Source organism: Centrocercus urophasianus, unplaced genomic scaffold (genome assembly GCF_019232065.1).
Source record: "Centrocercus urophasianus isolate 14NV4802_14NV808 unplaced genomic scaffold, USGS_Curo_1.0 seq_16, whole genome shotgun sequence".
NCBI lineage: Eukaryota > Metazoa > Chordata > Aves > Galliformes > Phasianidae > Centrocercus > Centrocercus urophasianus.
In genome coordinates this window covers 8,092,337-8,236,515 of record NW_024884711.1, presented here as the reverse complement: position 1 = coordinate 8,236,515, position 144,179 = coordinate 8,092,337, and the positions used below count along the sequence as shown (strand labels likewise).

The 144,179-nt window shown below is 42.5% G+C and overlaps 2 protein-coding genes across 5 annotated transcripts; both read right to left on the bottom strand.

The window, feature by feature from the left end:
- Positions 1–27,198: 27,198 nt before the first annotated feature.
- On the bottom strand, positions 27,199–50,282 carry TCAIM (T cell activation inhibitor, mitochondrial). 4 transcript variants are annotated; one of them, XM_042817450.1, is made up of 11 exons: positions 50,238–50,282; positions 48,421–48,492; positions 41,865–42,000; positions 41,173–41,326; positions 40,161–40,407; positions 38,875–38,997; positions 36,798–36,895; positions 34,326–34,417; positions 32,363–32,595; positions 31,695–31,826; positions 27,199–28,481 (listed from the first exon to the last, which is right to left on the bottom strand). In XM_042817450.1, the coding sequence occupies exons 2-11, from the start codon at positions 48,447–48,449 to the stop codon at positions 28,256–28,258; spliced, it is 1,470 nt and encodes a 489-aa protein (XP_042673384.1). In that variant the 5' UTR covers positions 48,450–48,492; positions 50,238–50,282; the 3' UTR covers positions 27,199–28,255. The 4 variants fall into 4 exon arrangements, with proteins under 4 accessions (XP_042673384.1, XP_042673383.1, XP_042673385.1 ...); XM_042817449.1 differs by lacking the exon at positions 50,238–50,282 and adding an exon at positions 49,790–50,006; XM_042817451.1 differs by lacking the exon at positions 50,238–50,282 and adding an exon at positions 49,839–50,006.
- A 3,992-nt stretch (positions 50,283–54,274) lies between these two features.
- TOPAZ1 (testis and ovary specific TOPAZ 1) lies at positions 54,275–95,652 on the bottom strand. The gene is made up of 21 exons (XM_042817478.1): positions 94,551–95,652; positions 90,897–93,354; positions 88,039–88,106; positions 86,202–86,332; positions 84,997–85,058; positions 82,569–82,681; positions 79,948–80,033; positions 79,280–79,417; positions 74,738–74,801; positions 73,493–73,644; positions 73,126–73,218; positions 72,722–72,837; positions 71,201–71,267; positions 69,819–69,993; positions 68,152–68,252; positions 64,536–64,701; positions 63,515–63,679; positions 58,320–58,523; positions 57,591–57,774; positions 56,305–56,500; positions 54,275–54,325 (listed from the first exon to the last, which is right to left on the bottom strand). The coding sequence occupies exons 1-21, from the start codon at positions 95,650–95,652 to the stop codon at positions 54,275–54,277; spliced, it is 5,892 nt and encodes a 1,963-aa protein (XP_042673412.1).
- Positions 95,653–144,179: the final 48,527 nt, after the last annotated feature.

The following is a 144,179-nucleotide window of genomic DNA, read 5'->3' as shown; positions in this document are numbered from 1 at the left end:
TTCTGCATACCCCCCTTGGTTGGAACCCTCATCTTCTGTGTTCGGAAGTACATGAACCCAGCAGAAGCTCCCAGATGCACATCTCCAAGCACAGTGACACTGTCACTCCTCTGGGTCTGTATTCCCTGACTGTCATCCTCAGGTTGTAGCTAAGTCCTCCATCTTGCTAAGTCCAAGTGCCTCTGTCCCTTCTCCTTCTACTGCCCTGGAGGGAACGCAGCATTCTGAGGTTTCTGCTGATTATGAGGAGATTTCTTTTTCCCTTACGAATATCCCAGAAAAAAGCTGACAGGATGCGCCAGCCCTATGCTTAGTTCTGCACCAGCAGCTGCCGGAGCACTCAGAGCAGCACTGAGCACCGTTCTGCTCGGTGCAGTGACTGGGTGCTGCTTAATCCATTACATCCAGCCGTCAGTCCCTCAGCTCTCCGCAGGCAGGGCGGGGCCCCAACGTACCTCACTCATTTTCTAAGCCAACAGCACGCGGGCGAGTAGCAGCACGAGGGAGATGGATGAGGTGTGAGATCACGGGTTCCTCGCAGACAGCAGGATGAGAACTTGTTTGGGTGATTTTTCCCTGGGAAGCTCGTGCTGCACATGTATACTTTTTGTTTCCAAAAACAAAAGAACAATGGCTATCCTGGTTAGCAGCCATTGTTCCTCTGTGCCAAATAAATGAAATCTCACTGCTTCCGTGGGTGGCTGAGGCATTTCTCCGCATTCTGTGCCTTCTCCTTTGTGTTGCTCTGTGGAGTTTTCTTGCATTTATTCCCATCTCTCTCAAATTGTTCACACCCATTTATCTCGTCTTTCCTTTGTCCCCATCTCACACACCACTGCTGCTCTCAATTTGAGATGGTGTAGCACATTCACAAAGCGAGCCCATCACTTCCACTGCAGCTGTGCCACGACCACATCACATCTGCGTTAAAATATTAAAGTGTTCCAACCACGTGAAGATCTGGGCCCAAGCAGATGTCCAGAGACACCCACCTCACCTTGGAATAGCTCTGAAGGTTTGAGCCAATTGCCACCTAAGTGGAACATCTCTACTTGGCAACATCTGATCAACTCCCCAGCCACTGCAGCTGAATTCTGCACTGAAAATACATTATTTTTTCTCCTTTTATTGCAGAGGGAAGTAGGATGCTGGGGTGGAGGGCTGCACCTGAACGGCTCCCCAGCATGTGCTGCAGGGGTTGGGTTGTACTTTCCACCTCCTGTACTTGGAAACTTTGTTTGCTTGAAGGAAAGCACCTGCTTTCTGCCAGCAGCTTGATGGGACGAACAGAGAGGTGTTCTGCCAACAGCAGTACAGCTGGAAAAGTCCAGGGTCTGGAGGTTAAAAGCTTTGTTAAGTAGAACCAGGTACAGTGACTGTGAGTTTGGGGTTATTTTACTGTAGTTTTAGAGGCAAACATTCACACAAGGAGTTCTCGCCTGCGCCACCTGCGTGCAGTGGCCCAGCAGTCAGACAGCTCTCCTCTGTGTTGAGCACAACAGCCGTGTGCGAGCTCAAAGCTCGGTGTGGTTGAGAGCTGATGAGGCTGAGGGGCTGGTGTGCATCCCTTAGCATGCACACTTAATGGTGAACGAATGGCAGTGAGCTCCTCTTGGCAATGTGGCCGCTCTGCTTATAAGGACCTGGAGAACATCTCTCCAGATGTCACCATGATAAAAGCTTCAGCAAGACTTTGATGCTGCCTTCATCTTGGGGGATTTCTCGTTTGTCAAATAGTCCCAAATAAATGGAAGAGGAAGGTTTTGCTGTCGTTCCTTAACTCGCTGTTAGTGACTTATTCATTACACTCCGAGGAATATCCATCTTTTCTTTTTGGCTTTCATCATGACTGCACTCCACAAGCAACTGTGCCACATTAGTCCAGCCACTTTAGCACTGATTTGTGCTTTTCCCCCCCTTTCTTCGTTTTTCCTCGCAAGAACACAACTGCTAAATTTGCCTCAGATTCCACATTTGCCATGCCTGCTCTTGCACACTGACTCTGGCTCAGCCATATATCTGTCACTGGATCCATTAGTAAGTACAGTAGTTGACTTCAGCTTTCTGTCTGCGTTGCTGAGTTTCCTGCATGCTATGCTGGGTCTCAAGGAGGGCTGGGGAGCAAAGCAGTGCTGAGTGTTGTCCCTACGGTGTAAATCAGGGGAGCTGGCTCAAGAAACACATTAATTTAAGCCCCCTCTTCTGCCATTCCATCTCCCCTCCAGAGGGGTCACCGTGAGTTTAAAGATGTGCTCATGGGGATCTGGTGGGATCCAGAAGGGAACAGAGATGGCCTCCCCCTGTACACCTGTGCAAGTTGAACCTCTAGATCCTGTTGGTGAGTATGTATCTTTGCATGAGAACATTTCTTTTTCTGTGCTTTCTGATTAATTCCTTCTTCCGTACAGAAATTCTGGCTGAAAATCAGGTATTTTTATTCACTAATTGGGATTTGCCTCACAAGGACTTTTAGCACTTTTTTCTCCCAATAACTCTACCTCAGAAACAATTTTCTCTTCCAGACCTTCTGACTCTCTGCATTCCCCATCTGCCCCATCAGATCTCTTGTTGGACCAAGTACCTGCATTGTCTGCAGTCGCTAATGCTGATGGCACAACAATTGTTGTCCTCCAGGATGGTCTGGGGGACAGAAAATGACGATGTCTGCTCTTTTCACTTAATCAGTTAATGGCTTCCAAAGGGAATGCTTGCCTGAGGAAAGCTCTGAATCCAGGTCTGGAAGTGACTGGGTGTTGGACTTTGTAAAACACATGTGAAAATTGATGCTGGAGTGGCATGGAAAAGGCACTCCAACTCACCATCAGAGAGATATCCCACCAAATCCCTTTAGGAAAGCTTAGCAGAGGATACATGTCTTGTGAACATGCTCTGCGGGTCAAGAAATACTTGTTTGTTTGCAGCTGGAAGTAGACAGTAGGTGCTGGCTCTACAGGCTAATAGGATCTTAAAATCATGGAATCATAGAATATCTCAAGTTGGAAGGCGCCTCTAGTGATTGTTGAGTCCAACTCCTGTCATCCTGCCCCTGCAGCCAACCCAACCATAGCCCATGAGGCGGCCCTGCCCGTGCTCCCCTCCACATCCACAGATCCATTTCCTCACGTTCAGCAGTGTGAGGCAGCACATAGGGCTGCTGCAGGGAGAGGACCTGTCAGCTGCTAATGCTTCCACGCAGCTGTGTAAACGCGGGGAGCAGGCAGCTGTTCCCCAAGCCGGCTGCTGGCACTGCGGCTCCTCGGTAGCAGCCCCCAGCAAGGGAGGTACATGTCCCCTGATGCAGGCCGGCTGCAGCCTGCTGCTACCCATCTCCTACCTGTTCCCTGGGCTCCACTGCTCCTGTGGGGACACAGGTGCTGCTCCAGGAGCATCAGCCAGCCACAACCTGCAGAAAGAGGCACGCAGCCTCGGTTGACTGTGCTATGTGTGGTCAGTGTGGAACTGACATTGCAGAGGTGTGAACTGAGAGACAAATGCAGAGGTGCCATTGCAGCGCCCTTAGCTGGAAACTAAGCGCTGTGGTAGTCTGTATGTTGCATGTGCTCTCGCCTGGCAGTGTTGACTTCAATGTATGCAACCTCTACGCGTGAGGATTTAGCTGGTGCTCCAGGTCTCAAACGGGAACTGCCCTCTCTGTGCACCACTGCCTTCTGCTACAGATGCTCATTGCTGAAATAAAAGCAGCCCTCGTGGTCCCTGCTGTGCAGACCGTTCCCTTCCTCAGCCCTTCAGAGCTGCCAGCCCTGGATGCTGCCATGAACGGAGAAAGAAAAACAAGGAAGGAGGGAGCAAGACTCAGGAAGCCGAATCAAATGCGGCCGCAGCATCTCAGGAAGCTCTCCCAAGATGGTGGGGTGCAGGGCAGGTGAAGAAGATCAGAAGCGTAGGAAATCAGGGAAACAGATGTGGCCATGCCAGGCTTATGGGAGGGAGCTGCTGAGATGTGGGGCGGCATTCCCATGCGTTCCCATCTGGCGGCGAAGGAAATTATGTAAAGTGGAGGAGCGAGGGGCCCCCTTTCTTTTTTTTTTCTTCCAATTCTTTTCTCCCCTCACTTCCCATGATGCAATTAAACATCCATTGCTGACATCATCATGTATGCACGCTGAATGCTGCCATTGTGTCTGGGCTGCAGTGCTGTACTATATATAGATTAGTTGCCAATCTCTGCTGTGTATCAGGGGGAAGACACCCAAGGCACCGAGCAGCGGCTGCTCTGTAGGACTCCTGGCTTTTGTCCTGTGGCCTCAACATGCGATGGACCGCACAGCGCAACTAGAAATAATAAGTGACTTGGAGGCCGTGCCAGGAAGCTTCTGAAGGACTGCTTTGCAGTGGCTACTCTGAGGTGGCAGGAAAATAGTCTTATGGGTGCACGGAGAAGAAAGATGATCTGAGCTGCACGTGTTGCTGCCTTACTTTAAGTAAGAATCAATAGTTGATCATTAGTCCCACCACGCTGGGCATCTGGGTTGGGGAAGTTCGGTCTTGTGCCCTCCAAATGGCAGGACTTCATTTTGCTGCGAGGCACTCCAGCAGGTCCCTTCTCCTCCCAGCCCTTTGGCAGGAGGTGACAGGAGGTGACCGAGCCAATCTGGCAGCTCAGTGCTTTGGAAAGGGTCTCACTGAGCTCCTTCCCTCAGCTACTGCTTTTGCTGCCCGTGGCCAGACACTGCCAGAAGCTGACAGCAGGGCTGGGGCAGAGCAGGCGGGGGTGCTAGAGGTGAGCAGCCTCTCCCTGTGCAGCATCCAGCTGCTAGACTGACCCAGAATGGACAAAGGAAGGTGTAAAATGACCCTGAAAAGAAAGCTTTGATGTCAGTTGAGTTTTTTTTCTTCTTTTTCTTCTTTCTTGTCGGCTTCACTCCAGGCCAAATTCCAGCTAAACTGTGGCCACTAGCAGCTTTCTCGATCCTTTCATAAAGCCCATACCAAGGCGATGAGACCAAGAGTTGCCTCAGCCCTAGGCACTCACCTTGCTGCCCTCACACTGCCCTGGGGCCAGTCATGGCTTTGGTGTCCTGAGAGGCATTCAGCTCCTCACTCGGCAAATGGCATGTTTTGCTACTCTGGCTCTTGCTATGTGTTTAGGAATAAGTCAGCTAAAAAATGTTAGTTCCTAGTAGTTTCTGAAAGAGCAGCTGATGCATTGGTAGTTGGCAGAGAAAGTCTACAAGGGCTGTTCTGCAAATCTGTGATGGAGGTCCTAACTGTCCCATTTCTCCAGCCTGTCCAGGTCCTTCAGAAGAGCAGCTTATGATATCTCCCTCCATGGAAATTATCTCCTCCTGGTTACGATACTGTCTGTGAACTTGCTGAAGATGTGTTATCTACTGTTGTGCAGGTTGTTGGTGACGGCAGTATAAATTAGTTCTGGCCCCACTGCTCCTAAGTGGCTGCTGATGGGCTCTGACAGCTTCCTCTGGAGCCCAAACATCCAGCTGCTTCCTGACTCTCCTTGCAGTCCCTCAGTGCAGCCCATACCGCCTTGGTGTGGCTACAAGAAGCTATGGGAGACAGAGACTATGGTGAAAGCCTTGCTGAAGCTGAAGAGAGCTATATCCACTACCTCCTCTCCCCTGCAGATGGGTCACTTGCTCCACTATAAGAGCGGAAGGCTGGTCCTGCACATCTTGTGCTTGGAGAACACATGCTGGCTGTTCCTGTTTTCCATGACATGAAAACAGAGTCCCTCAGGACTTGCTTCATAATTTTCCCAGGCACTGGAAATGGGGCTGACCGGCTGCTCCTTTCTCAGATTCTCCTTTCTGCCTTTTTTCTTTCTCCAGTCATCCGGGTCTTCTTCCAGTTGCCATGACCTTCTGGAGAGGACAGAGTGGCCTTGCAGCAACGTTGGCCAACTTCCCAAGATGGAAAGAGATGAATGCCCTCCACCAACTGAAGTATGAGTTGCATTTTCCATCACGGCCAGGTGTGCTTGGTGCATGTCCAAGCAATGTGTTGAACCAATGTCATGTCTTACATCTCACCAACCAAATCTGACCAGGCCATGCACAGGCTGATGCTAATGGTAAATCTCAAGTGAGGCATCAGCTGGCGGCTCAAACACAAACCTGGTTAAAGCTGGTGGGTGTACAAAGCAGCCTTGTGAAATAAAAGGAGCATGGAGAGTCCCTGTGCAGTGTGTTAGCCGCTCATGTCATCACAGCTAGAGGATGGCAACACAGGACAGTGACAGCAACTGCAAATAAAATTACAGAACTTTGCATGAAACTCTCTAGTTCCAATCCACCATGTCACTGTCAGTTTTTTTCTAACAAATTCTTCAGAACATCACCAATGATTTACAGATGTTCCTCAAGAGGAAGAAAAAGACATGCTATCCTACATCATTGCCACTGTTAGTAGCTTGATGTGATTCTGTTCCTAGTTGTTAGTGCTTTCAATTGCATGTACAGCTTGGTCAGAGGCAAATCTGGCCATGGGATCCCGGTTTAGCTTAAGTCTTTTGGACTTGGCCACCTTTACTGCTCAAAGAAAGGCAACATCAGAACAAATAACGAGCACCATGGTATTTCTGGAGGTATGAAGGAGTGCGTCATATTTCCTGGATGCAAGCAGCATTTCTGCATGGTCATAGCAATACTAGAATTAAACTTCTTTCAATCACTGTCTTTTTATGTGCCACATAAGTGAAATTCAGTATTTTTAAATTCATTTTTTATCTTGTCTCAACATTGCTTGGCACATCATCCTGAAAGATGCCACCTAATGGGAAGTTACGTTTTGTTTTTAAGTTGGAAATGTTTAATCTGGAACGTTAAGCACCTCCCAAAGATACTTTAAATATTGGTCAAGCCTTGACTGGGTGGTATGGCTGTCAAAACAACACTGAGCTCTCCCAGAAAACCATGCAGTCAGGAAAATGAAGACTCCCAAGTCCAGTAGTGGCAGCTGAAAGTTTCTGCCACCCTAACTGGTCCCATCAAGAGCGCTCCACATGGCCATGCAGCCTTCTCTGCTTTATGGGTCTCTGATGAAAGCACATTGTATAACACCACTGGCTTTCAGGTACAGGAGCACAGCCAGCCCATGAGGCTGAGTGCACATCTCATCCACCTTGAGGCCAAAATAGCCTGACCTTTCGATGATCTTCGGAAGATGATGAATAATGTATTGCATCTCCCAGAAGGCTGGTTGCTGCCCATACAGCAACTGACAGTTTTCCTGACATCAGCCAAGCATGTCCGCTCATATCTCATGGAAAAAGGTTCTGAGATTACTGAGGGGACACAGACGGGCCTGCTGGGCCTGTCATCCCTGCCCTCCTTGCTGCCTGGGCTGCTACCAAAGGGCCCAGAATAGAGTCTTCCTGCCACAAGCCAGATTCTTTGGTGCAGAAGCACCAAAGTGACTTCTAATCCAAGAGGGAATTTTCAAAAAGATTTGACGCTTAGAAGTTTACACCTGTTCATGGGACGGGTAAAGCTCCTAAGCCTTGCTTTGCTGCTTGTGAAAGTGCTTTGCCATGCTGATTAGGCACGGATGTGTTTGCAGGGCAAGAAGGATGCTCTTGGAGTTTCACCCACTTCCCTGGGCTGGACAGCTTCTTGTAGCACAACTGAGCTGTCTGCCTCAAAGCATGCTAGGGATGTTGTGGCTGCAACTGGAGCTGCATGAGGACATACAGTGCTGCAGCCCCAGCAGGCAGCTAACTGTTCACCTCTTGGATGAAAAAATGCATTCAGACCTAACAAATGCTTTAGCTGAAAGGCACTTCTCTTCGGATTTTATCTTCTGATTTGACTCTCTGAACTGAGCATTGCTCCAAGGACTTCTCCATGCCTTTGAAAGATAACATCCGTCTTGCTGGGACTTGCTGGGCAGTGTGGGAATGAAAGGCCACCTGGCTCACCAGGATTCCTCCTGCCGCCAGCCCTTGGATCACAAGGTGGGAACAGCGGTATCTGGGTCTACACGACTCTGCAGAGCAGTGAAATCTGTCCCCCAGAGCCAAGTGGGTGTGAGGAAGCCAGGACATCAGGGTCTCATCTCTGAGCTGGTGGGCAGGAGGATGGCTCCAGCAACAAAGCTTTGAGTGCGCCAAGTATGGATGGCAGAAGGCTGCTGAACGCACTGGAGTGAAGCACTCTCTCGGGGGAGGGGTGAGGTGGACACGAAGCTGTTCACAGTTGCTCTGCAGCCAGCGTCTTCCATCACAAGGAAAGATGACAAATTGTTCGTTCAATTATTTAAGGTATTGCTGACTGGCTATGAATTATTAAAGTGTTTATTACTTACCCTTTGGATGGCAACTCAGCCTAGAAAATCAGAAGTCTTTCGAGAAACCTGAGGGCAGCTGTGACTTGCTGGGCATCCTTGGGACTGGGAAGACCAGAGGTGGCCAGCACAGCAGTGTTGGTGTTAAAGAAGGCACAGCCATCCCTGCAGTCTTTTGCAGCCTGCATTGCTGTAGCCAGCTTTGCCACTGTTGCTCAGTTGCACAACCTCCTGCTACTCCTCCTGATCCTGTTTCTGTTTTGTATTTGTATGATGGCAGCACTAGGAGTCAAGAGCTCGTTGTGGTGCCATGTACCGCAAAGATGAATCTTGTCTTGTCTAATAATTTGATCCCTGTTACTGTGATTTTCTCATTAAGTTATCTTTAGTTAGGAGAGGATGGAGCTAAAATGACCACATGTCAATTCCCATTCACAAATACTCCTGTTTGTCTCATGTTTCTGCTCTGTTGAGGATGTTTGCAGTTTTTTGCACTGGCCCTTTTCCTTCCTTTCCAGGTTCCCCGATGTTTTGGGTTTTTGCTTTCTTTTTCAATTTCCCCATTCCTTGAAACTGTAATCATGAGCTGTGCCAGCCATTAGAACTTCTGTTCAGTGCACACTTATCCTTTGTGGCTTCCACTCAGGAGATGGAGATTACATGATCAAAGAGTGCTCCTTATCTTCTGATGTTATTTTGAGAAAGACAAAGCAAGGAGATAAACACAGCCCATTTTGACTTGCAGCTCTGCTTAACAATACCCTCCGGTCACTGTCGAGACAGTAAGAACTGGGCATGCGGTTAAAATATAACTCCTCAGAATGGAAATTCTGCCATAAGTTCTGGCTAAATAATGTAGCTCTTAAATAATGAGAATAGGTTCACAATCCCCCTTCTGAATGAGCAATGTGAGTTTGATTTGCAAGCATACACGATTGCCCCCAGCATCCACGATAGAGTCGGTGAGGGCTGGAAATCTCTGGAAGTGTTTGTGACTCCAGTCAGCTTAACATGTTTGTCCTTGAAACGCGCTGTTTCTTGTTTAGTATCCTGTGTTCATTTTTCCTCCCTTGCAAACATCTCAGTCATTCCGCCCAGGAACTGATTAAACCACCCAACAAACACAGTACAGATGTCAGAGTGAAAAATTCACAAGCTATTCATAACAAGCCATCTGCTGAAGACAATTTGCCTGAACTATTTGGTGAAATTTTACAAAGTAATGAAAATGCTCAGAGATATTTGGGAAGATATTAATTACAAAAAAAAAACCCCAAATAATCCCTTCCCCTCTCCCACCCCCTTCCCCCCCCCAAAAAAAAAAAAAAAAAAACCAAAAAAAAACCCAACCCAATAAAAAAAAACAAAAACAAAACACCACCACCACCAAAAAAACAACAATAGAAGACCTATTTGCATGTTTTGGACATGACTGAAATCTTCATCGCCTACTGCAGGATTTTGGATCGTTGGCCTGCCTCACTGCCTCCTGGCTGCTCCGTTTTAAAGCAGATAGACGTATTTCAGGTTGATGATTTCCTTAGGAGAATGAGCAGACTGGGGGTGGCCCATGCTCTGATTAAAAGTCCTGGTTTTCAGAGCTCTGTGCTGAGCCCCACAGGTGGGCTTTCCCATCTGCCTCAGATCCAGGTACACATTTTTCCATTCTCTGCATCTCTTCTTTCAGCTCAGTTTACATACCAGTGCTTTGACAAACACCTGAAACAGCTGAAATATTTTTCGTGTGTGAAGCACAGATTGTGGCCAAGGGGAGATGCACTTGCTGGTAGATCAGAGCTCTTACCTTAAAAGCACAAGCAATTTCCTGAAGAAGGCTTAAAGAGAAATATGGCAAGGAAAAAAAATGGTAGAGAGATTAGTGTCTTTGGGGGACAAAATTTCTCAGCATATTGCTTAAACTTTCCTCCCCAGCACGTGGGTTGAGTAGAGATTGATCCCACAGCATATGAAAGCCCATACAGCCCACATTCCATCAATACTCACATGTTCAGGAACGATTCATCTGACTGAGCACAGGCTGTGCACACACAGAAGGGTGTCAGTGGAGATCTAGGTCCATCCATCTCCAGTGGTCATAAATGTAACACAGGAACACTGCTGCAAAGACATTGCTGCGGGCTATGGAAACACTACTGCTGTGCACGTGTGGGATGGGGCTTCCTCTGAAGGGAGACCATGTGGCACAAGAAGAAAGGCTGCTCCAACATGGAGAGCCCACATGGTGAGGTGGTCATTGGGGTTTTATTCTGGGGTTAATGGCCTTGGGGTCAAACAGAGAGGTAGGTAGGTACCTCATGAATTCTTCAGTAGATGTTAAATCTGAAACCGGTATTTACAGAATAATTTCCGTGTCCCCTTTCCCTTTCTGTCAGTGTGTATGTCCTACATAATCCTGAATTCCTGTTTATACTGCTAGTAGGCATCTACTAAACAGATAAAACACTACTTAGTAGGCATCACCAATAATTCATGAAGAAAATCCATTTGACACTTGCAGTAAGAGCTTCCCATGTTTAGGTGAATTCTGATATTGATGTCTCAGTTACGTGATTTCAATTAGAGCCAAATGAGCACACTGTCCAGCTGCCCTTGACGCTATCACGTTTGCTAGCAGTTGCCCGTCGCTTCTCGGCCAGCTCACAAGGTAGGCACGGAGGGTTGGCGTGGCTCCGTGCAGAAGTTGCCTCCGTCCAGGCATCCCCACGGCAGTCCCAGGAGCCGCTTCCTGGGTTTTCCTCCGCCTCGGCAGCCGCTCTGGAGGGGTTTGGTAGGACAAGAGTGGCACCCAGCGGTGGGTTGCTCCGTCACATCCATCTTGCTCGTCTCCGGGCGGTGATGAGGAACAGCAGCCACCAAAGGGCTGGCCTTGTCCCCTGGGGTCACATAGCAAGGGTAGGGGCAGGTGGGGGGACTGGGAGCCGGAGGGGAGGTGTGGGCTTGCTGCTGCCATGCCAGGAGAAAGGGAGCCGTGCACTCCAGGGCCTTTCTTTCACTGGAAAGCAGCATTTGTTCAGAAGGAGCCCTCATGAAATGGAGACGTTGGGTTGCAAGAGCCAGATGGAAGCTGTGCCAACAAGAGTCGTGGAAAAGAATAGCATTGCAAAGAAGATCTGTCAGATGATCCCAATTCCTGGTCCTCACCAGGAGCTTTAAATCCTGTCAGAGCGCCTGGGTCAAGACTGTTGCATTTAAAGATGGGTTTTTGGCCAAAGACATGTAACTCTTTGTCTTAGGGTAACAAAGACCACAGTAATCATGCCTAACATGTAATGGTCTGCTTGTCTGTGTGAACTGGTGATATCCACTGGGTGAGCCTTGCAGCTGTGGAAGCACAGGAGAGAACAAATCGAAGAGCAGGAGCCAGCCTGCCATTACTCCCATGTAACAGCCATAGGGTGAGAGGGAATGGCCTCAAGTTTTGCCAGGAAGGATCCAGGTTGGATATGAGGAAGAATTTCTTCTGAGAAAGAGCAGTGACGCAGTGGCACAGGCTGCCCAGGGAGGTGGTGCAGTCACGGTCCCTGGAGGTGCTCAAGAAACGTGTGGATGTGGCACTGAGGGACGAGGTCTATGAGCAGTCACAGGCATGGGCTGATGGTTGGACTAGGTGATCTTAGTGGATTTCCCAATATTAATGATTCTGTGATTCTATTATCTGCTTTCTCTGCTGGCTCCAATCCAGAAGACAGCTCCAACAGGATGCCAAGCCCCACTGCTCTTACTCCTGCTGAATTGTAATAAAGAGCTGGTGCTCAGATGGCTAAATTTCAACAGAATTATAGATTGGTGGAAAAAATATTTTAGGAAAAACCGTATTTAGTATTGTTTTTAATTTTTTTTAGCATAATTACAGACTGGCAGACAATCAACTTCTTGTGGCTTAAAACAATCCTCCTAAATGAATAAAGTACGGGGTCTGATAGAACTCGGCTTTAAAACTAGAGAGCAGAGGAAAGGAAAAAGAAGATGGAATACAGTCAGTCCTCATCTCAGCTCTCACAGCCATCTGAGAATTCATGGCTAGGTTTCTACAAAAGAACAACGCCTGGTGGGATAAGAACTAAAATTAGAGGAAGAAAAAAAGATACAAAGTGACCCATGAAATCTAGCACAGAATCAAGGAGGGCCACCAGAGGAAATGAAGTTAAAGATATGTTTGGAGGGAGTTTGTTTTCTCAAAGCCTTCCATTTCACTGCAGCTGGTTTAAAGCGAGGGATGTATTTCAGTAGGACCAGTTGCGGAGGGGCCTCCTCTGCTCTGAGCTGAGCAATCCAAGGGACCTCAGCTTCTCCTCGTATGTCTTACCTTCCAGATCCCTCTCCACCTTTGTAGCCCTCCTTCGGACACCCTCTAATGGTTTTATGTCTTTATCGTATTGCGGTGCTCAAATTTGCACACAGTGCTCAAGGTGAGGCTGCACAGCGCAGAGTGCAGTCTGCAACGTAAAGACAGCAAATCAGAGAAGAACACAACATTTTCTTTTTCAGGAAAAAATTCAGTTTATGGTGTTTCAGCTCATTTATTGTCCTGGAGGAAGACTTTGCAGGACACAGGTGATCCTTGAGGCTTTTAACCTTAAATTACCCCTGAAGATACAGCTGTTTGGTGGGTCAGGATGCTCAGACTGACAGATGGTCCTGTGACAACCAGTCCCATTGATGCTGGATGGAGTGGTGCAGCCTGCTGCACCCTGCATTTCATCCAGAGAGACCTAGACAGGCTTGAGCAGTAGGCCTAGGTGAACATCATGAGGTTCAACAAAGCCAAGTGCAAAGTCTTGCACCTGTGTAATGGCAACCTGCACTATCAGTACACGCTGGGGGATGTGAGGATAGAAAACACCCTGATGGAAAGGACCTGGGGATACTGGTGGATGAGGAGCTGGACATCAGCCAGCAGTGTGCTCTCACAGCCCAGAAAGCCAACTGTATCTTAGGCTACATCAAAAGAATTGTGGGCAGCAGGCTGAGGGAGGTGATCCTGCCCCTCTGCTCTATGCTGGCGAGACCTCACCTGCAGTGCTACATCCAGATGTGGAGTCCTCAGTACGAGACAATCATGGACATGTTGGGTCACATCCAGAGGAGGGCCGTGAAAATGATCCCAGGAATAGAACACCTCTCCTACGGGGACAGTCTGAGAGAGCTGGGGCTGTTCAGCCTGGAGAAGTGAAGGATCTGAGGGGCACCTGAGAACTGCCTTTCAGTATCTAAATAGGGACTGTAAGAAAGGAGACAGACTCTTCAGCAGGTTTTGTTGTGACAGGGCAAAAGGAAATAGTTTCAAACTAAAAGAGAGGAGGTTTAGATTGGTTATAAGGAAGAAGTTTGTCACAATAAAGGCGGTGTGGCACTGGCACAGGTTGCTCGGAGAGGTGGTGGGTGCCCCATTCCTGGATGTACTCAAGGTCAGGCTGGACAGTGCTCTGAGCACCTGATGGAGCTGTAGGTGTCCCTGTTCACTGCAGGAGAATTAGACTAGATGGCCTTTAAGCTCTTTTCCAACTCAAACAGTTATATGACTACAATTTCCCTGCTGACAGCATGAACATTTGCTTGCTGGTCTGCAGCCCCAGGATCCAGCCCTTCTCAGGGGTACAGTGGGGGCCCAAAGCAGAAGAGGTTACTGAGACCATTAAACTAGCACAATTCAATGACAGCTTAAATCATAGCTAAATTATGGGGAATTTTCTGCATAACAAGGATCTTTATACTTGAAATATGAATACTAATTGTGTCTGAAAATAGCAGCATGAACGGGGAGAAGTAAATTACACAAACACCAAGCTGAATAAGGGCTGCACCGGGGTCGTTTCAAGTTTGTTAGCTCTGTACAAAACTGTACTTACATCAAATAGAGCAGAAACATTTCTCCAGCGAAGGGCACAATCCTGCCGGTGCCATCCAAGGACCCAAGAGCCCTCGCTGTGATGCAGGTTCCTGGGTGCTGAGCTGCCGCAGTGCCTCCAGAGCACGACTTCTGACTGCATGTCATGGCTGAGGACACTTTATTGCTTTCTGTCAACACCCTAACACCGGGCTAGGAAATAATATGTGCTTCCAGTGATGCGATCCCTCAGATGACATTTTAAATCAAGCTCCTGTCCGCAGGGAGTCGTGAAAGATCCCATGACACCATTTTTATTTCCAGAAGAATAAAGGCATTCATGTCCGCAACATTGGCGAGATTCAATGCGTTATCCCAATAGGGCATCCTCACATACACACTTGAATTAAGCTGCAGTCTGGAATAGCAGTCAGGGGTAGGAAGCTGGCTGTACAGGGCCAGGAACTCATAAACTGATGTTACTTCTTTGCTAAAACTCTCTGTGTTTTATTATTTTGAAGGAGGGTAATGGGCAGTTTTTGAACAGCTTCCAAACTACAGTTTCATTTTTCCTCAGACTCCAGAGTCATTTTTGTTTGGAAACTGGTTATATTTACAGTTTCAAACCCAGCTTTGTTCAGAGGCGTGAAAAGAAAATCAAATGCAAGATCCGACCCCTATTTTCAACAAATTTTGGCAAATTATTAAGAGTAAATTGCAGTTTAGAGCTTTTAAATGTAGTTTTAGTTCTAAAAGGAGAAAGATGACAGCAAGACAACTTAAAGATATAACAATTCTAATTCTAGTGGAGACAGCTGATTTTGCTTAATCCTTTTCTCTCAAGGGAGAGACAACAGCCCTGAAAAGGCCCACATCTCCCAGTGGTAGAGTTCTTCACGTCCATTACTGGTTACCATCTTCCCAGCAGCCATGAAGCTTGGAAAACATTACCCCATTTTACAGATGTGGAATGGTGGCCCAGGATTTGGCTTCCCTGAGGACGGTAAGCAGTCCCACGGCTGAGTCACTGCTAAACCTCAGGGGAGTCACTGCCATGGCCCGCTCACCAGCACATGCCCTCCGCAAGGCTGAAGCTCACACCTGCCCCTCAGGGAAGACTTGCACTCATCCTCAGGGAAAGACTGTTTTGTGCCGTGCCAGAAGCACCTGAAAGCTTATTTGGCCTGTCTGATTTCATTCTCCAAGTGGCAGAAAACAAAAATAAGGAGGAGAAAATCATTGAGAAAGGTAGAAAGCAAAGTTGTTGAAGGACGTAGATATGTATACTAGCCAAGTATATGGCATACTTAAAGAACATAGGAAGGACTTCAAAAGCCCAATCTCAATCTTACTGCTGTAATTGTAAGCATCACTTGTAAACGTATGGCTGGGTGAGTAAATCACTTTGTGGAACATTTAGTTCTTTGATTTGTTTATACTTTTGAAAGCTATTTCAGCCTCAATGGGTCTAACAACTCAAGCAGATGGGGAAATGCAAAGCACATTATTATATCTTTTCTCCTTCCAGGATTTGCATCAGTTTGACTGAATTTTTTTTCAGGTCAATTGACATAGCTGTTAGTTTGGAGCTGCGTGTGTGCATCCCCACATTCTAAGTAGCCAAAGTGATGATCTACACACCATTATTACTCTGCAAACCTACATTTAGGAATGACTTCGAGTTTTTTCATCTTGTTTTTTACCATCTCATCAATTCCTCTTGCTGTTGGCCACAATTCGGGAAAAATATCTTCAGATGAACTGCACATAACATGACCTGCACCATTCCCTGCATGGAAGAGGGTTTCTCTGCCTTCTCTCTGCCTCTCCTGTTCTGGGTTCTCAGTACAACATTTCTCCTTGCTCCTGGAGGCCAAATCATTGGGGTACAGGGAGAGCTCTGATCTTATGCAAGCTCTTCTTCCCCCTCCCAAGCAGTGCTACTGGAGAGAAGCACAAGTTTAGCATCTCCCACCTGGCACAGCGGAGAATTGCTTACTTTGAATCAGAGAATCATTAAGATTGGAAAAGCCCTCTCAGATCACCGAGTCCAAATGCTAACCCACCCCCACCATGCCCACTGACCACGTCCCTCAGTGCCACATCCACACGGTTCTTCAACACCTCCAGGGATGGTGACTGCACCACCTCCCCAGGCAGCCTGTGCCACTGCATCACTGCTCTTTCAAAGAAGAAATTGTTCCATCCTGGACCTGAAACATCTGGAGCAACCTTCTCAGTTCTTCCCAAAAGCTGAATCCCTTCTTCCCAGGCCCATGATGGCCCCTGAGGCACAGAAACCCAACCCTGGGGCATCCATCCCACAGAAACCGTACCTTGCCGGAGACTAGCACAGGAGATCAACTCGTTGCAGCTGTCAGAACTAACTGGGAAGCAGCTACCAGCCCCCACGCCAGCCCTGCATCTCAGGTGTCCTCAGGAAGGAGAGAATTAGCCAGGACTTTAATGCTGGATTAGGCTGCTCCAAGTCTTCCCCTTCTCTCCTACTCCCATCTCAGACCAGGAAAGCAGGCGGGTGGCCTCCGGTGTGGGTTACAGCCCTGGGCTGCCCCTCAGATGGCCATGTCCTCTCCTTGACCCACAGCCCCTGCTCTGAGCCGTAGGAGGTGGCCAGGAGAGGGGACAGAGCTGCAGCTCAGCCCACTCTATCCTCTGCCCTGCAAAGTTGAGGCAAGGCATTTTGGGAAGGGTCCTCATTGTTCCATGTGCTGTGCAAACATCAGCTAGTCCCAGGAGTCCATTTCATTCAAAACCCATCCATCAAACAGTGGGGAGAGCCCCTGTGACCAGGAAAACTACCCTCACCTGCAATTTTTTCATAGAATCATAGAAACATAGAATAGCCTGGATTGAAAAGGACCACAATGATCATCTAGTTTCAACCCCCCTGCTATGTGCAGGGTCACCAGCCACCAGATCAGACTATTCAGAGATACATCTAGCCTGGCCTTGAATGCCTCCAAGGATGGGGCATCCACAACCTCCTTGGGCAACCTGTTCCACTTTTTAGATACTTCCCTTCTCTACAAAAGTCTTGGGGATGTTCAGCTGAGCTGCAGGGATTCCAGTTGCCACAAATGGTCCATCAGCCCTGGAGGACCAAGCAACACAGTGTTGCAGCCTTGCTCTCACACTGCAAAGGAACACAAGCCATTCACCCTGTGGTTGCAGTAGCAACCATTAAGGTAACCACTAAGAAGCTGAAGTTAGCATGACTTGTTGAACAATGTTTTGTAGGCTTGCTGTCTGGATTTAGAGGGCCTGGCAGGCTGCCCTCTAACAGCAGTCATGTGGAAAACTGCGCAGAAGATCAGGCCGTTGTGATAACGTAATTTTTCTGAGAAGCCTGTGAATGAGCTCCTATGGATTCAAGACAAGAATCCTGTATTCATGTATTACAGCAACAAGAACTGGAGAAGATCTCATATATGATTTTCCCCTGGCACTAAGAGCTTTGCCAAAAGCACTGTGTGCCAAAAGATGGGAGGGAGTAGAAGAAGATCACTTTGCATTTACCCCACTTCTCATCTTTCCTTAAACATCTGTTACTCATTTTTGCTGGAAAGAGGTTTGGGATGGGGAGGTAGATCACATATGGCCCATGGTCATCACTCTCACTTTCTGCTATACATTTCTCATTTTTTACACCATTTCATTTCCCGAGAGCACTCAGATGAGATGTTTTTCTCCAGATAAATCATCAGCATTCCTTAAAAGTTTATTAAGCAGCTTTTGAGAAAATATTCTTGATCTGTCCTGCTGGACTGAATTAATATTGGAGATATCATTTTGCTGCCTCCTGATTTGCAAACTGAGGCTTGCAAATATGTCCACGACAAAAATCTGGAGCAGAATGACCTTCATCTAGCTCTCAGTCTTATCAAAGGCACCAAGTCAAGTGAAATCCTACCTCAGAAGAGCAGATTCCTCCACTGATTACAAGATCTCAGGTAACTGGTGCTGTCTTTTGGGTGCCTGATATTAGGGGGTTGGGCAATCCCCTTTTTGGACATGGGAAGGCAGACCCTCATGGCTAAATCAGACAGAAGAGTTGCAGAAAGAAACATGAGCTGCAACTTTTAGTGGTACCACATTCCTCCCATCAAGCATTTACCCATCCAAAGTGGATAATTCTCCCTGGTTAAACATCTTTCACTACTGGATCCTTTCCAGCCTGGCTTTCCTCCAGTCAGGTCCTACGTGAACAAAGTATGCCAAGACCTATTTTAATTTGCCAAGCAAGGGTTCATGCCCGTGGGAAAGCCAAATTGCCTTCAAGAAGGCATAGAAACAGACAAAACGCCTGCGTGGACAGCTGATGAAAGACTCATAGCTTGGGGAGACAGTGGAGCCGAAGGAGCTTGTGCCAAAGCACCACGAGGAATTCACATTGTTCACAATGAACAAACATTGCGTAAAGTGAAATTTGGGTCCAGCCTCTTTGCTTGTATAAATCCATTTGATTTTTGGGCTAGGCATATGATAGCCCCGTGACTCCCAGCACTGACGCAGTCCCATGCACATCAGCAGTCCTATGGCTAGTGAGAAAGCTTGGTGAATGTTCTCTCCATCAGGTAACATTCTGGAAATGATGATTAAGCAAAGCTTAGGTCCTTCCTCCCAAGTCTCATTAGAGATTGAACTAAGAAAGGGGCTGCCCAGCAAGCCCCACGCAAGCCTCAGAGGAGATCTCCACAGAGCTTACTCCATGCATTGCCCTCTCCAACCAGCATTCCTCATGGCTACCACTCCAAAACATTGCTGGTCCTGGCACGGAGGGCTTGCAGGGAGAGGCCACCAGGAACCAACGCTGCTCCACTTATTTGCAGAGCTGAAAGGTTTTGTAGGATCTCAGGGCAAATCTCACCTCAGATGGCAGAGCCTGGTTCTACAAATAAAGCAAATAAACACCAATGTGACACACAACGAGTTTTCCATACAATCACTAGATAAAGGCATGTGCCCAGAATAGGTCTTGAACGTATGGAAACAGAAAATGCAGAGCAGTGGCTTTGTGCCAATGAACATTTTAAGCAGAGAATGTGCCTGCTGAGCAGCATTTCCTCCTGTGTGAGGAGGAAGAGGCATTACCTTGAGTACAGCCTTTCAGAGTGATTTTGCAACATGTACATTTCAAACCACTATCACCCATCTTGTTGGTATCTGTGATATACACGATCACCTACTGTATCAACCTAATCAAATGGTATCATCAAAGAGCAAAATCAAGCAGTGCTGTGCTCCTCAGCCACAAAGATGAGCTCAGCTCGCCTCCCTTTTTGCAGAGGCCTCTGCCCATGGCTGTGCTCAGGGCACGCTGCTCGGCCGCTGCTGGTCCGGAAACACAGTCAGGAGGCCCAGCAGAGGGCTGGGGTGGGACAAAGGCAGCCCCAGAGCAGGCCTGGGGTCGTGACACTTGACCTGCTTGCTCCGTTTCCTCTTTGAAACCTGATTACATCTATTTTTAGGGCCGTGCTGAGAGAAGGAGGGGATGGGGTGGCCGGACCCTGCCTGGCAGAGCTCCAGTCCATTTGCACACCCAGCACTACGAGGGCTCCCGTGTCGGTGGCCATCTGGTGCTCGTGCAATGCTGCGGAGCAGGGCACTCGCTGCTTATTCCTCCTGCCCCAGGCCTGGCAAGTCTCACACCACCCACACGGCAGCATCTCCTGAACACATTCAGCACAAAACCTGCTGGGGCGGTGCATCTAACGCGACATTCACATGTTATTTCACGTACTCCTAACACACACATGCAGCTCTCTGCTTTGTGTTTTCTTTTTAAAAGGACCAGGGCATGGTCAACCAATTCTCTTGGCTGCTTAGCAACAGGCAATTGAGACCGCCTATCAATTCTCAGTTTATAATAACCTGAGGCAGACCTAGATTTTTGTTTTCCCTGGAGCTTTTGTCTTCCCTCCCCTCTGTAATAAAGACCAGGAATCTGTGGGCAGCATGTGTTGGAGATCCCCGGTGGAATATCTTTCATCACATGCGCCGGGTGGCTCCTTTGGCAGGAGAGCTGGGAGCTCAGGCACCTTCCCTTTGTCAGAGCACTGGAGAGAGTCACCCTGCACCATGCTGAGCCTCCAAGTAGGTTTATCTTCAGATAAATAATTGTGAAAAACAGGCATTGCATTAAAAAAGATCCAAAGATTTCATCTGCACAGACAAACTGTTGTTTGAGCAGGGAATTGCTGGGAGCTGAGCACAGCATCAGGGAATATCTCAAGCTGGAAGAGACCCATCGGTGTGATTGAGTCCAGCTCCTGGCATCCAACAGGGATTACAGAAACATGGCGGCGTGGCAGCACTTGAGGAATTGGGAAATACATTAAAACACATGGGCTGTGGTGCAAATCATTGGCAGTTTCACTGAAGCTACACAATGACTTGCTCCTGCAAAACTTACATGTAATCAGCAGCTCAAAGAGTTGAGAAAATGGTTCTAGGGTGTGGGAAAATGACCCATAACAATGCTGTGTAAGCTGTGTTAAACTACTTATTGTGCTCACACGCATAATGATATATTAAAATTCTTGTTGGCAAAATGTCCTTTCAAAATTAAATGATGCTTGAGCCTCGCCACCAGGATTTTCTCATCCCAAGTCATGTTTGTAATAAACTTTATAAATACAATAAAATATTACACAGTTCCAACACGGAAACCCAGTGGGGAAATCACATCCATTTCTGTTAAACTAAGTGGTGGATCTTTGTTGCTGGCATTAGGGAGCAGCTTTGTGCTTGGCTCGAGATATGTTCTTGAAAATCCCTATAGTTCTCTATGAATAATTGAAGACAATATATAACCAGACGCTTGTTTGCTACCTCCAGAGTTGGATCCTAGAGGACCATTAAATTAATTTTTAATAACACGCTATAGTTAAAGTTATGGGACACAAAATTTCACTCTAAACGTGTTTGTCGTAAAAAAAAATAAAATGAAACCCCAAGGTTACAACCTGGGTAGCAGGAGGCTTATGGCGACTAATAAAACAGAAAGGGAAGCATTAGGAGAGCTTACTGTTATTCCTATTCGTTTCTCACATACCTTTTGTTACTCCTCAGGTAAGGGCTCTGCCTTTACCTGAAGACTTATTCCAAAACTTCCACAGTGCTGTGATGGTAACACTGAGGTTCTCCAAGTCTCTTCCCTCACACGGTCATGTTTTAATTTTATTTCCCCTCTCAGAAATCAGGAATTGTGCAGGTCATATGCACAGTCCCACCCGTCACAGTTACTTGTCAAGCAGGGCCAATGACAAGGCCATTTCTGCCAGTGCCTCAGGGCGATGCTGAACGTGCTTCGAAAAATCATTATCCAAGAACATGGTGTCATAAATTGTCTGCAGAACCAATCTGTATGGAACAAAATTATCTTTAGGAAATGCTGCTGCTCATTTTATGTAATTGCTAACTGCACCTAGGCTTCTGTTAATTGATGCCAGTATTTCACCTGGTATTAACTCTGCTCTTGAGAAAGGCTGGCTTATCTCTGAAATAAACAAGCATAACAAAGCAAGGAAGCAATTAAACAGCATCATCTCTAAAACAATGAAAAAAGAAGTTTTCAAACATCCCGTGCTATGGGTAGCTCCATAATTCTATAGAATCTCTACAAAGTACCACCGGGGCACCTCCAACACTTGTGCTTACGGCAGAGTGAGACAGATGTGCTCAGCGCACCGCCCCTTCCACTCTCCTCTTGAATACTGCTCTGTTTGTGCAAATTAAATGTATATGTAGAAACACACAGGTAAAAGTTTGATTCAGTTATCACCAGATAGAATATGGTCCTCTTTATGGTCTTCCTCTTTATGGTCTCATTCTTATCTCTCAGGTTTCGGAGTTTCCATTTATTTTCACGCCACGTCTTCTCAGCTTTTTATGTACCCATATCTTCAATTTAATGCCTCATACCAACACTTTGAGTAACAGGCTGTTTTACAGCCTCCCATCCAGATGCGTACTGGGCTGATGAATTTACAGAACATAAATAATTTATTGGAGATAGATCAGGTCTCATGCAAACACGCAGGAACTACCAGCCATAACAAAGAACAAATTTTTCTTCTCATGCATTATAAAGCTGTCACTTCCAATACATGAACATTTGAATATTAATGTCAGCTACACGGTACCCTGTATGCGCTATGTCAGCCCGTTAGAGGGACTGCATCACACAGAATCATAGTATCACAGAATCATGGAATGGCCTGGGTTGAAAAAGATCATCTAGTTTCAATGCCCCTGCTATGTGCAGGGTCGCCAACCAGCAGACCAGGCTGCCCAGAGCCACATCCAGCCTGGCCTTGAATGCCTCCAAGGATGGAGCATTCACAACCTCCTTGGGCAACCTGTTCCAGTGCCTCACCACCTTCTGTGTGAAAAACTTCCCCCTAATACCTAACCTAAACATCCCCTTGTCTCAGTTTAAAACCATTCTCCCTTGTGCTACCACTATACACCCTCGTAAACTGCCGTTCCTCCTCCTGTTGATATGCTCCCTTCAAATACTGGAAGGCCACAATGAGGTCTCACCAGAGCCTTCTCCAAGCTGAACAAGGCAGTTCCTTCAACCCTTCTTCAGAGGAGAGGTGCTCCAGACCCCTGGTCACCTTAGTGGCCCTCCTCTGGACCCACTCCACACAGGAATCTTCCCTCATTGGAAGTGCAGTGAGAGCTCTAACATTAGCTCACATTAGCAGTGCTCCTTGGTAAGCACTTCCTGGTAACTTTAGTTAGCTGTGAGATCGATAGATTTGCATTTATTCTTCAAACATCTTTTTGAGTATTCTGTGGTGGTGTAGTTACATAAGCATCCAGCAAGCAGGAAACAGGAGTTGCCCATGCCCTTATGGTTATAAAACAAGTGCAATTCAATCACTCCATCTAGAACTATGCCCCGCTGACTTACCGAACTTGAAACACCACATTAAAAAGCCAGCCCTGAACGTGAGGCTCCCAGGAGCGGGGCAAAGCAGTGGCAGCACAACGTGTGGGCAGGACAAAGTGCTATCAAGGAAACGCCTTGATCTTCAACTGCGGCTGCCAGATCACAGGGCAGTCCTGAGGGAAGACATCAGGTTCTCATCCGATGGCTGCTTTTAGCAAATGGCCCCAGAATATCCTGTTACAGGCAGAGGGTGCACGCGGCTACCATGGGCACCCGCTGACTGCTTGGCTATGGCCCTGCAACATAGAACATCAAATGGCAAAGCAGATGATTGAAGAGAACGAATCGAAAAGAAATTAAAGCCGGCTGTGATCGTAAGCTACATCAAATTGTCTTTTGTTCTCCAGAGCTGCCAGGTGGGGATGATGGAACTAAATTAACAAGATTATAAGCCTGCTCTTTTTATCTAACCTCAGCGTTAAGCATCATTTCGTGCTGCTGCAGTCAGTACCTCTGGCACAAACGCTGGCTGCTGTCACTGTTCCAAAATACTATTTACTTCCCTTGTTGAAACCCACGAGAAGTGGGCACCCAGCAGCTCATTTTATGACATCTGCTAGGGGAGCAGGGAGGAGGCTGTAGTCAGCACAGCCCACAGCAGAGATGGAGCCTATTTAAAGCTGGTCTCTTTTGACAGACACGTTAGGATGAGCAAAAGTGTCCCCTAAGCTATTTAAATTTGCTAAAATAGAGTCACACAACATCCAAAAGCAATGGAAAGGAAATCACGAGGAGACTTTCAGAATGCAAAACAAAACAAACAAACAAACCCAACAGAAACAACACCCAGCAATTCTACCAAATAAAATATCTTCAAAAGCTTCTTATTGTTTTCCCCCAGACGTTACTGAGATGACAATCAATCAGTCTGGCTACTTTGACTTCGTACAATATAATACCAGAGGAGTTAGCAAAAATGAAGTATTAAATTATTCAGTGTTTGAGCGATGGTGTAATGAAGATGTGGCTGGAAAGGACAAACTGCAAAACAAGTATTTTCCTCTTACTGCAACTCATACTGCTGCTTTCTTCCTGGGAGAAATTCAAACGTTACTTTTCGATGCACAGAACTGAGATCTCAGCTTTTTGCTGTGTATTTTTAAGTCAAATTATTCCAGTACTCACATGCAACAGAAAAACGTGCTTTGTATCTCTCAATATTTTGTGTTTACAGCTGCCTTGCATTTCCTTTTTAAGATTCTCCTGTTGCAAATCCCCACACTGTTAAGCTTATAAAGAACGTTAAGTGAAGAGGCTGAGCTTTGGATACATGGAGTACAGATGTAATTCATGCATAAGCCCAAGGAATCACGAAGATAACCGTGTTTGGATACATACTGCATTCACAGAACAGCAAAATTACATTTTTAAGCTTTAAAATGCCACCATTTCCTCATAAAGCTTTTAAGCTGGAAGTACACAAACTAGATCCATACCATTCACGTTCTCCAAGGAAAGCTCAGATGCATTTTGAGTATGCACAAATACACCAGCTGCACTATTTACCTTAAGTCTTTTTCAAGATTCATAACCACTATTTGTAATGCCTTGCAAAATATAGCAGCCATCCACACCTAAAGGGGGCTTCAGGAAAGGGGGGGGTGGGACTTTTTATAAGGGCAGATAGCGATGGGACAATGTGAAATGGCTTTAAACTAGAAGAGAGTAGACTTAGACTATGTATTAGGAAGAAATTCTTCACTGTGAGGGTGGTGAGACACTGGAACAGAGAGACTGCAGATGCCCCCTCCTTGGAAGCATTCGAGTCCAAGCTGGATGGGGCTGTGAGCAGCCTGGCCTAGAGGGAGGTGTCCCTGCCCATAGCAGGGGGCTGGAACTAGATGGTCTTAAAGGTTCCTTGAAACCCAAAATGTTCTATGATTCTATGAACCCAAGTCCATTAACTGTATCACAATAGCCAAAAGCACAGTGATCAGATGAGTACTATTTCACATATTTCATACAGTTTTTACGTATAGCTGAAGGCACCAAAGTTGCTTATCGAGCCTTGAAACACAAGCAGAAAACAGTAACTGGAATTCATACAAAGCTGATGCTACAAAAAGTGAAAGCAGACACCTGACAAAATGGAAATTGCTGTTTGCCACTGCATGCATCTCAGGGCCAAAATATCAGATAGCTTCAAAATAACTCATTAAAAGCAATTAATTTATTCTTAAGTTCCCACATCTTTATTCTAACATTCAATCTTTTAATTTTCTTCTGGCAGCTGCACTAAAACCTTAAGCTGTTCTGAGCGGCTGAATGACACGCTCTGGGCATCACGGTTTATTAACTCATGATGGATGAGCAGCACACCTTCCAACTCTTTGATCGCTGGTAAAGATTTTTAATTATCTTTCACATGTTTATTGCAAGTTTCTACACGGGCGGAAGAAAACTCAAATGAAGCCAAGCATTCATAATTCAAATGGCAAGACATCAACTCCGACTAATTTAATATCAGAACCTGTTTTTAAAACAGTTCTTGGAACTTCAGTACTGGGCATGTTTTTCATTGCTGGTCACAGAGCAAGTAGGAGTTCTGTACTGACAGTAGGTGTTAATACTCATTTAAAGCTATTTTCACAATGAGCTGATAGCACACAGTCTGCTGAGCAGGATTTGAGGCGTTCTGCCCCATTTAGGAGCAGATCAAACTTTCAAATCTCCATCTTTCCTTTGTCATTACGACAGAAGGCTGTCAGAATTCTACATCTTATTTTCTCCCTCATTAGAACACCGGAAACCAGAATATAATTCTGACAGATTCAGCCTGCATACAGCCACCTATACGGGCAGTTGTGTTCAAAATAAAGCAAAGTTATCAAAATAAATATCTATACCATGCATTAAATTTAAACATTGGCTTTTTCCCCCAGTTTTTCTTAACACGTTTAAAGAATGTTTTGAGGACAGAATGCTTGTAAAGCCAACTCAACCAGTCTGCAGCAAAACTGACCTACAGAAAATGTGCTGTAAAAAAAGTCATTTAAGACTGAAACCTTACAGTGCTGAATTAATGGACTTTAGACAATCTCAATTTTACTACTGCTCAACTTCTGAGCAGTTTTTAGAGATTTTAGCACGTCTCTCCTTTCCCTGGACGGGATAGCAGTAAAACTGAAAATCCTTGACCTACTGCACAAACCCAAGAGTCCAGACAAACGTCTAAAGGCTGATAACCTCTTCTGTGGGTTGACGTATTTTGCTAGAAGATTTTATACTTCCTCTCTAGAAGAATGGTAAGACTCATTGGATCTGCTCCAGATTGGAAGTGTCTAGCACTGATTATTTCCATTACTCCCACATTTCAGCTCCATTCCATTCAGTCTCGCCAGGTCAGGATCCTCACCAGAAAATTATACTTGCTGAAAGATCCCACATTCTATTCATAAAGGCTCTTTACAGCTTACGTTCCAGGCAGTTTTAGTCGTCTTCTTGAAGATTCAAAGAGAAGATCCCCAGGTCTAGCTCCTGCTTTCCTGTGACATTAATGTCAGTCCTCACTCAATTGCTTAGTGGGATTCCTGTTGCAGTCACACCAGATTCTTGGTCGAGTCTACTCACCTTCCCTCATCAAACGTTTTCTCTCTTCTACAGTCAAACTGGACAGCTGCTTCTCTTGCCTGAATGCTTGCAAAGAGGTATTCAATTCAAGCAAGAAAAAGAAAATTGCTTTTATTCCTAAAGGCAGCCTACTTGCAAAGAGCTATTACAGAGAGTATTGCTAGGCTACAATTGATGGGAGTGCCTCACTTGCTTAATACAAGTGGGTCATGGACATTATTGTCAATGCTAGATAGAATGAGGGGGAGTAACATGCAATGGAAATAAACTGCTTACTCACAAGAAACTATCAGCCTATCTTTAGAATCTATCAGCAAGAATTACCAATAAATGGACTGAAGTAAAGGCCCAAGATCATCTCTGCTTCTGCCTCTGCACTTCATAAAAAGACAGGCTTGATATCATAATGGCTTCTTTTATCACCGGCACCAAAATAACTTAAAACTGAACCTTTCACAACAGGGAAAAAACAACAACAAAACAACAGGGAACCCCAACAACTACCTTCCCTCAGTACAGATGTAAATACAAGACAGGTCAATAAAAGGCAAATCTTTTTTATTTTTTCTTTTGCCAGTTGTTATAGGTGAATTAAAGTCCAGAACCGTTAAGCTGTTAGTTCTTCTCAAAGGATATTTTTCAAAGTAGTAGCTCACATACAAAATACATCTTAGCATGTATTACAATGAAAAAGTGTTGACAAATTCACACTTTGAATTTTATTCAAAGAATAAAGTACCAGTAAAGATACACATTTGCTCTACAGAGCCTTACTGCAAGCTCCTTGCTCTCACTGAGAAGTACTTACTCTTGCAGACAATCCCACTCAGACCAGTGCTACTTTTCCTTAGATGATCCATTAAACTACTCAGGCAGTAAGTGCTGTGAATGGGATTTGCAATCTGTTAGGAGTGCCTGTTGAGAGGATGGTCTGTATTTATGAAGCAAATGCTGGAAAACAACTGAATGACAGCTCCTTTACAATAAACGCAGACAGCACAACTGGCATATGTTGAAATTCTAAGGCAACAATATTGGACCAGCACATGAAACTGTACTGCAGAGACAAAACTTAAGCACTGTTTTCTTCTGCAGAGCAGTCATACTCTGATTTTTATTTTTCTAAATTTAAATTTATTAAGAGGTAGCAATATAGAATGCCAATACTGCCACCAGATAACTTATGTATTCAGTTCCTGCACTGAAAAAAATCCTTTATGACAATATGTAGTATCTTGTTTGAATAGTATTCTCCATGTTTAAGGACGTCTATCTAGCAATACTTATGTATATTAAAAATAATACACGTGCACATTTCTGCAGTCTTGCAATGTAACAACTTCTCATTGGTAACTATAAAAACGCAGTTTCGCACTGCTACCATACACCAGGACTCCTACAGCAGTACAGAGAATGTACAGATCTCTTACCTACAGCTGGTAATACTGTGCATTGTGCAAATTGTCCAATCCCTTCCGAGCAGCAGTTAGAAGAAAATTTGAGGATATCAAAATACAGATTTAAATAATTTACTCTTAAAAACACTCATATTTATAGCCTCTTACAGAAAATAATTCATCTGATTATCAGATATGTCCTCAGCTTTTCCAGTTCCAAGGTATACACAGGTCTCCATCCTGCAGCACGGAGTAGAAATGTGAAATGCAAAGGTGCATGCCTTGTAGGTACGGCAATGATTCTTCCAGCAGCCGCTTACAACAATCTATCATCTGTGCGCTGGTGACGCTGGGCTCCTTGTACAGCCGCTCCAAAGAAAACTTCTCAGCAGAAGTATCCATCAGCTCTTTTTCTGTAATCATCATCCTAGCAAATAGAGATGGTACACAGACAAAATTAGAACTTCTGCAAGTATTGAACTTAAGAAAAAAGCTGGACTACACGTGCTTCCAGGACTGCACAGCAGCGTGCCCACACACTTCAAAGCCTTCAAAATCTTTTTTTTTTTTTAAACCAACCAGGTAGTCAGAGAAATACCAAGAAGAAGAATCCACAGAGGCTCCATTTTTAATATGAGACAGAAGTTAAAAACCATGAAAGTACAAGCTTCAAGAGTAAAATCATATTAGTAACTACCCTGCCTTCTCAACCAAGACCAATGATCTCTGCACGTCTTAAAAAAAAAACAATGGATGACAGATACAATCATCTTACATGCATTACTAACTTACTAATTGCAGGAAGCATACAGGGTAGTGAAACAACAGCTTACAGATGTTTGCTCTTTTTTAAATTCACCCCAGACATTCAGGCTACTCAGAAAAAAGTTAATCTGCAGAATCAAGAGTGTCTGAAACTGTGGATCGTATGATCTGAATACAGTGAAGATTCAGAAAGACTGTAGCTCAGGCACTGTGCCACATTAACACAGCTACACCTCTTCTAGAGTCAGCTGGTGATCAGAAAACTGCTACACACTGAGTTTACAGACTCCCACATCTCCTGCTGGCTCTGGACTGGACCAGACCTCGAAATGCAGAGGGACTGGAGCATAGTGCTGCTGTTAGGTCAGCTTGGATTCAGCTTGGTCTGACAGCATCTGCAGCATCAGAGGTGGGATGACTCTGTATCACCAGATTCCAGAGCTGGTGCTACCTCTCATCTAATGAGCACTACTGTGAGAAGAGCCCAAAACTAAGTATGGTCACAGCTACTGAGACCCGCACTGAATGTCTGCTGAAGGGGCTCAACTCTTCAGCTGAGGTGAGTGCAGGAGCTGCTTGCATTTGCACAGCACTGCACACTCTCTGACACCTGTGAGCCAAGATCTCCCCTTCAGTGAAGCCTCAAGCTCCCTTAAGGATATCAAATTAGCTGCACACAGTGAGAAACACAGGCTTATTTTTAGTTGCTTCCTCGAAGATGCTTAGATGTCAATAAAACACAATATAAAACAGACACTACACAAAAGTGAAGTAAATTCATATTAAATCCTGTGTTACAACTGACATCATTATTCATGTAGGTAACACAATTTTGTAGAAGAGTAATATCCAAATTCTCCAGCATAGCAAACCATACAGAAGCCCAGCTACTTTCCTTTCTCTCAGATTCCCTTTAACAACAACAAAGAGGGTTAGGAAAATGTTGAGAAGTACAGAATGAATTCTGTTCAAGGAAGGAATAAATGGAATAGGAATTTTCAGACTCAGTAAGATGTTAACAACAGAGAAATATCACATATCCACACATACACCAAAAGGAAAAGGTGATAAATACAGAATAACTTTTTTATGTTACCTATGGAAGAAGAACAAGAGTGCCAAAAGAAATAATCAGGCTGCAGGTTTATAAAACAAAGGATACCTCATTCCTCCTTAACGTGCACGGCAAACATAATCCAACTGCACAGTTTGCTGCCACAGGATACACTGGAGCCACAAAACATAAGCTGGCTCAAAAAAATAATTAGATAATTAAGAGGGGAGAAACGATCTAGTGAATGCTCTTAACATGAGATAGAGCTTCCAGCTCCAAGTATTCATTCAATTACAGACTGTTGGAAACTGGAGAGGAGTACAGAGCAAAAAGAACACCATAATTTTGCCCCATTCATACAGCCTTTCCAGAAGCTAAAAGATGAGGGGGTACCAGCAGACTCTCGATATGACCAAGTATAGCTGTTCTCAATTATTTTACACAAACCAGCAATCATCCAACAGACAGAAGAACTGAGATACTTAGCTTTGCCTCTTACATTGTTACAATGCAGCTGCTTACACTCTGAGGGGAGCCCCACATTTCTTTCACTGCTAACCTAAAGATGTCATTTTTCCTGGGTAGTCTTGATGATGAGGAGTAGAACAAGGGCTTAAGGAGAATGCATTACCAGGTGCAAGTGCATACATTTGCTACAACACCCTCTCAACCTCCACAGACATACATTTCCATCTGTCAAATATGGGTAGCTGGATAAAGCACCATTCAGCAGTTATCATTCACATGGCTGAAATAACCAACCTTCAGAGCTGTGCCTGGCTTATGGAAAAATTCCAGGAAGCCTCCACGCTTTACCAAAGTCCACATCCCAAATGAATCTTCCCAAGGCACTGGATCTTAACTGAGCTAGAACCATAAAGCCTTCAGTAAGGCTCATTCTTAAAACAACCTTCAGAGAACATGCTTGGTCTACACATCATAGATATGCTCGTGACAAAGCGTGATGTTTCAACAGTTCATTACAGGATTTCTCAAGCAGAAAAATAAACTTGCACTAACAACATGCGAAGGGACAGTGCCACCCAGTTACATATCAGTGCTTTCTTCAAAATAAAATCTCCACTTAGTGCTCTTAATCCTCAAAGGTACATTCAACATATAAGGTCAGCAACAAAAGTACAGCTGTGCTAGATATCATTAGTTCCGTGACATACAATAAGTGCTGGTTCTGTGACTCACTATAGCCATCCTCTCTTCTCATCAGCATCTGTGAGAAAGTACCAGGGAGGTATTTTTTTCATCATGCTACCCCTAGTTTTTCTTTCTATTCCCCTCACTATGCACTAACTAACCTTTTCCTCAATTGAGTAACAACTAGAAATAGTAATTCTCTAGTCAGACTCAGCTGGTTTTACAGTTTTCTTGTCGCTACAGAAATAAGTAACAGAAGTTTGTTGATTTTCTTATTCAATATCAAGGATTCTTCCAGTGGGGAAGGAAGGAAAGGGCAGAAAAGAAGGGGAAGAAGGGGAAAGCCTCTTCTTTAGTAAAACAAGAGCAACAAAAAACAACAAAAAAAAACACATAGGCAAAAATCCTCTATTTCTGAAGGAAACTATTTCTACAGTATGAAGGACAATCACTTCCTCAGTCATTTCCTAATCATTTCCTATTTGTTTCCATTCAATACTTCAATTTTCAACTCAATAAAGCTGATAGGTAGTTTTGCCTTACAAAAAAGTTGCTTTTCCACCACGAGAGCAAAAATGCTATCCTCAAAGGTCTGGCACTGCTACAAGTGAGAGATATGGTGTGCAAAGATTTTCATGAACAAAAACGTACTGAGCTATAAACACTTACTCTTCCCTTCTTTTCAGATTCTCTCTTGCTTCCTGTGCTTTGGCAATAATAAACCATCGAAGGGTTGCTGGATCACAGACTGTAGGGATGGTAAAGTGTCCAAATTCATGTAAGCTTGGCGTGTATCTATCACTGTAATGAAACACGATGGAAATGAAAAACAAGTTTTTTTTCCCCCCATGTAACCATTTGTGTGTATTACTTACAAAATTAATCCTGAGCATAAGAGTAAGATTACCAATAGATAATCAGAATAGTAGGTAAAAAATTAATCAAGTTTGGTTCGTAAGAATACATAAACATCACACATAAGTCTTTCAATTACATTTTATAAGCAACACAGTCAACTATATTAAGTATACATACTCAGCATCATTATTATACAAATAAATGTTGTTCTGACAGCACAAAACCTTTGATTTAACCCAGTACAACAACATAAGATAAAACCTCCAACCTGGACTCCAACTTGAATAAAATATGCATAATTTCCTTCAGCCTCTTTCCCTAACCCATGTAAAGGCACACCACACCTTTAGAAATAAGACTGATGCACCAAAAATCTGAAATTATTATTAGTTTTCTTTTTAGTGAAAGCAATAACCAGTGTAATCACAAGAAAAAAGTACAAGTTCCAGATGAAATAATTCTTTCCTGCAAATACTCACCTTTCTAGAATCATTTGCAAGCCTCTCAGACTCTGTGGATGAAAAGGCAGTCGACTGTCAAGTAGTTTGTTATAGAAAGAATCCAGAGTGTCATAGTACTCTTCCAAAGTCAAGAGAGGTTGCAGCTCTTCTATATATATTACTTGTATGCCTCCCAGAAGTTGGCTTATCCGATCTTCCAAGAACAGCAGCCTCTCCTGAAGTTTATAATAATTTGGCAATCTCTCAAAAATCTGTGTGGACACATACATACACAAATACTTTTTATGTTACCAGGCATACAACTTAATTTTAAGAAATGAAAAAATTAACAAGAGAATCTGTACAGTGCAAAAAAAACCAACAACAAACAAACAAACAGCAATGGAAACAGCAATCAAGGAATACGTGAAAAAAAAAAAGAAATATTGCATGTATGCATTTTGGGGTGAGATATAATGGAAAAAGTTCATAGGTGTTTTCAGTATTTATGCTATAAATACAATACAACTTGACAAGGTGGATGGATGTCCTCTATCTCTATATACACAGAATTAACAGTCCCAGACCTAAAGCAAGTTATAATCCAAGGCCTGCATAAAATGCGCATCTATTATATGTTGTCGTCAAGAGAGCCTTTGCCATCCTAATGTATCAATTCCCCAAAAAGCAGAGATCCTGTGTCACTGGGAGTAGTTCTTTCCAAGGACTTGGCTAATAATGTAGTTTATCTGAAGTCTGGAGGGAAGGAAAGAACCAGACATCTAGTTTACAAACCTCTACCAGAAAGGCTAAGATGTGATCGGACTTGTGAGCCACAATGCAGAAGGTTGGTGACAGCGAGAAGGCTGTAAGAAGAAACTCTGTCGTAGTGACTACATACCATCGACCCAGCTATTAGCACAACACAGTTTTTCATTCAAAAAAATACTTCTGCTGGGATAATCAAGTGATCTCAGAATAACCTCTTTATAGATACAAGTAGTAGAATCCTAGCAGCTTTTGGCAAGTTAGAAAGAGGAAGCATTTATCTCATTAAGGAACGGACTGGCTTTCTTTCCCCAGTATTGGCAAAATACTTGTATTCCAATGACTACCAATGCAAATCTCAGAGTAGAAAGCTTTGCATTCAACTCCAGTTTCTCACTTCATTAAGTACATACATCATTCCATATTAACAAAACATGGTTTATCGTCTCCCTCAGTGAAAGGTACAGGCAAAAACCCAAATTGCCACCAGAGAAAACTTTGAGTTGAGTGCTCAGTTTTCACATTATAACTGACTGAAACTCAGAAATAAAATATTCTTATATTCTAGTTGGGTGAAACTTCCAACAGAAATTCCTCTAATTATCTCCTTTACATGGAAATATTTTTTGATAGAACTACTGCCAGCATTTTAATTATCAAGATTCAGGAAAAAGTCCTTAAAGTGACTTTGCATACAATGCTTTATGACATAGGATGCCAGAAAGTTTGCTGAATCTGAACTTTACACAGACAACAGCAGAATCTGCATATTCACTAAATTTCTGCAGCACTCTATGATCTGTCTAAAAGGACAAAGTGAAGAGATGGTTGATTAGCAGCCACTGACTGAATAGATCCCTTCACAACTCCATTTAAGTCTCATTTAGATCAACAATCAGAACAGAATTCCTAAATTCTTCATGGGAACGAGTTCTTTACAGATGAAGAAATATTCTGCCAGTGCTTATTGCACTTATTGCTTAGAGACAAACAATGCATAACTTCTTATTTCTGTGATTTCTTATTGCTATCTAATCAGAGGTGAGACTGGTTTGTAGTAGAAGCAGCAGTAAAGACTTGACACTGATTGCTGTAAGATAAGATTAAACGTACAAGGTTACGCTAAGCACAGCAGCCATGTTTCTTCCTTTAAATTACTCATCAGTAATCAGCAACAAAATTTTGATTATAGTTTAAAGAAGGATGTCATAACAACAGAAAACAGACACCTTACTTTGGTCCAGTGATGGTGAACATCCATGGTCCCCAGCATTATGTGGCCTGCTGCACTCATACCTGAGCGCTCTGTGAAAACCACCGTGCGTCCTAAAGAGAGAAGAAAGCTCCTTACCAACTCTCATTACTGTAATCATTCACACAACCATGGAAGATTTAGGCACCCTGCTAATGTGTCACAAGCAACACATGTTCTTAGCACGTACAAGATGAATAGCTGCTTTCCTTATTCTCAAAATCCAAAAAAGTGATTCTTGAAGACTCTAGTTCAACAGTTTTCCATACAAACCTTAACCAGCTTTTATTTTCTCCCTGTTTAAGCAGATAGATCCAGTAGATTTTTAGTTAACTGGATTTTTTTTCTTACAAAGACTATCTGTTAATAAAGAAAAAATAACAGCAAACAGCTCCTTCAAATAATCTGTAACAAATAACATACACCCAAGGAAATGTGTGCTGTACACTTAAGATACACAGGAATACAGTAAAGGTAGAAGAACTATTAGCATAATCACTCAACACTGCTTCTACAAGGTTCTCCACAGCATGCAAGCCATCAGAAATGTCTTCCTGTTCATTTTTTGCTTAAAAATAGAAGTAACATAAAAGGCTCAGAGTAAATGTGTCTGGTTTTTTTTTTTTTAGTACAAAAATTCTTAAGAATTCTTCAGGGTAACAGCACAACTATTTGTCAAAATAAGCTTCCAAAAGAAGTCTTCAGTATAAGGTATTCATTTACAAGACAAGGGTTAATAAGAATATTTGAGATGTAACAAGCACCAAAATCAGAGTGTAAAAAACAAAACATAAATAAAGACACTTCATTACCATAAAATAAACAGATGACAATTGGCAAGCTATGCAGCATGAACATTAAATGCCTGTAACTGTCTAAAATCCCTAAATAAAACGCTGTGTGCCAGTCAAGCTAGAATTCTTGAGATCATAAGAGCAGGTATAGCCTTCATAAAAAAAATCATGATGAACAACTGTAAGAAAGGGTTGTAATTCCACTTTTGATGTTATGCTGTCCAAGAACTGTAAAGCTGAGACCGAAGTAATTAGGAATTTCTAGGATAGAAAAAAAAAAATAGACAAAAAATTGAATATAATGGCTTCCAAATGTGAGATCAGTTATTCTTCAAATGTTTAGATGCCAAAGGCAGATAATTATGTTAAAAAAGTATTTATGGGAAAAACAAAGCTTCTGTTGAACTCATCTCTCTACCTAAGCATACTGACATTTGAGCCTGCTCTCAGTAACTGTGTATTCAAAATCCTTATGAAAGAGCAATGCTGACTACAAGAAATTGAGTGCATCATCCTACCCCAAGGCAAGATCAGCTGCATCTGTATGGTTACTGACAAGTATTTATTAATCACAGAATCATAAAGTCATAGAAAGGCCTGGGTTGCAAGTGACCACAATGCTCATCTTCTTTCAACCCCCTGCTACGTGCAGGTCTCCAACCAGCAGACCAGGCTGCCCAGAGCCACATCCAGCCTGGCCTTGAATGCCTCCAAGGATGGAGCATTCACAGCCTCCTTGGGCAACCTGTTCCAGTGCCTCAACACCCTCTGTGTGAAAAACTTCCCCCTAATACCTAACCTAAACATCCCCTTGTCTCAGTTTAAAAACATTCTCCCTTGTGCTACCACTATACACCCTCGTAAACAGTCATTAAGTATATTAAGTTATTACTAAAGATCTTTAAAAAATTGAGACTACAACAGGACCTCTCCAGTACTTTACATCCTCAGCACGTGTAATTAAAAAAAGCTAATTTGAAATCTCATACAGTTTAAACCTATTATTTATTTATTGTCCTACCCACTTCACCTTTTCAGAAAGGATTAAGTGAACCCCCAGATGAAAGCCACTCAAAACTGAGTATCTGAGGACAGTCATAAAATGTTACAGTTACAGCAAAGAGCTACTGCCAGGGGTCCAACAGCTGTTTCAGCATGTCAGGTTTAAGGAACATTCGAGTTTTTCCTGAGAAAAGACTTCAGTGTAAGCATTTTACGGAACACACATGATAAGAGAAGATAACACAATTTTAAAGGGGTCCTAGTAAGCATTCCTTATATTAATTCTTCAAAGATTTACTACCATTTTTGTCTTGCATCTACCAGGGTTAACAAACTGTTGTTAACCAGTGCACCCTTTTTTTGTTTTTACTGCTTAGACTACTGACTTCACCTTGCTCAGCTTGCATTTACTGAGTAGCAAAATAACAGCTGAGTGTAGTGAATATCATGGGAGGATACTTGGTCACTTGAAAAAAACCAAAAACCAGCCAGTAGACAATGTAAATTCTGACCAGCTTTTCAGTAAGCCTGACAAGTTTTCCTGCAGCTATCAAAAGCACTCATGAAAACCAACAGAGTTCCTCTGACCCAGAAGACTCGAGTTAACCTGTGAATCAATACTGTATTGGGATGTATGAAACAAGTAATGGAAACATACCTTTGACATTCTTTAATACTTCAGGTCTCTGTTGGACTAAGCGACCTAGACTGTGCAGCTGGCTACAGCGATGAGCAATACCCCAGCTTCTCTGCCACCTAAACAAAAGTCCAATTGAGAGCATTTCATTCTCAACATTATAAAAACCAAAGAAAACAAAGCAATAAGTGATTTAAGATACAGACGAGGCTTATAGATCGAAAAAGCAACATTTCTCTAACACCTATAAAAGCAAAGACCTACTGAAAAGCTGTCCACATCCTATGCTATTTGAAGAGATAAAAGCCTAAATGCTATTGAACAATCTCTCTTGAAGTAAGCACCAATAACAACACGGGATAAAAAAGCAAAGTAAACCTCTCTAAGAGAAGCAAATATAAAAGCTGGTGGACATAACAGAGTTTGAAAATTGAATCTCTTGCTCAATAAGAGGGGAGTTAGTAAGTAAATAGCAATACACAACCCAGTATTTGATTCAGTCACGTGGCATGCAGTTGCTGTTTGCACATTGTGTAATGTTTGTCCAGAGGAGCAAATACTTTGTATTTGGAAGTTTTTTTTTTTTTTTTTTTTTTCTGTCCTAGCTCAAAAACCTACGATTCTTAGTGGTAAGCTGCTTTTTTTTATCATATTTTACAGTAGAAAAATCTTTGTTTCTATAATAATACCTTTGTTAAACCAAACAGTAGCCAGGTTTTACAGTGGGAACTTTAATAAATGTAATTTGACATCTCTTCCATCACAGACATAGCAAAGCTATTAATTACATTTCAAAAAGAGCTTATATCATAGTTGCCCCAGTATATACATACATATTAAAAATATGTTCTGCCAAACCTCCAACTGTTGAAAAGTGGGAAATTGGTATTCCCATGTTGTACTGGGTTTGGCTGGAATTGACTTAATTTTCTTCACAGCAGTCCTATGTTTTTTTCTTTTTCTTTTTTTAAGCTGTTGACAGCACACTGATGTTTTGGCTGTTACTGCATAATGCTGACACAGCACTGAGGTTCTCCCTCTTTTTTCTTCTCTGCCCCCATCAGCAAGTATGCTGAGGATGGGCAGGATTTTTGGAGAGGACAGAGCTGATCCCAACTGACCAAAGGGATGTTCCAAGACCATATGATATTGTGCTCAGTAATAAAAGCTCAGGAAAAGGAGGAGAAGACAGAGACATGAGTAGTTACAGTGTTTGTCATCTCAAAGAACCATTAGGAATTAGTCGAAGTCTCAAGGAATTAATTCCTTATTTTGGTTTGCTTGCACACACAGCTTTGCTTCATTTCACTTGTTAAACTTTTATACTGATCCATAGGATCTCACTTTTGCTCCTCCTATTGTCTTCCTCCAATCACACTGGTGGTATACGAGTGAGGGGCTGCCTTGTGTACTCAGCTGCTGGCTTTGATCAGACCATTACACCTCATCTAGAGAAATCTGTGACTGGAAAAAAACACTCTTTGGGATGGAGCAATTGGCACTGCACCACAGCACTTAAAATGCAATTCAGTCCGTTATATGTCATCCTAATAACTGCCTACTGTTGCCTAGCAATACTATTTTGATACTATATATATATATATTTATACTATACTTTTGGTAGCACTAGAGGGGGATATAAAAAGGTGGCTTACAGATTCTATCTTCTACTCAGCCATCCTAAACACACTCATGGAATGAAGCTAACAACCTCATTCTTCAATTTTCAGGCCTCTAAACATCAGCATTAGACTGGAGGATGACAAGTAGCAACCTTCTATTAACATCCTTATTTTTCAGGTTCCTGGTACTTGAATTCATTTCTAAATAATGGAAGGCTAATAACCCCTCAAAAAAAGAACAAAAAAAACCCAACAGTGAGTCTACACATAAGTCACAAATGCTAGCTCTTTTTGAATAGATTGTAGCAGGAAACTTGTTCCACTGGAAATCTTCTGGAGAAGTCTTACCCAGTATAATAATGTTACTATACATGAGATACAGCTGTTCTGTTGAAAAAAGCCTTTAAAGCTTGTGCATGACATTACGCACTTGCTTTGACTGCCTTCGTGCAGATACAATGGATGTGATTTATTACCTGATATCTGAGAGCTGGAGTTGGTGAGAGAGCTCAAACTTTAAACGTTCTAGTTCTTCCCTAAGTGGCAAACTCTTCTTCAGCTTTACAACTGCACTCGCTTCATTACCATCCAACCAGGATCTAAGAAAGAAAAAAAGTAGACTGCAGTATTCTCTCTCAGGCAAACAGTAATCTAACCACAATAAAATGTTAGCAGTAAGAATTCGAGTTAGAAGAAAAAAAGTCTTTTTAAAGTAGAAGACAGAAGCTGAAACAGTTGAACACTTCCCCTTAAAATAGTAAGAAAATGTCATGGCTCTTGTTCTGGGGACTAGGCAATCAAATTAAACAAAGCACTTTGACAGTGTTACAACAATTAGATTTTGAAAGTTGTGAGAAGTGGCGAGCAGCATATCAGTGCTATTTATTTAGGACAGCAGCTTCAGAACTTAGTGCTTTAATGAATGAAATTCCCAATCATATCTTAAATAAACAAACAAACCCCAAAACGATCCTCGTAGACCATCAAATAAAGGAGGTGGTACTAAAGGGCCAAGTTACACAACTCTTACAGAGCTGGGGTGAACACAGATTACACAGGTCAAAGATTTGCCGTCCTTTTTCCAGTAATCGCCACAATGCGACTCGCAGAGCACTTCTAAGGCTTCGAATAAATAAACCATTCTGTTTGTAGGAGAAAGTTACTCTTTAATTTAGCCTCATACAGAACTCCAAGGGGGAAAAAAAAAATAATACAAGCCTGAACAAAAAAGGTTCAGTGCCAAATGGCTAGGTATTGAAACAAGACTGTTAATACATAACTGTTTGCGTCGCTCCTTGTAAATGTGTAAAAACCACTAAAAAACATTGTCTACCTGGTAATTCTTGATTAACTGTTTTACAGTAGCACAAGCACAGCAGTTTTCCTTGGGAAATGCTATGTAGGATAGTGGATATTTTTTGCTCTGAAGATGCTACCGTCACAATGTTAAATTTATTTCAAATTGAATTAAGTCTCACTGCTATAAAAAGGGTTTTTGAGACAGCATTCTTAGTTTGTTCTCAAAATCACACACGCAGACAGTTCATAAACAGTTAACTAACTTCTAAATTGTCATGCATTTATGCAAGTTCAGCATTTATAATTGCTTTAATTTAAGGTTGGTACCCCAAACACCACATTAGAAGCACAGTGCTATGACATCTGGCAACTTCAAACATTCCAATCTTGATTTTCATGTATTACTTCCTTTGTGTATTATCATCTTACAAAAAACCCATAATCAAATAAAAGCCTTACATACATTAAAGTTGTTTCCACTCTTTGGGCTTGGTCAAGTTCTTCCTCAGGATCCTTGAATCCAGTAAATGAATAGTAAGTCTTATCCCATTTGATAGGTCTGTTCGGCGTCCTTTTCGCCTCCTTATGGGGCTGAGAGTTCACACTCAAACTCTGAATATGCTCTGTAGATAAACTGCAGGAGTTGAGAATATCCAATACTGTGCTCAGGAGATCTCGTGTGTGTAAAGTAAAACTGACGGCTCGAAACCCTACAAAAGACAAGTTTCACAAAATTAGCATTATTTCATTGACACTGCTTTAAATGCTTTCACATTTCTCTCATACAAGAACTGAAGCAAAGGTGCACATAGGTAGAAATTACTATTGCGATGTTTTTTCAATATTCACTTCAAAATTGAAAGCATTTGAACCTTTAAAATTATACATTCCCAAAACCGTAAACATTTTAAAGCAGCTGAATGATTGGATAAATTGAAAACCTAGCCATAGATGCAGTAAAACCCATGAGGAAGTGTTTTTGCATTAGCTGTGACAGTTCAACACAGAATTCCTACTAGTACTCATCATCAATTTGCATAGAGTTTACTATGGAAATGCAGTGGTGTAACAGCTCTTCACAGACTATGAAGAAAAGCTTCAGAACAGAACACTGCACTTGCACAGTGGATAAAACTAAGGTTCAGTATCATCAGATAGAAAGCCAATACTGGAGTAAAAAGCAAAAGCTTCCAAACTGCTCATACTGCTAACTATTTTCTTGAGTACAGTACGATTTTGTTTTCTTTTCCTGAAGTCTCTCATAATTAGCTCATGCTTCTTGACTAAGATACGGAACATAAAACTCTTCAGTTAAACACTTAAGTGGTACTAAAAGCACAACAACTAATTGACAACTATGTTTTCCACTTCATATTTCATAGTTGAAAAGTCACTGTGACTGCACACAGTTAAGAAATGGCCTTTCTTAAAGAATTTTAATACAGGAAGATACATTCTGCATGATATAAAAGCACCTGAAGTACTGAAGGATTCTTGAACATTAGAAGAGTTTGGTTCTCTTTCTCTTACATAAAAGGTAAGCTGAGTTGGCTTAAAGGACTGAAATCCTGGTTTCTGTAGATTCTCCAAGTAGCCATTTAACCTCTTCAGAGAGTTTTCATTTACTGCCTGTTAAAAAGAAAAAAGAAAAAAGGAATTACAAATGTGGCCAGTTCTCATCTAAGCCTCTTCAATCTCACACGTAGAATTTGTTTTTACCATCTGCCAGCTGCTCTTACTGAACAGTCATACAGATCATATTTTCAGCATAAATGAATAATTATCTTGCACAAATTCACTGTGTGATGTACATGCTTGTACACTCCTGCACAAACTTCATTTTTAAGGCACTTAGCTTAAAAAAAAAAAAAAAAAACCAATTGATTTCAAATGTAACATACAGCCTTTCAAGCAGTAAGTATTATAAATCAGACTGGAAGAATTTCATATTGTCATCACAACTAAACAGAAAATATAACCTGTGAATTAGAAAGAAAGAGTTTATTTTTAACAAGAATAAAGAAACAATGAAACAATGTCTCCTTTTGCTCTTCTGTAACAACTATTTTCAGCCCTGTGCTTTCTTCACTGACAGCACAGAAAACAGATCACTCCCATCTTTGACATATGTCACATTTACAAAGAAAGCCCACTGCAAGATCTTTACCCTCTCTTTGGGATGCTGGCCAAAGAAATCTGGATGCACAGCAAAGTAGAAAGGTTTGAGAGCATGGATGGCATCAGCTCCTGACAAAGTTCTTGACTGGATAATGCATTGTAGCAATATCTTCTCCAGACATAACCTAACAAAGTAATAAAACGTTTATGTATGATGCAATCAACCACATGACAAGCTGATATAAATTACATTAGAATGTGACAGAATGGAGTAAACATTCTCAGTTGCAAACATAATCATTTAAAAGTGTTACTAGAAGTCTGAGGGCTGGATCTTTTTTACCCTTGGGACTCACCATCCTGTATTAATACAGAGCAAACCTAATAGGTTCCAGACACAGTGGATGCTAAAGGCTGATTAAAGACATTTAAGCACAATAACATTTTCCTCTAAAGTAGGCTCAAATGGTAATTTCCCAGTCATGTAGTTAGAATGATAAAGACTGCCTCCAGTGGTACTTTTTGCAGACATTCCAGAAGCTGCTGCTAAAAAACCAACCCTTATATACTTTTGAACTCCCAAGTTAAAACCACAGCCTTCCCATTTTTTTTTCCAAGCACTACCAAAGAGGATTAAAGTTTACCCAGAAATAATCGAAAAGGTTCTGCATTTGAGGACCATATGGTCAGACCATTCAGAAACAAATTCAATCTCATTTCCCAAAAATACCCTTTTAAAGGCATCTAGTAAAAGATGACAGCACTTTTTTGTCCTTTGATCTTCATGCAAAGAGAAGAAAACAAGGACAAAAAGGAATTTCAGTGGTATAAAATATGACTGCTTCAAGTAAGAACTGAAAGAAAAGTTCTAGAAACAGAGAAAATACTTAAGATTGGATATATTTGCTATGTGTAAATTAAACAACAGTTCTGCAAAGAGCTTACTTGTGTAATAGAAGACTAAAACTATGCGATAGTATAGTAATAATAGTAAGCAAGACCATCTGTACAAATTGCTATTCACTCAGCATCCTATACTGAATAATAATCCTGGACACAGAAACACGTGAGGCTATTTTCTGATTGCTCTTGTTAATTAAAAAAATACCCCCAAAGCCCTAAATTTCTGCTCAGACAATAAGCAGTCTCTCTCCTATGGGGAAACGTTAAATGACAACAGTTGAGTTGTCAAGTAGATGCTATGACCCTTACTTTACCTTTTTTCAGTCAACCTTTCCAGCTATTCAATTAGAAATGTGAAAGCAGTTAAAGCTAATGGTTTCTGCCTCTAAAAGGAAGGCAAATATTTAACTAGCAGCTTGCTGAAAACAGGAAAAGTTTTGTAGAAAAGTGGGAAGGAAAACTTGTAATGTAAGAAGATCAATGACATTTCCAACTGCTTTGACTAAAGACAATTCTTCAGAGTGTAAATTAAATGTAAGATAAAATCACATCATTTAGTACGGGCAAAAATTTCTACCTCTTTGATGGCAGCATCTAAGAAAGACTCCAAGACTAGTGTCCTGGTATCTGCAAGGACTGAATTCATTTCCTTCCTAGTAGCTGGTATAGTTCTGCGCAAAGGATATTTCAGCTCCCCATGTTGTCCTGAAAAAAAGGGGCTAGGGAGGGGTGTGCACAGATAGCTTGGAGGGGACAGAAACAGAACATCTAACCCAAACTTGCTAAGGGGTTATTGCATACCATATTGTGCTGTGCTGAACTACACAACTGGGGAAACTGCTGCTCAGAGACCCGCTGGGCATTGGTCAGTGAGCAACTGCATCACTTGTTTTGTATATTCTTCTACTGTTATTATTTTCCCTTTCTGTCCTATTAACTGTCATTATCTCAACCAACAAGTCTTCCCTTTTTTCTGATCCTCTACCCCATCTCCCTGCGGGGGGAAAGAGTAAACAACTGCATGGTGCTGAGCTCACTGCTGGGTTAAACCACTGTGGGTGCCCAATAGGGAGCTTGAAGGCTGAGGTAACAACAGATCTGACAAGAGACTGTTGAAACAAAACTGTATTAAACATTACATTAGTTTAATAGTTGTTGGTGACAGTGTTGATCCTTTCACTCTCAGAGCAGTCGTGCTCATTCTCACAGTTGCATTATGGAACACTTGCTGTCTGTGCTCCCTCTTGGGCTGTTTACTATCTTACACTGATCCTATATAACACTGACCTATGTTAAAATTACTGCCTGGGAGATTAATCTGGTATTTGCATTCTGTACTGCCATCATCTCCGCACTTTGGGAACCATCTCTTGGAAACTATTAATAATTACACTCTTTACTGTGTGTTGTGTTTTAACCCAGCAGGCAGCTCAGCACCACGCAGCCTTTCACTCGATTCCCACCAAGCAGGATGGGGGATAGAATCAAAAGAAGGTAAAACCTGCGGGCTGATACAAAGACAGCTTAAAGGACCAGAACGAAAAAAAAAAACAACAAAACACCAAGAACATACAGAACAAGTGGTGCACAATGCAATTGTTCACTATCTGATGGTGACACTAAGTCAGTTTCTGAGCAGTGACCCAGTCCCAGCCAACTTGCCCTGGTTTTGCTATTCAGCACCACACCAAAGTGGCATCTCCTTGGCCAGTTTAGGTGAGCTGTCCCAGCTGTGTCCAATCCCAGCTCCTTGCATCCCCAGACCCATCGCTGGCAGGACAGCATGTGAAGCTGAAACGCACTGCTCAGCAACAAGTAAAATACCACTACGTTACCAATGCTGTTTTTCTCCCAGAGCCAAAACTTCCCATCATTCTAACCACTATGAAGAGAACCAGTTCTATTCCAGCTGAAAACAGGACAATATCTACCCCTTACTCCCTATCATTAACATCATACTCAGGTCCCACATTTTCCCATACTTCCCAAATAGGTACTATCATCCTTCGTGCCTTCTGATACATACCCACAGTATAATTCCCATAGACTACAAGCCATCTCTCTAAAACGCCCACTGATCTTGTTTTGCCCATCTTTGGGCTTCATCCATCCTAACAGTCCGTCAGCTAAGTAGGGAGGATGCTGGACTGCTGCATGCTGAGGCCAGCTCTGGTTCCATCAGAAACCCTTCTTCACGAATCCGGGCGATTCTTACAAAGCACTGAGCAACCACCATAGGGATGGCATAAAGCACTCTACAGCAATTAACTTCATTCACTGAATTCAAATTGCTGGCTATTCTCACCCAACATCAAATCTCCCAGAGGCACACAGAAGGATGGGAACATCCAGTGCATCACTCACTAAGTGTATCCTGGTCCTCCTGCAAGAGAGATCCCTTGATGGGTTTGCCTTTGCTCAAGGCAAGAAGAACCCAGACTGTCTTACCCAGCACGTTTTGCCTGTGTGCTACAGGGACTTTAGCTCCTCCTACAGCATGTAAGAGCTTCCACTGGGCAGAGCCAGCTCAACTCTCAGATCCTGAGTGTTGACTAACAAGGTGGCTTTTGCTAAATGCAAACATGTCCAATGTTTGAATGTGCCAGCACCCAGTTTCTAACAGATCACTGTATCACTTTATCTTACCAGAGGCTGGTACATGATAGAGGATGCGACCTCTCTGCTCACTGCCATGCACTTTCACCCTGCTGTCTATCAGGTTACTTCAGAAATGAGTCTTGTTGCCTGACACAGCTCTTTCTAGAACGCCACGTTGCCCAGGACTTTCCTCTCAAGACCCAGGACAGTGTTTTGGGCAGCAGCACGGGGCACGGGATATGTTTCCAGACAACCGGTGGCTGCTTCCACCATTCTAAGTACACGGCACTTGTCGTGGCAGGTTTGTGAGAGTGTGACATAATCAACCCACACCAGGCCTTCCCTGGTTTCTATTTCAGCCATTGTCCTCCATACCAGAGAAGCATTATCCACCTGGATTCCTTTACTGAAGCACACATTTCATACTTATATTCATATTCTGTGCAATAGCGTCCATGGTCAAGTCTACCCCTTCATCTCGAGCCCACCTATACACTGCATCTCCTCCTTGGTGGTCTGAGGTGTCCGTGGGCCCACTGGGCTAAAAGTAATTCACCTTTCTGTTGCCAGTTCAGATCTACCCAAGCCATAGCAATCCTAGCAGCCCAACCCATCAGCTGGTTATTTCTATGCTCCTCAGCGGCACAACTCTTGGGTACAACGCTGCCTGCTGTTGACCACTAGGGCCTTACACTCTAGTAAGATCAGCACATCTAATCTGCCTGAGGAACTGCCTCCTGAAAACTGGAGCAGCTGTTTTCTTGGAAGAACCCCCTTCTGAGTTTGCATGTCTTCACAATCCACACATCCCTGTCTCTATGGCCAGAGTACATTTTCCATCCCATTTCCACATACCCTCTCCAGGGTCATGCAGGTAAAATCCCAGAGTAGCATATGTTGTGCACCCACTCTAACCTCCCTCTTGAGCAGAGAAATGTTTTTTCCCCCCACACACCATCTCTCTTACCCTGAAGAACTGTCATGATAGGTGGAGCCCATAGTTATAGACTAAAACGTACACAGAGTTCATTTAAAGGGATGGCCCACAGCCTATTGGAATGATATCTTCACACACACATCAAAAGACAAGATGTAAATTATATGGAATGCTGGGTGAAAATTGTTCTGCTATCAGTTTGAATAGAGTTAGGTTTCTTCCTAGTTGCTGGCATGGTTCTGTGTTTTGGCTTTAGGATGAGAATAACGCCAATAATACACTGATGTTTTAGTTGCTGCTCAGCAATCAAGGACATTTTGGCTTCTCTGCCAGCGAGGAGCCTGGAGGTGCACGAGGGAGGCAACAGAAGCAAGACAGCTGACCCAAACTGGCCACAGGGATATTCCACACCATGTGGTGCCATGCTGAACAACAAAAATGGGCTGAGTATGCCAGGGTACTGTCACTAACTGGGGACTGGCTGGGCATCGGGCAGCAGGGCAGTTAGCAATTACATTCTGCATTATTTGTTTATACTCTTTTGTTAAAATTTTTTCCTCCTTTTCTCTCCTCTTAAACTGTCTGTATCTCAGCTTACCAGCTTTGCCTTTTTCCCCCCCCATTCCACTGGAAGGGAGCAAGCCACGGGCTGCGTGGTGCTGAGCTGTCTGCCAGGTTAAACCACAAGTAGCCATCATCTTCTTATTCACAATATCAGGAAGAACTGAAGTAGTAAAGTAGAAAATAATATCCCGCTTTTATAGAGTGCAAAAGCTCTTAACAAGAAAGTGCCACAGTTGCTCAGTGACAAAGGAAAAAGCTGCATCTGCCTTGGCAAGAAAGGAAGCAGAGCACCCTGAATGAAAAGCCCACTTCATATGCATCACTGTTTGGATCCAGAAATGCAAAACCAATTGCCTCACTGAGGGAAAAGTAGCCATTTCTGCATATTTTCTTTTGCAGAAAGTGGATACAAAGAAAAAAATCTCTTTCCAGCAAAGGTAAAAAACAACAAGTAAACCCAATGAGTTATCTATGTGATGGCAGCTTTTGATTAACAGCCATGTAAGAAACCCACTTCCTACTAGGTGCAGCTACCAAGAGGAAGAAGGGGGTTTGTTTCTCTCTTCATCTTGCTTGCATGCTATTTCCCATATCCATTCTCCAGCTATGCTGCACATTGCTTTCAGTAGTTAGGAAAAAAGTTCCAGTGTACCTGGAAACTATTCATCACTTCCATCTGGTACTGCATACAAGCAAGATGGCCAAGTATGGACAACTTCAGTTTCCTTGTTTTGTATCTAAACAACACTGTCGTGCTAGTAGGAAGGCTCAGGATTCCAGCCAAAAGTCTATTTTGAACTCGCTTAAAAGAGAAACGCTCAAAGGCCAAAATTAGTCTGCGTGACAGAAGGGTATATTCACTCACTGAAGGTGAAAGACACAACTCTGAGGCATCCTTCAAGCAAAGTAACAAAATAAATTAATTAAAATGGATGTAGAGAGAGAAAACACAAGAGAGATGCCTATGGCTTCTTACAGAAGCAGCAATAAATTATTCCAATAGCTTCATTTTGATTTAAAGAGCAGAGAAAGGCTTTGCGTTAAAATCAAGGTCACAACTACTTTGAGGACAGCCATCCCACGCCATGAAAGATATGAAACACAATCTCTACCAGCACACATTGTGCAATCGTGCTCCAGGGTAGATTTAATTTATGGATTGAATAATTGCCCTCAGCTCTCTTTTCACTTCTTCTTTACATCTCTCCCAAATTTAACTTTCAGCTTATTGTTTTGGCACTGACAAACTCTGTTAAATTAAGCTCGCTACTACAGATACAGTCACGTATTTTTAAACTCTGAGCTTTAGTAGCTCAGTAATACACTGGATATCATATTCAGGTTAAGAATACCATTTCCTCATAACTAAGCAATTCTGCAGCCCTTGCTTTGTCTACAACCTTTTTGACTACTCACTTGAGAACAAGCACACAGATTTTGGGGATTTTCAACTGTGCTGATAACCTCAAGCTTTACAGATGAAAGAGCCAATGAAATAAGCATTAAGTAAACAACAGCAACAAAAACAGCCCATCAATTTTGCATACATGCAAATCATAAGCAAGCTTGAACATACACCAATTAAGTCAATAGCATTTCTTACCTTCTCACAACTCTCAAACAGCAAAACATTTCAGCAACTCAGTGCTCCGGAAAACTTTCATCCATCCAATCACTTAAAGGGAAAAGAAAAGAACCCTATTTAGTAGTGGACATTAGCATCTCTGCCCATCACTTATCAGTGCATGTTCTAAATCCTGTCGGTAACTTTTAAAGTCAGACAAGCAATACATAATAGACAACTCCAGTTTTCAACATAAAACGTTTCCTGTTTTCCTTGCAAACAGGGGGTCTTACAAACGTTCTGAATTCCTCCTTCAGATTTGATCTGAAGAGGAATACTTAAAGATGTTTCAGGCAGGGAAGGTAAAATCCTTACTGATTCAGGATTGCACGTGCTTCCTACTTCTTCCGTTATTCAGAAAGGAAAAAATAATGCTTTTCAAGCATTAGCACATTCTAATTAATGAAACTCCACGTTATTTTTCAGTCCTCTAAGTTCAAAACCTTCCAAATAAGTATGTTTTAAAATGCATATGCCAAGTATTTTTTGGGACCACAATGTAAAGCCAAGGGAACAATAGCACCTGGGAGCATCTTGATAAGTTTTGAAAGAAAACAGTAATTTCTGGACTACACATCCATAACCGAGCATTTTCCAACGTCAGACAAACCATTCACCTATCGGAGTGCAACCATGCACCTAATAATCGTTAGGGATTAGGATCCCTATTGGCAATGTCTTCTTCCCAAGCTTTCAGGGTACTTCTGAGAATATTTTTCTTCATGCTTTTCAAAGTAAAGTGCTATTTTGATGCACCTGGGAGCAAGCCATTGTCTGAGAAATGCCATCCCTGCTTGCCATACAGCAGGATGGTTGCTGTGATGCTGTACCAAAAAGCTCAGCTCATACTTGCGTTTGTGTCTTGCCGACACAAATACGCATAATTAGGGCAACACTGCCATATTTCAAGCAGGAGGTAAACACACTGAGCTAAAACCTCCCCGGTTTATAAATCCCGTCTCCTGATTTCCAGCCAGGTGGGCCAGACACCGACCCTTTCATTTCCAGCGTCCTACCAACAGCCCCGAGCCGTGAACTGCACTGAGCGCATTGACGAGCTCTCCGGAAAGAAAACGCTTTTCTCTCCCTGCGCTTTCAGGGAGGATTTGGACGGAGGGCGGAAAAACACCGAGAGCCTCCCTGGTGGGTGCCGGCACTTTACGTAACCAGACCAAAGCATCGCTGTTTCTCGTCCGCGATGCCCTACGAGCGGCTCAGGAATCGTTCCGTATCTCAAAGCTCCGCGCTCTTACGCAGTTCCACCTTCCCCCCCCCCTCCACCCACCCACCCACCCACCTCACCCACACGCCAGCTCCCAGAAAACAAGTCACCGATCGCGCTGCGGACCTTCTGCCCAAGCCTTCGCCAACCCGACGCCGCGCTGCCGCTTCCATACCGCGAGCACGGCGGTGAATCGGGCCGTTCACCCGTGCCGGATTCTCACGGCAGCACGAAGGAGAACCACGCGTCAACAAAAGAGGCGACTGCGTTCGGAGTGCGGATTCTAGCAGTGCTCGCCGAGGAAAGGAGGCTACGGCAACCCGACCGCCAGCGTTTTTCGGGGCTCCGACGGCGCGGCCAAAGGTTCGGCCGCGACCGAGCGCGTCAGGACGGGCACGGGGCGCAGCCCCCCGGCGGCAGCGCGCCGCTCGCAACGAAGACGGCACCTCTGGGCGCTGCGCCGTCAGAGCACGCGGCGACGCGACGGACAGAAGCGAGCCCCGCCGCTCCGGGCCCGCCGAGCAGCCCTCTCCCGCGCAGAGGACACCAAGCCCCGAGCCGCAGCCCCGCTCACCGCCGCGGCCGGACGGCTCCGCCGCCCTCCTCCCGCCGCCCGCCGGGGCTCGGCCCCCATCGCCCGGCGCCGCCCGCGGCCCCGGAAGAGGTGGCTGGGGGCGGGGCGCGGCGGCGGCAGCGGGCGAGGGGATTCCCGCCGCGGGAGGGGTCGGTGCGCGCATGCGCTCTCGTTCCACCGCTCGCCTCCGTCCTCTTGCGCAGTGAGGGCGGTCGCGCAGGCGCAGCCGTAGTTCCCCCAGGGCTGTGGGGGAGCGGGCGCTGCGGTCCGCCGCCTGCCCTCCCAAAAGCGACGCGGGAAGGGCTGGCCGCGGGTACCGCCACAGTGGGTGTTAACGCATACCTGACAGTTACCTACAGCCTTCGGGACCTTACATGCGCAAAACCTCACCTTTAAGTGAACACGCTAACCCCTCTCCCCCCTCCCCTTTTTTTTTTCTTCTATTTTTTAATTCTACAGAAATAATTATGGTGTTGCTACTGGTGTTGAGCATTTTCACAAAATGCTTTAATTCTGGGTGAGGTGAAACACACAGAAGAGCCAATGGTTTCATGCCTGACCCATTAAAAGCAGCAACCGCTCCCATAAACCTGAGTAACAATCCTGCATCCGTTCCTCCCCCGTTTCATCCCATCACAGATATGCAGCCTTTTACCTTGCAGCATGCCTACAGCTGTTACGCTTTCCCTTGGAAGCGTTCAAGAACCGTGTGGATTTGGCACCCAGGGACGTGGTTCAGTTTGCAACGTATCTTGTTTTAGTCAGCCTAAGCCGTGGGACTGATCTGACCAACAGACCTTCTTAACACCCATGTTTGGCTTTAGCAACAGAAACTCTTAGTCCCTGTTTCTTAACCTCTTACAGTCCCCAGCTGACTGGAACAAACTCTTCACCTTTGCATTTTTTAGTTACTCTTCTGCTCTCACTCATGCTTCCAGAGAGGTGATGCACAACTGCCTGAACACTGCCAGCAAAAAGCTGTCCTCAGGAGATGAGAGGTGGCTGCCCTGCCCTGCAGGGAGACCTGAACGAGAGCCACCTGAGGAGCAGTTCTGGAAAGACGTTTGAGTCATGAACCTTCTGCATTCTCACAACCTTTTATCTACTGATTATTTTATTTACTTAATGGTTCTGGAAATCAAGTGTTTGAACAAAATACCTTTTCAGTTGTCATGTCCTTGTAGTCATTCATTCCATGGTGAAATCTCAGATTGGATCTGTATTTGTATCTCTCAAAAGGAAGTAGAAGCAATGGTTCTAATGTCAGTTTAATGGTTTTCTGTAAGAACCAAGCTCCAGATTGTTAGCTTAAGAGTAACACAAACTCCAAAGCATTGTTTCCTTCTAGTGTTGAATGCTTTTCTCTAAAAAAAATCCCCACAGAAAATATGTAACTATTTTCATACAACGTGGATCATAAATTAAAAGACTAGTAAGCTTTAAAAAACACACTGCTACACAAACTTCTTTTGACCCTCCCTGCACACTGTAACAGGATCTTACTGTTGGGGAAAGATGGGGAAAAAGATCTATTGCTGCAGAGTAGAACAAAGAGAGATTAACTGCTGGGGAGTGCAGCTATCTGCATACAACCCATTGCATTTCTGAGCAGAAGAGGCTAAAAAGTGCACTGACAAGGCTTAGGAACTATCTGTAGCTTGGTGAAGCTTTAAATCAACAGTCTCACAACCCTTGGGAGATTTGCATAATTTTCATAATGCGAAGCATGTTTTTGCCTCCCAATTGAAGCCATTGGTTATATAAGCAAATTGGTTGCATAATTATGCAGATGGGAAAATAAATTTAATTGATTCAATAGAAAAGCGTGCTCTTCATTTGTTTGTTTCTCCTGGGATTTCTTTAAACTCAGGAAGGGAAAATATAAATTGGGAGAGATAAGCAGCAGGTGACGCTGCCAGATTCCTGCTCCATTGTGCAGGTCCAGGACAACGACCTTCTCCCATCCTTCTGAGTACAGGGATGAACTCCTACTTTTAGCCCAAAGTCTCACCATTTATTATGAACACTGCCACCAGATTCAGTGGGACCAGCACTACGGCTTTATCTATACCTCGTTCTCATTTGTGGGTTTGACTTGCCTGTTCTTCATGACACATCTCTGCAGGAACAGAGTCCAGGCGTGTATGCCTGTCAGCAGAAAGGCTGTGGGTCCATAAAAACAAAGGAGTACTCTATACATTCAAATGATTTCTATCAAGTGATTTACACATTTCTGTGTGGAAAGCGTGGTTTTCAAAAGATATCATTAACATGGGAAAGTGTATTTGACTGGCTCTCTACTCCCACCAGAAGGAAACTTTTAACCACTATGATAAAGTAGCTACAGACAGAGCCTTTTTCTCATTGCCCCCTTATTTCTGTCCTGATCCTCAGCCGGAACATAGTCAAAAAGTGGTATTGACTTCTCCAGTCCCATTTCACTCAATGGCACAGAAGCTGTGAGGCCAGCAGTGCCACTATCACGTTTTGATCAGGTCATTTCAGAAGAGTTATGCACAACAGGTAAGACTGCAAAATGTAGACTTGAGATGCGCAACAAAGCAGACGAAGATGCAAAATACATCCAGAGAATGTGAAGGCATAAAAATGTGAATTAGCAATAGCTCTGCCTACACATAGGCATATTTTCCTAAGCTGAGGAATACTGCATTAATATTTTGGTAATTAATGTGTGATCACAATATCAGAGAAATTTCAATTTAATGTTCCTCCTCATGTAAAAGTCTCACTAACACACTATTAGTATTCAGCAGTGAGCTGAGCACAGCACATAGGTCTGTCCTTTATATCCTCCGCTCCAGTCTGCAGTTAGAACTGGAAGCTGGCCATACCCACAGCTGGGAGCTTCAGCCCAATTTATTCATGAGCATTTGCTACATTATGTGCTATCGAATGGCAAAAAACTGCATAGTCTGTCTGATTTCACACATTCCTAACTTCCTCACACAGCATATCATACTCCAGATCCTTGTAGTAGCTACTGAACTCTTCACTTCTACATTGCCATTGGCTTATTCTCTGGCATACCTATGAATATTAATTACAGGGAAATGAATGGAATTAAATATCTCAATGACAATACTCATTCACAGACATTTTGGATATTTCACACAAAGAATAAAACATTTATTAACATCTTAACAACTCCTCCAAAATGACCCTCCCTCCCCTCTTCTTCTACAATATGAAACATCGTATAAACCAACAAGTTTCTATTTCCAACTTCTCGCTTCTTCCATCAAAGATGTGGGTTTTGAAATATCCTCAAAACTATCAATGCTTTGAAACAAAATTGTTCCAAGTCTTCCAAACGACATTATTCTGTTTTAGTCATAAGAAACGGTCCATATCTGCAAAAGTAATAGTTCCAAAAATACACACTGTAATCAGTGAAAACTGAAGAAAGATTTCCACAGAGAAAGAAAGACATTTCTCGTGTTTTCACTAAAAAAGCAGTGCGGAAGCACAGCTTTTCTAGATGTAGATACTAAGTGCAGCATAGGATTTTTTTTCCAAATTTTTCTCTCTCCATCTTCAAACAGGCGTACATCTTGTCTCCTACATGGGGAAAAAAATCTAATAAAGCAGTTGCTTTATTTCTAACACAGAGGTTCTTTCATCTACTAAGAAAGTAACTTATACCTGGGGAAAAGAAAAGACATGGGTACTGTCTGTAGTAGCTGACTTGGCAAAACTGTATCATTTTTGTTGTAAATAACTTTATCCTTTGGAACATTTCCTCATCCTTTCAGGCCTGTTTCCATTCCGCACTGGAGTTTTGCTCACCCATTAATTTAGCAATGGAGTTTCTGCTGCCAAAATGCTATTGAGAATGTTGATAATAAACCTTTCTGAAGTTCTTATACCCATCAAAAAGACCAGATACGTCCCGTATTCTGAGTGGAATCAAAAAGTGTGAAGTATAAGCCTTACAATAAACCTCTTTACATTGCCTACTTGTTTATCTTGGTGACAGAGAAAAAAACAGTCCTGACAGAAAGCTGGATTCTGATGCATCAGTTACATCTTCTTAACTTCTGAGCAATGATGAGGGGAGCTCTCTTTGCCTGTTAATATAAGACATGACTGAGATTGCATCACATCAGCTGAAGACGATACTCAGAAGATGGAGACAAAACACTGCATAAACTTTCCACAGTTCCAAGCTAAGCTACAATGTCAATGACTAACCTCCGAAATATAGAAGAACTTTTTTTTCCTTTTTTTTTTTTTCCTGGGAATGATCTAAGCAAAAATTCAGGGTTACTTATAATGGAAAAATAATGCGGTCTCTAAAACATCACAAGCTTTGAATCTGTAAGGATTACTAAGAGTATTTTGTCCTTCTACATCTCTCAAACATAGTATTAGTCACATCTGGCACTACTTACAGAAATGGGGGATTTAGCTGAGGTTCAGATAGTTTCTGTCTAATTCCAAGCAGGATTAAGCTACAAAGGATTTCACAAAACAGAAATTAGCAGAAATGACTTCGTTTCTCACTGCTGACTACACTGCTGGTTTAGTTTGTTGAAATCACCAAATGGCAGAACTCAAAGACTATTTGAATTAAGTGTCAATTATTCCTCAACAGAAATTTAGAGGTATGAGGCTTTCAAGAAATGTCATCTGATTGTCAGCACTGAATCTAACTTTTTGTTTTAAGAAGGAAGGCAAGTGAGATCTCTGCAAAAGAAGAATACGCCGCCAAGCTCTCTCCTCCAAACAAAAATACATCAACACCACTCCAAAATCCTCAACAACCATCCTGCACAAAGATCATGATGACTTTACCAATTCAGACAAAGGACACCTGCATTAATGCTGCTAGAACTGAGAAGAGACTCATGCTGCCTCAAAGGAGGGGAAGACTTCTAAAGCACTGTGGGCTTAATGCCATCATGCTGACTGTCACTTAGGACAGAACAGGCTTCAAAAACCTGTATGCTTCCATATGAAAATGAGCAGAAATTCTCAGCACAAAAGGTCTCCAACGGGGATGGAAAGCAGACCAAAAGCTGTACTGTCGTGTTTGTGAAATTTGATTCTGGACACTATAAAAGTGGAAAGCTTGGACAAATTTCAGCTTTAACAAAAGTGCCATCAATTTGCCAGTTAGTCCTTTTTATGAGGTTGCATTAGTAAATGAAGTCTGACTGAAACAATTCATGTCCTAGATATGATAAAAGGAATTACAGGTGAAAAAATGAGCTCCTGGAGTAACAGGAATGCCAGAACCAGCTTGCTAGAAGCCTCCACCTCATCATACAGTTGGCAGAAACTAAAAAATGGTAAAATTAGTTGTCAGAGGTGAAGGCAAAAAAACACTTGCCTCTAAGAGCATCATCAAGGGAGAGGTGAGTTTTCTTTTTCAGTGAAAGGGCACAGCTATACAAATGGGAAGCCAAACAGATGCTGTTATCAAGACACAACTAAACCTTCAGCTAAAAGCAACTCATGTAGACTCACCGTTCTGCAAAAGAAAGGTATCCTAAGTCAGGAATGTCTAATGTGGTAAATGATTTTCAGGTCATTTCATTTTCACTACTTTTTAATGGGCTTTTGGAATAAGACATTGAAGGTCTACGGGGCACATGGATGGGACAACATCCTCACAAAACAGTATAAACAAAAGAAAAGAAAACATTGTTTCTACAAACTATGAAGCAATGTGGGAAACCCTTCACTTAATAGAAGTAGAAACACTCGACCAAAATCTAAGAATCTCCATAAAAAAGGAGAGTGAAGGTTCTAAAGATACAGCTTTTTCATCATCTAGTGATGCCATCAAAAACATCTATGTAAACTGGTATCACAATCCAGACAGCTGGGAAAAAAATTACTCTCTTTCTTACCGTCTGCATTATCATCAATATAAGTATTTAAAAGTACAACTGAGTTTTGAAGCCTTGCTCTCAGTTGGTAAGGCACAGTCTGAACACAGTGGTAACTGCCTTTAGTACTTTTTATTATTTGTAACAATGATTGCTTTAAGCACTAACCCTCAGAAGACTCTAGTAATTAACGACTACTGAAACAGCCAGACCTTCCCTGCCCATTTCATATTCTCCTTAAGCCATTTTAGAGCAGATGTGAGCTCCAAGCTGTACACTTCTTCCATATTAATGTTCACTGTCATATGCCGAAGAAAAAGCTTTGGATCAGATGTACGAGCAGCCTGGATGAGTTTCTCCCTTCCTGCTTGATAGTCACTGCTATTCTTAACTGCCTGGTCTTCACATCTGAAAGTGAATTTTCACAAATACAAAATTATACAACATGCACATCCAACGCCTCATGCTTTATATTGGCAACAAGATTACAAAATCATTACAATAATGCTTTGTGTTCTCTGCACTCGTTACAGATGCTAATTTCTAGACAATTTTTAGCTGATTATTCTTAAGAATTTAGACAGTGAGGAGAAGTCATCTTTTTAACATATTTTACAGTACTGAAATGTAAAGAATTTAATGCCAGTGCAGAGCAGGTCTGCAATTTCCACATCTCGTGTAAAAATGCTCGACTATGGGCTGGCAAATGCAGTAAAAGAAAGTAAAACATTTTATCAACTTGAAATTGCCAGTATTTACGTAACATGCATCACTCATGTTTAGCATGTGATCATTTCTGGAATAAAGATGTGCTAAGCAACATGCCTATGGTTCCGAAAGAGTACAACTTATTCATTAAGCAAAAAAGCAAAGGTAAAATAACAATAATGCTGAGTCAACCAATCTCATAAAATAAGTTGTAGGTACAGCCCCAACAAGAGTGCTTCATGGTTTATGGACAAGAGGTAAAAGTAGCAAAGCAATTTTTTATCTAATGGTACTCAATCTTGCAGGGAAGGGAAGTAAAAAATTACACTGAACTTTCACATTGTTATATTCCCTAGAAGAAGAATAAAATAAAATGCAGTCGTGTACTTCCCAAAGAACTGCCAAAAAATGTTACATTTGCTTTATTAATGGAGTTAGCTTTTTGACCATGCCCTTCCCCAGACGTGTTCAACTACAATACCAGGATTGAGGTACTGAGCTATGAACCTACGCTGATTTTGAACACGCAGTAGTACACTTGTAATACATACATCATACTCAGATAGGAAACACAGGCCAGCATTACTCTGGAACAACTGTTTTTCTGCTACACGTATAGAAAACAAAACCTAAAACATGGACTGTTCTTCAACCAGTTTCAAAACAAAGGATTCAAAGAAGTTGAGAAACAAGGATTCTCTTTCTCAGCCAGTAGAAAATAACATGTCTTGTTAATTACATCTTCACACAGATGAGTACAAAAAAAGAAGGTATATATCTGACAACATACCTTTTCAGTATTATTTGAAAAGTCTGAGTAGTAGCTCCTGGACTTTGAATAGCACTGGCATTTGAAACGAGGAATAATTCAATGGCCAATAGCATCTCAACCTCAGACACATAAAAAGGAATGGGCAATATTTTGTGACGTAGATTTCCCTGCAGTGGTGGGTAGCAACCCATTGATAAAGCAGCTGAGAATAAAGGCAGAAATGTAAGAAATTGGGATAACCAATACTGAGCATGGATCTGTTTTCTTCCTTACATGGCTAAGAATGTGGGGGAAAAAACACAAAATCTTAAAGGATTTTACTGTTCCATCTGTGAAATGGCCTGTTTTGAGAAGACAACAAGTATTTCCTCATAATAATCACTGTTGTAAATGTTACCTTTAACAATGATTAGCAGTAATTCAAGCTTCAAACAGGAGTATAGGGAGATCTAGTCTGCCTAGATGAAAATGTGAAGATGATGGACATCTTTAACATTCCAAGGTTCACATTTTGAAATTCTGAAATTGATCATTTAATTTACCTACAAGTACCTTTATTTTGTGCCAAGTAGTATTCACTGACTTGTATTTCCCAAAACTCATTCTGGTTACAAATAAATTCCCAATGGTGACACAAAATGCTGTTTTCTCCTTACAACAAATACTCTCACCCACTTTGCCCCAACAGACAGAGCTGTTAACGTTGCCCAAAGAATACCAGAGAAGCATGTCTGAAAAGCAACTTACTTTTGTAGTAGGTTCGAGCTTTACTCCACAAACAACTTCTTCCCAAGCCTGTGATTAATCCTCTAAGTAAGAAAAAATCAACGGCAACATTTTTTGAAAGCATGAAGTCTACTGCAGAAGACAAGACCCCAAGGTTCTTGCTCTCATAACAGGCACTTAACAGCTTGTTAAAAATGTGGCTGTACTGAGAAACGTCTACAGTATCTGAAATGAAATGAAGAATAGTTACCAGTGAATTCAAATACAATCCAAGCCTACTTGCAGAATCACTTCTCAATGCTGGGCATCAGCCCTCAAACCAAGCATTTTGCAAAGTGGAAAAGGCTGAAAAAACATACGGTAACACATGAGTCATAGAACGGCTGGGGTTGGAAGGGACCTCAAGGATCTTTTGTCTTGGGAAGAGAGCTGCTCCAGCCCTCTGATCATCTTTGCTGCCCTCTTCTGGACCCTCTCCAACAGCTCCCTCTCTTTCTTGAACTGGGATCTGCAGAAGTGGACACAGTACTCCAGATGGGGATTAACAAGGGCGGGGTAGAGAGGGACAGTCGCCTCCCTGTCCCCGCCGGGCACCCCTCTTCTCATGAAGCCCAGGAAACTATTTGCTTTCCAAGCTGCAAGAGCACACTGCTGGCTCGTGTTCACTTGTTCAACACCAAGAAAGACTAGATATCAAGATACCAAGATATCTAGAAAGACTAGATGAAACGGCTGAGAGGCAAGACGGGCTGCTGGAGGAACCATCTGTACTGATTAATTGGGTAAAAGCTGTGGTGCAATCAGAAACACCTGATGAAGATCACTTCGTTAATGCCTGGAATTTTGTTCTTGTTTTAGAGAACACATCCACATGTGAACATTGTTTCAAACAAAACACAGGAGAACAGCTAAACAAGAAAATTACTAGCATTGAATGGGAAGGGATTTTACCAAGGCCATCAGAAGCCTCCAGTTAGGCAGAGGAGGGCTATGAGACATCGCACTGAACTGCAGGTGAATTACAAAAACCAAAAGATCAACAGATCCAAACCAAAGAGAGAGCTCCACAGTGCCTCAGGAAGGAGGGACAAACTATTGGGACAGTTTCTTTTGACACTGAAAACCCTGACACAAAACTTACTCAGGCTAGACAAGACGGGGCAGTTAGGGCAATTAGAGACGGGTGGGACAAGGCACCAGGTTGCCCCTGGCGACAGCATGTGATGTCACGCCGAGGTCTTGGCCACGGCAACCAGCCCACCCAAACCAACGCACACCTCTTCCCTGCTTGCCCGTGAAAGGCTCTGCAGGTGAAGAGGATGGATAGAAAGCCAGTTTTGCTGCTGCTGCTGCTTCACTTCAGTACAGCAAACACCTGCCCAGCAAAGTGCAGACAGTTGACACCAGCCTGTGGCACCCCTCACAATGACAAACATGGCTCACGACGCTGGTGGCACATGACACTTTATGAGGCTAGACAAGACGGAGGCAGTTAGGGCAGGTAGAGACGGGTGGGACGAGGCACCGGGCTGCCCCTGGCAACAGCCCACGCAAACCAACACACACCTCTTCCCTACTTGCTCTGGCAAGGCTCTGCAGGTGAACAGGGTGGACCAAAGGCCAGCCTTGCTGCAGCCGCTTGGCCCCACAATTCCTAATATTTGGCTTCAGGACAGCAGGAAAGTGCAGCAAGCGGACCACAGCCTGTGGCAGCCTTTACAATGAGAAACATGGCTCACCACGCTGGTGGCACCGCACCAACATCCAGCACCCAGCACGATGAGATCAACGAGCTGTGCGTGCGGATCATGCGGCTCTGCCTTAACACCAAGCAGGTAAATACTAAGGACTGTGTGTCCAATGTTTGAATGTGCCAGCACCCAGTTTCTAACAGATCACTGTATCACTTTATCTTACCAGAGGCTGGTACATGATAGAGGATGCGACCTCTCTGCTCACTGCCATGCACTTTCACCCTGCTGTCTATCAGGTTACTTCAGAAATGAGTCTTGTTGCCTGACACAGCTCTTTCTAGGATGCCACGTTGCCCAGGACTTTCCTCTCAAGACCCAGGACAGTGTTTTGGGCAGCAGCACGGGGCACGGGATATGTTTCCAGACAACCGGTGGCTGCTTCCACCATTCTAAGTACACGGCACTTGTCGTGGCAGGTTTGTGAGAGTGTGACATAATCAACCCACACCAGGCCTTCCCTGGTTTCTATTTCAGCCATTGTCCTCCATACCAGAGAAGCATTATCCACCTGGATTCCTTTACTGAAGCACACATTTCATACTCATATTCATATTCTGTGCAATAGTGTCCATGGTCAAGTCTACCCCTTCATCTTGAGCCCACCTATACACTGCATCTCCTCCTTGGTGGTCTGAGGTGTCCGTGGGCCCACTGGGCTAAAAGTAATTCACCTTTCTGTTGCCAGTTCACATCTACCCAAGCCATAGCAATCCTAGCAGCCCAACCCATCAGCTGGTTATTTCTATGCTCCTCAGCGGCACAACTCTTGGGTACAACACTGCCTGCTGTTGACCACTAGGGCCTTACATTCTACTCTATGATTCTATGATTCCAGGCTCCAGAGGGAAAAGAGCCCTCAAAACAGAAATGCTATGTAAAGAGCCGTTCTATCTACAAAAAAGCAGACTGGCCACCAGGACGTATAAGCCAACATCCACGTCCACCTCTGGATATGAAGTGTAAGCACAACGGTGAGAGACTGCAGAACCAAGGCAGCTGAGGGGAGAACCTTGCACACAGACGGCAGGATGAATTCATGCCAGAAGACAAGAAAATATGCAGAGCTTTGCTTGTACCACCGGCATCTCAGCTCACAAAAGGCCCTTCATGCAACAATGCAAGTGGGGAAAAAGCAGGTTCAGCTGAGCTGTGCTCCAGCCCTGAGTTTGGCTGAGCAGCAAACTCAAGAAAGCTGCAAGTCAGATGGCCTCAACACAGGCAAAGAGAAGTGCCAACCCAAACCTTTGCTGCAAAAACAGGCTGAGGCTGGGAAACCATCAGGCAAACAGAAGTGTAAAACAAAACATCTGGATGTGCAAATGAGAAGAAAGAGATCATTCCTAGCAATGGATGACCCCTTTGACATCGAAGACACTGAAGATACGCTTGCACTGCCAAAAAAATTGATGAAGCAAGTAGAGCCCACTTTCCATCGTGGCTCCTTGCCTGCCAAAGTTTGCCAGCAGAAGTTGTATGAGCAGCTGCAGCTGAGGACACACCTCTTCCCTGCTTGCTCTGGCAAGGCTCTGCAGGCGAAGAGGGGGGACCAAAGGCCAGCCTTGCTGCGGCTGCTTGGCCCCACATTTGAAAATCCTCAGCTTCAGGACAGCAGGAAAGCGCAGCAAGCGGACCACAGCCTGTGGCAGCCTTTACAATGAAAACCATGGCTCACCACGCTGGTGGCACTGCACAAACATCCAGCACCCAGCACGAGGAGATCAACGAGCTGTGCGTGTGGATCATGCGGCTCTGCCTTAACACCAAGCAGGTAAATACTAAGGACTGCCAATGATAAAGGGCAGAAACCCAAGCCGTGTGAACCGGTGAGACAAACTGTGACCTGCTGGTCATGGATGTGACCCATTCAAGCGTGTGACAACTGAGCCACATGCAGATCAGAGTCAGCTCGGCCAGGGGCTGGTAGATAGGGATGGGGAACAGAATAGGCCCTGCATCATCCACGATGGCACCCTCACTAAGTTTGCAGGTGACACCAAGTTGGGAGGGAGTGCTGATCTGCCGGGTGGGAGAAAGGCACTACAGAGGGACCTGCAGAGACCGGATCGATGGACCAGGATAAACCCTATGAGTTTCAACAGGGCCAAGTGTGGGGCCCTGCATTTTGGTCACAACCAACCCAGGCAGCCCCACTCGCTGGGGGAGGAGTGCCTGGAAAGCTGCCTGACGGAAAGGCACCTTGCTCTACTGATGGACAGCCAGCTGAATACGAGCCAGCAGAGCGTCCAGGTGGCCCAGAAGGCCAAAGGCACCAGTGAGGTGGTTAAGCACTGGAATAGGCTCCACAGGGAGGTGGTTGAGTCACCATCCCTGGATGTGACTAAAAGCCATTTGGATGTGGTGCTCAGGGACATGACTGAGCCGAGGGTTGTTAGAGGTAGGGTAGTATGGTTAGGTTGCGGTTGGACTTGATTTTTAAGGACTTTCTGCAACCCGAGCAATTCTACGATTTTATGATTCCAGGCACCAGAGGGAAATGAGCACTCAAAAGAGAAATGCCAGATAAAGAGCCATTCTATATACAAAAGAGCAGATCAGCCATCAGGACATAAAAGCCAACATCCACATCCACCTCTGGATATTAAACGTAAGTACAACAGTGAGAGACTGTAGAACCAAGGCAGCCAAGAGAAACTTGCAGACAGATGGCAGCATGAATTCATGCCAGAGGCCAAGAGGATGTGCAGAGCTTTGCTGTACCACAGGCATCTCTGCACACACAAAGTCTTTCACATACCAGCACGTGGCAAAAAGCAGACTCAGCTGAGCTGTGCTCCAGCCTTGAGTTTGGCTGAGCAGCAAACTCAAGGAAGCTGCAAATCAGATGGCTTCAACACAGGCAAAGAGAAGTGCCAACCCAACGCTCTGCTGCAAAAAAAGGATGAGGCCAAGAAACCATCAGGCAAGTGTAAATGTAAAACGAAACACCTGGATGTGCAAATGAGAAGAAAGAGGTCATTCCTTGCAATGGACGACCCCTTTGAGATGGAAGATACACAAGATATGGCCACGCTACCAAAAAAAATGATGAGGCAAGGAGAGCCCACTTTCCATCATGGCTCCTTGACTGCCACAGTCTGCCAGCAGAAGTTGTATGAGCAGCTGCAGCAGGCCCCCTCGCTGCCAACTATGTAGCCTGCTGTGCTGCAAGTGGACAGTCCCCGCCAGCCCATGCCACCTGAGGCCCACTCCACCCATCTGAGGCCCACTCCACCCATCTGACAACGTGGGCAAAACCTTGCTGCAGCAGGCGGCCTGCCTGGGCACCGAGAAAGGGGTTCTGCACTGCAGTCTTGTATCAATGCCACACCTCAACGAATGGGACTTTTTTAGGACATCTAAGCACAGAGTCTTCCAACTAAGCTAATACCTACAAGCAGAAAGAACAGTAGAGATTAACTGGTTAAACTGTAGGCTCTTAACACAGCATGTCTCTTTACTTACCGCAGCCAATTTGGAAACCCGGCAAGTTCTGCAGAACTTCAAACGCCTGCCTGTAGAAATTCTGCCTCATGTATTTGTGCATTAGTGAAAATAACAGGTTATGTCGATCCACGATGTCATTTTCAGTGCAGGGCCACAGTGGTGCTTTGGTGATCCACTCTGACTCTGTGACAAAGAGCAGCAGTATTATTTCTGTGTTTTAAAACTGCTAAACTTCTGACATTTGGCTGATAAAAGGACACTATGAACTGTAGTAGAAAACAAATCTCTCAATTTCACATTAAGTGTAGTTTGAATCATTACCAATTTGTCCCTTAGCACCAATACTTTTCAGATGTATTCTTAGAGAGTTAGAAGTGTAGGTAGAAATTCATTAAATAGTATACTAGTGGAATGAACTGTAACTGTATAAATATATGTGTGTATATAAACGTGTATGTATTTATTTATATAAACTTGGATAGCAAATTTAGGTGATGGACGTTTTTATGCAACATCTTCTACTCTTGTATGTACTTTTGAGTTTTTTCTTTCAGTGGGGCTGAATTCCAGAAAGACTGTAGCTTTGTTTTATTGAATAAAAATTTAGTATTTAATAAAAGCTGTATTTACAACATGAATATACTGTGAGGGCGGAATAAACACTGCAATCTTCCAAGCCCGAACTTTCTTTTGCACTGAATTTCACCTTGCTCAAAGGAAATTTCCATTGGGCAGGTCACTTCCAACTAGCATTCTCTTCTCTACCCCCTCCATTATGTTAACTTCTGAATAGAATGGCATGGACATTAGAATACTACGAAAACTTATCTGAAAAAAAGTTGTATTACTTATAATATTTCTTTCACATATCAAGCAAAATGCTAAATAAAAAGATGGATCATATTTTATTTTTGCTGCCCTGGTATTAATACATTTACTTAATAACAAAGATGAACTTGTAAGTTTTAATTTAAGTCTTTAAAAAATGGGATTGTTCAAATTTAAACGCCAAAATCTCGTTCTTTTAAGACAAGCTCACCTCTCAACACCCACGTTGCTCCATCTAAACTTTCTGTTTCAAGAAAAATTTCTGCAGCATTATTAACAATTTGACATCTTGATGCTGATCTCTCTGCCCCAGTAACTCCCTTCAGAACTGTAAAATGTATCCGTAGTTCTTGCAATTTATCCAGAACCTTCCTTCCCTACAATAAGGGTGAGAAGGGGGAAAGGTCTGAGAAAGCGATAGTCAGGAACGCAGACTACTTACACAAAATACAGATTTGGTGACAGATTTGTACACATCAGTTTAGTAACATTATCCAAACTAACAGTGAAAAAGAAATGAATTGCACAGTAAAAATTCTAATGAATAGTAGTGGACATTTTGATTCTGTAGACAAAAACCCCAACATCCACTGTTTAATAGCTCCCTCCACACTATTACCCATAATATTATTTCCACAGTATAATGTTCCTAGACAGTATTTTAATAAATTTTGTAATTTATTTGTATTTGCTTACTTCAATGCATTAATATCTTTAATATTCTCAGTCTAGTCAGCCCTGTGTATCCAAACAGTAGTCTTGTTGCTTGGAGACAGATCTTCATGGAAGATCTTGTATCTCAAATCTGCACGTTTTTTCAAATTTCATCTGTTTTATTAACTTTCATCAATTTTTAAAAAGAAAATTCTCCTTAGAACCAAGAGGCATAAATTTTTACCCTTGCATCAAAAATATGAGATAAAAGAGTCCAATATTCACAAAGGGACAATGGTCTGAAAAACACTTCTAGAGCTTTAGGGTATCTGAAATATTTATGAAAAGGCACAGAGTACATCCTAAACCCAAAATTACTTTGGCCACAGCAGGTAGTTCAAATACTTCATCCTATCTCATTTTCTGGATTGCTTTTTGAAAAAGCAAGATATAAGATCAAGTAGATAGTAACAGGAGTCCATAATAACAGGATTATGATATATAGATAGATACAATGGAGGGAAGCTGGTTGAAAATAAATAGTAATAACAGTTTTACTTCATCCCTGAAGCAGAGATCAGTTTGGGAGTTGTCAGTACTGATAGAAATCATTCAGAGTGCAAACTCATTCACACTCCAATGTGGTCAGTGCAGGCCATCTGCAAGCCTACTTGAGAATTTTGGAGAGTAATCTGTTGAGAAAACGATTTGACAACAAACACAACATTCTCAAAGAATCTGAATCTCTCCTGGTGCAACTTGAGGCCATTCCCACCAGCACTATTACCAGTTATGCAGGAGAAGTGGCCAACCTCCACCTGTGTTGCAGCTTTTGCCCACTGCCATTTATCCTGTCACTGCACACAACTGTGAAGAGCCTGGCCCCACTCATTTGACTTCTGAATTCCAGATGAACAGTTATGAGATTTCTTCTCAGTCTTGTTTTCTGTAGGCTGAATAGTCCCAGGTCTCTCAGCCTTTCCTTGTACAGAGATGCTCCAGGCCCCTAATCATTTTTATGGCCCTCCACTGGACTGTCTCCAGAAGTTCCATCGTTTTTGAGCTGAAGAGCCCAGAACTGGACACAGTAAACCAGACATGGCCCCACCAGAGCAGAGATGGGGAGGATAACCTTCTTCAACCTACTGGCCGCATTCCAGCAGGACCAGGATACCACTACTGCCCTTCCTGGCCACAAGGGCACACTGCTGGATCCTGGCCAACCTGTTGTCTAGCCAGGACCCTCAAGTGTTTTTCTGCAGAGCCCCTAACCTGGGCTAACGCATGTGGTTATTTCTCCTCAGGAGCAAGATCCGACAATTACTTTTGCTGAATCTCATCAGGTTACTCTCTGTCCAACTTAATACGCTGTCCAGGTTTTGCTGACTGGCAGCACAGCCTTCTGGCATGTCAGTGTCTCCTCCCGGCTTGGTATGATCTGCAAACTTGCTGACGATGGACTCTATCCCTTCGTTCAGGTAAATGAAGAAGACGTTGAACAAGACTGGGCCCACTAACTGACAGTTACAGGCCTCATGATCAATACTGGATGAGGCCTGGAGCACAAAACATTCTGTGAAAAGTCTAGTCTCTTAGTACTGGTAATTTTTGGTATCTGATAGCAGGAAAGGATTGTAAAAGGTGAGGTCCAACTTTCTGCTAGATTCACAAATCCAAACCTGGTTAGAAGTATGAAATGAGAATCACAGAGTGGCTAGGGTTGACACAATCTAAAGGAAGGCCGCAATGATATCTTCTTGAAGTTTTCTCTTCCCAAGGCTGACTGAACCCAATTCCTTCAGCCTATCTTCACAGGAGAGGTGTGTCAACCCTGTGATCCTCTTCACAGCCTTCCTCTGGGCCCTCTCCAAAAGCTTGACATCCTTCCTGAGCTGAGGGCCCCAAACTTGGATGCAGTACTCCAGATGGGCCTCATAAGGGCAGAACAAAGGGGACAATCACCTCCCTTGTCCTGCTGGCCACCCCTCTTCTGTTGGAACCCAGGATACTGTTGGCCTTCCATGCTGCAAGAGCACACTGCTGGCTTGTGTTCAGATTTTTATCCACCAGGACCCACACGCCCTTCTCAGCAGTGCTACTCTCACAGACTTCCCTTCCCAGTTTGTATATATACCTGGGATTACCTTGACCCAAGTGCAAAACTTTGCACTTTGTTGAATCTCACTAGTTCACAGGGGCCCACCTTTTGAGTTTATCAAGGTCCCTCTGGATGGCATCCCCTCCTGCTGCATTAACCGCACCGCTCAGCTTAGTGTCATCAGCAAACTTGCTGAGGGTGCTCTCAATTCCATCATCTACATCACTGATAAAGATGCTAAAGAGTAAAGACAGGCCCCTGGGGAACACCGCTCCAGCCAATTCCTTATCTACTGATAAGGACCCAGAAACCCAGAGTCAAGAGAAGAAAAGCACTTCTAGTAACAATCTGGGTGACGAGCATTTCACTAAGTGCAGTCAGTAGCAGCCCTGCTATGACTCTCTTCTGTCTTCTTGACCTTAGCCTATCCATTCCACCTGAAGTCAGGCTCAGAAGAATCAGGGCAGGAAAAATTCCTTGAGTTGGATGGTCTCAGAATAGAAAAGTATTGCCAGATGGAAGAAAGTAACATTTCTGCAGGACAACGCTACTCGTCCAGACTCACCCCTACTGCAGAAAAGGGAAAGCTGAACCTGAACAATCAAGTTTCTAGGTAGTAAGACAAGGTTATAATGAACTCTATCCAGACAGAATTATGTTCATTTACTTGTTTTTGTTTTGAACTGAACTGCATTCTTCTAGCAGGCGGTACGAATACCTTGTATGTCTATCACTAGAAGGAAAACAATTTCTACAAACTGTGTGCTTTGCTGTAGGAAAGTCATAATTACGTATTACATGAAAAATAAATCAAAAGCATATTTATTCTCACAAGCAACTCCTTCCACTCTATTAACAAAGCAAACAAGAAAGAAATCCCAACACATGCCAAGTTCAAAGACTACTGGTCAGTATACTTTGGTCAAAATACTTTGATCCAGATAGGCAAGTGAGAAGGATGTTGACCATGAGAAGGCAAGTGGCATGTCACATTAAACTAGTGAAACAGTTTACTATCTAATAAATTAATGACTCATTCTTTTTCTTCAAGTCAGGTTACTATAATCCAGTGTACCTTTATCCACTGCAGTACTCTGCGATAAGAATTCATTACACTTATCCCAGCCCTTCCAATGAAAATTCTGTCTGCTTCATTACACTGGGAATTTTTTATTACTAGAAAGAAAAAATACACATTATTTTTGTTTCTACCAGTAAAAGAACTTTAAAGAACTTACAGATCACAGCACTTGCACACATTTTCTGAAATACTAGGCATTAAATGTAATAATTTTTTTAAAGTCTGACAACCAAAATTAGCGTAAACAACAACAGTTTATCCAGACACTCTTTGACAGTACTCTAGTTTATCCATAAGCTGCCTGGGCATGCAATGGTATAGCTTATGAACATCATCATTTTTAAAGTAAGCTTTCATTTTCTGACGCATCTGAATGACAGCAATTACAGAACTGTGTAATTGCAGGGTTTTCCAAACCATCTCATTTAACCACTTTGGAAGCCTTGCTGGTACTGCAGAACAGTGGTCTCCAGTGTGGGGTGGTGCACACACAGTCCATTCAGGTATGGAAAAAAAATTTTTTTTTTGTACCAAAGTTAAGTTAAATAAAATTATCTCTACCTGATCTTTTTTAATTTACATTTTTGTGCATGTTTTAGAATATACCTAATATATTAGTGCAGTGGTACATGTACATAATTTACAAATAAATAAATAAACATATGGTATTTTGGGGGCAAGTGTAAAATTTTTTTTTTTACTGATGGGTTGCCTAACAGCATGGAGACCACTGCTCTAAAGAAATAAGACCAAGTTTCAAGTCCCATCAAAGCCTTCTATGTGTTTCACAGCCAGAAGCTGTGATAGCTGTTTTGTAGCATGAAAGTCTGTGATCAAAAAGGTTGTGTCACTTAATTGAAATAAGTCATCGGGTCTTATTAGTTAATGCAGGTTGAAAAAGATCTAAGTCATCCTTTACACAGAGCCGTAACATCCCACTGACACAGCACTGAGCCTCAGCCTCCTACAATCTTAGTGGGAGAAAGGATGCAGACAAGTAAATGAAGAGGCATATGGAGAAAAGGGGGACAGAAAACATGCTGCGTATTAAAAAAGCTAGAAGGTGTATTGTTGGCCAAGCCCTTGTGTAAATTCTTAGTTGCTTAGGGTAACAAATAATTCTGAAAATCTAAAATGCTACAACCAAACCGTAACAAAAGATACATAACTGTATGTATGATGTATATCATACATACAGATAAAAGATACATAACTGTACGTATGTATGTATACTGATGTAACCCCAGTCAATGCATTTTTATATATACAAGTATATGAAGTTAATTTATGCTAGTAAGAGTGCTGCACTTCAGAGGACAATACTGAAATATACTTTCTTGCCACTGTTCTGAGAACATGACATTATCTCTTAAAACCATCAGTACTGCTTTCTCTCCTTAACAGGAGAAAGCTCAAATGTGTGCTCTTCAGAAGGGGTAGGCCTTTGACATCAAGTGTAAGCACCATGGACTTTACTAGAAAATGGTTTCTATTCATCATCTCACCTGTTTGTATTTGTGCCTGAAGAAATTCTGAATGTTGTATACAATCAGATTAACTAATATGAAGAAAACAGTCAGTATATGTTTTGGCTTTTACCTCTTAAAAATTCTACCAAGAATAGGATAAGTAATTAAGTGTTTATTTCAACTTAGTTTTACCTGCATCAGCAAAATCACAAAAAGGAACTCCTGGTCTGTCTTTCTCAGAATCTTTTGTTAGTATTTCAGTAACACATAAAGACAATTTCTGAAGATCATCAGAATTTTCACATGTAGCTCTTGCATTAACATACAAAGCTGCCAACTTGGCCCAATCATTTTTGTCCTTGCAATGCTGCGAAGAAGGCAAGTGACAAATATTAGCAAATTTGTTTCCAGAATACCAAACAGAAAATATAATGGAATTCAAGAGATAACTAAGATATAACTAAGCAGAAAACAGCAAGATTAATATATAGCTTGTGTCCTATGAAACTACTGAAGGTATTCCGATGACATTTCCCTTAGCTACCCTTTTTGAAAAGAAACAGAGAGTCTCTATCAGTTCACATGAAGAGTTTGTAATGAAATACAGACGTTTCTAATGATGCTATGATTCAACCTCAGTACTTCATCCTTTTCTCTCTGAAAATTCATATTTTTATTACGTATTTTCTCAAATCATTACAATTTTATTAGCATCACCAACCCAATTTCCTTTCATCAAGGAGTAAGTTAACTTGAATCTTCCTAACAACATGGACTAAAAATAATGTGTGGTCCTCATGAGACACTGATTACTCCGGTATAATTCTTCTGTGAGTTTTAGGACCCAGGTTATATTAATGTGCTAATCTAATGGCATACACAGAAGAGTTAAATTTAAAACAAGTGGTTCGGGCTACAGATAACTGCAGTGTGCTGTGGTGCAGCATCTGCAGGTAAGCCAAGTGAGCTGAGATCTGTTACACGCGCATGTCAACAAGGATTTTGTCAACAACAGAGATTTTTGGGAACTGAGTGGACCAAGCTGCAACCAGTCCTGATCCCCTCCTTAAAGTCTGGCTTCAGGATCTGTGCAGTAATATGTAAACTATGCTACAATTGTCCATAAGAAATAATCTGTCCTTCAATCTGAAAAATGCAGAGACCTACTGAGTAAGTTACTCTCTAGCATTTTTATATTCTTCAAAATAACCCACCCAGTGTTACCAACTACATCCTTTTATAATAGCCTTTTTATATAAGGTATGAACTCTATCCACTGAATAAAGCATTAAACAGTTTCTGGTGAGGAGGAATACACCACTACCAATTACAAGCACAACAAACAGTTGCTTAAAATTAGGTGTAAGATAAGAGCTACAAGTATGCAAATTAAAATAAAAACTGACATCACAGAAAAGTCAAAGACAGCTTTTCCCCTGCATTTTAATATTTCCCCACAATAGGCTCACATTAAAAAATATTATCAATAGATTAAAAAGACATAAAAATAGCTGCTTTCCATAGAACCCATGGCTTCAGCATTCCAAAAAGCCTGAAACATGCACACACTGTACCTGAATTTCTGCCATTACCAAATTAAAGTCAAAAAGCCAGTCGCTTTTAAAATGCATCTCCTGAAATCTTCAACAAGAAAAAAACGTTAATGCTTAATTTTAACACATCCTAGTGAGCTAAACTACAAGGAAGTGATCAACCATTCATTATATTTGGACTAAAAATGATGTAATTATTTATTTGATTTACTACAAATACAGACTGAACACTGAAAACGGACATTTACAATCGTATCAGAACAAGATAGTGTGTGAATATACAAATAAACAGAGAGAGATATTTTCACAGATAATACTCCCTTGTCTCAGTATAAATGCAACTGAAAAGGTAGGAATAAGACTTGAAATACATTAAGTAAATGCAGACTGTATTTTATATGTTTCTGACACAACGGTTAAAAAAAAATAGCTCATTACACAAACTCAAGTGCAATTCCACTTCAAATACCTAGGAGTGGTTTATTCTGATGCTGCCACTGGAATAGGAGATAAATCACCTACATGTGAATAAGCTCAGACAAAGTACTGCTTTACTGAAGCAGTAAAGCTGCTCACTTCTCACAGACACAAACTCTCTCAGTTTTGTGCAGAAAACAGACACATACTGAGGTTACTTGGAAAGGGCAATTCCTCTATGAACGAGAATCCTAATCTGAAAAGTGAAATCACCTCCAGCTGGTGTGGTAAACTGATAAAACTCAGATATAATTAAAATAGATAAAACCGGATAAAACACTGGGATCCATTGGTTGGAAGGTATTCTATAGGAAATAAGAAAAGCAGCAAACAACTTCTAGGGTGTTCTCCCTTAAAACAGTGTCAGGCTGTTATACTACAGTAAATGCTACGTGTTTGGTTCCTCCAAGAACCAAAGCCTGTAAAACGAACCACTAAGTCATTTATTCAACTTGTGCGTGTGTATATGATGCACATGATGAAAAATATATTGGAGCAAGTAACTGGGAGGCATCAACAGTTTCGAAATCACACATTCTGCTCAGCATAATCCAGCAGCACTGGAAAAAAACCACCCCCCTCCACATTCATCGTGGTACAAATGTTTTTGCAGACTCACAGTAAACTAGAAAACAACTTCAGATGATCAATAATGCTCTTATTGTCTGCAATTTGTTTTTTTTTTAACTGAGGAAGTATCGTTCATTTATGTGGCCTAAAATATATATTAAACAATTACACTTCTAATTCTACTACTGTTGGAAAACTTGCCCCACAGCTAGGAAGAGCATCCCACCGGAATGCACTGTAATGATCAGTACTGAAAAAAATAATCATTAACTGCAGCCACAGTCCAAGTTTTTGAATAACAATCCTTGACCTCTGAAACACAGTAGATTGACAGCATTTTAAAATACAAGCAGGCATAATATGGCAATATTTTCCTCTGAAACACTAAATTTGCATTTTCTTATCACCTTTAAAGCTTTTGTGTAGATTTATAAAATCGAACTGGAAGACAGAACTAAATAGATATAACTATAAAATAGTTCCTTAAGGACGTACCTGGATTTTATGTTCAAAACAACATCTATTTCCTGGCTTGGAACTTCCAATTGGTGAAGGAGTTTAATTATGTAGTTAAAATGTTCATACTCAAGAAACATACCAGCATCAACAAGCTGTAGTATCAAATCGAGACGAAAAGTAAGCAAACAAAAAAAGAAAGTCATCATGTTCATCACGTTAATTATCTCCACAGGCAGGCCAGTATGAATGGGAAGAACATGTTACAGTGAATCTCAGTCAAGAACTAAGGGATAAATGGAAGCCTACACTAAAATTCAGCTAGCCACAATTTTACTTTTTAACAATATTACTGAAAGAATATTGAAGACATATCTTTCTATTTTAAAACAGGCAAAGTATTTCCAAAATTCCTACAAATAGTAGCACAATCAAGCTCATACCTTACAAAAGGCACTGATCAGTGTAGGAACAGCATCTCTTATATTCAAAGAAGCCACACATTCAAAAACTCTCAGAAGAACTTCTAAAGTTGGCTAATTTAAAAAAAAAAAAAAAAAAAAGCTCAATTAGTTTTATGATTTTATATCTTGTTCAACTAGAAAGGCAGCAATTATTCAAACAGAAACTTCTGATTCTTTTTTCTCCAAGAATTGAGTACTAAATGAACATATTACAAGAAGTGCTGTAGCATTCCTTAAAAAAAAGAAAAAAGAAAAAAAAAAAAAAAAAGAAAGAAAAAAAAAAGAAAACCCCCCAAATGGAGAAAATGTGGGTAAATGATTTCCAAAGTATTTCAAGGCCACTTACTAGTGTATTAATCTGTGCAGTTACATTCAACATCTGGAATAATTCTTGCAACAAACATTTGTTGAGCAAACAAATGAGAAGATCATTCAGCACTTGAAAATCAAAATTCTCACCACGGGCAACTTCTCTGTAATACCTGACAAATATTTGGACTGAAAAAGCAATTAAAATGGTTTTATTTTTGGACAACTAATGCTACTTAAGCAAATTATTTCCTAAATCTTTAAATGCAGTGTAACAACTCTTACTGATCCAGGATACTGCGGCACGGGGATATGTAGAAATATATAGGTACAAGGAATGTACCATGGTAACATCACTAAGAACAAAGTGACTATTCTGAAATACCTCATGTCACTGAGCTGAACTCCCTAAGTCCTATAAGGATTCAAAAAAGCTTAGCTGACTTTGAGCAGCAGAAAAATGCACAAAATGAGGCTAAACGTGGCAGCAAACCAAGGCAGTGAGGCTCTTCCAGATGCTCTAGGAAGTGAAGTGCAGTGATGCCATGGTAGATGGCCTTAGCAGCTGTTCCAGAGCTAGTTGTAATAGATGTGTGCTGTAGCCCCTGACAACTCAAGTGTTATCTGCATTACAGCACTACTTCATCAAAGGAACACAGGACACAGCAGAATCATACGTTCACATCAGATGTACTACACCCCCTCTACACTTTCAAAAACTTAAGTACAAATGGAATGACTGCTCAGGCTAAAATCAAGTCTTTTTTGACTGAACTCAAAGGTTCACACTGATCTGAATCAACTCTTCTCTCTAAAATGTGAAAACTGGAATTGTTTGGACATACAGCACTGCGAAAGGACTAAACTAAAGTTGTTTGGATGCTATAACAGCACTTCACTTAAAATAGCTTAATTCTACAGTTTCTGGATTTGTAACTTTTAGTCGAGATGTTGCTGAAAAGTGCCTTAACAAAATCCTAGTTGTTAAACCTTGCCCCAGTTACTCATGTCTATTCTCAAGCCTAGTGCCATTCCGACTGAGTTCATTTCCTGGGTAAAACAGATTTGTAACAATATCCTCAGATAACTGCGTACCTAAATACTCATCCTTAATGTGAAAGCAGAACATGAAAACAGATAGGTTCCTCTAAAATGACAATTTTATTCACTGTTGAAATAAATGTCACCTGTTTTTCTCCCAAGTCTCTCTATTTAACTTGCTTTAAATAAGCTACGTATCAGATACACATAAAAAGCTACCTGCAAGTAGCTGCTACCATACCTGCACGTTTCAGAAGGCCTGATTCATTGATACTAATGTATGTCTTAAGTATTGCCATGCAGATCTAGAAAAAAATTAAAAAAAAATAATATTAAATATGACCTCAGTTTATGCCAAACGAATGAACTACCCAGAAGCATGAGCTCTATAAGGAAGAAACCCTTACACTGCTTTTAATTATTTAAAATACTGATAAAAGCTGCAAGAAGGTAACTGGGTCAAAGGAAAGCAAATCAAGCAGAAAAATAACGTAGACAAAATGTTTGGGAAAGGAGCTGCTAGGACCACAACTGCACGCATGTGTGGGCATACACTCAGCAAAGAAAAATATAATTTGAAAATATACTTTCTTTGCAATTAGTAAAATGTGGCACGCTCAACAAACAGAATGGGAAGCAATGAATTGGAAGTGAAAATATGAGAAACAAAAATTCTATAAATGTACTGACCACCACGAAGATTCACTCATAATGACACAAAGAAACAAGCTGGAAATTCAGTTATCATTTCACCCTGGACCCACTTATTTTAGAAATCCTACACTCATGTTTTATTTCATACTGGAACACTCACGTCTTAACATTGTAAGCTGCTTCAAAAATACATTAACCTCAGGTTTGGGATATTTACACATTTTGCTGCAGATGAAAAAGGAAAGACCACTGAGATTAAACCCAGAGTTCTGAATCAGAAAACAAAACACAGCAACACCCCTTCAGATACCCTTTGTCACTTGTGGAACATCCACAATCTTTCCACCAAACAATTTAAAATTGGTCTTATATTTAACACTACTTTGTGAAGTAATGAAAAATCTAGTTTCTCCCTTCCAGATTTGTAAACAGGTTATCATAGAACTGAGCTGTGCATATATTTAAAGGTAACTTTGAGATGAGGCAGGACTCACTCATTGAGTTTGTAACAGTGAATGAATTATCACAAAAGCAGGAGGTACTGGCTTCTGGCAAAGACACCTTTCTTGTTTCAAATAACCATTAACCTTTTCCGATCAAGTTACATGAAAATTGTACATTAAAAACATTGATTATAATATTACTTTTATTTTGAAAAACATCGTAATGTTGTTGAATTGGTCTAAGAGATCCCTTATGGAAAACTGCTCTGTCACTCTGCAATGGGCTAACCCATTTAATCCAAATCTACAATCCCAAGTGGCCAAGGACACTTCCAAAACAAACTTGAGCACATGCTTACAGTATGTAAATCAATCTCCTTTCTTCAGGAATCTCTTATCCTTCTCCTCCTTTGGACTGACAACCAAAAAAAGCCAAGATTGCATCTGCAGCTTTGAATGTTGCAATTATTAGTGAAATTGCTTGGAAAATCCAGTCGTAGTATGATTTAATCATGGGACACAACACACTGCACGTGCAAAGGAAACAGACTGTGTGCTTCATCTAGAGATTCTAGAGGGCTTCAGCTAATGGTTTTGATTTAAAGGTATTACTGAATATACAGACCACATAAAATGGGAGAATCCTGAGTTTTTGAAACTTGAATTTTGAGTTAATCATAATAAATTTAAAATGAATATTCATGAAACTAGAAAGAGACGATTTTCGTTTTCAAAAAGTAACGCAGATCACACTATGCTACCACTGGTCACCTACCACTTGAACCAGAAATCATTTAACATGACAATTTATTAATAAAAACCTTAATAAAATGGTTGTGCATCTTTTATAAGCAGCTGACTGCCCAGTAAAACAGCTCTACTGCAGTCACACGGAGGTGCTTAAATTACAAGAATGAGCACAAAAACCCATGACATCTTTCAGCATCTCCCAGTGTGCACTCTGATGTTTAGTAAGAGGGAAAATCCCATGCTGCAGCACTGCTCTTGTTAAGAGATTCATTTCTTACAGAGTATGAGCATCTCTGAAGTGCACAGTCCATATTAACTGTGGCTGAAGATCACCAACAGGACTAAAAATTATTTGACATTGGTTATAGTTGGTAATAATTGATCTGCACCAAATAAGTCTCTTTATTTAAGAAGCCAGATTAAAATGCATCAGCCAGCTGTAATGCTTTATTGGGATGAAATTCCCTGCTCCTCATCACCTATCTAGACACTGCAATCTATGATCTGTTGCTGCAGATCTGCAGGTGGAGCAGGGGCTGTTCTCATGCTAATAAAAAGACAGAAGCCCTGGTCATCATGGCAGTTGCTGCTTCCCACAGCCTGGTACGCACATGCTCTCGCTGCACTTCCTTGCAGGTATAGTTGGGGTTCAATCCCACGTGTGCACACTCTCAGAGAAGATTCACTCCATCTTTCTTTGTGCAGCATCAGACTCTAAATACTGTGTAGTGTGTTGCCCTCCGTGTCTTAGTGACACATTTTCAACCATTATGTCCCTATGGATAAGAACACCATCTTCCTCCTGCCCAAGTCTCCGTGAAAGGTTCTAATTGTGCCCAGAAAACAGCAACCACTCTACAGCCTAATTTGAGGCCTCTGAATGTAATGAAGATAAACCCATTGGTTTATTGGTCAGACTCTCAAAAAAAGATTTTTCATATTTTAGATCAGCCAATCCAGGGGGTCTAGAGGATCTACAGTAAAAGTCTCAACGGTCAAAAGTATCACAGCAGGATGTGATATGCATCTACTGTATGTGCAGACAAAAGTTTAACACCTCTTTCATGCAACCAAGGGGAATAAAACATGAGAAGTTCCAGCACCTTGAAGGAAATGGATTTAAAAAAAAAAAAATGACGCTGGGCACCTTTTACCTCCAAATACTAAAGCTTTTTTCCTGCAGTAAGTGGTAATAAAGGATACACCCACACTGCAAAACAGCAGATGTCTGATAAAAGGAGATATTTCCCTGTATTAGTAACTCATTATTTTAATCAATTAGTTTCGCATTCCTACATTAAAAAACAACACAAAACATGGCCTTAAATGGATGACAACACTGCTGCTTACAACGAGCAAAATCAGCACTAACAACTCATACTTTTGCCATTTTAACTTCAATGTCAAAAACATTCATTGTCACTGTGGGGAAAGACAGCTTTCTTCAAAAATTCGGGTAACAATCACTGCTAGAAACTTAATTCTAACCATGCAGACTAGTGTTCTGCTTAATGGATCATAAACAGGTTTATTTCCCCTAAATTTGATGAGATGACTTCTTTGTTGCTGCTTTACCAGTCTTCCTTTTACGTACTTTGGTGCCACCATGAGGTGTGCAGCCAATTATCATTTTAAACAGACCTATTCAAAAAACCTCCAAAACAAAACAAAACGAAAATATACTTCCAGACTATCAAGAAAGGCAGGTTATGTTTGCTGGGCAGAAATTGAGGTGCGCTGCACCACAACTAAACTCACATTTAATAGCTCAACACAAATATTATTGTTCTGTAGCACATACATACAGAAGCACTACAAACCATGACAATTCAAACAAATTAGCTGAAAATCACTGATATCCACTGTTTCCTGCCAAAGACATTTCACAACTGAGACAAAAAGAAAACATTTCATGATGAATTATTCTCAAATGATCCTAGCATTTTTAAGCTGTCGTGTAAGTTGTTTTCCAAGAGGTTGCAAAGCATTAGGAAAAAAAAAAACAAAACAAAAAAAAAACCAACACAAAAATCAGCTTTTCTCAAGACATAAAAAGGAAAAACACAGAAATTGGAAATAACACCAAACTGCACTCACTTATTTTAGAAGTTCTGATACAGTGAGTTTAAGATTTTAGAATAGCATTTGCCTCAATCAGGTTCAATGCTTATTACATTATTTTTCACATTTGCATTCTTTAATTTCTTGCTTACTGACACTCAAGATAAAACTGTAACTCACACCAATTAGATGCTAGGTGAGAAATAGTCTTGTGATATCAGCTAAGGACAAGTTTAGGTATCTGTCCTTGTTTAGTTGTTTTAGTATTTTATTTCCTTCTAAATGACTTATATAACCACCTAAGTCTCAGCCAATTCCAAAATCTCATTACATGACAGCACAATTAGTTTGCCTTCCACAGTTCTTGGAAGCAGCACAGACTCAATTTATCGTTAAAGGGTTTGAAAACACAGCTACTTTTGCTCACCACCATAAAAGTAATATTGTTTGCAAGTGGAAAAACTGCTGCTCTGCTTGTGAACCAGACGTGCACCTGCTTCACAAAGTTTGCAGAAAGTAATATATCACAGGTGGCTTTTGATTTTAAGAACATACACAAAGTCTGGGTTTGCTTGCAGGTCTCTGATGTTTGCATGGAAATGTCTCAGAATCTTCCCACTTACTACTCTATACTGGCATGCCCTAATACCTGCTCTTTTGTTGATGTCTGTACTCTTCAAAAATCTGCAAGTTCAAAGCTATACCATTTGAAAAAAGGAACAAACCATAAAACATCTTCAAAAGGTCTTCTGAACATCATTTGACCCATCAGTCTCTGATATTTAATCTCTCTCAAAATATAAACGAGGACAGGAGATGCTGATTTGCATTAAAACCAGTTGCAATTTATTTCTTTCCTCACTAAATCTTCTTACCTTTTCATGCCCTGGTTTAGGAACATGCCAAAACCAACATTTTGATCTTTCACAGCCACGCAAAGTCACAAAATAAAATCTGCAGTATCTACGGGGCAGGTTAATCATCTCCAGGAGCTGCTGGACTGAATGGGAAGCCTAAAAACAAAACAAAATTAAAACAAGCAGAAAAAAAACAGCTTTTTTTTTTTTTTTTTTTTTTTCAAAGCATGCATGTCCATTTTTTGGAGATTTTCAGAGTATCTAGGTACGAGAAGAATAAAAACAACAAAATACTGCATGGCTCTGGGGAACTGTCTGAGAATTCTGGGTAGGTAAAATTCCTTTATCCTTTCCAGCACCCAGCAAAATGGATGATGCAGTCTCTCCTAAAAATACGAAACTTTCTCAGCTTTTCAGTTCTACAAAAACAGTAAAACAAAGAGCATTATTCATGTTTTGTTTAAGCTGGAAACAGAATTCAACAAAGGTTCACTGTGAACATGTCTCATCATCACTGACTTGGTTCCCAGAAATTCTATTTATTCATTTTTAACATTTTAGAAGGACTAGAAACGTAAACATACATAGGTCAATAATTTCTTACTACACAAAGAGAGAACTGTCTCAATATTCATATTGAATTTACTGCCAAAGTACCAAAATTCATTAAGGATTCAGCAACTCACTTTTATATTTTTGTCAGTCTTCCCTGTCTCAGAATCTCCGTAAGTTTGCAGGGGCAGTGAAAGACTTCTTCCTGAGAATCTATCATCTAGAAATTAGGATAAGGACAATAAATGGATCATGTAATAAAATGAGTCATCGTGAAACCACTCTCATGTATCTTATTTCCCTTTGTATTTAGGAATCCTTCCAGTCACAGGCATGATTAATGAAAATTTGATTAATACAGTCTAAAAATCAGCAATCTAACTTAAGAGATTTCTTAATTATCCTGATATGAAGTAAACAAACTTCAAGAGAAAGGACTAGAGGTTAAACTTCTGAATTAAAATCTTCACTACTTTGTGTGAGGTTTCTTATCTTAAGAAAGATGAGAAAAGAAATTGAATCAAAATATCCAGAAGTTCCAATCTCAAAAGGAAAAAAACCAAACAAACCTTTAGCAGTGATCCTTGCACTGCAGCATCACTAACAAGATTTTTTTTCCAGAACTGAAATAAAATCTTTAATAACCTACATGTTTTAAGTGCTACAATGTGAAGCTCAAGTCCAGTGGAAGTTACTGGTTTCTTAACCGTGAAACTTGGGTTTAGATCCTTAATTATTGCTGATGCTGGAGCTTTCTTCTTCTGAAGAATGAGCAATCTTGCAATATTAATGGAAGACACAAGTTCAAATTCTTCAATTTCATATTTAAATAGAAGGATGAGCTTTCAAATGCCTTCCTTCCTGGGGTGCCCATCTGGCCTCTTTAAAGAACTGGGCATTCAAAAGGCAGAGTGCTCAGTGCTTTCCAAAAAACTACAGTTTAAATAAAGAACATCCAATAAACAGTCATGTTCCAGTGGAGATTTGCACTCTTGATCTGTGCATCATTCTAGACAGACCGGACAGTCATAGGATGGGAAGCATACATATAACAGAACAATTAATTACAGAAATGTTAAGTACTGTCATAGCAGCAGTGATAGGGAATTTAGGAAAGGAAAGATTTAGCCACAGAAAGAACACTGAGAAAACAGTCGGCTACCAGCTGCAGAAATAAAATGCCCCTGAGCACTTTTAACTCAGAAGTTTCCTCCCACAATTCTAGCTGTCACACAACAATGGAATCATCGAAGTTGGAAAAATGACCTCTGAGATCATCTAGTTCAACCATCAGTTCACCCCCACTATGCCTACTAAACCATGTCCCTCACTGCCACATCTACACACTTCCTGAAAACCTCCAGTGATGGCGACTCTTCCGCTTCCCCAGGCAGCCTGTTTCAATGCAATACCACTCTTTCCAAGAAGAAGTTTTTCCCAGTGATCAGCCTAACAAGCCTGTCCCCACTGCCCGGAGTTTCTGGCCAAGTCCTTGGAACAGTCTGCACTCTCTTCCCACCACATCAAATTAACAGGGAGCAGATCTTAAAGAGTTGATCCTGCCTTCATCGTTCAAACAAACAAGAAAAACCCACAAAAAACCTGTTTTACTCTTTCCTGGCACAGATGCTCTTGCTTTGGCAGCTTTTTTGACCAATGCTAAGGAAGCTTTAGAAGAACTCTTCAGAAGATTTATACACTTTTAAAGCCAAAGCCACAAGCAAGTTTAAACCACTGTACTCTACAGACATATTTCAGTCTGTAATTTCATATTTACAGACATATAGTTGCTTCTTAGAGCATTTATGTTTCTTGCACTTCCTAAAAATACTGGTAAGATGATAAAATCACTCTAAAAGCTCAGGCTGGCAGTATAATCTGAAATTAAACAAGTATGTCTGACACCAATCTCAATTCTAAAAATCCAGATTTATAAATATCCATATTAACCAATAATTCTGAAAACATAATACCCCAAAACAGGTGCTGCAAAGGAACAAAATGCATATCTGTCCATAAACAGTCCTGTTTTCCTTCATCCTGTGTGCCAAATAAAACTACATGTTTATGTAAGGCTAAACATCACAGTTCTCATGTGCAGAGAAAAGAGAAGGAAACCATGACTACAGCTGCACTGAATTATGATTTCTCTATTAGCAGAAACACTTCAGTAGTACACTGCCCCAGTCATGAAATATACTAGGTCAAAATTAAATGCTGCTTATTAATTCTAGATCATTTCCTTGATCCAATTTAGTAAATGCTTCACAAACATTTGAGTTGGCAGAAACAAGAAATTTTTGATCGTTGGCAAGGTGGGCAAACTCCTTTGCCAAGAAGTGCTGACAGATAGTAATCAATCAAGAAAACCTGTTGTCACATTCTCTGACCATAAATAAAGAAAAATAAGTTACTTGCTAATAACATGGTTCATACACAATCTGTCAAAATCCTAAGAATGCAGACATTATTGTTCAATTAAAGTATTTGAAGACTATAAACAGCAAGATAAGATGATTGATATCTGACCCTACCAAATAAGAAAATGGTTAAAAAATCCCAAACAAGAAACAAGTGAACAACTCAATAAACAAAATATCAGTCTATCATGAGAGCTTACATTTATGCTTCCAGATGCACAATTAACAAAAAATGACTTTGGAAACTGAAAAAAAAAAAAATCCTTACAATTTTGTAGGTAAGTAACACACATCAAAATAAATTTTGGAGCTTTTCTCAATAGAGCACACAGTACCATTCTTCCAGGGTTTCTGCACCACACTTTCACTGAAGTCGCTCACGTTCGCGGCATGCATTGGCAATTCTGAGAGCAGTTCACAGCTCACAAGATCTCTGTATTTACAGTCACTGTTGAGCATTAAAAAACAAATATAGCCAAATTACAAAAGGTGCTTCTTCCATATCATAAACAAATATAAGGAGGTATTAAGTGCATAAAAAATGACAATTTCTCCAAGAATTGAAGTGACACTAAAAAATTCACAGTAAAGTTGAATGGCTGGCAGTCCCAACAACTTTACTTTCATTACTCCCACAGCTTGGTCCAACCTCATTATAGTATCAGCTGAGATTATTCTGTTCTGGAGTGTAATTACATAAAATTCTGTGAGTAGGAAGGGCACACATGAATCACTTTTTTTTTTTCTTCTCACTTAGCTGACAGGAAGTTTGAGACGATTTCTGCCACCTCTGAAGAAGCTCTACTTTTCAGTAGTCTGTTACATATAATATCTGACAAAGAAGTAATCCACAGAACATTTGAAGAGCCAACCATTTTCTTTCCTAATAATCGACTGTATTCAAGAGAACTCAAAACCTATTCTGCCTTTATTCTCCAACATTTATATCCTAGGTAATTAGATTTTCAAGATGTTTTGTTTTCCAAAATATTTCCAATACAAATATTGCTAGCAAAATGCTTAATGATCTCTTTCTTATCTGTAAATAAAGCCATAGAAAAAAAAAAGCTCTTTAATCAGATTTCTCCCCCTTCAGTTAATAATTTAGGCTAAGTACAAATGACACCACATCATGCTTGCTGTTTGGAGAAAGAAACTGACTTGCTGTTTTCTGTGAGGGTCACACTCCATTTATTTAGTAGCTCTTAGCCAGGGTAACTGAAACTGTTCCTGATCTGCACAGTTTTTAATACAGTTTTAGGAAAAATGCTAATGCAGATGACAATAAATTGCATCCACCACGTCCAAATTCCTCAATAGCAATCTTTCTTTCAGTCAGCACAGACTATTATTCCCCACCAGAGGGAAAACAAGGTGTGTGCACCTAGTGGCCCAGAATTTTGCAATCACCGCATAAAATGTTTTTTAGCCTATCTCTGTCATGCCAGCCTTAGAGCTGAAAAAACAGGATTTTAACAGCAGCCCACCTTCAGGATAGCAGTCTCAGCTCTTTTTAATCTTGACATCAAACTACACATAATTTTGCCAAGAACTCTACACTGTATAGCTGTACAATCTGTTTGCTTACTGAACTGAAGTCACCATTAGAAGCAGAGTTTGTTAACGAGGAATAACAACTGTGTTTTCTTCCAGATGAAATTTTGCAATGGTAATGTTTTCCAGTAAAACTAGAGAAAACAGTTTTACTCCCAATGAAGGATTAAACGTCCCTTCTCTAAGCACAGAGTGTTGCGTTTCAACTATGACAGCACATCTTAGCTCTAATGCTCTGTTAAGGAATGAAATGAATTACTGTGGTATCCCTTGCACAAACTTTTTTATCCAGCATAATCTACTTTTTCTGTAGCACAAAGAGCCATATATGCTATAAAGGAAATCTGAAACACTTAAACAGAAGGAGGAGCTTGGAGCTTCCAGCTGATTAATGAATAGATGCAGCATTTTCCATTTAATGCACTCTGTGACAGACTTCAGTCACAGAAATGTGAGTGGTGCTGGAAAAAAGCAATACTCTATGCTAAAGTTCTTTGACTACTTGCGAAAATTACTCTGAAATGTCTATGATTCAATTTCTCTTTTGATTACCGGAATATTCCATAATTTAAGTATAACTTTGATATTTTTTTCTACAAAGTCATCTTCTGCTTCATTTCTTTCCACTGACGCTGAATGGAGGTTGCAACTGAAGGATTCTGAATTGTACATATGCAAGTCATACATACAGTAAATGGTGTAAGCACCACTTGAAGCTGACATAACAGTTAAGCACATGCTTAACTCCACATGCCATATTTTTAAGTGTCTTTTCCATTCAGGTATTTGTCAGCCTGAATTTGAATGAAATCTTTAAATCCTCTTATGAATTCTGTCAAGTTCAAAGAGATATAGAAATGAAAGTGTTATTTTTATTGAATTCTAGCAAGTACTATTGTGGCTGAAGATATATCCATCTCATATTGCACTCATACAGAGATGCCAGAACAAGTGAGACTCTGGCATAAAGGGAATAAATTTAGGTAGCTGCTGGAGGACAAAATATCTTCTGTTGTCCTGTTAGGCTTTAACTAGAATACTGGTATAAACTTGTAGTTAGCGCACAGAAATTATATTATTTCACTTTTATTTTCTTACATAACAGAAAACATTAATTAAAATGACGACAGTGTACTGGTAAAAATATCACATTCCATTTGTAGAGTGACTAGGAAACATCATGTTACCTTAAGGACACAGTACATGTACCTTTTTCCAGCTTCGCTTTTTTCTCTTGGTTCCACAGCAGCCACTCCATCTGCAAACTTGAACTGTGAAGATATTTAAAATAAACCTTTATGGTTTGAGTTTGGTTAAGTCTGAGGTTTGGAAAATACCTACAGCTAATCTCAAAGCACTGAAAAACAAAATACTGGGATGCTGACTTTATAAAGCCTTAACACTATGAAATAGCCCATCTTTGGAGTGGCCTGGCAGAACTGCAACAAGTACTTCTTAATCAATAACCTGTACCATTTGACAGCCCTTAGTATCCTTTCTAAGAGTAGGGGAAAAAAGAGTGCTGTTCACTTTATGAATCAGACTTTATGAGTGCCAACTCCATTTGCTGAAGGAAAACATTTATATTCCTCTTTTAAACATCGATTTTACCAAGGAAATCAATTCTTTATTGTTTGATTACCTCACTTGTGCACTTACCAATCTTCAGCCATCTGTACTTTGCAGTTTAACTTACCCAGTTAAGACCATTACCCACTCCAGAAGTAGTGGAAAATGACAGACACTATCAGCACCTGTGTCTGAGCGGCAGTGAAATGCAAATTTTAATCCATTATCAAATAAGTAAATACCATAAAACTTCAGCAACTCTTAAAAAAATCCTAGGCAGCTTATCTAGAAGAAGGAGGTGATAGAAGGTAGAAAGGTCAAATAACGTCACTGAGCATGAAAATTGCTTAACGCTCCCGCAGATTGCCAGGAAATCAGTAAGTGAATGTCATGGAAGGTTTGCCCCAGTAATCAACCACAGAACACTTCTGAGATGCAGGATGGCTGCGTAGCTCCCCAGCTTTCAAACACCACCCCATTCTTCCAAGACTGTGTGGTGAGAAATATTTGACATCAGCTTTTATGGTATGTCACTTACGCACAGAAGTGTCTGTGTGTCCATTGGAACAGTCCCTTCCAAACAGAATTACTGTAAAAACTGAGATGACAACATGTTGTTTCATATCAAATTTGATGACAGGTTATTAATGACAGGTTAAGAAAATTAAGTTCCATCAAGCAAAAATGTAAATGTCAATAGCACGTAGTAATCGTAACACTCTGAAAATAATATTCCTTTCATTACAGGAATCTAAAAGCGTTGATGAAACAGCATCAGCAATAACAACCGCCCAAATACACGGATTTCTTAAACTGTTCAGTGACAAAGCATAATTTCTCAGTACCTTTTCAACTAGTTCAAAACTCTTTAGAAGTTCATCCAGTTCTGTTAGTTGTCCATCTTCAAAAGAGTCCTCAGTAAAACTTCGCATAGGACTGTTTCCACTGGAGGAATTGTGGGTTTTAATATCTGAAGCTGAGAATGCACAAACACATCGTCTGTTTCCCATACTATAACCTAGACAAAATTTATTCTCCTACGTATTTTAAAAACTTAATACAATGACATTTAAGAACCTGTAGGACATTGTAAATGCAAAATTTGTATGTAAAATTATTCCACTTAAAGCATGAGCCCTGTCAAATAAATATTAAACTGAATCTGCAATTAAAATTCCAATTGGGCTGTAGGCTGTACATTCTACAGTAGTAACTGCAGAATAATACAACAGGTTTATTTATATCACATTTAATTCAGTATTTTAAAAATAAACTCAGTTAAGATTTATTGTTAGAGAACAGCCCAAGCTATATATAGCAATTTGCTAAGCAAATAATGACTTAAGTCTTTACTGGAGAAAGGGATAAGTTAATTGTAATGACACAATGCAACTCGGCAGTAAATACAGGCAGCTATCAAAAACTCAAAATTCATGTAAGGAGTATTCAATGCCAGGAAATGTCAGAACCTTCTGTAAGCGCTGCAGGAAATGAAAGGAACAACTGAGTACAGTTTTCTGAAGCAGCTCTTTACACACAATAAAAGAGCTTTCCATTAGAAAAAAATTCTTTGTTTCATTGGATCACCGTCACCAGTCTGTATCATCATTGATACACATCAGCAAGAAGACAGTGTACATAACATTTACACTTGAAAGACAAAGATGACTGACGTCATCCAGATTGCTCAACCCTAACTGCAGTATTTGTTGCCATTCATACACTGTGAAGCCACTCAGACAACCAGCCATGACATCCCTGTGTAACACAATGCACCAATGAAGTAAAATGTATTTCCAAATGAACATGTAAGTTGCCAGCGATGACCACTATCAGTCATCTTTTTTTGTTCTGTACAGGTCATTTGTCTTTTAAGAAGTCATACATCTAGCATAGGTTGATATGAATGAGGGTACTTAAGTGCATGACGAAATGCTACATTAATCAGACCTGGGAAGCAGGAGCTGCTTGATCTATTTCTTTGTTTTCAGCACAAGACGACTTAAAATTTTTTGGCTTCTAATTTTACTTGACTATGATGTAAAACAACAATTAGTTTAAACAAACACAGAAGTTACTGAATAGCACAGGACCTGCTTCCAGGTTTGGTTTCCATCACCTTAATTCTGCAGATGCCACCATATGTACCCTATTTACAAGATAAGAGGTCTCTAGCTGTAGACTTGCTCCCTACTTCTCCTCAGAGGTGTTGGTGTCTGAGCTCTTACCCCTCATTACCTTTCATTTTTGCCTTTTAATCACTAAGATATTAAATCTTTTCTCCTCTCACTATTCCCAAGGAAAAATTCACTCCTTTTTCTCCAGGATACTACTTCTACCCAAACTTACTCCTTCAACACGAACTTAACTAATATGAAAACACTCAGTGTCCTACTACTGTCTAATCAACTAACAGAAATTTTTGGTTAAAGAGCAAGGCATGTCAAAAGAGTACAATCAACAGACAGGAATCACAGAAAACGATGTTCTTGAAAGAGATTCGTATCATTTCAAAAGGCCTGCGTTTCATGTAACTGGGAAATCACTGTTACAATAAAAGACGTTATTAGCTGACACACTCTCATTTTATATGGAAAGTATAAATCCTAGGTTTTCCCCCTGAATATCTTCGTGGTTACTTTCTCCTTGATTTCACGTTCAAAAACTTCTAAAAACGCTTACCTTTTAGCATCAAATCCCATGAATTTTCAGCATCATTCAACTTTCCAGATTCTTGTATATTAATGTCTCTGTTTCGAACAAAAGGTATACTTAACATTCTCATCTTGCAAAACAGAATTAATCTAACTAGTTCTGTACAATTAAAGTTCTCACTAACGCTTTTAGCTATGGACAGATCCTTACTTACAACACACCACGCTCATTAGAGTGTTCTTAAATCTCTTTTGGCTGTTCTATGCTTATTCCCATAAAAGTACATGTAAATACACTAAGAAAAGCTAAGACATTTCCAAGTCCCAAATCTAAAATCTCATCACCTCCTTTCACCTTTGCTTAAAGTATTGAAAAAGGGAATCTCTTCTGTACAGTACATTATTGAAAGAGCGTACTAACAAACCAATTCATGAGCTTGAAATAAAGAAATGTCATTTGTAGTAATTTTACATTCAAGATATTTTGCATAGCAATGAATCCTAAAGGCAGCAAGAAAAACTTCTGTTTGCAGAAAGATACTTCGCTCACTTATTTTAAAGAATAGTTGGAAAAAAGAATGGCAATTTGCAAGAACCTATGAAAACAACAGTTCCCCAGTATGTGCAACTTTGAACTATGCAACACTGAGGTACAAATACCTACATAGGTCTATAAAAATTACTAAGAAGGAGATTTTAACTATGCCCCAGCAAGTCTGCAGAGATAGGAGGGATTCTTCTCAGAATCAGGTTCTCTGTAAGCTTTTTCCTTTCTCTCCCATGCATTTATTAGAAACGCAGAGGTTGAGTGATTTTGCTTATAACAACTATTCTTCTTTCAAATCACAGTGCAGATAGTTTCTGAAAGCTATCACCATCACAAACTTTTTTTTTTTTTTTTTTTTTTTTTTAAATGGAAAATATATAACAGAGTCAAGAGCCTGAAATCTTCATGTTCAGGTCAGAAGCCATTTCCAAATCTTTACCAAATTTTGCTGCGTAGTGTGGAACATTTACGAGAGCCACATCGTAAGATGTTGTCAAGAAGGTGCCTCCATCACATACAGCATGTTGCATCTATCACCAGCTTGAGAAATCTAAGAGCACTGACAGAACCTTAAGAAGTCAATGCATTTTAGAGTTCTGGAAATGAGGACAGACTCGGTAGTCAGAGTTTGAGTAGTGAATGCAGCATGATCTTGCATGCTGCTGCTGATTAAATTTAAACAAATCTCCTTACAGCACAAGCTGTGCTAACCAGCGTAGCTCAGTTTGCTACTCTGCATTTGAAAAAGGATTAAATTTTGGGAGTTTTACTTGAAAGGAGGAAAGTAAAAAGCAGAAGTGTCCTAAAAGCAAGAAAGGGTGCTGACGCTCTGTCAGAGGTAGTCGCCTTGTTCCCAAAGGGAATACTCATACTAACAAATTTACTATGACACAGCCTAACTATTTCTTAAGAAGTTGGATGCTCCTACTAAAGACATATCATCTGAATACTGCTCTTCACAGGTTTGCTTAAGCAGAAGTATTTTTATATTAAAAAAAGAAGCTTAATATTCTCATGTCTAGAAAACTGGTTGGCACACTGATTTCCTTGCTCTCTCTTGTGAGCTTAGTGACAGGAAAAGAAGTGCAGAGACACACAGAAAAAAACAAATGCAGTTATTAGATGGTGCAACATTGGAAAAAGTTAAATTAGCGTTTAAAATAAAGATAACCTAAAGCTACTCAGAAAGCACAGAGAAAGAAAATAAAACACCCATCAATAAAACCCCCTAATTTTCAGATGAAATTCTTGTGTAGTTTCTACCTAAAGAATTTAATCTTGAAATTCCTTCATCAAAGAAAAGTATCGGAGCTTAGAGAGAAAACAAGGCTACAGAGTTGATGAGTTAATCACAGAATGGAATCGTAGAATGGTTTGGGTTGGAAGGGACCTTAAATATCATCTAGCTCCAACCCCCTGCTATGGGCAGGGACACCTCCCTCTAGGCCAGGCTGCTCACAGCCCCAACCAGCCTGGTCTTGAATGCTTCCAGGGAAGAGGTATCCACAAACTCTATTCTGGTGTCTCACCACCCTCACAGTAGAGAATTTCTTCCTGATACCTATATTTATCCTCTTCAGTCAAATGCTATTTCCCCTTGTCCTGTTGTTACATATCTTTATAGAAAACCTCTCCCTAGCTTTCCTGTAGGCTCCTTCACATACTGGAAGGCCTATCTCACAAAGCACTATGGCTTGATTTATAAAAGCTTGTTACCGCACCCCCATGACTTTTATTATCACTTCAAAATCCAGAAAAACACAAATGCCTACAAATGCATATTAGACACTTGGTGAATGAAGGATCACAAATAACTGCAACACGTCAGCCAAATTACACATTTGAGAATTATTCACATGTGTGATTGTAGAAGAGAAGTGTGGATAGAGAAACTGAGAATGGAACGCTACTGTGGAGACAGTTGCTTACTCATACAGACTCAGTAAAAGAATATGCTACACCTAGAAAAAAGACAAATACTGTACAAATTTACATGTAAAATCTACTCTCAAAGGGATACTGCTTAAGTCAGATACTCAAAAATAATTAGTTATTAAGACAATTATCATTAATAATCAGCTTTGTTTGTATTTCATACTTCATTTCATCTATACCAATGCTTGAGGATTAGGTATTCCTTCCATTCAGAGTTTATCCTAGTTCTTTAAAACAAACAAACCAAAACAAAACCAAACCAGAAAAATTTATTTTCACTCAGAAAACTACTGTACCACAATCAAGCTTTGACACCTAGGAAGCCTGACAACTACAACCAAAGTGTATCAATACGAGGTTAAAGTACTTAGCATTATTGTCATAAAGCAGAACAATAAGCATACCTAAAATTACCATTTACTGAATGACTGTTTTCTGAAGTAACAGCACACTCGGGATATTGCTTTTCCTCTTTAATGAAGATGCTAGAACAGCATGCCTTTGCAGGACAATTTTTACTGTCTGTGACTGTAAACTCCTCTTCACCACTGGTTCCAAAAAGATCAGGGTCATCCTGGATCACATCAATGACAAGAACATCTTTGTTGTAAGCTTCAAGAACATCTGGAAACTTTTCACTTTTGTGTTGTGGAAGATTGACTTTTGATTTGCCGTCATCATGTATTTCTAATGCAACACGGTGGTCAACTGCACCCCCTGAATGACAGGAAACCTCTGATTTCCATACAAAATCAGTACCACAGAAATCAGGTGAAGATGATTCTATCTGTCTCTCAAGAGGACATGGGTATAAAAAGACAGGATCAGGGAGTGTGGACATCTCATCTGAAAGCTTTTCAGAGCCATTGTGCCGAAAGTCCTTACTGTTCACCTCATCAGCTTCTTTCTTCATGGAAGCTGTAGATACAGCATCACTTACTACAGGAAGAGGCTGCTGCTTCACCTTCATCAAGGTAGTCTTCTCATCTCTTTTCTGACTTCCTGAAACACTAGTGCTATCAAGCCCTGGTAGACTACAGGTTTTACTCTCAAACGAACTGACAGGTTCCAATGTCCCAGGTTCAGGTTTGTTTCTGCGTAAAGGTATTTTGAAATTTGTCAGGTTTCTGGTGTTTAGTACTGTTGTTTGTTCTAATTCAGAAAGCATCTGGTTCACAACTGCTGCTTTATGGTCTAAGTTGACTCTGCTTCGTTTTCCTTTAGACGCACTATTCTGGTCTGCCACAGACGGGTTTCTCTTTGTTTCAGTTCCTTTATCTTTTGCACTTGTAAAATTTGAGGTTGCTTTATTTTCTTGCATATCATCAGGGTTAAAAGACACAGCACTTTTAACCATATTAACTGGTGATTCCACATTTTCATTGCTCATTCTACAAGTCTCATAAATACCCACAGAAGAGGATTCTGAGATTTCAACTGAAGTTAGACAGTCAGCACTTAGATCCGTTATTTTATGTGCAGGTTCTTTGTTAACTTCTGCCAACGATGTATGCAAAACCAACTGTCTCAAATTCCCTGTCACAGAACTGTTTCTTACAGTTTTGACACTGCTTTCATCAGAGGGCTCTGCAAAGACTGGACTTAAAATTATTTTTCCTTCTGAGACAGACCAACGACTTTCAGGGACCCATCCAGAAGTCCTGGCACAAGATTCAATAGGCCAAACATGTATGCCAGTCATAGGTATTGCTCTTTGACAGGTAAACTGCTGCAAATTCTTCTTAACTTTATTTAATTTTTCACCCATCATGCTGTTGTGATGATTAGAAACATTACGGGCATGAGTTAGTGCTCTCGGGCTACCTGAAGTAGGAGAATAGCACTGTGATGCCACAGTGTTTGAATCTTCTCTTTCTGCTACTGTCGACAGATCAGATGTCTTCTCACAGCCATCTCCAAATGCAAGTAATTTAGTACTCTTCTTTCTCCTATTCTTTCTACTCTTTTGTGCTTCACAAGTATTGCTTTCTGTACGTAGATGAGATGCACAATCATACAAATCTGACAGAGCTGTTTCTTTATTATTTAGTCCTAAGGTTGCAGAGGAGTCTGAAGAGGCAACTGCAGCTTCTGCTGGTAACTCACACTTACTGCATTCATTATTGACATTTGGGAAAACAGTCTGCATGGCTGACATCTCAGTGATTTTCATCTTTTTTCTACTCATTCTAACAGCATTACATTTTTTTTCACTTGAGAACTTACTGCTTTTACTCTGGTTGCACAAAAAATGCCCTTTATGCTGAGCTTTTGCTTCTTTATTAAACACTAACCTATCTTTTATGACTGATCTCTCATTTTGCATTCTATTAGTGCTGCAATTTATATCGCTCTGTTCTTTATCACCAGGACTACTGGAAATCCTCTCATCCTGGGCTTTATGGAAGCATCCTCTTACATTAAAGGTGCTGATACCTCCATTCACTGAAGATTTTACCAATGTATCGATGCAACTACAGGCCTCCAATCTTACAAATGGATTCTTTCTTGTTACATCAAGCAAGTTATTACAGCTGTTTAGGCTGTTTCCACTATTCTCTGTATCAGCATGTTCTGCATTTATCACTTTTTCAGCTGCAGTTAGGCTAAGATTCTGCAAGCATGTGATAGAATCAGTTCTGGGTTTCCTTTTTTTAAATTGTACACCAGACTTTTTAGCTTCAGGATGACACAGAAAAATACTGCTTTGTGTCCCACTTAATGCATCAACTGCAGGAGATTCCAAGAAGTGAGATTCCTTTTCGCAGGGATTTTCTGATCTCATTAAGTGATTTGCCATACACTTCTTCACAGCTTGTACACCTGAGTTTTGTTTATTTTTTTTCTGTTTTTTCTTTGCTGCTCAGAAACAAAGCAATCTCATTAAAGAGCATGCTAAGGGAAAAAAACAACAACCTTATTGCAGAATTGTACAAAAAGAACAAAAAACAGTCAAGGTTAGTAAAGAGCATAACACTGCATAAGGCAAAAACATTTCAGTTGCATTTCACCACTTTTTTTCTTTAAGTAAGCACTGTTAGCAGCCTTAAAAGTATCAAATTATGTTGTCTTCAGAAAACTACAGATAAACAACAGAACCTGACGATGTTGAAAGGTCAATGGAAGCTGCATATTTAAAATGGGTGGAAACCAATTACAGCAAGTCTGCCAAGAAAATGCTTATGGCATTTGCACAATCAGCCTTACAAATCTTTTGTTTACACAGTACATTCTCTGTAATAGAAAAGCTTATAAACATAGTAATACAACCATTTATTTCAGATACATAGTCTGATTAAATGCTTAAGACTGTCCCAGATCCAAGAAAATTCCAGGACTTGCAATTTCGTAAAATACTTTTTACTTGAGAGCAAATACAGATTCTGTAAACCGTAAATGCAAAAATACGAAGAATTAACTTGAGAACATATTGGTAAAATTTTGTTAAGACCTCAATTTTCAAAGTAAAACAATTTTAATATCTCATTTTTTCAGGATACGGTATCTAGATTAATTATTTATTAGTAACCTGCAGCAAATGTTTGTCATTTGAATATACTCATTTTTAAAACAGCAAGAATGCCTTACAGATAATTGTCCTGAAAAAAGGAGATTTTTTTAAACCCTATTCCAGAACTGTTCAGCTGATATCATCCTCTTAATATCACAAAATAAAATCTAAAATGCTTACTCAGGGCCTGCTGCTCCAGATACCTCTTACTTCCCCTATTCACCCCCAGGTAACATGGTCTTCTCTTTTGGGCTAAATGACCACTTTTCTACTTCAAAAAAGCTTTCCCCTTCCTAAAGTCCCTATCTCAAGAAGTGTAGAGATAAGAGCTAAATGACTGGCGACATGTTAACAGGCTCTTTAAGACAGGATACACACCACTCTTTCCTGCCTGCATGACTTTGTCCCTCAAAGTCACTTCCACCTGCAGAAATAAAATTATCTCCTATTTTTAGTTTCTAATGAGATCTTACTGAGCACCATCTCTCGTCCTGAAAGCCCAAATTCTAGACCTGTACTTCTACAATGGGGGACAAATGCTTACCACATTCCTGCTTGCTATCTGCTCCTTTCTGAAGGTCTGAGCTCAGCTGATGTTCTTGGATGCAACACTTGTGCTGCTCTCCTCCAATCTCTGATTGTTCTTGGCCACTTAAGCCCTGCACACATAGCAATGGCAATGAGTCTTCCTCTGTCAGACTTGCAGAGTTTTCCTTGGACTCCACACACTGTGTGTACAGCTCTAACAGGGCAGGTCCTGGCCCTTGTAGTTCTGATTTCACCAAAGACTGCCTGCCTTTCTTTATCAAGTCTCTCTTTCCTCCCTTCTTTGGCTTTTTCAGCCTTTCTAAGGAACACCCATCCACACTCTCTGGGTTACCTACCACTTCCTGAGGTTTTGGTTCAGACAAGAAAGACTCCTCAGTCCCCAAACTCTTAAGACCTGGGATTTGCAGATTCAGTATCATTAAAGAGGCAGTGCCTTTCATTTCAGTGCTACACGCACCCTTTCTAGGCTGCAGCACCTCAGGTTCTGACAAACAGGAAACAACACTATGCCCCTCTGTCCTCTCAAGATCCTCCTCCAAGGCTGGGATTTGCAATTTCAATTCCATATAGGAATGCTTGCGTTTTTTTCCTGAGGGTCGCGTATTCTCCTGGAAACCAGAGAGGTTTGGTCTTTCTGGGCTGCCTGACAATGTCTTCCGCAAGTCAGTTCCTAAGCAAAACGACTGCTGACCTTGTCCTGTCTCTTTGCCTACAGTCTTTTCAAAACACGCTCCCGCCACTATGGCTGCTTGCCCACCTTCACACACAGCACTGTCTGATACCTGCAGAGCAGAATCATTCTTCCTTTCAGAAGACACCCTACTCTGTATCCCCTTGCTTTTCTTACCACCTGGCCTCTGCCTACTCTTGGCTTGCTCCTTCTGCACAGACAGAAGAAAAGTCAACTGCTCAGAGGAATCTACAGAGAGTGCAGCAGGTTGGGAACGTGAAGGTGAGGGCTGCTCGGATTCCCTCTCTGGCGCCAGCTGAGGACTCAGCTCGACTATCACCTGCTTCCCTAGCTCACACCCCACCTCCGCAGCCCGGAGAGCAAGCAGTGTCTCAGCCCCGACCACCTTCCCAGATCTTAACTGCGGCATTGTGGGGGACACCACCAAGCCCTGCAATCCCCACACACCTGCACACCTCTACCAGCACGCTGCCTAGCCCGGGCCCTGAGAAATACAGGCCCGAGCAGGAAGGGAGCACAACCTTCTCCTGCCGCAGCAGAGCCCGGCCCGAGAGAAGCACAGCCTGCGAGCCCACAGCCACCAGCCAGTTCCCACCCCACGCCTCCCTGCTGCCGCACAGACAAACAGCACCACCGGCTCTGCCGCCTCCCACCCCCTCCCCGCACTGCGGGTTCCTCGCCACTTCTCAGTTCACTGCTCCGGCTCTCAAGGCCCAGCACCTCCTGCCAGCGACGAGCAGCTCACGCAGTAGAGCGGGCTCCAGCCGCGCCGCGTCGCGTCATGGAGGCCCGGGCGGCGTGAGGGAGGCTCCGCCGCGCCCCTGCCAGGCCCGGCGAGGCCGTAGGAGCGTGGGAAGGCGGCAGCGCCCCTTCGCCGGGCGGGAGCTGGGGCAGGGCAGGGGCTGATGTGCCTCTGAAACACCAGGTGGCTGCAAACGCCAAAGTCGTCCAGACCTGAATGGAAAAAAAAAAAAACCAAACAGATATCCCAACTCTTTTAACGAGGGAGGTGCACTTGGTTGCATACTGGCAGTTTACATAGGCTTTGCATTTCAAATGAGGCATTTTGGGACAAAGTAGATGAAATAGTCAGACTGTATAGTCAGAAAACAGACAAAATTGACTTTTAGGCTTCAAATGTAGCAGTATCTCCAACACAGATTGATGCCAACAAAGTTTCAGGACCATTTACTGTGCGAGAATGTGAACACAGAAATTATATTACAAAACGCTGTTGTGGAAAATGCTAGGAAAATCATAAATGCCAGAATTTAGGAAGGTGTCACTTTAACACCAACAGTGGGATCAGCATAAAGGCAGATAGATGTTCATAAAAAGTATCCGAGGGAGCAGTCTGTTTCTGCCTGGGGATCATCCCCAGGATCTGTGCACAGAAAAGAGTCACAGAATTATAGGGGTTGGAGAAAACCTCTGGAGATCATCCAGTCCAACCCCAAGAAGTTTGTTGTGTCTCTCCTTTCTAGAAGTATGGTGCTGCAAAATGGAAGAACTTGAAGAGTATGGGTGTCCTTGGAGTCCAAGCCAACTAGCGTTGGCCTGCAGTACAGCTGTGGTTAAATTAGCCTGTATCTCCATCTACAGATAGGGATAACATATCACTATCCAAATAATGACAGGAACGTTGTCATGGGCAAACCTCTCCAAAAGTGAGTAAGTTAAGTTCCATATAAAAATGAAAAAGAACTTCTTTACTGCGAGCACTGGAACAGCCTGCCCAGAGAGATTGGGGAGTTTCTTTCTCTGCAGATACTCAAAGACCCACCTGGACTTTTCCTGCAATCTACTGTAGGGATCTTGCTTCAGCAGGGATTTGCACCAGATGATTCACAGAGGTCTCTTCCAACTCCTACGATTTTGCGATTCTGTGAAATAAAAGACAGGCTTGAAAACTTTCTTCTTATAACATTATATTGCATGTATATGGTGAAGTAGAAAAAAGTCAGTGAGTGACACACGGAAACTTACCAAAGCAGAAAATATAGGATTTTTAGCTTTTCTTTTTTCCCTTCAGCTTGGTGCTGTGCTTCAGATCTTGGCGACAGTAAAGACCTGGGCTAACTGCGCAACACCTACCATCTTGAGTGTGCTGCAGGGTGCCTGTTAGATAAAACATTCATCACTGGCAAAATTCAACCTTCTCGATCTCCAGTGAGTCATATAGACTGTAATTTTAGTAGCGATACAACAAAATGAACCAAAAAGCAGTATTAATGGGAATCTGGAAAAACGGCATTTGAATTAGCTTATTGCTTTCTAGTATCATTTTTGAGATTTAGTACCCAGTCAGTTATTTACAGTAATGAGAACTTCAGTCAGACCAGATTTTTATGAAATGGATAAAAATGTACTTGAAATGAATACTAATTAAAGACATTCTTCATGAAAGTCCTTTGGAAAAAAAAGACTGGAGCCTCAGAAAGGACGTTCTGAAGCAGCTGTGGATTATGTTAAAAAACAGATTGCATTCAGTCAAAAATATTGCTAAGGAGAGGTAGCATAAAAATTATCCTTCGGAGTGGAATCAAGGTAACTGTCTTTTAAAAATGCCTGAAGTAAGAGGCAGAGATTTAATACAAAGTCATACTATTAAAAACAAACAAAACCAACGGTGCGAAACATTTATTGAAACTGTAGATTAATAAAGTATAAATGACTTAAAAATTAAATAAACAGCTTAAGGGGGGAAATGAGTTATTTCCACATTTGAACATTTGAATTAGTAATGCTACAGTAGGTGTTTAAACTTATATTCTGAAATTCTGTCTTATTTGGAAATAAAGATAAATGCTTGCCTCTCCTATGTTTTTTAAGTGGTATGCTTCGTTACCATATCTAAACTTTAAAGCTAGTTCAGCTTTTGCTATCTGTTTCTGTGCTTCACTAGTTTCTTGTTCATCCTAGACACTTTAACAGTCACAGAAATACTGGATACTGTGTGTATGAAAATAAACAGGGAATCCTAGCGTCTAAATATATTTTTTCAGAATAACTGATATACTCAGAGGTGACTGTCAATTTCCAAGAGAGACAAAGGAATTTATGTGACTCGATTTATGTCAAGTCTATGAAATTACTGTTTTTTCCTTCTCTCAGAGAATCATAGAATGGCTTGGGTTGGAAGGGACCTTCAAGATCATCGAGTTCCAATCCCCTGCCACAGCCAGGTTGCCAACCACTAGGATCAGGCTGCCCAGGACCCCATCCACCTGGCCTCAAATGCCCCCAGGGATGGGGCAAGAGAAGCAAGTGTTTGTGCTTGTGCTTGTGCTTATTAGCCTCCCCAACAACATTATTTACATTACCAGTGTGGAGAAGTTGTGGCTGCAGATCTAACACTGATAAGTTCGACCAGCTTTCCCTGAGTTTTTGAAGGGCTGATATTTAGAAACACATAAATAACAGCTACATAGGTGAGTAAATCCCACACAAATTTTACTGGGCTGTATTTTAAACATTACTGATACACTCACCTAGCAACAGGAATTAAGTCTTCTTAGGCAACTGGAAACATTTTAAAAATGAATTGTCTTGTGAAATGTGAAAAACATCCCACTGGACTGCTTCCTTTTGCACTGCTTACATCTTCATGCTTGGCTGAGGGATAGATTTGTTAACTCCAGGAAACCTTAGCATGAAGTTTTCATCTGTGCTGTAATAATTGAGGCTGAGATGTGAATAATGTGCATAGTCTGTTACATTCCCAGAGTATGCCAAATTAATCCCATAAGAAATACAACTAAAACCAAATAGGGGAGAGTTTTAGTCCAGGGTGTCTAAAAAAGTATCCTTCTACAACCCCAAGAATTATTCTTTTCTATATTGGTTTTCCAAAGTTAGCACCCAAAGATACTAAGCACAAATGTGATTTTTAAACAACTTCTTTCCTCCTTGCCTTCCATTCAAATACATGGGCATTTTGGTTACAAAGGTTTATTGCTTGCCAGTTGAATTACGGTGTTTCCAGATATATACACCACTCTCTAAAACTGTCTTCGATTCATACTAAAAGATGTTTGTCTGCACTGTCACCGTGAACTCTGATAGACAGCAGTCGTGTTTGGATACCAATGGATGCACTTGGAAACCAGAGCTTACTGCTGACACTGTTAGAAATAAATATAGTAGTAGTACAGCTATTAATTGATGTACAGCCGCTGTGGTGTTGAAAGCAGAGGTACCTCAGTGGAGATGTGTGATTTGCTTTGCAAAGTAATTACACTGTGTGACATATGAGGGTAGACTGTGTGAATGCAGTGAGCGGCTGGTATTTCAACCATTATTTTGGTTGCTGGTTTTTCTTTTATTATAGGGCCGTACAGAGTAGATTAAAGTAACTGCATTTTCCACTAGTTTAAAATGAGACATGGAGGAGAAAGGACAGCTGGTGTATTTCATAATGGACCATCTGGCTTTTTTTGGTAAATCCTCCGATTCCTAATTTATTATAGAATTACAGCACGAAAATCAAAATTATTGATTGTGTGGAATCAATGTTTCCCTCTGGCACATTTTGTGCTGCTTCAGTTTTTGGCAAAGAATGATCTTAAAAGGAATAAGGACCTCTCACACAGAGCTTTTGCAAAGCTTGAAAGTCATCTGTGCCATTTGCATTAAATATATACATACTTGTAATCATGCTGCTTGACCAGCTATCTTCATGCTCATTTCTGATCTGAACATTGTAGAAAGTGGCACTAATCAGTTTTAAGTCCCCATGAGAGAATTGCTGCTTTAGGTTAAAATTCATTAATTTCATTGCATTCATTTCTTTCTCTAAAAAGAAAAAAAAAAAAAAAAAGAAACAAACCATCTCCTGGTTGGAGTTTAAGAAACTAAGTAGCTGGAATTTGAAATTTGGAAAATACAGGTACAGAAGAGAAGTTAATCGATCAAACAGGAGAATACAAATTAACTCTCAAATTATATTTAAATTATCTAAATAAAACATACCTTTGCTTTAGCTATATGGTACACAGCCACACACCTACCTCTGAATCTGCCTTCAGAATCAGCTTCTTTTAGTGGCTGGATGAAAAAAAATGTTGAACATAAGAGGAAGACATCTGCAATCCAGCAAGTACGTGACACCTCCATCTCACTGCCAAAAGGACTTGGAAATATGATTTCTGAATGAAAAAAAAATTTTAAAAAGGAGAAGAAATTGAAATTTGGTGGATCAGCACTAGAAAAGCCATGGAGTTAGAAACAGTAGCGGTGGAATAAGAAATAAGCAGAGCGTAATAAAATAGTAAATAACCTGGGAAAAGTAAAAAAAAAAAAAATTGCCCTTAAAAAGAAAGAGTGGTGTGGTGAAGACAGAATGTCACGGGATCTTCTTTGTGGTTCAGATTGACTGAAGAAAACACAAAGGCATCTTCAGCAGTATTCTTAGGAAGAAAAACTACAACAGCCTTGAACTTTGGGTGGTGACACTGACCAATGGCAAACCAGAATCCAAATCCTAATTAACCTTGCTGCTGGACATTGAACTAACCTCAGTGACTGACTCCTAGCTTCAGTTTCTTACACTGGGGCCATTAAGGCCTTACATTGAAGTCCACTTAATAATGTTGAGGTGGCTGACACACACAATGTGGAGCCTTACAGTCAGAATAGCTTCCTGTATCTTTATTTATTTATTTATTTTCCCCCTTGGACACTTCATCCATAATCATCAGATCATTCCACATCCATCAATACATTCTACAATTGTATTGCTTTTAAGCCTGTGGAGTGTATTTGCAGTTACTGTATGTTTTCAGAACTTGAATGGCACTTTTCCTGAGCTGCAGATCTAGGAAATGATTGCTGCTTGCCCTTTTCTCTTTGGTGACAATACTACGCTCTAACAATGACAGTACCTTCTGCAGTTGATGAGAAATGATTTTTTCAGTCATGCTGACTGAATTGAGCAACTGACTGATTATAAAACTTCCTCCAACAGAAGCAGCATACAACTGCTTTAATGTGCTGGTTTCTAAATATTACCCACTGGCACAACCAGGGTAAACTATGGAAAGAGATTCTCTTTCAGAATTTCTTTCAAAAGCTTTCTATTAGAAATAAGGCTGGCAGTAAGTGATTATACATTAATAGCAGTGTCACTGCTCAGTGGACAAGTCAGAATAGTAGGGCAGTTAATTTTTTTCTTGTCTGCAGTGCTGGTGTTGCACATGGCATATGTGTACCCATTTATTTCAATCATTCCTCTCTGGCTGCTGAGTAGGTACAGAACATTGTGCCACTTCATCCAAATTTCACTGTGCTGGGATGGAGACCACAGAGATATTACATTTCTGCATATTTCATGAAAACAGACATCCACGTAGATGAGAAATGATCCATGGAGAAAAAAGAGATACTAGGCTTAGTCTTTAGTAAGTGTCAGTGTCCACAGAAAGAGATGTCAGGTTCCAGATCTTGTCCTACTGCTGACAGAGTTGTGGGTTACAAGTTCTTCTGTAGGGCTACAGACAGGACTTGCTATCAGGGGATATCTAGCTTATGAGAAGATGCATGTGAGCAGAGAGCTTTCATAGGAATTACACTTGTTAACTGGGGCCTCCAATACAGGAAAGACAGGGAGCTGCTGGAGATGGTCCAGAGGAGGGCTACAAAGATGGCTGGGGGCTGGAGCACCTCCCCCACAAAGACAGGCTGAGGGAGCTGGTCTTGTTCAGCCTGAAGAAGAGAGGCTGCAAGATGACCTAGTTATAGCCTTCCAGTACCTAAAGGGAGCCTATGAACAGGAGGGGAGCCCACTCTTTACAAGGGTAGGACAAGGGGAAATGGTTTTAAGTTGAGGGAGGAAAGATTTAGGTTGGATATCAGGGGAAGTTATTCATCTAAAGATTGGTGAAGTGCTGGAAGAGGTTGCCCAGAGGGGTTGTGGATGCCCTGTCCCTGGAGGTGTTCAAGGCCAGATTGGATGGGGCCCTGGGCAGCCTGGTCTAGTATTAAATGGGGAGGGTGGTGGCTCTGCTTGTGGCAGGGGGATTGGAGATTCATGATCCTCGAGGTCCCTTCCAATCAAGCCATTCTATGATCCTTGTGGCCAGAAGGCCCTCAGTGTGTTAACAGTTTCCTGAAATCAGGGCACCCTGGATAGCAGCTGCGAAGTGACATTACTCTTTGCAGCCTGAATAAGTTACTGGATTTCTGAGGAAGCAGTGAGGAAGGAAAGGTATGTCCCCTTCTGGTGGTAACACTGCTGCTCGACCTGTGTCTGCCATTTTGCCACTGAAATCTGGCATCAGCAAAGTAACCTCAGCTTTGTGGAAGGGATTTGAATGAGCTGGCTGGTACTGCCTTGCTCTATGCTTTGCTGGAAGCTTGGAGCAGGCTGAAAGAACAAGAGGATGCATGAAGGTGATCAGATTTTAGCAATAATTTTTTTCTAATAGTAATTTTTTGTTTATATCCACCATCATAAAAAAATAACTGCATATGCTTCAAATTTAGGAAAGTTGCCCTGCTTAACCAACACATACCTGTGTTAGTTATTATATCAGGCTTCTCAGTTAATCCAGATCTGATAGGAAAAAAATTCCTTGCTCTATAGCTAGAAACATTTTAAGTGGGGAACCAACACTGATCACAAAAAGCATAAAAACAAATTTAACTTGGAGCTTGTCTGACGAATTTGCATTTAAGGAAGCAAAAATACAGCTTCATCTGAGACAGTATGATTCAGTGGTAGTTTTACTTACTTTAGTATTAGCACGTAGCTAAAGTAGCTGCATTCTGACCTCTGTTTCCTTCTGAGCATCATGGGAGACATCTTTTATTCTGGCCACAATACTTCATCCTTCCTGTCTGCTGTGACCTCCTAGCAAGATTGCTCCTTCCACTCTGTGCTGATTGGCATTAATCTGCCTGCTGGCTGAGCTGCTGTGAGCCCTTGTTGCTCATAATCAGACTGCAGCTCAGAAGGACACCAGGAGAGGCACTGTTAGAGCACAGAATATTTTTGTGTATTCTTGCTACCAAAATGCACTGTGCATTAAGAATGTGGTACACCGCTCTTGTGTTCTTCCAGAGGCACACAGAAATATTAATAAACCAAAGTAATATCTCCTGCCCATTTTTGCTAGTTAAATCTTATTAACTGTAACCAATCTGTAAGATAAGATGGATATAATGTTCATCTTCCAAGAAGTCGGAATTAAGATCTGAGATATTGGAAATGAATTGTTGAAAACTGGAACAATTAGAGAAGAAACATGGTCTGTAGTTTCAATTGTCTTTTAAGCTAATGAGATACATCTGTGCTACAGGGAAAATGAGGTTAGTTTAGTTTTCTCACCGTTCTTCCCATTGTAACTGATTCATTTGGAAAATATCAAGACCTGACATCCACATAAATCTACCATTAAAATTATTTAAACCAACCAGCTATTAACAAAAGTTGCATTCCTTACAGAAGGCTTAGAAAGGAATGAGCCTGAAAGTCATCAACCACAAGTTACATGGCCTTGGCAATTCTGTTCAAACTCAACCTGTGCCCAGCTGTCAAGCTTTTACCTGTTTAAGAGCACAGCTTGCCCTGACACAGGAACAAGGGCTTCTATGGACTGAAATCAAAAGCCCAAGTTGTACCTGTAAGTAAAAGAGGGAAGCGACACAACTTCAAAAGATCTAATATTACTTCTTGCCTGCAGCTAAATTTGACATCTAAGTCAGCCATCTAACATTAACCACGTGATAAGTCTGAATTCTCAGAATTATTCCAACAAGTGAACCTCCTCCTTGGTCCACGTGAATTTACAGGAAAAGCATTCTTACATGTAGTTTATGCTGTGTAGTAAAATTACAAATAAATGTAAATATCTTACTTACACTTTTAAAAAGTTGTTCTTGTAGATATAAATGCCTTTAATAGCAATTTTTACTTGCAGCATATGTTTGTTCTTCATATTCTGTTTTGAAGCATGAAAAGAGCCAGGTGATGGTTCACATTTGTATTGCATACTCAGGCATCTGAAAAAACACACATGAAATTTGTTTGTTGCCTTCTGTGGGCTAAGAATGATGCCTGAAATTATTCAGCTGATCATGTCTAAGCCAAACTGAGCGGAAAGCACCACCTTTGGAGGGATATACTTGCTGCCGTGTCTCTTCACAAGATCTAATAACCTTTGTATCTCATTTTCACATAGCATTTTGCCACTTAAACACACTCTGTGGTCCTCCCATTTTGCCATTCCTAGCCACTGAGCAAATTCAAAGGTGTACCCACAGTCAAACGATTATTTCTAGTTGTGAGCCTGTTTGGGAATTTCTAGCTAACATTTTACTTTAGTTTAATTGCAGACTTCCATGAACACACAGTATTGCCTTACTTTAGAGGCTGTATTTGCTAAAATGGACAGATGAATTACGCATCTCTGTCTTGTTTAAAAGGCTGGACACTGTGTGCAGTATTTATTTCTAACACCGCTTCTTCAGATGCCTGTTTTCTGATATCCTTGTCCTACCCTTTGGCTAACTGTGGAGTGGGAAGGAGGTAGATGTCAATACTCACCCGCCTCCTGGCAACCTGCAGTGCAGCCAGGCTCACTGCACTGCTGAGAGGCTACGTGTGGGGTCACACAGAGCAATGTGATGGCTTTTTTTGGTATTGGTTAACTCCAGAAAAAAAAATAGCAGGACAAAAGCCAACAAAGACACCGCTAAGATGATAAAAGGAGGCAAAGGTGTGAGGCATGTGTGATGGGCACAGCTCTCAGGTGCTGACCTGCGGCAGGAGGGAAGCCTTGTTCCCAGCCCCATGCATGGTCCCTGGCCCTGCAACCTGGGCTGACCTCTTGTTTCTGAATGAGCAACCATGCTCTTTGCATTTACCGTGTCCTTTCACTAGGGGGATGTGTGGATTTCGAAGTGACCATAAAGCTGCCTGAAATCAGTGGTTCACCAACAATTTTCATAATGCCCGTGTCTTCTTTTCTGTGAAAATAGATGCTAAAGGAATGCCTGATGTGCATGAAAACTGCAGTTCATACAATGAACCTAAAACCTTGGTTTGAACTCTCACCTCAGGTTTCATGTCTGTTGTCTTTCAAAGCAACACCTATGTGAATGTTCTGGTGACCTTTTAAACTGCAAGTTCTTGGGTCAGGAACTACTCTCATGGGAATGAGAGTGCAGCACCAAGCAGTGGAAATAGCAGGTTGCCACTGTGTACTATGTGTGCGAAATAGCAGTAGAAACGTGTGCAGGGCAACTGAAGGAAAAATTTAATCAGATATGGCCTTTAAATATTGACTAATTCATTTAGCACTTGAAAAATATTTGGGGCATGTAAATCTGTCTTCTAATACTGTAAATAGCGACTGCTGGTAGTCTCTAGCTGGATTCAGGGAACACTGTTAGTCAGAAAGACCTTCCCTCCTGTTTGCTGTTACTCACAAGAGCTGGAAACAGAATCAGAAATGTCATTCAGATTATTCAACTATAGTACTCTTAATATTAAAAGGTACCTTTTATGAAAAAAACTATATTTATTTTGAGGAAATTAAACTGTGTTGTATTAAAGTGCCAGAAGTTCTTACAGATAGGAATGCATGCAATTGATCTGCTCATTTGCTCCTGCTATTTTATGAAATTCTCAAGATAAATTGTTTTCCAGAATCATAAAGTGTTTTAGGAGAAATGTTGGTTGTGGAGACTAGATTGGATTTTTCAGGAGTGAATGGCAAAGCTGTGGACAAATAGTGATGACAAAGTAATATTTTGATATGATAATAACTCTAGACAGAAAGTATTTAGCTGAAGAACATAACAGAGGACACTTTCTTGATTGCTGGGAACTAGTATTAAGTTAGTTCTCCCAGAAAGCCTGAAGACACAAACAGATCTATTTTAACTCAGTCCACTGGGGTAACCAGGAAAAGTAGAAAAATAGTTTCTTTAACAAAGTGAATTAGGTCTCTTAACTACATCTGCACTCTGCCATCTTGAGCTGCTTTATGGCACGAACAGTTGCTTAGCTGATACCAAATAATGCCTGCAACTCAGTCAGAGGGTCCTGGCAGCTAGATCTTTCAGTCAGTATAAAACTTATATGCTAGAGTCATATAAGATCACCAGGTCCAACTGCCAACCCACCCTACCATGCCCACTGACCACGTCCCTCAGTTCAAAACGGTTCTTCAGCACCTCCAGGGATGGTGACTGCACCACCTCCCAAGGCAACCTGTGCCACTGCCTCACTGCTCTTCCTGAAATTTTTCCTGTATCTAACTCGAAAGATAATATCTTAAGATAATATTGTTTAGTTCATCTCTTCCATATATTATTCAGGGATCCTTAGTGCTTGGAGATCTTGCTTTGTTTCTAAAGAGAGATCCAAGAGGTAAGGTTTTGCTAAACAAACAAACAAACCACTAAACCTAAACTCATAAGAATTTTACTAAATAATAGCATTTCTTTCTACAAGCAAAGAATTTGTTCATTTTTCAGTAATGTCTTTCATGCCCTGCCTGTACCACACACAGGGTGAGGAGATCCCTGAGGAAGGACAAACAGAGGCATTTCCCATAGCAAAAGAATATCTTAGCATGCTGCCCATGCTCTTTTGGGGTGCAGAAATCCTGTCCTGGACTACACTCTCAAGATGAAAGTTCCCCAAATTCTGTTAAAAGTTTAGGCTCCTCCAATGGATGTTTTTCTGAACAGACAAAAATTCCTGGGTGAAAAAGAAAAAAAAGCCTGCCAAGATTTTCCAGCTGGCTCTGGCTGTTAACGTGCAGAGGAGGCATGATGTTTTTCATAGCTAATAAAGATGTTGATGCCCTACTTTATCAGGAAGCTTAGTTTTGACTATGGGAACGTGACTAATACTTCCACAGATTTAATGCTGGCAAAACAACACAATCAGTGCTAGCTCACCAGCTGAGATCTCTTACCTAGCACCACCTTCTGTGGAATTAATGCTTGCCTTCTCCATAGCCTAAATATCACTTGCAGGCCCCACCTCACATTACCAGGCTAGTTTTAGAATCAGAGGCTTCTTGAAAATTCCTGCCCATTAAGTTAGTCCACAGAAATTAGAGATCATTGTAACAAAATGACTTTTTGGATAGGACCTTAAATCACAACCTTGCATCAGGCTGCACTCTGCTTTTTTGCCAAGCCCTCCCAGCCACCAATAGCTAGTAACTGCTAGTAATATCCTGATTAACTTGCTGTACAGTTAACAAATGTACAGTTAGAAGAGCAGCACAGTTAGGATGGCATTTTACAGATTTATAGTTAGAAAGATTATCATGGTGTAAAGAGACAATCAAAAAAGAAATGCTCACCCATATCCTAGGCTTGTAGTAGAAAACTCCAAAAGCAGAGATCTCAGGAAAGAGACCATTTCCAATAGCAGTCAGCCCTCAAATGTGGTCTAGGAGAGGTGCATCCAGGCTCCAGTCCTTCCATCACACAGCTGAATTGCCTTCACCTGTGCTCCATGGCTGACTCAGTGCTCGCCTCAGGTGGTCAATCAGTGCTTCAGGCCCTGACTCAAGAGTTCCCATATGCTTACCATGACTAATCACTTTATCTTAGCTGAAAAGAGGAGAGAAGGAGCAGAAACGTGAAATTTTTCAGGGTGTCTATGTTAAAAAGGATGGGTGGGTACAGCCATTGGTGCTGGCAAGATCTCGTCTAAAGTGTGCTTGTCCCCCACAGCTGTTGCTGCACTGGTGGCCCCAGATGAGGGATGGAGTTTGCCCAACTCCTTTGAAAGGGCTTGGACTGGTCATATGTCTGGTACTTGTCCAGTGGTTCGTGGTATACAGATCCTTGTCTGCTGGCATGTATATATGCTCTCAAGGGAAAGTGTTAGAAATCCTGAGGATGCTGCAAATTCAGCTGTGCACACACAGAGTAGAAATATTCTGTTTGTATGTAAGCATAGATAGTGGGCAATCTGAATTTCCCTTTGTGCCATTTTGTTATGGTTGCTTAAATCTTTGCACTACTTTTTAGGGCAGCCTTCAAATCATCAGCATGTTTTGTGTGCCTCATCTGAACACCCTTCATAGTGCTTAATCTCTGAGTTTTAAGTACTTGTGAGGAGCACACAGTATATGCAAGACACATTGGATTATTCTTTGCTTTGAAATAGGACCTGATTTTAAAGACTTCCTTATCAAGGTCACAATAACAATATATTAGAACTCTGAGCATTACTTAGTAGGAGAATTTTAACCCTGGAGTCAAAAGACCTAATTATCAGTATTGAGTGTAATCAAGTAGAATGAGCATATAGGAAATCTTTGCAAGCAACACAACAAAGCAGCTCAATGTTGTTTCCCTTGCAAGGCCATGGCCTTTTCATCACATTGACTGCACAGATATAGCTGGGCTTGCAGTGTTTTCTTCCCTGTCTTTGTGATTATCACTAAGCAACTGGCCCCTCACTGTTTCTCCACTCAGAGCTGTTTTATAGAGATTTGCATCATTTTGAACTTTTTCTTTTTTACAAACTGTATTACAAATTAATGGGCTAAAAGGAAAGTGCCTTGGATGAGTGACATTGCTTTGTAGAAGAATTATGGATTATATTATCTTCTCCAGCTCTCTATGGAGAGAACATGAAAAGCTTCTCCGCAGCCCCCACAGCATCCTACTGCTGCTGAAATCTTGCAGGTTTGGAGGTGTTTCAGCAGTGTCTACAAACAATGCATCAAATGGATGTGCTTGTACATAAATCTAGACATTGTAGTTCGACAGCTGAGCAAATCATATCATACCAGTGAAATTTAAGACTCGAGATATTCTATGCAGAAATCCAATTAATATGACCTGTTTGTCCTCTGAGGTTGAAATCCACTGCAAAAAGTATTTCTGTGCTGCTTATGGTAGCTTGCTCCCTAAGAGAGTGGATCTCTCTACAATCCCAGAGTGCAGGGTTGAACAAGAGCAAGTGCTGGATTCTGCACCTGCCCCAGGCCATGCTCTCCTGCCAATCCTGATGCCATCAGCCTATTTGCCTCCTCCTGATGTTCTGTCTGGAGGCTGAGCTCACTGCTGCCATTGGGCATGGACAGAGAGCTGGGCCTGCCCTGCAGACCAAGGCCAGGGCTGGGCCCTCGCCCCACAGGGAGAAATTGTTCCATGCTGGAGAGTCCGGGAGTTCCATTGCAGATTCTGAAGTATTAAGAAGGGAGAAGAACTTATTCATTTTGCTTTTTTATTTTATTTTATTTTATTTTATTTTAATTGCTTAGATTTGTTTTATTATTATTTTCTATTGTCCTTTTAAATTGTTTGTCATCCTGTCCTGAAAAAAGTTCTAATGGAGCAACTGGAATGGACCTTCATGCTGAACTTCAGCCCTTCTTCTAATCCAAACCAAAGTCTTCTGCTTCTCCAAAGGAACAACTGCCTCTGTAGTTTCTCTGACACTTCCTGGAGGCTGCAGGGAGCTCAGGGCTGTCTGCTGGACTCCTCCTGATGTCTGGGTGCAGCAGCTCAGAGGATGCCAGACCAGTCCTTCCCTCTTCCTCAGGGCTTGCCTGGAGGTTGCAAGGAGATCACGGCTGTCTGGACTCTTTCTGTTGTCCCTGTGCAGTAGCTCAAAGGATATCAGTCCCATCCCAGTCTTTCCCTGTTTCTCAGAGCTTGAGAAAGAAAAGGTGAGGGGTCTTGGGGAAGGATGAGGGATAGGGAAGAAAGGTGTCAGAGAGCAGCAGCTAGTGCAAGGGCTCTGGCAGATGGTGACAATTCAATCCTGAGATTGAAACTGACACCCCCTGGCACACCGCTGATGGATGTGGCAACGTCTTTGGGCAAGCATGATGTTATAGTGCCTGCCCTGCCCTGATGGAAGTGAATTCACCTCCACTGGTTCTTCCTCTGGAGGTAAGTCCACCTCCATGGGCTCGCTGTCACCTTCAGGTGGATCAATATCTATCATCTTGGCTTTGCTGGTGCTTCTCTGAAGCTTTTAGCTTCTTTGGTGGAGGAGGATCCATCCTCCTCCAGAAAGGCTCCCACAGTGGGAGGGAAAGCCACTCTCCAAAGTGTTCCTTGTGTCAGTTGTTGCTGCCACCAAGGTGCAAGTTGCTGTGCAACTGGTGTTTTGTTGTCAGGGTCCCCATGTTTCTACGGGTCATCAGCTTGTGACAAACAGCCATGACAGTGTAACCCTAAGAATGCTCCATGATGACCAAAACGTGGTGTGTTGGGCAAGGGGAGTCTGTGGCCTGGGAGTTGTCTTGATTGCCACTAATGGGATTCCATAGGACCCTGTTTTCAAACCAGTTTTATTTGATGTATTACTGATGACTCCAGTAAAGACCTGGAAGTTATATTAAGTACATTTGTGGAAGATGCTAAAGGGAGTATTGAGAGATAAAATTATTAGAAACTGTACAAAGAGGGCAACAAAGATGGGGAAGAGTCTGTAGGGCAAGACATGTGAAGCGTGGCTGAGGTCCCTGTGTTTGCTCAGCGCAGAGCAGAGGAGCTGAGGGGAGCCCTGATGGTGGCTGCAGCTGCTCACAGGGAGCGGAGGGGCAGCGCTGAGCTCTGCTCTGTGTGACAGCGACAGGGCCCGAGGGAACGGCGTGGAGCTGCGTCAGGGGAGGGCAGCTGGGGGTGAGGGACAGGGTCTGTGCCAGAGGGCGATGGGCATGGAGCAGCCTGCTGCGCTGAGTGCCGGAGCTCGGGGAGCGTTTGGACTGTGCTGTCAGACATTGGGTTTGGGATTTGGGTGGTGCTGCGTGGAGGTGGGGTTGGACTCAGTGATCCTTGTGGGTCCCTTCCAACTGAGGACATTCTGTGGTTCTATGAAATAGACCTTTCTGGCACACTTGCTACCTTTGTTGCAGAAACTGAACATCACACATCAGCTGTAGGAGAGTTAATTTTCAGAGATATACCTAGATTTCCATTCTAAACACTGGGCATAGAAATGAGAGCAGCATGCAGTACCTGCCCATACTCTGTTCCTGTCTTACGCTTGTTGAATCTGCTTAGAAAGAGTGGCAGCTTCCTTTAAAGATCTAACCTCTTACTAATAACAGCTTAGATTGTTTTGGATATCACAGGACCTGCATAAAGCTCTTTATTAACTGTATCAACAAATAAAGACAAGAGAAAAGGATGTCCTGGAGATTTTCCAGTGTGGATTCCATCCCTTTTTTATTCCACTATGAAATTAAGAAATTTCCTAGAAGGGTTGAAGCAACTTTGCTACAAGAAGAATTGAAATGATTTATAACAAAGCAGCAAGATGCAAAAGAGATATGCAAACTTGCAGTTTCATAAGGACACATACATAGTGTTTGTTAAATGGCTGTTGGTGACATGAGTTATTTGCTTGGTCCCTGGGTGAAGCTGATCGCCTTCAGCATCAAATGTCTTCTGGGAACCAGGAAAAAGCAAGTGACTCACCTCCCCCTTTTTGTGCTTTAATCCGCAACTGAATGTCCTGAATATACAGGTTGGTGTGTAGTAAAAGTCTGTATTTTTAATTCAGGATTTAATTCAGTAGCTGGTAAGGATTGTGGATTCATCCTTACAGTGGATTTTCCTGAACAAGTAGCTGGAAATTGTCACATTTTAGTTATCTTTACAACTTCTGATAGTTTCATTTGAAGAAACCTCCTTTTTCACATGAACAGGAGCTATTTTGTAAAGACTATGAGAAGTTCCAAGTCTGAGCTACAGGCAGAGCAGGAGACATGCCAAGCAGAAACACCAGGGCAAGTGTGCTTCTGCCCCAGACGCTTGAGCCATGAAGCCTGAGTCTGCTGACACCTTATTGAAGCCTACAGGGTGACTTTCTTCCGTGGCACATGCATTCGGTATCCAGGTCTCTCCTCTCTCTCTTGCCATTCCCCGTGCTTTGTGTGTGCCATGTACTAAGGTAGCTGTGCTCATGCCTGGAGTGGCAGAACTTCCCTTCCAGCAGCGCAGCAAGCCTCCATTTATTTTTAATTGCTCCCCACCGTGTAGGCCAATTAAGGATGAAGCCAGCAGGGCAAGGATCACTCACAAACACTTTGAAGGGAGCAGACCCAGCATTTGCTTCGCCGGAAGGCTGCCATTCACACATTTGTGCAAGAATGCAAACAATTGGGCTCACACAGTGGGATGGAGCTGCCTCGTTCAGTCTGAACCACTTGCTAGTGCAGATGGCAGTGAGAGTGGCAGCACCGCTGAATATTATCCCCGGGGTTAGAAACTTTCCAAATGAGATTTACATTTGTGACCCTCCCCGTTTCAGCAGGAAGCACTGCTAGGGCAGCTTTAGGAAATGCCTTTCATTGTCAGCTTCTGTTTGAGCTCTGGGTTTCATAGCCCTTGAGGTTCAGAAGGCTTAAGTACTTGATCTTTTGATAATATGAAAGGGGAAATGTTAGAGGATAGTAAGCACTGCTTCCATTTTTGGCTCGTGTATCATGCTCCCATAATTATCCCTTTAAAATTCTTGTCTGACATTTCCCTAGCTTGAGAACATGGCAGAACAGGGACTTGCTGGGTATCCTGAATAGATTTCCAGGAAATCCTGGATGGAGGGTTTGCTGGGTAGATAGGAATTAGCAACCAAATGTTTTAGATGCTGTGGAAATGTGTCTGCAGGGGCGGTTGGTGATGCTGTGAGCTCTGTGCACTGCCCTGGTTGTGGAAGAGAGCTGGTATTCATTGACAGGTTTGCTCAAAACTGGGAAATAGCAGCGTATGCAGTATCAAGATGTGATTGTCAGAGTGGGTCTGCATCAGCTTCTGACCACGGCTTGTGCATTATTATTTGTCAATTTGTAAATTTATTTGTACTTTTTTTTGTTGTTGTTTGCTTATGTGGAGTGGAAGGCCCTAGAAGAGAAATGTTATTAGCAGAAAGCCTCTTGTGAATGGATTGAAAATTGTGGCTGCAGCTCATATCCATCCACAGAGGGCTTTTCTACGGAAAGACGTTCTCTACAAATTTTCATTATGCCTCTCACTGGGCATTTGGCTGGGGAATCCCTGTGTGCCCAGAAGGGCTCATCTCAGGCTGCACATGCTCTTCTTTGCACAGCAGTAATATAAAATGATGCAGCTCGAGTGAGACTGCAGTTCCAGCGTGTGTGGCTGGCTTCGATTTTACACATAAGACGTGCAGTCTTGTTCTCCCACATTAAAGAAATGTAGGGCTCTCACTTGTGTGTAAATCCTGTTTTTTCCCCAGAAACTCCTCTAGGTGCCTGTGAGGAGATGCGGGTAAGGTCATTGCCAGGTGTTGGGTCACCCCCAGCTCCCTGACCCTGCTGTGCTCCTTTTCACTCCTCTCCCTGCTGCCCTGCCAGCAAAAAAGAAGCGTGCTGATATCCCGACAGCAGGCAGGGCGAGGCATTTCCCAACATATAGAGCCATGGAGCTGCCCTCCTTAGGGGGATGCTGCAAATGAGAGAAGGGCTATGCTGCTAAAAAAAAAAAAAATGGAGTTTCTGCTGTTCATTTTGTCCTGATCCCATTTTGTTTCTTGCTGTGTGACTGCTTTATAAAATTTCCCTGCATCCAGATTTCTGGAGACACTGCAGCTTTCTGCAGAAAGTCGTTCTGAGGATCAGGGAGCTGAGAGCTGCTACGGCAAGCTACCTATTAATGTTGCTAAGGGTATGAGTTTTGTTATATTAAATGTATGTCAGCAGTCAAGTAAAATTTCAATTAAATTTTATCCTCCATGACACCAAGAAAAGCACTGTTATCTTACAAAATATTCCCATCCCTGGTGGGTGCAGCTTTGTGCTGATTTTTAAGAAACTAACCATTCTATGTCAAATATGTATAATGTGAATTGCTGCTTTTTTGTTTCCCTTTAGATACCTACAGCATGACTATAAATACACAGTAATAAAAAAACAAAATTCTTAAGCAGTCTTCTCTGAAAAGAACTGCAGTTTCTTAAATAATGTCTAAAAGGAGATGTATTTGTGCATTACACATATTTCATTTGTGTGATGAAATAATAATGCCTGCCTGTATTTTAATCTGGCATTTGGTCACTGTAGCGCACAGAGATAGAGCAGTTTTCTGATTGCAGAGCTGGGATTCTCCAGCAGATGCAGAATTGTTTTCAGCACGGCAGAGTGCTGTAGCCGAGGAAGAGACAAAGCTGTTCATTGTCAGACAAGGGTTTATCTCTCTGGTTGCCTGTAGCGTACGGTTTGTAAGTTAGGATGTGACTGAGTGTCTGTATTTGTAAGGCTGCTATAGAAATCTGTGTGTGCATTTGGAATGCAGTTTTTCAAAAGAAAGCTGGATGTGCACTCCCGTATGCAGTTAGTCATTTCACTATGATGCTTGTATCTTGAAAGCTCAACAACTGTGTTACAAAAGAAACAGTATTATGATCATTTGTCTTGCTTTCCCCAGGATTGACAAATTCATCGTGTATCAATACATCAGAAGAAGTTTATATGGTAAAGCTGTTATATCAGAAGAAAACCAAAACATCAGATAAAAGCAAGCTATCCTATATTCGTAACACCTAACAGCATTTAGGAAGACAGCATCCAATTTAGACCAAACCCTCTAAACTGTATTATATCAGCTACGTTATCTCACACTGTGGATTTGGCTTGTTATATTTGCTTCCCATGTTTTTTGCAAGCTTTGAAAGAAAAGGTTTGTTCAGATTTCTTAATAAGATCAGCATCACATTTCAGTGGGCAGAGAATGACTGGGTCTGCATTACTACGGCGGTCTGAATATTTTATTGAGAGAAAAAAGCTTTTGTCTATGGTTTAGAAAATGCTCTGTTGCTTTTCTGTAGCCGGAATATTCCTTAAAGTAGCTGAAATGAGGAAACAGAAGAGGCAGCCTGCCACGACAATCCATGCTGCTTAAACAGCATGGAAAATACAAGACTGACATCAGGCTTCAAAGCTACCCAGAGCAACTGGTCATCTAGGGAAAGAGGATGGGACTGGGCATGCAGGCAGGGGTCAGCTGGGAGAAAGGATGGCCAAGCTGCAGGAAGGAGTTGGAAAGGAAAGTCGGGAAATTTTGGAAACTTCTGATGGGAAAGAGAGATGGCTTTGGCCGAAACTGGCAGCTGGGACTCTCAGGACCTGGGTTCAGTATTCACTTTGGCTTGGAGACCCAGCATCACAGTAAGTGAAACAACTTCAATATTTCTGTCTTTTCCTTGCCCGTGGTGCCTTAGAGGTATTAGTTCATCTGTACACAATTGCCAATAGGTGTGGCTTTACACACAGTTGGAAATACAAGTCAAATTGCTCCTCAAGACCATCTTTCCTCAAGATGATCATAACAGAATAAAGAACTTTTGATCTACAAGAGATCTATGGATCTCTACAAAGATCCACAGATCTTTGTGGAGTTCTTAGAGAAAGGGGTCATGGAAAAGTGGTTTAGGGCAGTGAGGTGGCCAGAGTTGAGGAAGCATCTGGACACGGACACTCCCAGACGCACCGTCTGATTTTCGGATGGTCCTGTGTGCAGCCAGAAGTTGGACTCGGTGATTGTTATGGGTCTTTTCCAACTCAGATATTCTCTGATGATTCTCTCATTCCCTCTGAAGGAGGGAAGATTTAGGTTGGATGTTAGGGGGAAGTTCTATACAAGGAGAGTGGTTAGGCCCTGGAACGGGCTGCCCAGGGAGGTTGTGGATGCCCCGTCCTTGGATGTGTTTAAGGCCAGGTTGGACGGGGTCCTGGGCAACCTGATCTGAATGTGTGTGTTTGGTGGCCCTGCTAGGCAGGGGGGTTGGAACTACATGATCCTTGAGGTCCCTTCCAACCCGGGTGATTCTGTGATTCTGTGATTCTGTGGAATTTCCATGGGAAATTCCCTGGTAGCATTCCTGTCTGTTCAAGCCTCCATCACCTTTCCCAACAACTTTAACTTTTATCCTGTCCTGGTACAAATATTTTCCTTTTATTTTTCATCTGATTTCAGCATATGTGCAACTTCCACTATCCAAAAAATGTATGTTATCTATTGCAAGAGGAATTACTTTTCTTTCCCTCATTGACATCAGTCACAGGTGCAAAAATCTTCCCGACCCTGTGAGGGGGTTATGGAACTGCAGAAGCAGCACTGCAAAAGGGCTAAAGGTGTTCAAAGTCTGTATAGACTCCAGTGAGCACAGAGGCACTCTTCCACCTTTATTTTCACACCACACTGAGGGGAGAGACCACCAAACTGAAATCATCACACCTCAGCAAGCACCTGGAAAAGCAGAAAGGAGGACATGTGTTCCAGAGAGGATCTGCACAACTAAAACTCCATTGTTTTGATTTGTACAAATATTTCAGTTTTGCTGAGAGAAAAAAAAAAAAAAAAAAAAAAAAACAGGCATAGAAGGGATGGTCTCATCTTCATGCTGTGCCACAAGAACACTCCTATAAGATTTTTTTTAATCTTTGTTTTTTTTTGAATACACACTTTTATGGTCTAAACACGAAAATAATGGATGTCTCCTCAAAAAATCATTGTGCCTAAAATGCTAGCAGAGATGACTTCTTACCGAAATTATGGTGTGCTTTATTCCAGCACAGCCCATGTTATTAGCCCAAAATTGCAATTGATGGAACAGCGTGCCAAAGATTTTGTCACTGATTATCATTCTTTTCAAGGGAGGATGCTTCTGATTTGGGCTGAAATATGTTAATAACTGTAAACCGTCCTCATGTGAAGAACTCAGCACTTCACGCTCCTCCCCATCCCCCCCAGCACCACCTGGCAAGCACTCACAGAGGTAAGGTGGATGTTCCACAGCATCTCACAGAGTGAGTGATGTGGGTAGCAAGGTGCTGAAGGATGCAGTGCTGCTGCTGCCTTTGTACACCGAGCAACCTGGGGATGTGGGCTGGAAGGAGCTCTGCTGCTGATGTACTGAGCGGCTCAGCTCTGCGATGCTTCCGTACCAAAATGACAAAGTTTGCATGCAGATTTCTTTGTTTCTTTACAAATCCATCCTTGCAAAACAGCAGCTTAAACACACACGAGAATAACTCAGAATTATTTTCATAGAGCTTTAAAAAGATTGAGAAAGAGGGGGAATGCTGACTGCTCAGAGTGATGCAGAGCTGTTGCAGCCTATTCATCCCAAATATCCAGTCGCGGTTTAATTCCTAGATGCACTGTATTCCCTTTCCTATATAATCAGCCTAATTTGTCTTCAGCTGCAAGCAAGTGAACCAAGCTTCATTTAGTCAAGCAAGCTAAGCAAAAACATTCTTTGCTCACAGATGGGTGAGCCAGCCGATATCTTAAGATAAATGACGGGAATTTTGTGTCCTTTTTGCAACGAGTGGAAGGAATCCTACGGACAGAAGAATGACAAAACAAATTCTGTCCCTCTCTGTTTTTAATTAGTTAAACAGAGAAAGACTAATAGATCTCATCCTGGAATCTGGAGTCCTAATTTGCAATATTGGATGTTGTTTTGACTTAAACTGGCACTTTTAACAAATAGACTTTTCACTGGAGGTTTTCAGAAAGACCATGTGTAGTATTAGATGAGAAGTACTTAATTAATGTAGGAAAGCGCCAACAAACTATCAGCCAGCTCTGACTTGTCTTGGATTTGAAATAAAAGGTATTTGCTCTGTGCTGCCTGCCTGGCAATTACCACTAAATGTGTATGGATTTAGGCCAATTCTTAATGAAAAAGGGGCCAGCTAACAATAAATGTCCCCCATGTTGCCTTGGGTTGCGCTGATAGAGCGGTGAATGAATCAAGCAAGATGCAAACATGAAATCTGGCTGACCCCAGGGCACCCAGGGGAGGCCGGTGGTCGGCTGCAGCACTCCTCATCTTCATGCCCTGTCCTATGGCACCTGCAGTACCCAAATCTGCTGTCACTTATCTCTCCAGCATAGCCAAGAGATTTGCAGAATAGCTGCGAGAAGGCATCGTGTTGTCCAAAGGAGCACACGCACAGGAAAGCACTGAAAATTCAAACCCTTTTAACCCCCACAGTCACAGTGAATACTAGCAGAGTGAGATGACCATTTTTCAGAACTATCCTTGCTCCTGATTGCATTCAGCAGAAAGCAGGCAGGGAGGTGCCTTGCCAGGCTCTAGCATTTTCTCTGTGAATGAGCAAATGCTTCAGAACTATTCAGTCTGCCTCAATACTGCATCGCAGTGCTGTGCTCCCCCAGCAGCAGGGCAGAAGTAGAGTCACAGAATCACAGAATATCCTGAGTTGGAAGGGACCCACAAGGATCATCGAGTCCAACCCCCAGCTCCACACTGGACCACTCAAAATTCAAACCAGGGACCTTAGCTGCCCCTCATACAACTTGCTTTTCAAACCCTTCACCATCCCTGTAGCCATCCTTTAGACACTCCCTCATAGCTTTACATCCTTCTTATATTGCAGTGCCCAAAGCTGTACCCAGTGCTCAAGGTGAAGCCACACAGAGAGAGTGGGACAACCCCTTGCCTCAAGCAACCTTTCCTGCTCATCTCCATCTTCCCAGGAGGAATACACGCAGTGGAGCAAGAAAGGACAATGTGTGTCCTCTGCTCTCAGCCCAGGGACATCAAGGGCACAGTGATCCCATCTGCCTGGGGCTGCAGAGAAAAGAGGCAGCATTTGCTTTACAGCCTCCAGAGAAGAAAACTTTGCAGAGATGAAGTTAGTTTAGTGCTTCCAGAGACTGCAGAGGGAACACAAATACTGTGAAAAGCACAAACATCCTACCAGCCCTCAGGGAAAAGGCTTTTGGTTACTAGAAGGAGGGGTGACTGCCTTGAGACTGGTGAGAAGCCAGGCAGCTGGATCTCCCTTTTCTGGCTTCCACTGTCTGTCATCATGATCCCCTTCTCCATCGCAAGCTCCTTTAGGACTTTGAGCAGCCAGAAGCCAAAGTGTGTACTGCTCCTCCCAGAACACTGGCAATGCCTGAGTATGCTCTGAAAGGGACACAGAGAAGAAGGAATGGGTTGGCAGCACACAGTGTCTGCAAGGAGGGTGACAACTGCTCACCAAATGCACAGGCACATGGTGGGAAGGAACAGCACTGGAGGAAGTGAAGGCCTCTTGTGCTGGAAATGCCTGTCTGAATGTTTGTTCTCTGCACGTTGTGAAAGATCATTGCCTCTTTTATTTGTCTCTGAGATTCATTTTTTCTGTTTCTATCATAACCACTGAAGTTTTCTAATGAGTACCATCACTGGCATCAAATGAAAGCAAGCGAACAATGAGTTTATGCCTTCAGATGCAAATAGAGCTGCTTGCTCCTCACATGCAACTCCCACTGCACTTCTCTGAGTATCTGCTGAAATCCAGAGGTCATGTCACTGCCAAGATAGAGTCCCATGAAGAAAAATGGGTGCTGCCAGGCTGTTGTGTGGTGTAAATCCTCCTTCTGTGAGGTTTGTGGGTATTGTCCAGGCGCGCCCTAAATTATCTACTTAGAAAATAAATTCTGTCTAGGTTAGCCAAGCATAGCAGCCAAATGAGGATTTTCCTGCCATAATCTCCAAGGCAGAGGAGTGGAATAAGCTGCAGCTCTGGGAAGGGCTGGTCATGCTCCTTGCTGGCCACTCAGCAATGGGATCACGCTGTCACCTGCAGCCCTCAACTTTGCCTAGTAGCAGTGCACAGCCAGCAGCCCTCATACTGGCTGACTCCAGGTGCCCTGGGGGAGCAATCTTCTGCTTCTACCTGCAACACTGCTTGCCCCTATTAATCCCCTCTGTCCCAGTGCCAAAACTCAGCCCACTGCCATTTGGACCAGCAAACTGCTCTTCTTTCTGTTTTGTTTCTGAAAAAGCAAACTTTTCATATATTAAATATTTGCAGGTACCAAGTAGTGCATGTAACTGAAGAAAGTGGTTAATTTTTGAGCACAGGGGGTTGTGCGCAGTATCAGAATTCGTTTTGCTTTTTTAAACCAGACATCCAATTGCCACTAATACAGTTCAGACATGAAGCAATACTTATACCAGAGAGAAAAAAAAAAAATGCATTGATTGACCAAAACGTGCCATGCCTCTGAACACTGTGCAGCGATCCAGCCAGCAGCAAAACAAATAACTTATCGTACATTGGAATTACATGCACGTAGTGGGAAATTCTTCTTTCGTTGTTCACAAAAGGACTTGATCACATGCTATTATTCCAAGAGTAGCTGAAATCTCTGCAGGCCTTTGCTCTGTAATCTAAAAAGCCCTTTGCTTTATACTATCGTGGGCTTTGGCAGCTATAAGAAAATGCAGAATGATGGCTGTGCTTGTATTGATTATCATCCTAATTCTGCTTCCAGTGGAGTCCATCACAAACCTGCCGCAGCCTCCCATGGGAGTGAGTGCAGGCTGTGTATAATTGCAGTTGCTTTAATATAAATTTACTTGACGCTTGAAATGCTGCATTCCTGCTGCAGTTATGCTGCTGAATGGCATTGGATTAACTGACTCCTGGGAAAAGGCCGAGACCCCTCTTGCTCCCATGCTCTGATTTTCTGCCTGAAGTGGGTCCTGCAGCCCCATGGGGGCTTTTCTCCACTCCACCTGTGCCCTCTCCATTCTGTCACCTGTGAGATTCCTCTGAGGTGTCACATCTGTGTGATGGATGCACTGCCCATTGGCAATTGCTCATTTTGACACCCTGCATTACTTCTCTGCTTCATGCCTGGATCCTTACGCTGTTATTTATTTTACAACCTCTCTGCTGACTTCAACTGTCAGTCACTCCAAGTTCTCTTTGCTGGCCACCTCTCTGGCCTGCTTTGCTCAGCTTCCATCCCTACTTCTGGGTCACAGCAAATAAGCATGCTTTGCTTGAATGCCTCCTTCTTCAGGAGGAGCAGAAGGTTACATCTCATATTCCTAAAGCTAATCAGTGTCCTTTATCAGTTCCTTATATTGTCCAAACACAGTTTGTATAGCCATTTAGTCTTGCCAGTAAGGCACTGTCTGCTGACTTTCATTCAGTTGGCACAAGGGGTGGCTACAAGGCCATGGCTTTATCCAGAGTCTATTTTAGTTTTGTGGGCTGGGTGGAGAAACAGTAATGGAGACATTTCAACCATTGCTAAAACCCGCATCACCCTGATGCTTTGTTGTGCAGAGGAGCCCACACCAGGGAAATTCACCTCCTCCCAGCTCTCTTGCAGAGTGTGCCCTAGAGCACAGCCTGTGAACAATAATCTGTGCATTGCCTACTTCTGCAAATCTGAGCAAGCTAGTGAAAACTGATAGGAGATCCTGGGTGCCTCCGTGCACGTGCTAATTATGAACTGGAACCTACGTTGCTTATGGAATCACTTTTCCTTCTGTCTGCAGATCAACAGCTGCCAGTCAGCGCGGCACCCAAACTGTGCACAGAGGTGCTAAGGGAAGAGGAGGAGCAATGTATCATCACTGACTTGTTTTTCTTTGCAGATAAATAGTTCTGCCCTAGAAGAACTAGAATATTTCAAAGCATCACTTGGAAATGCTGATGAGGGGATTGATGGGTACTGGGTGAGAGCAGGTAAGACTTGAGAAAACATGCATCTCCAAAGTAGAAAAGTCTCAAATTTGTATTCTAGAAAAAGACTTTTCTCACAGCTGAGCTGTTGCAGACAAATACATGAACAATCTCCAGCTAAATATCAGCAAGTTGCATCTATCCCTGCAAAAATCAATGAGACTATGAGACAACTGGTGGGAAGGGCTGCACAAGCCAGTGGACAGGTATGTTCAAAAGAGTGATTACAAGGCCTCCCCTCAGCTCCTCTGCTCTGGGCTAAACAAACCAAGGAACCTCAGCCACTCCTCATACATCTTGCTCTCTAGATCCTTCTGTATCTTCTTCCTTCAACCCCCTCCCCAAGCCAGTTTGCTGGAGGACCAGCTGCCCAGTGTCCAGCCCTGCTGAGAAAGAGGCACTGACACTAGGGCAGGCCAAGGCTGGAAGTGCAGTGATCATCCACTGGGTCTAGAGAAACTTTTTGTCGTTTTGCGAGTTTTGTTCTTCTGACAAACAGGAGTTATTTGAAACGTATTTGCATAGCAAACATGCATTAAAATGCATGAGGCATGCAGGGCTGTGGCTGGTGGAAGAAAAACACATGCAATTCACGGAAACCATAGATTGTTATGACTCCAGAATTGACATATTTATATGCTTGGCTGTTCTTATTTTCTATTTGTCAAATTGAACGTGTGATACATACATATCATGACAGACCTTCCCTACCTTTCACTGAGGATCTTTCAACGCAACCAATGCCACGCCACTGGTTTCAAAGCAATGACTCCCAGGCAGGGACTGGATGCCCCATGGGAGATCCCACCCAGCCTGAAGGAGGAGTACACTTGCCAACCTAAGATATTTCTTCAGAATTCATTGGGCTACAAATCACAGCCAGGAAACAAATACAAGCCCCGTGTGACATGTCCAACTGAGACAGCATTCTTAATCCTTTTGCAGTTATCTAAACACAGAAAAAAAAAAAACAAAAAAAAATTAAGAACTGCTTTGCAAAGGATCAAAAAACATTTACTGAGGCACAGCACAAAGAAATGAACCTCATGAATCTGCCCCCACAAGTTCTTCACTGGCCAACAGCTGGCTCGTTGCAAAGACTCAAATTATGGGATAGGTTCTGCTCTGCTGAAGTATCCTGTCATTTTGATTGTACAGACAATGGGACAGGCTGCCAAAGGATGCACTGATTGACCACCTGTTACAGCTGGAAAGATTAGAGTGGTGAAAATGGGAAAAGAAGCAAACAGGGAAGGAATGCTCACCTCTATCTGAAGAGGTAGGTTTGCAGAAAAGACTTCACAGAGGATGGATCTCCAGCAAGAAGCCATTCTCCATAGCAGTCAGCCCTCAAATGGGGTCTAGGAGAGGTGCAGGCAGGCTCCAGCCCTTCCATCACACAGCTGAATTACCTTCACCTGTGCTCCATGGCTGACTCAGTGCTTGCCTCAGGTGATCAATCAATGCTTCAGGCTGTGATCAACAGTTCCCATACACCACCAATGACACTGCCAGACATGAGGCATGGGCTTTAGTGGTCAGGAACACTTTAGTGGCAGGTGCATGAGAGCTGTGAATGGGGAGAAGCAGAGAAGTGCCTTTTGTCCAGAGTATGAGGCCGTAAACTGACAGCCTGTAACTTGGCAGAGGTGTGATAGAAGAGCCTCATTTCATGTGTGAGATAGTAGAAAGAGAAGCTGTACAGCTTCAGGCAAGGAGCTCTCTCTCAAAACAAAACAAAAACATATAAGAAAGATACTGTATATTTTTAATGTTTGTGTGGCACTCAGAAGCTGGAAATCGTTGTAAGAGCCACATATTAGTTCCCTAATGTGTAAAACGGTGACTAATGCTATTACATTCTGTCATACAGAAGCCCTTGGGATGCAGATTCAAAGAGACGCAACAAATAACCACAAAATAAAATTAAAAAAGAAAAAAAAGAAAGACAGGGAACAAAATCCCTCCTCCCATTTCAGTGCAGATGTGCTGACTAACAGTTGGCTCACCTGGGCTCTTCTTTCTGCTTCACCCTTCTGTGCTGGAACTGCCCCTTCAAGCTCACCCTCCACCAGCACTCCCAGCATCACTCTACTCAAGCACCTCCCAGGCTCCATCCCAGGGATCCCTAACATCTCTCACAGATGGAGGAGCCTTGCCAGGCCCTGGCTGAAGGGGCTGGAATGCAGATTGGTGAGAAAAGCCCACCCATAGAATACAAAAAAAGCTCTAGGATTTTTTTTCCCTAAGCCCATGTATAATAAGCTGAGCTTGATGAAATGTGCTGGATGAATGCATCCTTCGTGTGGCTGTTTCTAGAGGAGTGATTTTTTTTTATTTCTCCTTTTAATTAGCCAGGCTTAAATTAGCAGCATCTACTGTTGATATTCCTCCGTGAACAGCGAGAACATTTTCAATCAGGAGCCTTATTAATATGCATAAAAGTGATTTGTTTTGATTTCAATCTGGAAGGGTCTCTTTCCCCCAAGTTTCCATTTCTGCTCTAAACGAAGGTGGAATCACAGTGCAGTGGCCACATACATATATATGAGAGCTCCTATTACCTGGGGAAACCCTTTGCAGGGAGCTTCAGGAACTCCCACCTGGGCCAGCAGTTATTCTGCTGTGTTTTTCTGTGCTGAAACAACAGCCCAACTTGGGATGGAGTGGGCTTGCCCAGGCTGCTGTGCTCCATTGATGGATTATTAAAATGAACAAAACAAAACTCTTTTTGGTGTTTTTTTTTTGTTTGTTTTTTTGCTTCCCAGCAGCTCTGAGGCTCCTCTCAGTGACCTCTTCTTCTTCCAAACGGTGGTTTTGAGCAATAGGAAAATATAGGCGTTTTTCCATCAATTTCTGAGCTGCTGCCCCAGCATTTGTACACTGATGCTACAGAGGACCAATGCAGCTCTGTGTGCAGAAACACACCCCATGCCTTATATGATGGCCTCCCCTATGCAAATGGAAGTAGGCGGTGGGTGCAGAGCACCATGCTGTCCCCAGGTATAGAGTGGGTCCTGCTCCTTGCCCAGCCCCAGGTTCACATGCAGAACGCCCACAGCACCTGCCAGTTCAGCTGCAGGATTTTCCTTGCATTCAACAGATGCACATTTTAATTTCAGATCATCAGAAGTTTTCCTCACTCCCAATTAATGCCAGTTTTTATGTGGCTTTTTTTTCCCTCTGAGAAAATCCCAGTTTCTCACTGTTAATCTCAGTTACATTCAGTAACAGTGCCTGATTCTTCTTCTTATTTTTTTCCATGAAAGTGTTTCCTGCCTGGACTTTCTTCTTCTAAGAATGTATGAGAAAAACTCCATTCTTATTTCCTAACTAAGAGACTCAGTGGACCCTGGTCACGTGCTTAAATCAGAAGACCCGATTCTTCAGATGTAGGTTACTCAGATTCATGCCAGGTTTGAACCACACAGGTTGTGCACAGCAGTGATTCACACTGCATAGATGTGCAGTAGGCCGGGTGTGCAAGAAATACACCATGGCTCCTCCTCATGGGCAGAGTGCTGCCTTTGGGGGTTCTGTCCCATCTCCCATCACTGCAGAGCAGTTGTGAGGAACCTGGGTATAGGAGCGATGGGACAGACTGGTCACAGAATTAGAATATCCTGAGTTGTAATGGACCCATGATGACGGTCAATTCCAACTCCTGGACTGATGGGCTGCTGATGGACAGAGTGGAGGGTGTTGGGTTGGCACGATGACAACATGCTGTGGTGCTGCAGGCCTTGGATGTGGTCAAAAAGCCTGTGAAGAAAGGACTCCCCAGACATTGCCCTCAAATGGAAGAGTCTTGTGATCACGAGGACAAGAGCACTGCCTCTAAATGACGTCTGTTTTCACAAGTTGGAAGGACAGGCTTTTGATGTGTTTCCAGTGTGCCTTTCTTCTCCTGCATCTCCTGCCCCAGGGTTTCCTGGTGAAGGAACTGGAGCTCTGTGTCCCCAGAAATTAAAACAAAAACTGACTTCTGTGGTATTTCCTGAAATGTGTTTTCATCTCATGGAATCTGTCCTAACAGCAGCCCCGAAGCAGCAAAGGTTTCATTTTCATCTAGAAGCGATCAAAAGCAACATCAGCAGGGAATAAATACACAAAGCCATGCTGCAGGGATATTAGCTCACATGACAAGGCAGTGCCTTTTGGTTTACTGAAAAAGAGTGGCTTGCTCCATCTCTGTGTGTTTTGGGCACTTTGCTCTGCTTGTGGAGAAGTGAGACGCTGAGCTGCCCAGGACAGAGCAGCCTACTGAAACCCAGCAGGAATCCCATTTGGGCTGCTCTGCTCCCTTGCCTCCAGCCCACGCACCTGCAGGCTCACCTTCACATCGTGGGGGATTTCAGAGTTACATCCACCAAAGCACACACACTTCACCCCCACGGTAGGACATGCGATGCCATTCCCTCAGCATGGGAATGTGCCATTAAGAACAGCCATCAGCACCGCTTCCCTTCCCCTCTGATCAAGCAAATGAGATGCTTCCACTCTGAATCCAAGGCTGGAAGACAACACACCTTTAATTCATGCAGTAAAACTATAAGGGCTTTTTTGGCACCACAGCTGCAAGAATGCAATGAAATGCTGCTGGGTGCAGACTAGCTGAAAGGGGGAAGGGATCAAATCCCACTCCTGGTGGAAAGCAGCCGCTACTGTCACTGCAGAGCTGTCACAGGAGATGCTGCCACTGTGCCCCTGAGGTGGGACAAGGCAAAACAAAACAGAACAAAAGTTTAGGTGGAACAACTAAATAATGAATGAGATTTATTGAAGTTTAATGAAGAACACGGCTGTGCAGTGTGGGAGTGCTGGCCATGGAAACAAGCAGCTCCAATGCAGGGGCTCCCCCAGAGCACATGAGATTTTTATTCCCAGGGGTTTTCCATAAAGCATCTCTAGAGTTGAAGTAAGTGCTGCACCATGTGGCTGTCACTATGGAAACAAGTATTTTTACACAGTAAAAAATAGTCCCATAAAGCTCCCATAAGCTGCTGGTGCTAAAGCCACTCGGTGAGCCACGTGGCTACGGGAGAGCAAACGGTGCCGCTTCCAGGAGGGTGGTGGTGGTGCTGGTGGTGGTGGTGGTGGCACCTGCTGGCACTGGGGAAAAGAGCACCTGACCTCATCCAGTTCTACCACCTATGCACGGTGCCAATGGGGCCTGCCCCTTTATATGCTGCTTTATAGCCTCTATCCTGACAATGTGCGAGCTGCAAGCGTTGCCAAGCCTCTCCTGCAGACTTGGTGGCTGATGCTTGGTGCTATTCTCTAGTGTCACTCCACTGCACAACAGGTCGGTTCAGCTCACTTATTTGTATATTGGAAGCATGATTGGAAGCATGGAAGCATACTGGAGGACCTCTGGACAAATGTCAGGCACTGGAACGGGCTGCCCAGGGAGGTGGTGCAGTCACCAACCCTGCTGGCCATGATCAAGAAATTTTTAGATGCTGTACTGAGGAACATGGCTTAGTGAGTAGATACTGGTGGTAGGTGGACAGTTGGACTAGATGATCTTGGTGGTCTTTTCCAGCCTTGGCGATTCTGTGTTACGGTATATTTTGGGGAAACTATCCAGACTGCAATACTTAACAGGATCCAGAAGGCACTGGGAAAGTCTCTGGGTGTACCCTCCGATTCCAGCTTTAGGGCTACCCAAAGCCCAGTGCAGCATATGTTCTCCATACCAGCATACAGAACTCCAGCTGAACAAGAACTGCGGGCACTTGCTTAAGCATTAACATTCACAGAAATGTAAAACTCATATTGAGCTATTTATTCTGTGCATTCACCTTTCATTGCAGTACGTGCTAAAATTAAGTACTTCTAACTGCTGAATGGAGCAAACAGAAATTGCTTCCATCATCTAAAGCTGACAGCCAGCTATTCAGCCCTCCATCCTCCCTACTGGATGGCATGATTGGGTTCCTTAATGACGAGCAAGAGCGTTTGATTTTCAGCAGCAGTACCACATTACGGCACGCATTAATTTGCTAGGAAATCATTTTAGGAGAACATGAAGTGTGATAGATTCCAGTTAGAAACACTAAGTACAATAAAGTACAATAAAGGCCCCCCAGGTACCTCTGAAATGTGACATCCCAAGAAATTCCTTCACAAAAGGAGCTGGAAACAAGCCGCCTTACCCATACCATATCTCCACACCTCATAGTTAAGGGAAGGATGGAGATCATCCACCAGGTCATCTGTCAGCAGATATTAAGCATTAACCTATTTCAAATGTTATGTGTATTTGCAGACAGGAACTGAATAGGTCAAAGAGGCTTCTGGTTCACAAAGAAAGATGAAATGGTATTTAATGCTGCATCTGAATAGCTGCCCATGTAAATAGAATATGTGTGCAGGAGTAAGAGAGGTTACGTTGTTGTTACCTTCTGTTTCTAAAGCCTTGCATTATTTTATCCTTTGAAACAAACCTTAGGTGAACAAACCATACAGCTGTCTTACAGGTAGCGAGCTTTAAAACCAGGTTACAATAAACAGAGACCAGGACACAGAGGACACATTTTGTTAGCAGAAGACAACTTTAATAAAACAGACTTCTTACAATCACATTGACATCGTCATACTCATTCCTGCCATGGTGCCTGAACTTCAAACATTCTCTCTCATTTCTCTCTAATCAATGTAAAAACACCACGGCTAACTAGCAAGATCAGGCTGCTCTCTCCTAATGCATGAGAAGCGCCCCATACAGCCCCCATATGCCCTTCATGGTGTAGGCTAAGGGATATTCACTATGGATGAAATTTGGGGTTGCTTCTGTATGAAGCTCTCCTGAAGGGGAAGATGAAGACATGTGATGCAACCACCCATGTGCCTCTGTGCACGTGCATTTCCAGACTGTCTGTGCTATTTTTGATCTCGTGTGTATTCTCACTCTCCCCTGCATCTATCTTCCTGCCAGCATCACATACTGAGGATGAGACTGAGGTAGTTTATACTACTGGCTTGAGCTGAGTTATGATAATAAGAAAAGAAAACTTTTATAAAATCCTTAATTACTTCTATGCTACCTTGTTTGCTTTCTCTTCTGTTAGCTTTACACCCATGCAAATGTTCATGACAGACGGGAGAGCAGGCAGCCAACACATAGGAGCGCACAGCCAGTCTTACTTGGGGAGGGAGGAAAGGGAAAGCCCCACCAGTGAGAAGCCCCCACTGTCCTGCATCCCAGAGCAGAAAGCTGCTTCCACAGATCAGAACCAGGCAGCTTTAGTGTCATTTCCAAGGAATGTGGCCACAGCATCCCTCACAGAAAGAATGCATTGAAGTGTTCCAGCAGGGCAGGGACCACAGCCATCTCTGCTGGGAGATGTGCCTGGCATACAGAGACTGCTTCCATACTTCTTCCCCATTCACACAGCACACAGGAGCCTAAGGACTGGACCCACAGAGATGTTTAGGGGGCCTAACTTCCATTCCAGACTTCCGTGGGAGGCTGGTTACCTAAACAGGAGTAGAGTGCCTGATTACCTTAGCATGTCTGGGCTCCCCTGGCTGTGCCCATGCTGGGACCCTCACTGCTCCTCTGGCTGGTGTAGAAGTGTGGTGCAGTGCTACCCTGGTGTTGTGAAGTAGCCGTTCTCCAACTGGTGACGGCCTGATTCACAACACCAGCTGCTGCACGGCACCTGGCAGGGCCCTGCGTCCTCTGTGCTCCATCCTCATCCTGAAAAACAAAGAGAGGGTTACATCTGTCCATCCCACAGGTTGCACGCTCCCACCTGCTTACAATGACACTAAAGTACTACAGCTGAACTTCTTTCCCCAGAAATGACAGACAGATTCTGCACTTGAGATCTGCTGCACTGTAAGACTGGCTGCTGTAGTGTGATGCGGGTTCAGCTGCATCCTCATGATCCACATCCTGTGTTCATCTCAGGAGGCTCACAGGCAGGGGATGTAACCTAGAAACTCAGCCCAGCCCCAAGAGACACAAAGAAACAGGCTGCTGCATTTTCACTGATGCCAAGATGCTGTCAGAAGGAGAACGGTGCCGCGGGGAGCATGCGGCCTCTTGGGCACTGTGCTGCTGTTCAGCCTCACACCCTTCAGCACGTGCCCTGCCTGGGGTGGGTAATACACCAGCATGTGCCTGGCCTGTCCCCAGGGTGGTGGCATGAGGGGTACTGCCTGCAGGCTTAAGGGTCCTGCTGGAACCAAGGGAGACTCAATCTGGAGGCCCTGTGCTCCCCTGCATGGCCCTATCCCTCAGAGATGTGTGGAAGTTGAGAGATGCAATTCACTGCTGACCACCAAAGTCTTCAGACTGATTTCCCTCAAAATGATGCACGTGTGGTACAGTGACTCACTTGCAATGCTCAGGTCGTTCTCATCACCTCACGGGCTGCTAACTTATCCACACTATGAAGCAAACAGGCCAACACTCGAATCTAGTATGTGCATTGAGGACTTTCGTTAGCAACCAGAGCTCAAAATAAAACAGTTTCTGTCACCCAGCTTGGGACTGCCTCTGTGGTGAGGACCAAATGCAGGAGTCTTTAAGCAAAACAGGGAGAAAGCATGCGATGTGGAGCCTGGCACATCTCTAGGGAGAAACTGCTCCTTTTTAACAGTTCTGGAGCAAGTTTGGTGTGGAGACAAAACTTTCCACTTTTCTGACTGAAGGGAGTTATTCATGTGCTTCCCTATTTGATCCAAAGGAAACCTCATGCACTGACTTTTCACTGCGGAGATGGGAGATGGGGTCACGACCAGTGCCTAAGCAAAGAAATTCAAACAAGTGGAGTAAGGGGAGACCTCCCAGGTTCTATATTGGAGCTGCTGCACGAAACGGAGATGAATCTGACACCTCTGCACGTGTGTGCACTTGTAAAGCCTCAGCTATGTCACGCTGACAGAGCTTTTATTTAAAGAGCAGTTTCTGAAATTTTAATACACAGTGCTACAAGAAACAAAACAGCATATTCATATTTTATGCAAGTCTATTATTCAGCTTCAACACGGGAAAGGAAGAGCCTGAAAGTGGAAGCCGTGCTCTGGCTGCTCCTGAGCAGCAGTGACTCGGCAATGCTGGCTGAAGGTGACCAGATGCTGACAGGTCCCCCCTCCCTGCGTGCCGCGGCACTGCGCATGCTGGCAGGAGCATACTGTGTCACACCAAGAATAATGCCAAATGCATTCTGCACGTTCCCTGTTCCATGGGAACACTGAAGTCTGACAATGGTACTGTGGGTGGGAAAAGAAAAACAAATGATACGAGCTTTTTTCAAGGTTGTTTAAATCCTTATGAAACCTTTCACGCAATCTGCTTCCAAGTACAGCAGCGCTCTAAAACGAAATCAATCTCCTGTATGCATCGCTCGCTGCCCAGAAGCCAATTTAAAAGCCTTTTCCACTAAGAACCAGTATTATGCACTCTGCAAGTGAGAAATGAACACTTAACCCAAGACTCTCTCTCCCCTCGCTGCACCAGAGATGGATGCTGCCTTTCTGCCTTTACTGTCACTGTCAAATAGTCCAACACGGTCTTAGAGCTCATCTGATCTGCACCCTTAGTATACAATTTTACAGTTTTTAGTCACCTATGGGCTATAGTTTTCATGTTCTCTGTGTGGTTCAAAAGCTTTCTTACCATTTTCACTCGTGTCCAATTTCCTCAGCAGCTGAGTAAGTGGCAGAGGAAGCACTGCACTCTCCCATGCCGGCTGGTGCTGTGAGCCCTGAGGAAAGACAACAAAACACATTTACTTTGGGATGATGCTAATATGTATATATTAGCAGAAGAATCTCATATCCTATAAACAGGAAAAAAAACTTCTTTGTTTGCAGGGGGGGACAGATATGAGATCCAATAATGCAGATCACCCTCACTAGGAATTAGCACTTTTTTTGGTTTAGAATCAGGAAAGAACATAAAGAAACCAAGGAGCTGCTTTCTTCACTCTGAAGTGCTGCCTGGTGAGCCTGGTCCTCGGGTCCACACAGGACAGCAACTCCTCCAGCACAGCTCTGCTCTCACTGCTAATATTCCATGCAAATAGATTTCCTTGCTTTGGTCACAGCAGTCTATTAATTCAGCCCGCTTGTCTGGTACATCTTTATCCTCCGCAGGTTAATCCTGCCAAATTCCTTTGCTGTAGTACATGTCACACAGCATATAATATCCAACAATGCAATTTTGCTAATCCTGTTTTATCAGCTTTGTTGCTCTGTCTGGTCAATCCAACAGTGAAAAAACGCACGGAGGGTTTTTGCCAACATCTCCCCCTCTTTCGCCCTCCCCCCTCCCCAACTTTGCATGGTTTCAATTAAATGGTTTGAGAGCAGAACACACTGTTTGGATATCCGCCAATGTCCTTCAGACGCAGAATGTCAAGGCACTTAATTATATAGGTCTCCAAACTCTTTCAGATGCCCCACCTACCCAGCCTGCTGCATTTACTGAAGGCAAGTGTAAAAAATCAGCTCAGATCTCTTTTTAAAACACTCTCCACGCATTAAGGACTGGAAGATGGCTGAATAGCGACGTATTTATCGCCCATTATCTTACCGAAAGATTACACAAATGAGTGAAGACCGTCTCATTAACAGTTCTTTGTTGTCTTGTTTACTATTTAGTGGACTCATTAACATTAATCATTAGAAGAGGAACATCAATTATTGCAATAACCTTTGTCAAGCCGACTAAACTGACTCAAACAGCCAATGAGCCGCGCTTGTCAGGCAGGATTTGCATGTGCAAAGCGAAGAGAAAGGACAGCCGAAACGCGCTGCGACCGCGTGTCAGCGTTCATTCCGGCACCAGCAGACCTCCGGGAGGAAAATAAAAGGCGAAAGCCATGCAGGGCTGGACTCCAGCAGGCTCAGCTCCACGGGGGAGATGCAGAGACATCCCTGCTTCCTCTTGCGCTCCGCACGCCGTATTTACTACACTGATTATTTTAGCGCGGGGATTTTGTGGCCCCCAGCAGTGCAGCACTAGGCTGTGTAACCGAGGCAGGCTGCAGGCTGGGTGCCGGCCGGATGCTCACTGCCTTGCCAAAGGGACGTTCTTGCACCTTATGGGATGCTATGGCTGGGGTAACCCGCTGATTTCTTCTTCCTTGAGGAAACCAGCCCCAGGTGTGGATCTCCTCTAGACTTAGCATTGCAGGAGTACTTCAAATCCTCCATTTAGTTCAGTAACTCTGGCAGGAGTTAAATATCAGCAAGCAGTGCATCTATAATTTAGAAGACTGCCAGGAAGAAGGCTGAGTCACTAAGCTGGATCCATCACCTCTAACTGTGTTTCTCAGGCTAACTGCAAGTGTCTGCTTGTGCCCAAGAACAAAATGAGCCTTTTCGGAAGAACCCTGAGCCAAATCCATGGCTCGTAAGATTGTATTTGTACACAAATAGATACAAGGGCAGCTAGGCACCGCACTTCTTGCAGATGCTTCCATAGCTCCACGCTGCGAGCTGCTGGGAGAGAATAAGCAGAGCGCTCCCTGCGCCAGCCAGGTTTTAAAGGAAAAAAAAGCTTTAATTCTGGGGAAGCCAGGCTGTGACAGTCACACTGTGTGCAGTGCTAGCAGGAGCCCTTCTCCGGGTCCCACAGCGCAGCCCCAGCAGGCCCAGTGCTGCCTCCACCAGCACTGCACTGGCTTTGTGTGGGTCTCCCTGCTCAGTGCAACAATTAAGCTGATTGCTAAATTAGCAATTCTGCCCTGCAGCCTTGTGGGCAGAAGGAGGTCCACAGAGATGGTGCAGGCCCTTCCCTCGGCAGGAATTGTGCTGACAGGACAGTCCATCCGTCTTGGCGTCTTTAGACAGCTGTGCTTACCTAGCAGAATGTAAACATCTCTGAACTTTGCTTACTGGATAAAAGGAAGCATTAGTTTCCTATTGCATTTCCTCCTGCAAGATCAATCATACATGCAGGCTAGACAGAGCTTCCCTGTGTTTGTAATTAATCTCGTAAAGGAGGAACATCTCCTCTCCATCGATTGCTATATTTGTATGCAGCCTTCCTGCGAGACAGAGAGTGGAAGAGGAAAATAAGGGCGAGTAGCAGAATAATAATCAGCCGATCCCTTAATAAGGGCCTCATGTGCTGTACAGACACAGCAAGATGCTTCTTTGCTGGTTCTTTGTTGGAAAAATCACCTTCTAACAGAGCGACTGGGGACCTCAGCGTTGTTTCTAGATGTCCTGATGCCAGAGGAATGTGAAGTTCACAAAGAGTTTGGGGCTCTTTTTCCGACTTCTTTTTCCCAATCTCATACAGGTGTACTGCAAACAAGCCCAATATCTCCCAGATATTCTGCTGCCTCTTGCAACGTGTCACTGCCTGCAGGCACCACAATTTGGTACCACACCGGTTGTACACCAAGCTCTCTGCACAAAGGAGACTTCCACCGGCAGCTGTTCCAGAAATAGGTATCATTTGCATTTTCCTTAGCAAATACAGAAATGTTTAAACCCCAAAGTAAGGAAATATTTGCTAAAAAAGCAAAACGAAACAAAAAACACACTACAACCTGCTAGATCACAAAGAATCATTTCCTCCTTTCTGAGCATGTACAGGCACTGCACTCCTGAGGACAATGGCCTTGAGCCACTTGGATGGAAATGGGGCAGCAAGTGCTCTCCTACAGCTCCTCAGCTACAGATCTGACCTGCTGCTGCTTTAGATCTATGTTTCATTGCACAAAACACGCTGAGCTCGCTGACATTTACATTGGGCCAGCACACTCCCAGTAATGAGAAAACAAATAGTCTCCCAGACATGGTCAGAGTGAACGTTCTCTTCTGGTAGGCACCATACTAGTCCGGGCTGTCACTGCCTGCTTTGATTTAAGGGAATAATAAACAGATTTGCTTTTTGAGTGCGACACTTGGACGAGTCAGAGCCTTTCCATGACTAACAGCAGCAGGACAGTGCTGTTACAGTTCACTGCAGAGCCCACCCTGTGATACCTCAGGGAACCTGTCTTACAAGCTGGGAGATGAGGGCCTAGTGCCCGTGGAGTACTGAGCTGCGCTTCCTGACAGAAAAAAACAACCACTGTACATTTAAGGAAAATGATGTACAGCAATAGAGACAGCTCTTTGCAAAATAAAGTGTAGGATGGGTATTATCTGCTGCATGAAAAGCACTGTGGAGCCCTGGGCAGCCTGGTCTAGTTCCAGAGCTGGAAGTTAGTGGCCCTGCCTGTGGCCAGGGGGTTGGAACTTGATGATCCTTGGTGTCCATTCCAACCCAAATCATTCTATGATCCTGTAATCATCTAATCCAGCTTCCACACCACGCTTACGGAGTGCAGTACTGCTGTGGTCCTTGCCGAATGCTCTGACATGATGCAGCCCCTTGCAGGACAGGCACTGAGCATTTATTTTGCATCATTCCTTTTTAATTTTAATTATAATAGCTTTTAGCCCTGCAAAAATTAAAATATTGCCTCAAAGGAAAAAAATATGGAATGTGCACAAAATGCCTAAATGTACTTGTTTCTTTCGGAGTACTTAACGGCTCACACTTAGATATAGGCACAATTTTCAGAAATAATTGGATACTAACCTCTCCATTTTAACATCTCTTTGTCACACAACACTCACATCTATGCCGTAACGAGCTGGCTTTCATCATGGAAATCTACAGCCCATTACAAGATTGCCTGTTCACTGTTCAGAGGAATCATCAGCAAAATTAAGTGACAAATGAGCAGTCTCAGCCTCTCCATTTCCATCCCCTTGCTGCCTGCATGGCTGTGCACCTCACCCGAACGAGGGGTGCCAGATGAGCAGAAGCATCCCTCTGCAGCTCCTGACCCAGGGGCAGACACTGAAAATCCTGGATGGGATTAAGAAGCCTCCCACCCTGCCTGCCTCTTGTCACCTGGCGCTGCTGAGCACCTTCCCTGCTGGTGCGGGATGCAGCTGCTCCCCCCTTGTGCCCCACTTAGCTGCTGTGATTCAACAGTCCATACTGGAAAGAAATTGCATTTGCTCAGTTTCTGCCACCCTTTCTCACAAGATGCCATTTGCAAACACTGACTGCTACAAGTGAGCTGTTGTTCAAGCATTCAGTGTTAGGGAAGGTACAAAAGATACAGTCTGATATAAGACATAATCACAGTGAATGCTTCTCTAAAAGGAGAATGGTCTACGGAGGGCTGGGCACTGGCTGTAACCCAGGAAGCTCAGAGAAGCTGAGTGTAACCCTTTAAAGATGATAATAAAGTCACTGTGAGTTCTAAGTAAGATTTGCACAGAGCAAAAAAGGAATTTTACTATTTGTTTTTCCTTTCTATCCTCGTGACCACCGCTGGCCTTTGCTCCTACACGCACTCCTCTCAAGTCCAGACAACCAAGAAATGCAAACTGCTCTTCAGGCTGCAGTAATTTCTCAGCAGCGCTGAGAAGAGGCTCCTGCTCCTCCCCCCTCTGCCTTCATAAAACTGAAGACAAATATTAACTTTGGTTCCTTCCTTCAACCAAATACTGCAGGTACCTTTGGTTCCTTTCTGCCATATGTTTTATAGACAAATTGTAGCTATGGACAGAAACAAATAAAAGCGCTCCTTCTTAGGGAAAATAGACCCCAAACTCCAAATTCTATCTGCTGTCTGCCAGGCTTCTTTCACAAGCAGATGCCCTTCTGTTCTCAGACTCTGCAGAGGCTTCAGACGGGCATTTCTCAGAGCAGGCAGGAAGACAATAACAATTAAAAGAATTATTCGGTTCTGGTGAAGCCAGATAAAGACCACGCTCAGAGCAGGAACTCAAAATTACGTCCCTGATGAAATGTAGTTTCTGGTCATAGTCATTTCCTCCTTCAGAGCAAAACAAAACAAGCAAAAAGACAACAGCACAACAAAAGAAAACTTGTCCCCAAACAAATCAAAGCAAAAGAAAAATAAAAAATCAGCCCCAAACAAATCTTAAGGACAAGCTTGCAAGAGCTTTCCCTGTGCTTTGCAGAGACTGCAGCGTGACCTGCGTTACTGCAAACCAGCTGCACAAAGCCACCTCTTATTCTGTTACCAAACCGAGTGGAAAAGCATGAATCAAAGTGCAAATACTTCAGAGCTTTAACGTTAAATCTGCAAACGTGACAGAAAATCACATATGGTCAGTCGTACCACAAACATGACGACGCAGTCCTAAATCCAGCTGGTCTCCTTTATCACAACAGGATGCGTCTGTCTAGCAGTAGTCACCCAAAGAACAAAGTCATCTCGTGTCTGGAAGATAACAAGTTGGAAGGAGTCATGTTCAAGGATTTCAGCTTAATTAATAGCCATAGATGTTGTTATCCTCTGCCTCTAGCTTTGCTTTTAGTTTTTTTCAGACACACTCTCATTTAACAAACAGAAAACAATCAAGAAAATTAAACACAGTAACTCAGTTAAGCATTTTTTTTGGGAAATAGACACAATAAACATACATTTTAGATTTTTACTGTACAATATTTATGTCTCCCCAGGGGGACAGGACTATTATGGCACTAATTTGTTTAACACAAACAAGCACGACTATTCTGAAAACGAGAACTGCGAAGAGATGCATTTTAATCTGTACCCAAAGACAGAGCTGACAAAACATACTCACACGTGCAAAGGGAGCGCCTGGGAACGAAGCTAAGCTCGGGTTATTTGCACAAATAGGTATTATTTTTCCCCCAGCAGAGATGACAGTAAAAGTACTCCTGTCACCATCACAGCCTCCTGCAATGCTAATGTTGAGTGTCTGTGTGTGTGCATGTGCGCAGGCAGCTTTTGTTAACGTTTGTCTACCAAATTATAATAGGTGTCTTTCCTTGTGCGCTGGCTTGTGAGATAGAGGTTTCAAAGACAAAACCGAGCCCTGCCTTTAATACAGCGTTATCAGAGGCATCTCCCTCGGGGAGGTGTTATGGTCATCGTGCTGACACCAAGATGAGATATGCGCTTCTTTGAGAGAGACTGCCACAAAGCGCTTCAGAGAATGGCTGCTCAGCTAACGGATGTGCATAATTACTGCTCGCGATGGCAGGTTTTGACAGGCAGACACCAGAGGTAGCACAAAGACATGCAATGGTGCTGCTGAGCTTGCAACTCGTTCACTTGGCATCCTCCCAGCTGAACTCCTGCCAGAAATACCATTTTTTATGGCACGCCCACAGGTATTTAGAGACCCCAGCCTGCAGCTCCTCTCTCAGATCAGCATCAGAAGCAGATGTGTATGCCCAGCCTGCCCTCGCCCACATCACAAATGGATGAAGATGCTGCTAGAGGAGGAAAACTGCTGGAGTGTGCCCAGAGAAGGGTCACAAAGATCATCAGAGTGCTGGAGCACCTCTCCTCATGAATAAGGGTTGAGAGAACAGGTTCATTACATCTGGAGAAGAGAAGGCCGCAGGGAGACCTCACTCCAACATTCCTGTACAGTATTTAAAGGGAGCTTATAAGTAGGAGCAGGACTGACACTTTACATCATCTGACAGTAATAGGACAAGGGGGAATGGCCTTAAACTGCAAGTGGAAAGATTTAGGTTAGATGTTAGGAAGAAAATTCTTTACTCAGAGGGTGGCTGGCACAGCTGCCCAGAGAAGCTGTGGTGCCCCATCCCTGGAGGTGCTCAAGGCAGGGTTGGATGGGGCACTGGGCAGCCTGATCTGATGGGTTGCAGCCCTGCCCATGGCAGGCGGTTGGGTGGGCTTTCAGGTCCCTTCCAACCCAAACCATTCTGTGATGCTATGAAACACCATCCATCCCTGGTGTGAAAGCAGTCACCATCAACAGGGTACTGCAACAGTGAAGGAAGCCCAAGTCCAAAAGTGTGAAATTTAAATTTATGGGCAGACAGGTCGTTGCTGCAGAAATACTTCTATGGAGGCCAGCCAGCCTAACTCAGAGTGAAAGGATGGGGATCACGTCTCGCTTTCAGCGTCACGGCTGTAATGTATGCATTGGGTGAAATGGAGAAGACAAACTCATGGAGCATGTTTCCCCATGCCTTGTCCCTGCACCCCCACACAGCTGGGGACAAGGATTGTGAATCCATCTGTTCCTGCCCTGCAGGTACACCTGTCTCAGGAGTTTCCATCCAAACTGACCAAAGCTGTCTCTGAAAAAGTTCAGAGAACCGTGTGCGTGGTAAAACAGTGTGCACTGGTTTTGAAGATGAGATGGAGGCATGGGAATCTCAGAGCTCAGTGTGGGAAAGGCCAGCATGTGGCTGGGGGGCAGCAGGAGCCCCATCACACACTGCAACCATGTTTTGAAAGGTTTTATAAACAAATCCAAAGGGGGCTATTGCATCTGCCATTCTGTGTACAGAAGGCATGAAAAAAATTATTGTAAATGGGGTTAGTAAATAGAAATCAAACTGCAAATAATGAAACTACATAAATAATACAGCAATGATGATTAGATTGCTGTATTTTGAGTGGATTTGAGGCAGATGTGAAACAGGTGGTAATTATTTGCTACAGAGTAACTGCAATTTACTTGAATTAACTGCACAATACATTTTGGCCACAAATGCTTGTATTAATGCACTGCTTTCTGAACTTCTTTGGAAAAAAAAAAATTAGTAGCAGATCAGGTTGCGTTTTACTACAGAACTTGCATTTTCTTTATCCTCAATAAAAACCAAACCTTCAGGCAGACCCTGAGCTCAGGCAAGCTGCCAGGACAGCAAAGACAAGCAGGTCCAGGCAGAAAATGAACGCTGGCTCTGTGCAGGAGCTCCCTTCCAGCTGGTTTCACCCCAAACACCAACACTACAGCCCATGCCATAAAGTCAGCCCCAGCCTGTAAGCTTCCTCAGCACTACAGCACCCTCAGCACATACAGGCTTGTAGGAGACCTCTCAGCCAAACTCGCCAAACTCCTAAAAATTAACACCAAGTGACCATGAGATCCTCAGGCGGTGGGAAATGGCAAATGTGCTGTTATGCTCCACTGGAAACGTTACCATGCTGGCAGAGGAGAGAGGCTGAAGGGCGACAATTAATTATCACATTACCTCCTGCTTGGTTTATTTTATTCTTAAAATCTGTACCTGGAAAGCCCTGCTTTAGATCAAGCTGTGCCAGGAGCTCATGCTGCTGTGGCTCGGTTGCCCAGCCACAGGCAGGCCCGCTCCATCTCCCCTCCTTCCAGGACCATAAACTAATTACAGCCATGCTCCAGCAGAAGCTTCCTGTTGGGTTGGCATGCCATCCTTTTAGCGCACAACCATGAAAAATCTTAATTTGCTTTAGAGGAGTCTGCTAGTCACATTAATAAATTACAACGCCAAAATAAGAATAGCACCGCCTGGAAAAAAAGCAAGCACTGAGCAAAAAGCATTACAACCGCTGCACAAAGCACGTATTTGCTATATTTAGATTTTCACCCTACAGGCTGATAATCCCAAAGTGGAACAAGAAACCTGCTGAATCACTACAGTGTAAACAGCACTCTTTTGAGCAGCACGTGCTTTCAGTACGTGCGTTACAGGAAACCCACCACCTGGCTCAGGCACACAGCAGGACTGCGGGAGCGCTTCTGCCAGGGCTCAGCCCCGCCGGACCCCTACACACTGGTGACAGCAATAGAATGTGGGGGGGAAAAAGTGCTGACCCTCACCAGAACTCCCATCACTTCTGGTACGGGGCTCCTGCTCGCCTCAATGAGCGGTGCTGCGGTACCATATGGCCGTCTGCAGCAAGGCTTTCAACAACGCCTTCCTAAAAATAATACCCTTTTTCTCTCAACAAGCTTTACAAATCAATACAGAAAAAGAACACTTGAATTAAGCAGATGCTTACGATGTTCCTCCTGGCAATTTACGTGATTTATTGAGTTATACTGCTATCGTAGTCTTTTTTTTTTTTTTTTTTCCCTTTAAACCAGATTAAGTCTGAACAGCGGCCAGCAACTCAAACATTTTTCCATTTTTTTAATTTATATTTTATTTTGTTATATTTTTAGTTAAATAAAACTTAGGGAAGAGTACAGTAGCTACAAGACCTAAGAGCCAGGATGTGCAATTAATCAGATTTGAGAAGCAAGCACCATTTATCTCCATAAAACAAACAGAATCTATTCTATTAAGAAAATCCATTCAAATCACAAATGTGACTGCTGCTAGTGAGAATATTTTGCTTGGCAAAGGGCCAAAAGGTTCTAAAATTATGTATTCTATTTTTATGTCCTCCCTGGATTGGATTAGTTACTAAGGCAACTGAAGAGTTCCATCCTGCTGGTTAACAGCTATACTGTACTCCATAAAATCAGCTACTATATAAGTCTAAGCGCCCGCAAAGCAAAGGCAGCACGCTGCTCTTTGGAGGCTATTTGCTAATGGGTGGTTTTGTACAACCAACCTCCCTTCCTCACATTTTAAATGCAGGTAATTAGATCTGAGCCTTGGGCCTTTTCAAGTTTCATTTCTGGGTTGTACTTTTAAGAAAAAAGAAGGAGGAAACCTCTCCAAATGAGCATCCTCTTTGACAAGGGAATTTGATCACTTTTCATTTCCTAAAGATGCCACAAGTGAATCAGAGAGATGTCAGTGCAATGCACGCTCTTTGGTGCACTGAATAGAAATAGGACATGGTTTAATAGAAAAAATGACAAGAAAGATAAAGAAGATGCCCTGAAATAGCTCTCACTCCCAGAAACATACAGGAACTTTAGCATAAAAGCACACTATCTGCAGCACCCTTTAAGTACCACATAAAGGTCCATAAAGGTCATATTTTTAGCTGATCCACTGCTCGCAGGTTTAATTACATGCTTTCTTCATGTGGACATACCTTTGTCACCGGGGAGGAGAAAAGTATTGCAAGCCTCTGAGGACTGCACTCTGTTTACTGATGCAGAAGCCCTATAAAAGTCCCCTTGTGCAACTTCACAAGTTGTCTGCCAAAAGCACCTTGAACAGCATCAAATCCAAAGCTGATGGGCAGCTTGAGGGTTGAGTCCTTTGGCTTGCGTGTTCCTTCTTAACAACCTCAGACAGTCAGCTAGATCCAGTCTTCTCCTCTCCTTTTGCAAATTCAGAACCATTTGAAGATGATGTTATTCTGAAGGACAAGAACACATGTTTGTGCAACAGCTGCCACATTGAGCACTCCGGGATTGTTCAGACTAGGTGAACAAGTCTTCAGTCTGGAGAAGAGGAGACTCAAGGGAGACTTCAACCCTCTTTACAACAAGCTGAAGGGAGGTCATAGTGAGGTGGGAGTCAGCCTCTTCTCCCAGATAACAATGATAACAGGACAAGAGGTCAGCGACAGGCCTCAAGTTGTGACAGGGGAGGTTCAGTTTGGATATGAGGAAGAATCTCTTCTCAGAAAGAGTGGTGAGACAACGGCACAGGCTGCCCAGGGAGATGTTGAGGAACTGTGTGGATGTGGCACTGAGGGATGTGGTCAGTGGGCATGGTGGGGCTGAGTTGATGGTTGGACTAGGTGATCTTAATGGTATTTTCCGACCTTAAGGATTCTGTAATCTTTCCAGCTCAAGTGCAATGAGGTCAGGTTAACTTCCTTTCTAGGCTACAACAAAAAGTAATAATACCACAGCTGATAAAGCTGGCAAGTCATTTCTAGCTCAGGATGCTCCACGTTGCCAGGCAGGATTTCTCTTCCCTGTTCAAACCACTAGGAAACACCTGGTTAGCAAACAGACACACTGGGCCATGTGTCAGTCCCACAGCTGCATATGCAACCTCTTTCTTATACACAATGCATTCAAGTTCATACCCATAAATAGATGCTATCGGATGTTGACAGGGGTAATTGAAGTGCTTAAATCAGCTCCTCTGTAAATCATTTGCATTCACTGGGTTTCACCCATGCCCTTGTTGTGCTCTGCTTCCTCTGCTCGTCTTGATGGACAGCACATGAACTGGGGCACTTTTTGCTCCCTTGAATACTTCATCACCAAAAAGAGAGCAGCAGAAGGTTAGCATTCAAAGGGATCTCTCTGCGTGACTGGGAGCAGCCCTGTCAGTAGGCAGGAAGACCTCTGACAGCACCTCTGCCCCAGCACCACAGCTTCCTGGCACACAGTTTCTTGCTGCCTCAAGGCTGGCAAATGCACACAGCTGCTGGGAGGTGACCCATAGCACTGAGCTTGCTATTCTGGGAGCTGGTTCAGGGCACTCAGCCTCTTCTCTAAACTTCAGTCATTTCTTCGAGCATTGCACTCCTACAGTTTTTCAACAAAACAACATCTAACGAACCCTCTGTGGTGCTTAAAGGAAGCCTTTTCCAATGTGGTACTGTACCACAAAATGGACTGCTGCTGAACCTAGACAGGAATGCTCCAAGTAGATGCATTTCATGCACAAAGCACTCTCATTTTAAACACTGTGAGCACCCAAGCACTTCCAGCAGGAACTCCTGCAGGGTCCCCCTGCATTAGCCAGCAGTGGGACAGGAGGAGGAAGACTCTCCAGGCTCATTGCTGGGAAGATGCGAAGGGAGTGAGCAGCATCTCAGCACCCCCTTAACGAGAGCAGCTGTTTTAAACTATCTTTAAGTACGGATGCTGAATAGCTGTACCAATGAAATGAACTCAGAAAAAGGGGCAGTTAAAAATCAAAGCAAAAATTACGAGATGCTGACCTGCAGCTCCAGCAATGGAAAGTCAGCATTACTAGCAGGCATGCTATATCATGAAAACTCAGAAGCAGGTCAGTGCCTGTATGGGAACTGCTGAGTCACGGCCTGAACCTCTGATTAATCACCTGAGGTGAGCCTTGAGTCAGCCAGAGGAGCACAGGTGAAGGCAATTCAGCTGTGCTGCCGGAAGGGGTGGAGCCAGGCTCCACCCCTCCTGGACCTATTTAAGAGCTGGCTACCAGAGGGGAAGGATCTCTTCCGGAGATCCCCTCTTTGGTATCTTCTGGTGAGCTCAACCCAAGGGTAAGCTCTTCCACTTATTCTCTTTTGTGATCGTTGTCTGTTTGCCTTACTCTCTTGATTATATTGTAATTATAACATCTTGGTTATACAGTGCCCCAACGCAAAACAAACAAGAAAAAAAGCACTAAGCAAGACCTTCACTATTTTTTTTTTTTGTGGTCAACTTATCTTGTTTCAGCAAACCCTTGTCTTAATGTGCACCAACACAGCAAATGTAACCAGAGCATCATGGACAAACAGGACTGCAATAAAAGGCATCAATCCCCAAAAAATAATATCAGAACCAGTATCAGGACCAACATTTCAGCAATGGAACCACCACTTTACGAAAAAACCGCGTTATCATTGCCTACAACCCCACAGGCACACTGTGGGAATGTCCTTCAGAGACGCTCATCCTTCTACTGACAGCAATTTTACCAAGTTTCTAAACAAGACTGAGTTCTTCACTTTTTGGCACAGGCACGGTCCCCTCAACTTTGCAGAGCTGCCCACACCCAGGTCTCCTTGATCCAGTGCTGAGCACTCAAAAGTGCTTACTTTAGAAGAAATGAAGCAAGGAAGCTGAACCTCACAAAGGAAGGAATTCG

What these genes read in the sequence shown, in the direction of transcription:
- TCAIM (XM_042817450.1), bottom strand. Translation starts at nt 48,449, where the DNA reads ATGTTTTGCTGTTTGAGAGTTGTGAGAAG. An exon ending in TGTTTGAGAGTTGTGAGAAG is followed by an intron (nt 42,001 to 48,420) that starts GTAAGAAATGCT and finishes TTACTTTGTTAG; the next exon opens with GTTATGTCTGGAGAAGATAT. An exon ending in TTCACCATCACTGGACCAAA is followed by an intron (nt 32,596 to 34,325) that starts GTAAGGTGTCTG and finishes GTGTCCACACAG; the next exon opens with ATTTTTGAGAGATTGCCAAA.
- TOPAZ1 (XM_042817478.1), bottom strand. Translation starts at nt 95,652, where the DNA reads ATGCCGCAGTTAAGATCTGGGAAGGTGGTCGGGGCTGAGACACTGCTT. An exon ending in AGGCCTTCTGAAACGTGCAG is followed by an intron (nt 73,645 to 74,737) that starts GTATGGTAGCAG and finishes TTGCTTTTTCAG; the next exon opens with TCCAAATATTTGTCAGGTAT. An exon ending in TTGTGATTTTGCTGATGCAG is followed by an intron (nt 68,253 to 69,818) that starts GTAAAACTAAGT and finishes TTTTCTTTCTAG; the next exon opens with TAATAAAAAATTCCCAGTGT.